Source organism: Phyllostomus hastatus, unplaced genomic scaffold (genome assembly GCF_019186645.2).
Source record: "Phyllostomus hastatus isolate PE091 unplaced genomic scaffold, TTU_PhHast_1.1 phas_scaffold_501, whole genome shotgun sequence".
In the NCBI taxonomy this organism is placed as follows: Eukaryota; Metazoa; Chordata; class Mammalia; order Chiroptera; family Phyllostomidae; genus Phyllostomus; species Phyllostomus hastatus.
Genome location: NW_025334033.1, coordinates 22453818 through 22597996, shown reverse-complemented (window position 1 = coordinate 22597996; position 144179 = coordinate 22453818). Strand labels below are relative to the sequence as shown.

Below are 144179 nucleotides of genomic sequence, written 5' to 3'. Positions count from 1 at the left end.
ACCTCTGCGCTGAAATAAGGCTACAGAGGAAGGATGTGGCACCAGGGTGACTTTTTTCCCTTGAGAACTGGAGTCAACTGGTGAGAGTGGTATTATAAAAAACTTAGCTGGCAACAGAGAGAAACTCACGACCAAGGAGACAGAGAGGAGACAGTTGAAGTAATCCAGGTGTGAGTGATGTGAGGATTGATCCAAGATGGTGGCAGTGGGATGGAAAGGAGAGTCAAGACCAGCCAAGCCTGAGGTCCTCCTCACAGCCTTGACTGAATGCTGCCGCGTGTGGTCCCCTGCACACCTCTCTCCCTAGGATTGCCTGGGGTTCTTTATGCCTACCTCCTCTTCTCTAGGCCGAGCACCTTCCGCTCTCTCAGTGCCTTCTATTCATCTCTGCACCCTGAGCTCAAGCATGCTGCCTGACACACAGACTTTCGACAACTGACTCCAGAATTTCTAGCCCAGAACTCCTGAAAGCCTGGCAGGAGCCCTGATTGAAATGGATGCCTGGATGAGGCACCTGCACGTCTTAAAGGGCGTGAGCAGATGGGGAGCCATGCTCCAGGCGCACTGGGGCTGAGGGGCTCTGGGATCCGTGAGTGGAGATGTCCTGTCAGCGGGTGGAAATGCAGTCTGGGGCACAGGAAAGGGTCACGGCTGCAAAGGTCGACTTGCACGTCATCTGCGAAGAGGTGTTAATGAAACCATGAGAATAGATGAGCTCACAGTGAGCGGCATGGCAAAGAGAAGGGGCAGGGACTGAAAGAAGCTCATTGTTGGGGAGCGAGAGGAAGGACAGGCGACCATGAAGGGGCAGCCCAAGTGGTAAGAGGAGAAGAGCAAGGTCAGTTTAGGGGGCCCCTTTCTTTGGGAGCTGAAAGGCACACTTATCAGCTGGCAGGAACTCCCAGAGCCATCAGGGCCCCAGCCTTCCCTCCTTGAATGCTGCCGTGCATGGTCTCATATCTTTCTGAGAAAAAAAAATTGTCCTTTAGGGAATAGCAAAAATGTCCAAGAAGAATGAAGTCACGTAGCCTGGGTGGAATTTCAGGAGACTGAGCTAGGTGCCCCTTGTCTGAGGATGCCTATAATCTCTCTGTGGGACCTCCTTTCCTTTACCTTAAGGCTTTGGTTCCAGTTAAAACAGGCTGCAGCTCCCAGGAAGAGCATGGGGACTGGGAGTGAATGAGTGCTCAGCAAGCAAGTTTTGCTGCAGTGTCTGAGGATGAGTGACAGGTCACTGGGCTCTTAAAGGCACAACAGGAAGAGGTAAGACAAGCAACAAAGTAGATACATGTTGCCCATTTCATCATTTTGCCAAAGGGGCAACATGCCACAATTTTCCAGCCATTTCTTATTATTTATTGACTAACTAGTCAACGTGGCAACAATAATCACAAGAAAAGAAGTGGTAACAATGCAAAGTGGCCAGATCAGAAGCCTACATTGTGGTTAAGCTTTCATACCATGTCTACTTAATGGGGAATGGAGACTCAGCCGAAGGCAAAATTGCACACATACACCCAGTACCTTCAATGTGCAATGCTCAGTGCTGGGAGTCACAGGAGGACAATGAGCTGGCGAGTGCTTGCAGAGCTGACCCTTCAGGCAGGTGATACTTTTGGGGTGTTGCGGGAGAACCGGGGAGTCAAGGTCCTGCACTTTGTGGTAGGGGCAGTGCATTTCACTCAGACTCTGGAGGCTACAGAGGTCTTGGCAGAGATGGGACAAGGGCGTCCAGTTGTGGTGCAGACATGGAAAGCTGTCTGCAGTGACTAAGAGAGGTGGCTACGGGGGGCTCACTGGTCTCTGGCTGTGGAAGACCTTGAATGTCAACTAGACCCAAGCCCTTGGGTGGCATAGAAGTTGAACATCAGAAACAGCAAGCTTTGAGCTGAGAAAGAAGTGCCTGCACCACCTCCAGCAGACGCTTCAGGGAACAGGAAAGAGAATGCAAAACAGTTCAGACCCCAGCTCTGCAGCTGACAAACTCCGGGGTCTGGGCACATTGCTTAGTCTTGTTAAGCCTCGGTTTTCTCACCTATAAAATCAGGGTAGTTATAATACTGATGTCAAAGATTCCTAAGGGCACTAAATAAGATAGGAGATATCCAATCTTTAGCACAATGCTTCTCACATACAAAAGTTCCATCAGCATTCTCTGAATTACCGAAACGACTACCGATCAGTGGGAATGTTAGGAAGAGGAAGTCTCCCTCGCCACTGATCCCAGTGGGCCTGCCTGAAGACTTCAGACTGAGACCCCTTATTAAGAATCTGCTGGACAAAGGCCTTCTTTCGCTGCTCTCTGTTTGCCAGCTGCAGGGCCCATCCAGCCACAGGCACAGGAAGACTCATGTAAGTGGGCTGCTCTGCTCAAGGACCATGACCTGAGTGTAGTGCCGACCTCCAACAGTGAGAGGTCACAAAAGACCACAGAGAAATGGCCGAAGTTTCTGGTGGGTGGGGTGGACTGGAGGTGGCCAGGGAGTGAGCATCACGGGAAAGGCAGTGCACACTGCCTGGCCCAGGAAGAAAACTGCTGGACACTTGCAGGGCACTGACTTTGGCTGCTCTCTGCCACTCAGCTGGAAGCTCCCTGAGAGCAGGAACCAGCTCTGTCTTGCTTGCTGCTGTGTCCCAGGCGTTGGACCCAGCAAGGGCTCCACGAACCTTCGTTCTGCCGATGGACATCCGTGGTGCCCAAGCCATTTTCTTTTCTGCTTCTGTAAGAGGCCTGGGAAACAAGTTTGGGATTCTGTTGATTAGAGTTATCTGTCATTCTATCTTTACTCCCTATGAATACAGGAATCTCACAACTGCAGCGTTAAGCACAAAGGAAAAATAGCTGCTGCTATGACAATTAATATGAAACTTTATAGATAAGATCATTTCCAAAATTTCATGTGATTTAAGGTAGAAAAGAAAATGGCTCAGGTACCACTGATGTCCATCAGTAGAATGCTTTTCCCCCTTCAGATGACAATATACTTCAGGTTTTGACTTTAACACCAATAATACTATGAAGTCCTCTCTGGGAATACATTTGGCCTGTGCTTCTGCTCATCAGATCCCCCCACTGCTCACACCCCACCTCCCTGCACTTCACATGTAATTCCCGGTGTTACAGGAAATGACATCAATACTGAGGTAAACATGCATATGCTTTCAATATGTCATCAATCCACATTACATTTGGGGAGAATTTAACAGCAGCAACAACAAAACTGGAACCTTGAATTCTGGAGAAATTTAAACTATGGAGACGCTGTGACTCGGAGCTCACTAAGCCACATACACAAACCATCCATAAACTGGCCTTCAGAGTAGAGCTCAGGGGTTTGCAAGTTAAGAAAGAGGGTCGAGGACGCCGCCTGCAATACGTCTGGCCCTAAAACAAAGGAAACATTATGAATACAGATGTGTGAATCTCTGTGCAAAGAGCCCAGGGTCCCCTCTGGTGACTGCAATTCCTGGAGATTTAGGCTTTTGCCACCCCGCCCCCACCCCAATGGACTTAATAGTAGAAAAAGAGGATTTAATGGAGTGAAAATTTCTCAGGTTATGCCTTCTTCCTGGTTCATTCAAAGAGAGTAGAAAGTTGAGGCCCTGGTATTATTTAATTTTTCGAAAAGCCTAAAGAAACCGTACCTACAGTTCTTTTTCTTTGTTTTTGACTGGAATCGCATCAACTCTGTGAGTGAATATGGGTCATCGCAGACCTACTGGGGAAGCTGGTGGTTAACATACCTTTAGGCTAATAACCAAGCTAGTTCATATCAGGTTTAAGAAAAGTTCATTTCTAAAAGAAATCTTTCAGATTGTGAGATCTCTGGGCAGGGGGAATGAGCAACAGAGCCTTCACCGATGAAGAGATTGAGAGGCACAGGGTGGGCCAGCATCAATGTGGGCAGGATCCAACCTCTATTGTGGGGGAAACAGGAGTATTTCACTTCTTTCAGATTAACATTTGTTTTAATGACTTTTTTCCAACTACATTTTATGTTCCTAAGACCTTGATCAAATGTGTACATATAACATCACTTGTTGTCTTGCGATCTGGATGCTTGGAGAGAACCAGAGAAGTAGATTTGGAAGTAAAAGATATTTAATTGAATTGCCTTTTGTTTTGACAGATGTTTTATACAGTACTTTGTCTGTTAAGAACAAGATGTTCCAATAAATATTGCATAAGTGGGAGAGAAAATTTACTACGAGGCCATAAATCAATTGGCAAGAGGTCATAAACTGCAAGATTGGTGCTCAAAGCATTTATTAGATTATCAGAATCTATGATTGATCTGTAGCTTTATCTAGCTTCCCCTATCCATCATTTTTATGGGACATGAAAAAGAGTTATAAAGGACAAATTGCATTTAAAAATTAAAATACAGGTTTCAGACAAAGCGGTATGCCAGGATTTGGAACTAGATTAAGACAAGGGATAAATCAAAAAGGATATCTAAAGGAGGAATATTTTTGTCTTTTGGTAGGAGAAAAGTGTCAGTTTAGTAGAAAATGAGGTACTTAGACAAGAGCAATCACAGAACCCTTTAAAATACGGAGGGGACTAGAGACCGTCTCGTCTGATCCCCCATCATCTTACAAATAAAGAAACCAAGGTCCACGAGGCTAAGTGACTTCTACAGTGACATAGCCAGTTAATGGCTTCAAAGACCCTATTTCTGCTAAAGATAATGCAAAAGGTTTTGTGATTCTTTTTTTCTTTTAGAAGATTATATTTTTATTAGCAGGGAGGTATATATATTTAGTTTCAGACACACACCATAAACCCCTTGAGAACAGAAACTGATTCTCATTTTCACTACGTATATCCTAAATATTTGTCTGCAGACTTCAGACTTCATAAACTTTTGGGCCCTTCTGTGTACCTAGAGCATATTCCAAACACACACTGTCATGTGGTAGCCATGCACTGATGGCCCCACTGGACCATAGGCTTGACCCTCAGCATCCACATGCTCTGGATGAGGCCAAGGGGACATAATTCAAACACAGTGGTGGGGAACACACCCGGCTACTCAGGTGACTCCAGGCCAGTTTTTTTTTGCTCTTTTCCCAGGAGGCAGGGCCAGCCTAGGATGAAGTAAGCAAGACACTGAGGTGTAAAATTTAAGGAGGCACTTCACTCTCGGTGTCAGGCAAGAACAGGGTGAGTACTTGCACAACACTGCAAGTGAGTACCTCCTGAAATCATAGGACCTAATGCCTAGCAAACCTGGAATACATTTGCCAAAACAAGGGCCAGCCTAAGAGAAAAGGGTGTCTCTCACTTTGGCAAACACAACTTCTCAACATCAGGTTCCTAAATGCCTCCAGGCCCTGCTCCCACATCCTGGAGACACAAAGGTTGAAGGGACTAGAGAGTGAACAAGACAAGGTTTCAGTCCTAGAGATGATCAGTCAAACCGAGGAGATAGCCATGCAGTGTCTCACAACACGCAGCATGAACTCAATAACTCCAACCTGTATTAGTCCCCAGTGAAGCTGTGGGGACACTGAGGGAAAAGTAGGGAAGATGCATTCAGAGGAGGTGGTATGTAAGCTGGCATTGAGAACTATGAATGAGCTGTTTATAAGAAGAGAAGGGGCATGGTGGGGGCTTTGGTCTGCCCACCCACTGGATTCTACTATAGGGGGTGGCAATGCCCAGGGGCTCCTGGGGCCCTGAGGGCAGGATGCTTCCAAATGGAATGTTCTACAAACCTCAAGTATGCTGCACACTGGTGCTCTGAATACAGAATTGCCAGAGAAAATGTAGGACACTCCATTAAATTTGGATTTCAGAGGATCAACAAAGAACTTGTTAGTGTAAGTATGTCACAATAATTACATGGGACATTAGGCTGAAATCTGTATTTGTTGTTTATCTGAAATTCAAATTTAACTGCATGTCCTGTATTTTTATTTGCCACGTCTAGCAACCCTATCTGAACAGAACTGGTGAGCCAGAGTGAAAGGGAGGGAGAGCAATTGAGGACGGAGCTTGAGGAGCTTCACAGACAGATTGGCTGTCACAGTGCAGGGTGCTCCTCTGCTCTAAAAGGAAAGTGGTAGATAGAATCCTGGAGCTGGAGGAGAATTCAGAGCAGTGGTTCTCAATCCAGGATGCACATTAGAGTCTCCCATGGGAGCTTTAAAAAACATAAGTGCTTGAGTTCATCGTCTGGTTTAAGTGGTTTCAGTGTGGCCTAGGTATTAGTATTTTTAAAAACTCCCTGTATTTGTTCTTAGGTCAAACAGGACTGAGAACCATTGTTTTAAAGACCACCAAGCCCAGACTTCTGAGGCAGAGAGTCAGGCAGAGCTGGGTTGAAGATCCAATTCTATCACTGCCTGGCTGTGTGTCCTAAACCATGCTTGTTTCACCATCTGTAAAATGGGAATAATTATTCCTACATTACAAGGTCATTGAAGAGATTGCTTAAGAATTCCATTTAAATACTGTAGATTGAGTACATGCATTTAAATCCATGCTGTCCTGAAGTCCTAGTAGAAGAATAAAAATGTTACCAACCCATGCACCAACCCACCTACTTGAGTAGAGAAAGCTGATATGTAACTGTGTGCTGGCAGGGACAAAGCAATAAAGGACAAGCTAACTCACACCACTGAACCCCACAATGATTCAGAAATGGAAACAGCAGGATTCTTTGTAACTCCACCTGAAAGGTGAGCTAAAAGCTGGGGTATTTATTGATGGTGTGCAAAGGGGGTGGAAGGGCCCCAAACCCCTCTCCCAACCCCTGCATCTGGTGGTGACCCCTCTAGTGACACCAGAGATTTGAGGACACTTCGGATGTGAAGATCGAGGTGGGGCAGCTCATTAACAATAGGGGGACTGTGAGCTGAGTGGGGTGAGTCCCAGCACTCTCCCCAGAATGCCCACCACTAGGGAATACCCCAAAGGCAGGAGACTTTCTGAAGAACCCGACCAGCACGAGAGAAAGATGGACAGATGCTGACATTTGGGGATCTCCCAAAGAACACCTGGGTGCCCCCATCACTCAAGACACACACACCCTCCCCATAACTTTTTAGTAACTCTCTGCACGGCAAGGCTAGAAAAGATCAGAAGAAAGCCTCTAACATGATAGAGAGACTAAAAGAAAATAGGAAAACTGCAATGAATATGAATAACAATATAAAAATAACCATCCAAGAGATCCAATCTAATAGAAATTTTAGTGTGAGAGGATAAAAAATGAAAAGGAGTAAATTATCAAATAAATAATACAAGAAAATTTCCCAGGAATCAAGAAACGTTTTTCTAGATTGAAAAAGTCCAGCCAGTAGCAACCCAATTCACACTTCCACACAAAATAAAAGGGCCAATGCCAAAGCACCTCATCATGAAACTTCAATACCCTAGGATTTTTAAAAAAGACCTTAAGTTTGGCAGAAGGAGAGAGAGTGAGAAAAAGAAAGAGAGGGAGAGAGATTACAAGCAAAGGATTTGGGGTCAGAATGCAATCAAATTTCTCAGCAGCTAAAATATAAAGTCTTTAGTACACCAATAATGAAATATCAGAAAGAGAAACTAGGGGGGAAATCCCATTTACTTTAGCAACAAGAAAAATAAAGTACCTAGGAGTAAACTTAACCAAGGAGGTAAAAGAACTATACTTGAAAAACTATAGGACACTGAAGGAAGAAATTAAGGAAGATACAAATAAATGGAAGTATATACTGTGTTCATGAATTAGAAGAATTAACATCATTGAAATGTCCATACTACCCAAAGCAATCTATAGATTCAATGCAATCCTTATTAAAATAGCAATGACATACTTCATAGATTTAGAACAAATATTTCAAAAATTTATATGGAACCAAAAACAACTCCAAATAGCCTCAGCAATCTTGAGAAAGAAGAACAAGATAGGAGGGATCACAATATCTGATATCAAGCACACTGTAATTAAAACAGTATGATACTGACATAAGAACAGATACATAGATCAATGAGACAGAATAGAGAGTCCAGAAATAAGCCCATTTCTCTATGGTCCATTAATATTTTACAAAGGACACAGGAGCATAAAATGGAGTAAAAATAACCTCTTCTTTTTTAGTGTATGTTATTGATTATGCCATTACAGTTATCCAAATATTTTCTCCCCTTTACCCCCTTCTGCCCTGTACCCACCCACAATCCAGCATTCCCCACCCTGTTTAGTGCATGTTCATGGGTTACACATATAAGTTCTTTGTTTTCTCCACTTCCTATACTATTCTTAACCTCCCCCTGTCTATTTTGTGCCTACCGATTACGCTTCTTATTCCCTGTACCTTTTTCCACATTCTATCCCTCTCTCTTCCCACTGATAACCCTCTTTGTGATCTCCATTTCTGTGATTCTGTTCCTGTTCTAGTTATTTGCTTAGTTTTTTTTGTTTTAGTTTTGTAGGTTCAGTTGTTGATAGTTGTGAGTTTGTTGTCATTTTACTGTTCATAGTTTTGATCTTCTTCTTCTTCTTAGATAAGTCCCTTTAACATTTCATATAATAAGGGCTTGGTGATGATGAACTCCTTTAACTTGACCTTATCTGGGAAGCACTTTTTCTGCCCTCCCATTCTAAATGATAGCTTTGCTGGATAGAGTGATCTTGGATGTGGGTCCTTGCCTTTCATGACTTGGAATCCTTCTTTCCAGCCCCTTCCTGCCTGCAAGGTTTCTTTTGAGAAATCAGCTGATAGTCTTATGGGAATTCCTTTGTAGGTAACTCCCTTCTTTCCTCTTGCTGCTTTTAAGATTCTCTCATCTTTGATCTTGGGTAACTTAACTATGGTGTGTCTTGGTGTGTTTCTTCTTGGATCCAACTTCTTTGAGACTCTCTGAGCTTCCTGGACTTGCAGATTGGGGAAGTTTTCCTTCATTATTTGTTCAAACAAATTTTCTATTTCTTGCTCTTCCTCTTCTCCTTCTGGCACCCCTATTATTCAGATGTTGGAATGTTTAAAGTTGTCCAGAGGTTCCTAAGCCTCTCCTCATTTTTTTGAATTGTTGTTTCTTTATTCTGTTCCAGTTGGATGTTAATTTCTTCCTTTTGCTCCAAATCCTTGACTTGAGTCTCAATTTCCTTCCCTTCACTGTTGGTTCCCTGTGTATTTTCCTTTGTTTCACTTTGTATACCCTTCACTTCTTCCTTTATTTTGCAGCCAAACTCAATCACTTCTCTGAGCATCCTGATCACCAGTGTTTTGAACTCAGCATCTGACAGGTTGTCTATCTCCTCATTGCTTAGTTCTTTTTCTGGAGCTTTGATCTTTTCTTTCATTTGGGCTACATTTCTTTGTCTCAGCAGAGATTGTTACATTGTAAGGGGCAGATCCTTATGTATTTGCTAGGGTGGGGCAACCCACTTTGCCTCATTGTGGCACTGTACATGTGGGAGGGATCAGAGAGGGAACAATGTCACTTTCTCATTTGCTCAGCTCTCTCCCAACTTTCTGTTACTTCCCTCATTTCCCATAAGTGGATTGTTCCCTTTCAGATGCTGATTCCTGGGTGGTTGGGCTTGTGTATGTTCTAGGAACCCATGGGTCTCTCCAGTGGATCCTCCTGTGAGCCTGGGAGTTTCTCCTGCCACTGCAATCCCCACAGGTTTTTACAGCCAGGGATTTTAAGGCTTTAGTTTCCTGCACTGGAACCCTGGGTTGCATGGTTTGTCTTGTTCCCCAGTTGTTCTGCCCAGCTCCTCTGAAAGCAAATGGAAATCCCATCCACCAGCTGCCACCTCACCCACCCAGTCAGCTGCCTTGCCAGGCGTCCTCTCTGCCACAGCTTCCCATCTCTATCTGCCTGCCAGTCTAAATGAAGGTTTCTTCTTTAATTCCTTGGTTGTTGAACTTCCATACAGTTTGATTTTCTGGCAGTTCTGGTTGTTTTTGTTTTTAAATTGGTTGTTATCCTTCTTTATGTTGGGTGAGGAAGCAAAACATTTCTATCTATGCCTCCATCTTGGAATGTCTAAAAACAGCCTCTTCAACAAATGGTGAAATAACTGGAATGGTACATACAAAAAAATGAAACTAGACCACCAAATTACACCATACACCAGAATAAACTCAAAATGGATAAAAAACTTAAACATAAACCCTGACACCATGAATATCCTATAGGAAAACATAGGCAGTATAATTTCAGATATCCCATGCAGCAATATTTTCACCCATATATCCTCTAAGGCAAGGGAAATAAAGGAAAGACTAAACCTGTGACCATATCAAATTAAAAATCTTCTGCACAGTTAAAGAAAACATCAGAAAAATGAAAAGGGAAACAACCATATGGGAAAACATTTTCCAATGATACTTCAGACAAGGGTTTGATCTCCAAAATGTACGAAGAACTCATACAACTCATCACCAGGAAGATGAACAATCCAATTAAAAATGGGCAAATGATCTGAACAGACATTTCTCCAAGGAGGACATACAGAGGGTCCATAGGCATATAAAAGGATATTCAACATCACTTGTCATGAGAGAGATGCAAATTAAAACCACAAGGAGATACCAGCTCACACTGGTCAGAATGGCCATCATTAACGAATCAGTAAACAACAAGTGCTGGTGAGAATGGGGAGAAAACCGAACCCTAGTGCACTGTTAGTGGGAATGAAGACTGATGCAGACACTGTGGAAAACAGTGTGGAATTTCCTCTAAAAACTGAAAATGGGACTGCTTTTTGATCCAATGAATATATTGCTGGGATTATACCCTAAGAACCTTGAAATACCAATTCAAAAAAACCTATGTTCATAACAGCATTATTTACAATAGCCAAGTGCTGGAAACAGCGTAAGTGCCCATCAGTAAATGAGTGGATCAGAAAACTATGGTACATTTACACAATGGAATACTACACAGCAGAAAGAAAGAAGGAACTTCTACATTTCATAACAGCATGGATGGAACTCGAGAGTATTGTGCTAAGTGAAATAAGCCAGTCAGAGAAAGACAAATACCATATGATCTGACCTATAAGAGAAACCCAATGAACAAAAAACACACAAGCACAATAGAACCAGAGGCATGGAGACAAGGAACAGACTGATAGCAGCCAGAGGGAAGGGGGGAGGGTGATGGGAGGAAAAGAAGGGGAAGGGTCTAACCAGCAAGTAGGTGAAAATGGCCCATAGACATGGACAGCGGGGTGGGGATTGACTATGGGGGAAAGGGTGGGGGCAGGTGGGGAGGGGGAGAGTGATGGGGGAAACTTGAGACAACTGCAATAGAACAAAAATTTTTAAATCAAAACAAAAAATAGAATAAAAAAGAGAGTCATTAATGCCTTCAAATCCTAAGATCAGATTATTCCTTACATAGAATTCTATACCCAGCCAAACTGTGAATCAAGAGTAAGGTTAAACATAAAACCATCATGCATGCAAAGAAGCCAGAATCTATCTCCTATGCCGCCTCTCTGCTGCAGATTGGATTGAAAGTGTGTGACATAAAAACTGGAGAGAAAACCAGGGAAGACGAAGATGCAGATCCAGAAAACAGATCATATGCAAGAGTGAAGTGAAGGGAATTTCAGGATGAGAGTGAAGGGAAATCTCAGGAAGACAGCATGTGGCCAATCAAGAGACCAGTCAGGACAGGGGCTCTAGCAAGAAAGACTCCAAGTAAAAGAGAACTGATGTTTATTTGATTTGTTTGACAACATGAAGAGGAGCCTTAGGTTTCTGTCAGAAAATGTGAGACTTTTTTTTCTAGGCATACATGTAAGTCAAGCAAACAAATAAAGTGATTATGAACCCCAAAGCAAACAGAAGTCATACAAAGAAGGGCACGTAATCTGACAATACTTGAAAAGGTTGTCAATAGAAAATATTGTTTATAGTCATTATAATTTAGACACTGAATATTTAATCAAACATTGGGACAATGAGAGGAGCAGAAGTGGGAGAGGGTAGATGGGGGATATGAGTTTAACCACACTCTTCAGTCAGTAGATAATGCCTATTTAAAAAATTAAACAATAGCACTATAACCATGCTATTTAGAAATCTGAAATTAAATAACTGAGAAACAACTAAAGTGAGTTGCTTTAGGGATAGGATGGGGTTGGGGAGGAAATAACTGTTTTTCATGATAAGCCTAGTTCTATCTGACTTTTTGTATGATATACATGCATGTCTGTAATGTAGCTCCTAATACAAAGCTTTGTATTGAATAAGAGCTCAATGAGTGTTGACTACAATTATCATGTCTTAGATCTAAAACAGGACAAATGGAGACATTGTGGCTTGCCTAAAGCTTTCTCCTTCCAAATTACCGAAGAAAAATTAGGACCTCTTAATCAAAGCATGTTAAAAGGGCATCCTCTGTGCCCAACCCATCGATGAGCTAGTGCCAGTCCATGAGTTTGCAGTCCAGTCAGGAAAAAGAACGAGTCTGTGCATATTTCACAAAGTACACTCTGGTAAGTGCCATGTAACAAGCTTCCACTGGGTATTAAGCCAGCTTCTCTAACCAAGATGGCCCTCCAGACTGAGTCATAAAGATATAGAACTATCCACCGCAGATGCTAACTTTTAATGCATGAGAGTTTAGGCTCTCTGGAGGTAATACATGCAATTCATCACATCTTTCTTTTTTATTTTCAACTAGTAGGGAAAATCCTGTATTTATATTATAAAATGTACAATAGCAATCAACAGGACCATCGGAGTAGCTTTGCTCACAGACTCCATAGCTATTTTTACTTCAATCAGGTTTTTCATCAAGTTTGGCTCTCTTGATGTATTACCAGCACACTGTTCTTCTGGTTCCTTCCTGACTAACTAATGGCCAAATGTCTCCAAACAATCAAAGAACTTTGGTAAGAAGACCTACAAAGTCCATCTTCCCCTTTTATTACCGCTGGTGTCCTTCACTGGGGCTGGTCACGCTGAACCAGTTCACGGAACAGCAGTGCTGGGGGCTGTAAAAGAGTCTTTGCTGAAAATAAAACAATAAAAAAATCAAGCTCAGCTGGATTCTGATTTAATAGTATCTGGCAAGCCAACTATATTATTTTTGAACACACAGACATAAATTTGATATGAATAATAAAACTGAAGTATAACATGGACAAAGGAAATATAAAATTCACCTAATCTTCAAAAGAAATTCTATACTTGAATAATTAACTATGCTCTATTTATAAAACGAGAATAATTGAAAACAGGATTTTCAGTTGATTCATATAGCCTCTGAAATATTTATTATTGCAAGTCGAAAAGATCTGTCTGGGGTTTGTCACTGAAAATGTCTAAACTCGGTGTCCAGATGTTTATTTAAGTTGCTCCCACAGAGTTCTAATGTCAATAACAGGGGTTATCAGAGAGCATCGCTGTGTATCTTCCTTGACTAATATTCTCATTTCTTCTGCATCTTTGATGTTTTCTTTCATTAAAATTCCTGGCCCATATCCACAAAAATCTGCTGGGCTTGCATTAAAAATTAGTCTGCAGACTTGACATATGATGATGCCCTACATCTCCACAAAGATAATATTTATCAGCAGCTATCACTTAGGCATTACAGTCAGCAGCATAGAGTCAATTTCAGAGAATGAAAAAAAAAAACCAGAATCCACATTTTAGAATGCCTAACTTGCAGATTTTAACTTCCTGCCTATTCTTTTTTCTAGTTAGATAAGGCAAAGTTACAAGCAATGGAAGCAACAGAATTTCTCACTATGAGCCCTGTGCACTCCTTCCTCTCCCTCAGTATCACATACCCTTCCTTTTTTACTTTTTGAAAACCTAAAGTAAGACAACTTTACAATAAAGAAAACCAGGCTCTCTGTTAAAAGTCACTTCCTAAAGTTTCTGCAGAATAAGACAAGGAGAGCATTTTCAAGACATATGATGCCCTTTTCCTTTGCGTGAAGGTGCCAAAAGACAAGATGAGGAGATATTTGATCTGACCAGATGAGGATTTTTTTGATAATCAGCGATGCAAAAGAAACATGTACTGAAAGTTCCTCCTTTCCAAAACTAGCTGAGTTTTGTCCAAATTATTAAAGCACCTAGACCCAGAGAAAGGTGGCATAAGTAAATGAAGTTTGTGTGGATGTTCACATTAAAGGTCTTGTGCATCTGACGGCTGCTTCGGGGCTCTGGGCTCTGATCTGATGGGCAGTGAAGCCTAGCACCCGGCTAGCACTACTTACCCTCTGCCGTTCGCTTTATTAACTTAAAAGAATTAAATCTGATTTGAATTCCAATACAATGTGAAGGAAAAAATGTCACTAATGTGCAAAACCACTAATGATACTAAACAGTGCCCTTTGGAAAGAAAGAAGTCACTCCTGGGGACTGTGGACAGATTAATTAGAAGGTGTTATCTACAGAAAAAATCTCCATCTCCACTGTTTGTTTGATTAAATCATAAGATTCATAAACTCATGTAATACAGCCCAAGAGGTAACTTCCTAGCACAAAGTAGGCGCTCAATAAATGTTTATTGGCTTTTCAATGAACATCTAGTCTAACATTTCTATATTAATAGGTAGTACATAAAATTGGATCTCCAGGCGAATACATCTGGGAAATGCTGAGTTAAATAAAGTTAAACAGGCTTTTTACTCTAGGGCCTATCAAAACCTTTAATATACTAAGGTGATTTTGAATTCCCATGGGGAAGTGAGTGAAGGGGGACAGAGATTATGTGCATTTCCCCAAATCACCTGACCTCCAAATTCCATTTTTCTCAGGATTCCTATTTCAAGAGTCACATTTTGGGAGATGCTGACCAGGTCCAATGCCATTTTAGAAAATGGACAGTTCAAATCCCCAGAAGTTATGTGACTTGGCCAAGCACTCAATTTGTTAATAGCAAAGCAGGAACTTTCTACCCTCTCACTCTCCTCTCCCACCTTCCTCATCCCTGGCACCAAATATATCTTGATATAAGAGCCCAAGACTCTGTCTCAGAGAACTTTTATTACTCTCTTGCTAATATATTTATTTTTCCTTCAAGTGGAGCCCAGAAGGAATGCCCTCTTAAACCCAATAGTTGAGATAACACAGCATTACCTGGTGATGTGCCATAATAATTTTAACAAGATATGATCTCTTCTGAGTGGAAGAGAGAGAAGGAAGCAGTTAACTTTGGGGAGTGATGAGAATTCAAACTTGCTTCCATAGCACCCTTCCATCACTCTTCCTCTGCTCATCACTATTAGTATTCTCCACTACACTGTTCATCGCAAGATGTCAAGGAATTAGCCCTACAGTCTCTCAGAGTCTGGTACATAATAGATGTTAGCGAACATCAGCTGAATAAATGAATGTGTGAATGAATGGCCAATGGAACAAACCAAGTAGTTGTTTATTATCTTAAAGAATTTTATAGCTCTTTGAAGGAAAGAATGACTAAACACCCCTCTGCTCACCAGCACCAGAAGACTCAAAGAAGAAACCATGTCTGTTTCCAAAGAATTTCCAGGTTGGGGCAGAGGGGCTGACAGAGGAGGCCAGGCAGAATGAGCACCAAGCTGCTTCATGGGATAGCATTCACCTTGGTGGTTTCACAAAAGAGTTACCAAAGCCAATTAGATGAAAGTTAGAAAGCTGGTTTTGCTTCTTGCATTGTCCATACTTTTAAAATATGGAATTTAGTTGGGGAAGGGGGCACGTAACAGGGATATGTATCTAATGCATCTAAAGTCAACAGTAACAGTAATCTGTGACAGATTACCTTGTTGGAAAGCTAACTTTGCCTGAAAATCTGGAAATGGGTACCAGCTGTACTCAAACATTTTTAAGTGTATAATTCAGGTCCAGACCCCTAATGGCGAAAGCCCACCGAATTGTTCTTAAAGTGCCCTCTGAGTGGAGAGGGGTACATATGTAAATTTCTGGATGGCCACTCTTTCTTTCTAGTCTCAGACTGTATCAATGCAAATTTTATCTCAGATTTTTTAATGGAGAAGAAAACTCCTTTTAACTTTAATAATGTGCACAGTGCTTCTGTAAGAAAATCCTGGGAAGACATGCACGGGTCAATGCCTTTCTGTTTGGGCACTGAATGTGCCAAGCCAAAATTCCTGAACAATAGATGTGGTTAAGAGCATTTAAGCAATCTGTGTATCATCTATGCTATTCTCAATTAAGTGACCCTTTTTAAGGGTAAGAGCATTTTCTTTTTAAGAATCAGTGTAACGTGAAGGGGGCAGTAACACGTAGACACACACCCTGAACTCAACCCAGGTATGTCTCTGGGATCCCAGAGAGGGGGCGGTTCCAAGGGAAGGAATGTGGCAAGACCTCCTGTTGAAAAAACCCATCTGGGACTTGAGAAATCTGGATTCAATTCTTGGCTCCATCTCTAGTTCACCACATAATTAAGAGGGCAAATCAGCTAATCTCGCTGTCCTTCACTTTGTCCTCTTTAAAACGATAGTGCCTGGCCTCTCCCCACGTCTCAGGAATGCCATGTCAGCAGATGCTGGGGTGTGGGGCCTGTGGAGCCAATTAGCTGTAGGCAGCAGGGACCTGTGCCCAGACCCAGTGGCCCCTCCTGCCCCAGACTGTCTTGCAAATTAATGTCTTTGGTCACACAGAGTCAGTGTGAGAGAGTGTGACTGAATTTCAGACAACCCAAAGTGCTTCCCTTCAGATAACAAGGCAAAATAATATTCCTTTGGGGAAGCAGAAATTTTGTTTCATGCACAAATATATGATCAGTGTCATGAAAGAAGATCTGATTACTTTCGGCGCATGCAGATAGGGCAGCCTGTTACAGACCAAGGGTCTTTTGCCTGAGAGTCAGGAAATCTGGGTTCCAATCCTGTCTCTTGCAGCTGTGTGACCTTGGATACACCCCCTATGACAACAGCTACTGTTTACTGGGTGCTTACAATATGCTGGGCAGCATACAAGCATGAACTCATACACAGGCCTGCCTGGCTTACATACAGTAAGTGTTCCATAACTGAGCTACTACTACTAACATCTAATTTTGTCTCCTAGCAACCTTATAGATGGGTCTTATTGTCATCCCCATTATATAGGTGGGAGAACTAAGGGACAGAGAAGTGACTGCTATGATGCGCTGTCCAGATCCCTTTAGAAATGAAGAACATGTTCCCCAGGCTGCTGGGAGGAGCTCTTTGCAGACTAGCCCCACTGATGAAAACTGGCTCACCCAAGGCCATGCTTCCTCCCAGGGCCAGTCCACCCCCAATGACTGATCGTACATGTGAAAAGTCCTGGCCTCCTGTATTCATTTCTAGCGTTGCCAATAGCAAACCACCACAAGTTAACAAAATGCTTAAAACAACAGAAATTTATTCTCTCACAGTTCTGGAGGCCAGAAACCTGAGATCAACAGGTCGGTTCCTGCTGGAGACTCGGAGAGAGAATTTAGTCCAGCCTGTCTCCCGGTTTGTGGTGGCCGCAGGCTATCCTTGGCATTGCTTCGCTTGTGGAAGTGTCACTCCAGTCTCCATCTCTGTCTTCACATGGCTTTCCCCCACGTGTCTGAGTGTGACATCTCCCTCTCCTTTCTCTTACAAGAACACTGGTCATTGGCTCACCCTAAATGCAGAATGATTTCATCTCAAGACCTTTGATTATAGTTGCAAATGAGATTCCATTCACAGGTCCTAAGGGTTAGGGTTTGGACATATCTTTCTGCAGCCCTTGATCAACCCATAGACCTCCGTAAGGAAACTGCTCTGAGAGGCTATCCGAACCCCTGAGCTCTCTGTGAGGTCTTCAGTGAGACCTCAGCGCCACTCAACTTCTTCCATGTCTGATCCTGCTTCCTTCTTTTCCTTCCACAGCTGTTTTTTCCAGGAGCTCTCCCTAATAGATGTCCTGCACCCTACTCTCCACCTCAGTGTCTGCAAAAACAGTATACATTTCAAAGTCTCCCTAAACCTCAATGTGTGGCTCACAAATTTTTTTAAATGCTTTTGAATTCAAATCTAATTCTGCACTACTCTATGAGTATCTCTGCCCAGATATTTCCAGATGTCCTAAATTTTTCTGCTTCATTGCCTTTGCTGATGCTATGTCGAGCCATCTTCCAGTCCTGCTAGTCCACGTTCCCCTCATGGTTCAAAGCCTGGTTCTAGTCCTAGTTCAAACGCCCTCCCTCCTTCATGGAGCCTTCCTGGCCTCCAAGCCTGAAAATTAGGTCCTTGGTTGCCCTTATTCTCTTAGCTGTGTCTACTCCAGATTAGAATTAGTTATTGATGTGGCAACTCTATAGGGTCCTTGAGGGTGGGATTTGAGTCCAGTGCGAGTCTGTGACATGTCAGGCCTGTGCCTGCCCACTCTCTCTCATACTTCCCACGGTTCTGTCCCTGCTCCTTTCTCTTCCTGCTGTGTGTTCTCCCGGGACATCTAACGTATGGGCTTCAACCACTTTCTCTAGAAGGAGGAACCTCTCCTTGGCTTCTGGTCCTGCCCTCTCTCCCAAGGGCCAGGCTTGCTTTTCCAATGGCCCTGTCCACATATGTGCAAGATGTCCTACAGGACCCCTGCAGGACCCCTGCAGGTCCAAGTCCAAACCTAATGCATATGTTGTCATCTCCCAAACCTGATCTCTTCCTTAACTCAGTCCCTCCAACCCTGGCTCCCATGCTTAGGAACCACAATGTGACACGACAACTCCCATTACTAAAGGGAGTTCTAGTTCTTACTCTTTGAATGCCGCTGCCTCTATGACATGTAAGTGCTGGAAACACCCTGAGTGCCCATCAGTGAATGAGTGGATCCAAAAACTGTGGTACATTTACACGAGGGAACATGAATAAAGAGAGGACTCATGGGTGCAGACAATGGACAGGGATTGACTGGGAGTGGGGGCATGGAGGGGAATGGGGTAGGGGTGCACAATGGGGAGAGGGGTGGGACAACTGTAACTGAACAACAATAAAATAAAATAAATAATTTTTTTTAAAAAGGGATCATTCCTGAGGCCTGAAGGGCAAAGCTATGCCCCATGGAAGGGCTCTAGTGGGCAACCTGAGTCTTCCGTTCCTTTGTATGAGGCAGTCACTCAGAGGGTAGGGGGTGGACAGGTGTTGAATGGAACCCTCCTCAGGGAGCCAGGCAGGAAGCAGGAAGCAGGAAGAATCACTGCTAACAGTTGTTGTAAACTTAGGATCACTCATCCTTATAGCAAGCCTGAGATGGTGATACTATTCTTGTCATTCCCATGTTTCAGATGAGGAGGCTTGGAGAGTTAAGTAACTTGCCCAACATTACCCTTGAGTAAGTAGTGGGTCTGAGCTGCCAGCCCAGGGACCTAAGTGCTGGCAGCCCTGTGGGGCGGGGCAGGTGGCCACAGAAGCTGGAATCAAAGACCTGGGAGGGAGCCAGCTAGAGAAGGGCTGTACCTTGGGCTGTTTTCATGCCTTTGGCCTGTTTCCTCCTGTTGTCTCTTATCATTAAGGAAACTATCCGTGAAAGGCACAAGCTGTCATAGCACTTCTGTCAGCACCAAGGGGGAGGGTCCACCCGTGGGCCCAGTGCAAGGTTTCGGTGACACAATTGAGGGTTCTTCCCCCGCCCCATTCTCGCCAGCCCCCAGTGAAACCAGACACGGGCTGTCTGGAATTCAAGCAAACAGGGCAAATAGGAAAGGCAGCATGGAAAATTGAAAAGGGCACCTGACTTAGAGAAAAACAGACACAGGTCTTAATAGTATATGACTGAAAAAGTCACTGCTTCACTGACCCTCAGTTTCCTTCTCCAGAAAATGCTGGAATAATAATACCTACCTCACGGAGCATGTAGGAGAAATAAGATGTGAAATTATGTCCTAAGTAACACATCACTCTGTAAGTGTGAGGCATTACGATCACACACAGAAGTGAACAGGCACTCGGGTGTGCATCAAGATAGCTCCCCAAGTAATCCCTTCTTCTCATCTTTTCCTCTCACTATGTCTGCCATTGCTCTAGGCCACTGAGGGTAGAGTGATAAATGAAACAAATAAAAATCCCGCCCTCCTCTTGTAGTGGTAGGAGAAGTCAGACAATAAACCAAGAGGAAACTACACAATTCTATGGAGAAAAATAAAGAGCTAAGGAGAGTTATGTTATACTCATTGACATCCCCGATAAGGTGACATCTGGATGGGTACTTGGAGGAAATGAGGAGCCAGCCCCACTGATGTGAGGGGAAAGAACACCCAAGGCAGAGAGAACGGCCATGTGCAGGCCCTGCGTGGGAGCACTCTAGACCTGTTACGGTGACTGCAGGGAGGCCCGCATGGCTGGAGTGGAGCCCTGCTGTCAGGCGCCCAGGGCGGGGTCATGCGGTATTTTATTCTGAATGGGATGGGAGCCACTGGAGGCCTTTAAGCAGAAAAATGACCTGATCTGATGAGTCTTTAAGAGAATCATGCTGGCTGCTGTGTGGAGACCCACTGCACTGTGGGCAAGGGCAGATGCAGGGAGACTAGGCAGGGGGGCCCCTGCACCAATCCAGGCAACAGAGCGTGCTCTTTTGACCAACAAATCCGACATTCCTCAGGATTTCTGTTTTAAGATACACATTTGGGAGACGCCGACCAGGTCCAATCCCCTCATTTTAGAAACTGGAACACTCAAATTCCAAGAAGTTACATGACTTGGCCAAGAATATTCAATTCATTAAAAGCAAAACAAGAACTTAGGTGCTACCACCACCACCACCACCACCACCACCAGTATATCCTGATTCATAGCCCAAGAGCTCAGGACTCTCCTCAGAGCACTTTTGCTGCAACTGAATGTGAAGCTGAAGTTCAGAGCTGGAGATATAAGCTTAGGATTCATGATGTATCAGCAGTATTTAAAACCACAAGGCTGGATGAAGGTGCCACAAGAATGAGCAAAAGTGGAGAAGAGGCTCAAGGGGAAATCCCTGAGCATTTTAATGTTTAGTGATTGGGAAGATGAGAAGGAACCTGCAACATGGACTAAAAGGAATTGGTTACTGAGTGTCTCCAGAGAGAGTGGCATTCCAGAAACCAACAAAACACGTGTTTCAAGAAATAGAGTGATCAGCCATGTCAATGCTCTGACAGGTGAAGAAAAAGTAGGACAGAGAATTAACTGCTGAATTTAGCAACATAAAGGCCATTTGGTGATCTTGACAAAAGATTTTGCGGGGAGAATGTTGGGAGAAAATACTTGAGATTGAAGTAAATTGGAGAGAAAATGCAAGGAGCTAAAGACAGTGAAATAAAGATAATCTTTCCAAGTTATGTTCACTGTTGCCCTTGGCTGTCTGGGTCCACCCGGGCCTCCCTGTCCCTGTCCTTTTCCTTCTCCGTTCCCCTCTCCTCCCCTCTCCCCCAAAACATGCCATGCCCTTATGCCCCACTTTCCTTCAGGAAAAAGTAATCTAATAAGCTGATACACACTAAGAGATTGATTCCATAAGAGCTTATTGATGTTTTGCTGCCTACAGAATCACATGTATTTTAACAAAGAACTCTGATGGATAAATGAATTTTTCCCCGGAGAAAATCATGGCAGCCACAGATTGGAGACAAAAGAAACTGAACCTGAACCAGGGACACCATGTTGTCCCCCTGTCCATCATTTTCCAATGCCTGCTTTTGACCTGCACAGTTTGCAAATCTGAAATGAACTTGTGAAATAAACTTTCATACTGAGGAAATCCTGGCAACACTGAGGTCATTGCCTCGAGCAGTGCTACTCAAAGACCCTGTCAAGTCGCACTGAATGCCCACCACGGTGAGGATGGAGAGACAGAGAAGCCCCAGAAGGGCTGGGGGGAGGTCTGGGTAAACGGGTGGAAGTTAAACCGCTGAAGATGCAAGGAAGAGGTGTTATGAAAGTGGGACATTCGACACCGACCCAGTCAGGCAGTGAAAAGGAAAAATATGATCATACTTATCAATAATAAGCAGCACATTATCCATTTTTATTTCACTTTATTTCTTTATATATTATCCAATTTTATTTCAGTAGTAACTGAACCTGGTTTCACTAGGTTCTATGGCTTTTTCTGTAATTATGCAAAAATACTCGATAGTACTGATTCTAAGTAGACTCCACATTAAGGGAAGAGCAAAGGCTCAGGCAGAAGCAGCTGCACAACCATAGGCAAGTCTCCATGCTCTGCGGTGCCTCAGTTTCCCCATTTATAGAATGCAAAACAAATGATCTCTAAGCTTCCTTTCTTCCTTCCCTAAGAACCAAAGATGCTAATTTGAGTTAAGGTTTGCCTTCAGTTGCCAGTTACTCTTTCCTAATGTGCTTCATTTTGACCCTACTAAATGTAGCCAAAGGGGAGAGATATTTTTTATTAAAAATCTAAATAATCATCAGAAGATATGCTTTTATTTTTATAATACAATCACGAGAGGAGCTATTTAATTTAATGCAAATATATGTGGTACTGATTAAGAGAACTGATGCATTTACTAGCAATACTTTCAGAGAAAATTTATAAGCACCAAGCTGAGTCTCCATCTTTTAAGGAGCATTTCTGCCCGCTCCAAGGAAGGACTTGATTTACAACTCTCATTCTTTTGGCTTAATAATGTGAAATTTTTCCATACGAAGCTTGGTCTGTCTTTAGCTTAATGTCCTAATTTCCCCTTGTCAAAATAGCTTTTTAGGGAGTCTCTATTGTTCTCAGTTAATTTTAACACTAAATTAAAATTTTCATATGGTGGTGATTTTAGAACATTTTATTTCGTATGCCAAAAGGTGCCTCCTAAACCACTTCCAGTCATAATTGTTACCATTGTTACAATAAGGTTTTCATCTAGAATCTCTTTTAGACCTCAAAGTGTTCTATAAAGACCACACTTTGAAATTTTGTTCTCTCAAAACATACCCCATACATTAGATAAGGGGTCACTGACCTCATCTTACAGACTTAACCGTCATGAGAGTACATGACTTCCCACTGGAGTCAAAGGAACTAGTGGCATTTAAATCCTAAATCTAATAATCTAATGCTATTCCAGTGGCTTACCCTCTTTTTCGACTTTTTTTCATTCCAAGTTTTCTAAAATCATCTGGGAAGTAATAGATCATATTTAATTGTTCAGGCTTTTATGCTGTGCTTTCAGAATCACTTCTGATTTGTGGTCTGGCTCTAGTTCAGTATTATCCAACACTAGGTTTATTTCATCGGCCCAGTATCAAAGCTTCCTCACTTTAGCCAGAAATTAAAATAATAGCTTTAAGTTTCTCCTCCCTGTCAAGGAACTAGTCAATAATGCAATTTGCCATATTTTTTAGATGATTCTGTATGCTCTCCATAAAAGCTGGTTATATAATCCTTGTATTTATTTAAGCACAGGCACTCTCAACATTTTCTGTACAGAGACAGGATCTTTTCTTGCCTAACAACCTCACTTTCTTTCAGCGTTCCAGTCTCATGATGCCTGCAAAGGCTTAAACTGCCGGCTTGTACCTGGTCCTCTGAATACAGCCTAGAACACCTTGTATCTCTTCTTCAAAAATTTTATAGAGCCAACTATTAAGAGAGAAAGGAAGAGTTTAGATACCAGCAGTGGCCAAATAGTCTAACAGTTCTAAGATGATTAAAAACAAAACATTCCAAATACAAAAATTATCAGAAGAAAAAAAGCTCTTTTGTAGTGTAAATCATAGAGACAGGACAAATTCCCTGTGAGTAATCTGAGCTCTTGCCTAGCATTAGCACTTTCTTTTTTGTGTGTGTGTGGTTTTTCTTTTTTTTATTTTATTTTAAGCATTAGCACTTTCTAAAGCCTGAATGCAACTTTGATTTGTGGTGTTCTTGAGCAGGGCCCTGCAGCCAGTGCCCAGAAATCAAGTGCTGGGTTCTTCATGACCTTGAGCAAATCACCTCAACATCCCAGGTGCAGGAAACAGAGGTAATTCCACAAACTCTTTACCTTCCACCTTGCCTCACAGCTCCTGGACACCCAGAGAATATGATGTGAATTAGAGACAGGTCCTATGAAAACGAAAAAGCATTATCCTATAGATGACTACTATGTAACGAGATTAATCCTTGTAACATATTCCATGGTTCAGGTTAAATCCCAAACTTTAGCATTCAACTTCCTTCTCTTAAACGAATCACTTGAAAATTGAGGGGACGATTTCATAAGTGCAGCTTCATTCCATTTTCCTGTTTTAAACCTATGTATATTTGATATTTAAAAAATTCTTTACTTGCTAACATTACTCAGTCAAAACTACACAATACACACACTAAAACAGTATTCTGAATTTTCTATTTAACTTGTATGCACTAAAAAGCATCATCTTAGATGAAAGAGTAAGTGTACAACACACTTTAGTTTGTAAGTGGCAAGATTCCAAATCTCCTAAGTTTCAAAACATAGAATCTTAGGGAAAAAAAGTTAGTTGATCAATGATAGAATACCAAACATTTCTTTGAAAAATCAGTGATTTGCACTATCAAGCATAATTTTTTTTGTAGAATATGGCAAGCTGATTCTAAAATTTATATGAAAATGCAAAAGGAATCAGAGAGAACCCGGGAGCGGCACTCGAGTGCTGGCTGTGGCGGAGGTGCGCTACTTGGGGCCAGGACGAGCGGCTGTGCTGCAGCGCCCTTCCTCACACAGTCACACACAGTTCCCAGCGGAAGCAAAGATGTAATGGGAAGGGCAAAATTATAAAACATTGTTTGACTAAAAAGATTTTAAAAAGAGAATATTTTCATAACTTCAGGAGAGACAGATGCCTTAAAACAAGACACAAAGATACTAAACCTAAAAGATTGATAGACTTACCATTAAATTTTAGAATTTCTGTCCATCAGAAACACCACAAAGAGAATGAGAATTCAGAAGAGGGTAAGAATTTGTACAAGAAATATAACCGAATAATAATCCATATCAAGAATATATCCTAAAAATCAATGAGAAAAGACAGTTGACACACAAAAGGAAAATGGAGGAAAGACTTGAATGGGCACTTTCAAAAGAAATCCAGTGGCCAGTGAACGTATGAAGATACTCAATGGCATTACTAACTAGGGATATGCAAAATAAAACCAAAATTACTACTATAAAAACATCCCACTGGCTAAAATTAAAATCTGGCCAGTATTAATGTTTGTGAACTGGAACTCTCATACACAGCAGATGCGGGGAAGTGGGAACAGTGAATGTTAAAGATGTGCACACCTTGTATTTCCACTCCCAGGTAAATACCCTACAGAAAATTTACGTGCACAAATACGCTAATTGCAGCATTGCTTGTAATAGCCCCAAACTGGAAATATCACAGAAGTGATTGTCACAGAATAAAATAGTGTTAACAGAATGGCACATAAAACAGCAGTGAAAATGAATAAACCACAGCTACACATGGCATGAATTTTATAAGCAACGTTGAGTGGAGGACACCAGAAACAATAGACTGACTACATTTTTTGTCAAAAGCAAGCAAAATGAACCGTGTTCTTGCATATGTAACTGGTGAAACAAATTTTCAGAGAAAGTAAGTGTGACCATAAAGGCAGGACAGTAGTTACTGCCGGGCGACAAATGGAGGGCCAGCAAGGACACATGGGGAGCTTCCGGAGCAGTGGCAGCGAGCGGCCTTTCTGCATCTGGTTTGTGATCACATAACTTTGTTTTAGCCATTAAATTGCACACCTGTTTTATGTGCTTTTCTGTCATTGTATTTCATAAAATTTAAAAGAATGAGGGAAGATTTGTACTACCAAATATCAATGCTAATTAAAGCCATTAATTGTTTAAAAGTGTGGGGAAAACTGAAGGCCCCAAAACAGGTCCAAGACACAAAACACACAAAACAATATCCTATGCCAACATCACAGATCAGTGGGAAAGTGGTGGTTTATAATACCAAACCAATTTTCAACTATTGGCAAAAATTAAAATTAAATCTCACCTCACACAATATCCCCAAATAAATCTGAGATCAGATCAAAAATTTCCTTTTGAATTTAAGGTAAGTATAAAAGTGAAATTTTAAAAAAGCACTAGAAGAAGATAAGGATAAATATGTATCCATCTTTGGGGTGGGAAAGGCATGCTCAAGCATACCTCAAAGGTACAATCCTAAAGAAAACTTCCACATCAAAACACCATGAACTAAATTAAAAGAAAATAACACACTAAAACAATAACAACAAAGGATGGACATAATAATTCATAACTTACAGATCAACACAAATCACAAGCTCTCCAAGGATATAGGACACATATGAATACCTAATGCCTAAAAGAATGTACCTACGTGGTCGATAAACATGAAAAAACATTCAACCTTCATTAAGTAATTAAAGAAACACAAATTTCAAAGGCTCCTTTTCTGCAACTATTCAATTTGCAAGTATTTTAAACAGCAATTTTCAATTGTGGGAGTCTGATATAGTGCTAGTGGGAATGTAGGACACAATCCTTGTGATGAGTGATACATATCAAGATGCTCAAAAACTTACCTTTCATCTAGCAATTTCACTTCTCAAAAAGTATCTTCTGGAAATAAGTCATTTTTGTACAGATGTGATTATCTCTTAAGATGTTGATTGTATCATTTACAGTTACATTATAATTAATAATCAAATTATTAAACGATAAGTTGATTTTAAGTTATGGTGCACCAATAAAATGGGATATTCTGCAGCTATCTAAAATGAAAAATGCTTAATATGGGAAAATGTTCACGACTTATATGAGTTAATGTATAGTATGACTGCACTATTGACAATATAAAGTATGTATGCACAGAGGAAAATACGTAAGAGGACATACACCCAAATGTTCACAGAAGCTCTCTCTGGGTAGAATTATAGGAATTGTATGTATATGGTGTGAACCCGTTCACATTTTCCAACTTCCCAGAAATAACATGTATTATTTCGTTCTGTAACAATAGAACATCCAATCATTTTGTTGTGAAATCATTTTCTAACAGTTTTAATAACTAAAAATAATGGAAGCATTAGCTCAGTATAGTTTTACGTTTGCTTTTCTGGAGGCAAGGGGGTGGAAAGCAGGCGCGACCCCCGGAAGTGCACAACACAGATGGAGCCCTTCCTCTCCCATGTGCATCTGCCCTGAACACATTCCCATCAGATTACACATATGAAAAGCCTCTTTGAAAGGAAGCACCAGTAAAACATCACCATTAACATTAAGTTTTTCTAATTAATATTTTATTCTTGCTTTTAACACTGTTTAAAGGCCACAACATATTAAAGAAATCTTTGATACTGTGTTAATTTCTCTGGAGACAATCATATAATCCTTTCAGGTTACACAAACATGTATTTATAGATTGAGGTCTCTGCAGCGTACGTATGAAGGCTTTTTTTTAGGGGGGGTACAATTTATTGACAATAATTCAATTATAGCTTAAAGAAAAATACTGTTTTTTTTTCAGCGAACTGAACCTATCATCTGTTAAGGGCATTACTCCAGTCATGACTCAAGTCAGGTCACGCAGAACAGCTACTCCCGCACCTTCATCAGTCGTCTCAGACTTTTCTGTACTTCATGTTACTCTCGGAAAATCCGGTCACTGAGAAAGACCATCCACCCTCCAGTATCAACTACCAGCATGTAGTTGTACACAATTTTCTACCAAGCAGGTTGGCAGCCCTAACCCCCACACTGTTCAAGGGTCAACTGTACTCTGTATTTGTAATCAGAAGATAACCTTCTTCCAAAGGGAAGACAGAAGGAAACGAAAATTTAAGCATTTTTCTGAATGTCTTCCTAGGTATTTCACATCTGATACCTCAATAACCCCATGCAAACATGCCTAAAATTCTTTATACTGCTCCCTTCATTACTCGAAAAAAGAGGGAGGCATATCTTCCTAATTCATCTAGGTGATGACTGGGACAACTAAATAGTTCCCTGAAAGGTAAGATATTGATAGAGGTAAGGAGGACGAAAAACAGATACCTGCTTTCATCTCGCTTACAGAAAAAAATGTGCTCTATCATATACTAAAGTATCAGACCACACAACATACTGCAAAACTTTCATACAAGGTGGTTAAACACAATATTCAAATATTAAACTTTTCAAGCACATGAAAATTATCTTCTGAAAGACAAACTGGGCTATTTTTATAGCTACCTTTGTGTAATTTTATAAAATTATTTCCCTCAACAATGTCTGACACTGATCTTGATACTTGTTAGAAAGTCTGATGTAAGATGATGACACCTCAGCAGGCAGAGAGTTAGGAGTCTCCCAATGTCCATCTTCAGACTTCATCATCAGAGGACGGATTGTCATCTTCATCCCTTACTTCTCGGTATTTCCTCGAAGTCTCCCCTTCTGGATTATAGCTCTGCATTGTAATATTCAGTCTTTCAGCTAATTTTTGTGCTGCGAGCTTGGCTTGCATCTCCTTTAAAATAAAACATAAAGCAAAAAGTTAGACACGTCTTCTCCCTACAGTTTCTCAATGTGAAGTCATTTAAACAGAATTAGGAACGAAGAGGAATGCCACTCCACTCGGTGCCCCACAGCAACGGGACGAGCCTGGCAGCCGTGTCTCGCAGAGAGACAACCAACCGGGCTGTGCTGTGAAAGCTGCCAGCCTGCTGCAGCTGTGGTGATGGACATCCATCAGTGAACAGGCATGGAAATGTCCCATCTCTACGTGACAAACTGAGTAACCAGCTTAGCACTATGACAGTTATAAACATGGATACATTTTTAAATATGTGGGTACACACATGTACAAACTCACAGAACAATCTGAGCTATCAAATTTCAAAAAATTACTCATACTGTGCTGACTCTCCAACTGGCAGTCACCTTTCCTAAATCAGATCACAGCCTCTAGGCTTATGAGTTACATTTCAATGCCATGGTGGAAATAAAAATATTAATACTAAAAAGCTGACTATCCTTCTCCAAAGTCCCTTGTAAACTACTATGTAGCCAAAAGTCCAAGTAAATTCCAGACACTGGCAATGTGCTTGTATACACACAAGGACATTACTACCAACTGATGGCAGAGGGCAATGCTCATTTCTAGTTCAGCTCCTCACGTTTCCCGTGCTTTCTCCCACACTTGAACTTCTTTAGGTCCATCCCCTTAGGCCATGAATACTATGAAAAGGTAAAACTAAAGCGGGAGCTACTACTACCACTCTGCCAAGGAAGTCAATTTCAAAATAAAGTGTATGTTATTCAACCTAAAAATGTCTTAGGATAGGCAATTAAGACCATATAGTCCATTTTAAGAACAATTCATCAATGCTATAGTTGTAAGTAGGCAGTAATTTTAATGCACTAGCAGGAAGAAAAATGCTTTAAAAAGAAGTGCCTTGAAAATGTTAATCTACACCAACTGAGCATGTCTGAAAAGCCAAAGCAGGACAGCCTGGTTTTGTAGTAACTGGTGTATAATACCTGATTAAGATCTAACTAAGCATCCCTGGCTGGTGTGGCTCAGTGGATAAGGTACCAGCCTGTAAACCAAAGGATCGCTAGTTTGATTCCCAGTCAGGGCACACGCCTGGGTTGCAGGCCAGGTCCCCAGTAGGGGCTCATGCAAGAGGCAACCACACACCGACGTTTCTCTCCCTCTCTTTCCCTCTCTCTAAAAATAAACAAATAAAATTTTTAAAGAAAAAAAGTTAAAATAAAAAAGACCTAACTAAGCAATATTAGGAGGTTAGGTTGCTCTTTTCCTGGAGACTCAAATTATTACTAAGTATATTGAACGCTTTCTTTTCTCATTATGGTTCTCATACTTGTTTCTCCCATTTCATTACTCTGTACACAAATCATCAATATGCACTTTTAAAGTTCTATGTAGAACACACAGATCTTTGAAGACAGTCCTATACAAACTTGATTAAGACACCACATATTTGAGATTCTTCTATCTTCACGAGGTCTGCAGGTTAGCCTTTTAAGCCTAGTGCCCAATTGTCTGTTGGCAACACAATACTGTCCCACCACCGCGTTTATGCTCTCCCATGTTGTCACAGGAGACAGAAGCCAGAAACCACATTTTCCTGATTCTCTCTGCAGGGTTCTCAGTTAGAGTCCACCACTGAGAAGTTCTCACATGGTTTTTATGAAGTAGAAGACACGAGAGGTGATACTATTGCTGGTCTAACAGCATGGGCTTTCAGAGATGTGAAGTTTTGCAGTAGTCTCCTCGCACTTCCTGGCATATTATCAGTCTGACATGGCAGGTAGCTGCGATCACCTCCAGCTGCTTCCTGCAGTTCTAGCAACTTCAAGACTCTGAGCAGTAGAGACACACATCTGAGAGCTAATGGCACTCACCGACCATTTCTCTAGCACCTAATCCTTCTGTTAAATGCCATCCTCCTTGAACTACCTGAAGTAAATTCTGACTTATGGAAGCAGCATCCAACATACAGGCAGGAAACAATGGCTACTCTTAAATACCTCATAACTCTTTTTCTGCTGTTGCTGAAGTGCCAAAGATTCTTCTATGGAGAGCAGCTGTGTAGGCATATGATGAAGTGGCAGAAGCCGAGCTGCTGTGATGTCATCGAGATGCTGCCTCTCCCTGCGCCACCTCTCCTCTGAGGAAACAGGAGACCCGCCTCTTTGCTGGTGACTAGATGAATCGTTCTGTCTCGAAGGTAACCTGAAGGAGGAAAACTTATGCCATCTTTGTAGACACACATTTACAATACTCGTGCACACAAAAGTGGCCTTCAACCTTAGCTCTTTGCCCTTTCCATCTCTCCTCAAACCTATACCTGAACTGAAGCTGCCCGTTTTTTTCCCTTCCCATTCAAAAAACATTTGCAAGGGCTTACTCTCCAGTAGAGGGAAATAAAATTGTCAACTGTTTCAGTGCAACCTAGTGTGGGGCAGAAGTAGGTTTATAGTTATAAGTATGCAAAAGTTTATTCTTGTGTTACAGTATGATTTCCCATACAAACAACTGTAAACCTACTATCACCCCTGCTCCCCATACAACACCGCAGGTACCATGATTCACATCCATGCAGTGTACACGGGACCATACAGAAAGAAACGGCCAGTTCTAATGGGAGACAGGGAGGTTGTCAGAAAAACATCCAAACAGTGAAATCTCAGGAGTCCTGGAAAAAGTGCTCCCTGTGCAAAGGAGGGGAGAAGGCACCCCGGCCATGAGATGCACATGGCTGCAGCACACAGGAGGTGCAAGAGGGGGAGTACAGATAAGCCTGGGAAGTAGGCTGGGTCCAGACCAAAGTGAAAAGTTCTATTCTACCTGCAGCAGGTTCCGAGTTGCACTGTACAAATTTTGCTCTGGCAGCACTGGTGAAGATGGACTGGTAAATAATTAAGACTCAAGGCTAAACAGACCATAGTTATAGCCCAGCAGAGGGATGACAGCCCTCCCTTAAGAGACAGAATGAAGATAAGCATGATCAGCAATGAAGGTCAAGGAAATATATTATGTAGGTCTTCGTGGCTAGAAGATACAGAGATGAGGAAACAGGAAGGCACCTTGGGGGAAAAATCAAGGTGACACTAATAACTTCGGGAATATTGGAGACAGGCAGTTTGGGAAGAAACGAGTTCCACTTTGTACACGATAAACCTGAGGTGCCACGGACACCCACAGTCACATTTCATAGGTAACTAGCAGTGTAAATCTCAAGTTCCAGAAAGACCTCAGCTACAGGTAGATGAAGGGCGACCTCAAGCATCCAAGTGATAATGGAGCCAGAACAGGTAGGAGGCCAAGGGAAGAGCAGTACAGGGGCCAAAGGACACCACCTTATCCCCCTTTCTGACCTCCAAGCTGCTGTTCAGGCTCCCCTCAGTCCCCATCCGCCTGCAACCTACTGACTGTCAAGGCCCAGCCTTTCCTCCTCTGCTGTAACTGCACAGGAGCTCTGCCTTTTCAACATCCTTAACCCTCACTGCTATCCCCTCCCCTCCACCCTCTTCCAGCTAAATGACTATAATAAAAAATTGGGATCGGGGTATTATGTTATACTTACTGACTAAATAATGCTTATGCATTTCTGTCTTCCTAGTAGAGAGGAAAGATACCTCTTTGCACATAAAATGAAATTTAACCAAAGATTAGTTTGATTCCTAAATACAAATTAATATAGCATAATCCTGGTTTTCTAGACAAAATAAAATGTTTTGAGGTTAAATTGGGGTAGGACTAAACTTTAAAGACTCTTTATAACAATAAAAATGGTTTTAGGTGTTTTTAACTGGAGTTCTTCAGATTTTCAGAGAAAGTCAGCAGTGGCTCCACTTTGTATCTGATAATGCTACATCCTTGTAAACCTAGGCCGTACCAGTTGCTGCTGCCTGACTTGAATGTTACATTTGCATACTAACATTCTTTTCTCCTCAAAGAGCTTTTCTTTCTCTGAAGATCTGAGAAACTATAAAAAGGAACTTAGAAGCAGAGTTAGTTTGCCCTTTCCAGCCTCAATCTGTTTTGCTTTTTTTAACCCCTTCTCAGCTGCCTTCCCTTTGAAGTTGGTTTAATGTTCATCCAAGAGTGTAAATCCTGGGTCCTCATCTAGGTCCTGAATTCCTTGATGAGCATCTTTACTTCTGCATCACCACAGCCCCTGCTGCTTACACCCTGGCGGCGCACTTATTTTTTTGCTGAGAAAGTCTACCAGCTCCTGTAATCACCTTTTCCTTAGCTGACAGTCTAACCAAAGGAGGAGCTATATACCAGAAAATGGTTCTGAAAAAGAGTCATAATAAATTCTGTAACTCTGTTTATTATGAAATATTGGCTAAGTATCCTGAAAGTTAATACTTCGTCTGCCGTTTAAAACTTTTTCATTGATTTGGCTAAAATACTGAAGGATTTTTCAACTGAAGTCCTCCACTCGAGCCAGGCTGGTCTCGCTGTTTCCACAGGAAGCCCGTTCCTAACTACAAGTAAATCTCACACAAAGTCCACTGAACTTAAAGCGTTCTCCCAATTTTTTGAGTTTAACAAATAGTATGTCCCTATGACAGGTCTGTTTCGAACGGCACTTACACATTGGGTTTAAATTTACGTGCTGGGGGCACTGGGTTTCTGGCTCGCATGTCTAGCACTTCCATATAGTGAGGCTTCTTCTCTGTCCCAGTACAAAGGCCTGTCAAGTTCTCAGTCCTCGTGTTTTCTTCTGAGTGGTGTTCACCTGGGTCTGCAATGGTGATCTTCTGTAACCTATCGATAAATAGGTCATCAGAGCTGCTGGAATTATCTTCTGCTTGACCTGACGCACGATGCTGAGGGAAACGCTCACTAGCTTTGGGTGAGGAAGGCGCACTGGCTCTGCTGCTGGGTCCTGGGCACTTGTTCACTGCGTCTCCAACCTCGGGAGCCTCTTCATCGCCTTTGTGAGTAGAATGTGCAAGTCCCCGTTGTTGTGAGGTTGTTTCAAATGACTTGATGTTATCTACAGAAGAACAGCCAGGAACCAGTGATGAAGAATCAAGTATCTGGTCAGAATTCTGGGCCTTATCTACATCCACATCAACTGCAATTGCTTTTTGCCTTGGCTTACAGTCTAAACTAACAGGATGAAACAGGTCACGTCTTCCTCTAACTTCTTCACGTTCTGCAATGGCAGCTTTCAGTTTGGCCACAGAGTCTACGATCTTTTTACCGTTGTCGGGCAATCTGCAAATGAATTTTCTGTCAAATGGAAAAGAACGCATGTACATTAGAGCCATGTTTTTAAACTTGAGATATCAAGAAAAAGCATTACTTTCAAAGGGAGAAAAATCAATCTTTAAGTTTAAAAAAAATCTTACTTTCAATTGCCCTGAAGCAGAAATGTGATTATCCAAATGCCTCCCTCAAAACAAGGGGATCCAGGGAGAATAGAGAATATGCCTCATTTGTCTCAGTTAATTAAGATTTCGGCAAAAGTATTTAAAGCGTATACTTACATGACATTCTACAAATCAACAGTTTTTTAAAAGTATGATCTCCAGACCTTCCTGCGGAAGGGAGGTGGATGGGTCTTCAAGGCCAAAGTATTTCCATAGTAACACTAAGGCATTATTTGCCACTTTCACTCTCATTTTCTCACATGAGGACAGTGGAGTTTTCCAGAAGCCACAAGATGTGTGACTCCCATTGCTCTGCTGGGTAACATAATGTATGAGCTTGTGTATTCTTGCATTTTTAAGATTTCTCACTTGTAATTCCTACTACACTGACAAACAGCAATAGAGATAACACATAAAACAAGAGCTCTTCGGAATACTCTGTAAGTCTTAAGAGCAGAAAGGGGTCCTGAGACCAAAAAGTTAATTTGCTGCTATAGGTTAAAAACTCATTCTCGCACAAAATACTTTAAGAAGCCCCCAAGTGATCGTTAGCCCCTTTTGCTGAGTGACAAAGTTCCTTTTCTGATTCCCCTTGTGTTAGCCACACAATAAATGTGGAGGGAAGGTTACATCTCAGGCCCTATAGTCCTTCTCTGACACTACGTTCATTCCTACAATTTCCACAATTAACAGCCCTTCCGGTTGAGATTCCTGTATTTTCCTAGCCTTCTTCTCATCTCTCTCTTCAGCCTCATGTCCACTTCTCCAGCTTTTAACTAGATATGTTAACTCTCCCGTCAACTCAGCATACCCTATCTAAAATCAACCTTGGGTTTATTCCCCTCCCCGCAAACCTCAGCCATGTTCATCAACTATCCGTCCAAAGTATTCCAAGCCTGATGTAGTTTCCCCAACCCCACAACTACTTTTCTAGTTCACTTTCTTACACCCTCCTTGCCGGGAAACTCTCTGAAAATATTCTCCTACTGTCTTCTGCTTCTTATTCCTTTCAAAGCACCCCGCTCCAAGCTAATTTAAGCTTCCTTTAAAAATCACGGTCATATTACATCACGTCCCTGCTCAAGTCCATGAAGACTGCAAACTGAGTTGAGTCAAACTTTCTTTGCCTAATAAACCACTCTATATCCCACTCTTTCCATTTCCGACGATTCCTGTAAGAACAGGATCTACAGATGAAACTGACAAGTTCGGGGCAGGATTTAGGGAGCCGGCGAGGAGCTGACGAAGAGCTGACTCGCGAAGCCGCGGCTCGGCACACGAGCCAGCCCCACGGGCGACAGCGCCAGGCCAGGACGCGGCCGGCCCTGCGACAGTAGGCCGTCAGCTCGCGCTCGGGGCTGGGGTGCGGCTGACTGGGGCAAGGTCACCTTCTAGGGAAGGGAATGGGCCTGGGGAAGGGAGGGGCGCGTCCCAGGGAGCCCGAACGAAAAGAGCCTGGCTCTAACTCGGCGGGACCCAAGCTTACACGTTGCGCAAAAGTCTCTCCTGGCGCTTCAACATCTCCCGCAGCTCCGCCAAACTCCGCTGCCCCAAGTCCTCGGGAGCTTGGGGCTCGAAGCCGCGGGGCGGCAAGGACATTCTGCGGGGGCTGAGGCTGGGGAGGCGGCGGGCACTCGGCTTCTTCGGCAGCCCCCGCGGCTGGCGCCGGATCCGCGGCCGGCGGGGACTCCGGAGCACGAGACGGAGTCGCCATTTTCCCGGAAGAACTGGTCGCTCGGGAGCCGAATCGAACTTTATTGAAACGCCGGAACCAAAACACAGACAAGGAAAAGGGGCTCCTGGAGGAGCAGGCAGGGGCGGAAGTTACGGAGGTTGGCATCGCTTCCCGGCTGGGCGCTTGCTCTTGGGGTTTGTCAATTCTCTGTGAATTAGCATTTCATCTGTCGAATCAAAAAGTTTTTGCCCTGTGCCACTGTGACCCCGACAATAGCCACAGACCCTGCCATTGTGGAGTTTGCAAGTGATGGAGGAGTCAGGCAGACAATAATAAAACAATATAATAAAAAGATTGGTGTGAACACCAGAGAAGTGAAATGTTAAGTCAAAACCTGAGTGATCAGTTAGCCATTGGTGAAGTTGGGAGGCACTGGTCTACGGTGTGGCGCCCCCTAACTCAAGTGGAGCCTTGAAATGTTAACAGTTGGAAGGGTCCTTAGGGACCAGCTTTTCTTAATGGGATTCCGTGGCATTTGGAGCCAGACTTTTATTCATTTTGCGGCATTGCCTCTAGCATTACAAGACATTAGGTGTCTGGCTTGAGAAACTGTCTTTAACGATTTCAGATTTTGCCTATAGGAAAACAGAAGCACAAAAAAACCCAAAGTAAATATTTACAGTGCACAAAACTAGTGACAGCACCAGCTTTCAAACTCAAATGCCCAGCTGCTCTTCCTACAACACTAATTTGAACATCTTCTTCACTTTATGCCTATTTCCAAATGTTTAAAATTATTGAAAGTTTTTTAAAGACTGTTGGAGAAGAGGAAGTCAGAGTAATGAGCATCACACCCAGCTCTTACCTTCTCTTCCTAGTTCAGCTCCCAGACCTGAAAGGAAGAATGGGAAGCATGCAAGAGTCACAGCAAATGTCATTTGGAAGGTTTGAATGCTCCCATAATTTCCAACACTGCCACCCCATTCTTTAACATGGAAAATGTAAGTTTTCTCTATGCTATGTAAAGTGCTACAATAAAAACAGCAATTCCCTCCTAATCAGACAGAAGCTCTAGATAAAATCTAAAGCTACTGCAGGGAGCATAGTTGAAACCATTTCTGTATCGGCTCAATCTAGTCCATTCTGATCAGATTAACTCATATATAAAAATTCTCAACATTAACCCTGCTTTCAAGGACTTCAATAACCTGCTCTAGCCCTAGCTGAATAAGAAATACTTGAGTAAAAACCTTGAGTTAGGTAGCTGTCCCCTGGCAAATTACTCCCAAAGTCCCTCATCTTCTTCCTGGGCTGCAGCTGAAGGCTTTTATTTCCCCCACAGCAGTGAACCCCTTCTTCTGATCTTAGACCACGGGTGTCTTCAAGGCAAGGATGCCTTTCTGTCAAGCCTCAGAATTTTGCCCCCAGCTGTTTTCCTCTTGTGGAAGGCTGGCCCTTTCCCCCTAGCCCATTTTAAATCTTAGCTCAAGTCTCGCCACCTCCCTAGACTATTCCAATCCAAACCACTGCTCTTTTTTAAGCATAACTATAGTGCTTAGTTGAGTTAGAACCTCATTACATAAAGCATATTATGCCTCTCCAATTGTGTTATGCATGGTGATTTCTTTATCCTTTCTAATAAAATTGTGAAGTCCAGGAATTCTATAAGGATGCTATGTTAGTACTTTCTCTCTCCCCTAACACATATTGACTAAATCTCCCTCTCATAATTTTTCTTCCTGCTTTTCCCTCATACTCCTCTTCTTCTTAATGAGATGTTCCATTTGTATATACAAATCTTGAGCTTTTTAATATATGTATTAACCATAATGACTGTAAAGATATTTTCTGTGGTATGAGATAGAATCTTTCACATAACCTAGCTCAAGAATTCAAGATGTCATAATAACTATCTGAATTTGTGACAACACCCATACACAATCTTTCTAGTTAGGCTTTGGATACATAATGATGAATGAGACAAGTTTCCTGCCACACTCAAACTTACATTCTATCAGACAGTATAAGTGCCACATAGAGATTTAGTCAGGTGATGTGATAAGGAGTGATTGAAAGGCTACCTTGATTGATTGGGTGATTGAGGCTGGTTTTTCTGAGGAGGTAATTTATAAGCTGAGACCTGAATGACAAAAAGCAATTAGCCATGGGAAAAGTCTGACATAAAAGCATCACAAGTAGACAGAAGAGCAACTGTAAAGCTCTACGAGGAAAAAGAGCTCAGTATGTCCAAACAAGAAACAAAAAGAGCTAGATCTTGCAGGCCCTTATAGACCAGGAAATGGAAATTAAATTTTATTCCAAGAGAAATAGGAAGAAGCCATCTGTCATTGGCAGCATCTAGGGTGACCCCCAGCAGTCTGGGCCTAGTGTAATCCCCTCTCATTGAATATGGGCTGGGCTTTCTGTCTTGCTTCTGACAAATAAAATATGACCAAAGTGATATAAATGGTAAAAGCAATGAAGTGTCACTCAAGGTTAAATTATAAAAGATTTGCCCAGACATTTCACCAAAGGAGATTCATAGATGAAAAATAAATACATGAAAGTGACTAATGTTATTAGTCATGAGGAAAATACAAATTAACAACACAATGAGATACTACTCTACAGCTATTAGAAAGTCAGAAATTAGACTGAGCCACCACTGTGGCTCACTTGGTCGGGCATTGTTCTGCAAAGCGAAAGGTCACTGGTTCAATTCCCAGTCAATGCACATTCCTAGGTTGGGGATTTAGTCCTCCAGCCTGTGCAGAAGGCAACCAACTGATATTTCTCTCTCTTTCTCCCTCCTTCCCCTCTCTCTAAAAATAAAAAAAATAAAATCTGGTTTTAAAAAACTGGAAATAACTCAATGTCCATCACTAGGTGAATGACAAACAAATTGTGATATGTGCATGTGACTGAATACTATTGTATATGCAATAGCTTCCATTAATCTCAATTATATTCAATGAAAGAAGCCAGGAGAAAAAGAGTACATACTGTGCAATTCCATTTATACAAAATTCTGTAGGGACAGAAAGCAGATCAGTCATTGTCTAATGATGTGGGGTGGCAGGGAGAGGCCAGAGCCAAAGATTACAAAGGGGCAGGAGAAAATGTTTGGGGGTGATGGATATTTTGATTGTTGATAAGACACAACTTATTACATTGTATACTTAAATATGTCCAGTGTACAGCATGTCAGTTATACCCCCAATGGAGCTGTTGAAAGCACCCCTCTAGCTTCCACTCTCTTCTTTTTTCAGAGGTTGGCTTCCCAAAAGACGTATCCATTCTCTGGCTGCACATTGTCACCACTCACCCCAGTGCCAGCAGCCCTCTCCTGGCTGCCAAACTCAAGGAGCAGTTTTCAGTTTTTCTTCTCCTTGCTGCATCTGACCCTGTTTGCCACTTTCTCCTTAAAACTCTGTCCTACCGTAAATTCCATGTTACCAATCTCTCCAGGGTTCTCAACTCTGCAGTTTTTCTTCTGCGACTGGAAGGAGAGTCAGGGTAAGGACCTGACCACCTGAATGTCCCAAAGATTTCTTAGGTCAACTTGTCTAAAACTGAACTTATATTTTCTTCCTCCAACCCACTCTTCCTTTCTAAAATTCACATTGTTTAATGGCAATACCATTCACCTAGTTGCCCTAACCAGAAACTAGGTATTCATACCTATTCTTTTTCCCTCAACACAACTAGTCATGAAATCCTGTGGCCTAAATACTTTTTCTCTGTACACTCGCCCTCTTGCCACCCTTTCAGCACCTTACCATACACCCGTTGCGGAATCCATTGTCTCTGTCTGAGCCCTTGAGTGAACTACAATAGTAGCTCCTAAAAGATCTCTCGACCTGTAGCCTAAGCCACCCTTTTTCTCTGCTGCCAGATAGGCATTTTCCTTAAATCTAATTGTGCTTCCTTCACCTTGGAACACTGGTGTGGGAAACACCAGTATCAATGCAGCAAAGACTGAAAGTGTTCAGTTCCACACTTGTTGGGCCGCTCAGCACACAGAGATGGTCTGGCCACCACATTGGTGTTTCTGGGGGTTCAGGGGGAGGGAAGCACTGCAGGGGCCAGGCACAGCATGCCCGACCTCTCTGCCTAGGGTTAGCCATAGTGGCAGCAGTGCATTGTCATTGTGGCAGTGGCATGTGAGGAAAGTGTAAATAAAATACTTAGCCAAACTTGAGCAGCAGAATAATGGTTAGTGGGAGGCTGGTCCCGAAGAGAATTTAAAGGAGTGGATGGTCAGGTATTGAAACCAGACAAGGCCATTAGAAACAGTGATCACCAACAAAGGAGACTGTGAAGGTTAATTTTAAGTGTCAACTTGCCTAGGTCACAGCACCCAGATATTGGGTGAAACATTATTCTAGATGGTTCTGTGAAGGTTATTTTTTGGCTGAGATTAACATTCAAATCAGTGGACTTTGAGTAAAGCAGATTGCCCTCAATAACATGAGCGGGCCTCATCCGACCAGTTAAACCTTTATTAGAAAACAGGCTGACTTCCCCTGAGTGAGAAGGAATTGTGCCAGCAGGCACCCGCCAACCTGAACTGCAACAGGGCTTCCTTGCTGGGTCTCCAGGCTTCTGACCTATTTTGCAGTGATAATCACATGAACCAATTCCTAAAAATAAGAGACTCATTTTACAGAATCCAATAGCATTGATCTGTTAGGAAAGTCAAGGCTTGATTGACACCTGGACTTCAGGGTGGGAGAGCCGACCAAGGAGAGGGAAGGCTAGCTTTCGGCCTTCTGCTGTGTGCTGCTATGTGCTGGGCATGTGGATAGGAGATGGGTACCAAGGGTCAAAAACAAATTCAAAGAAAATTCTATTATCTTTCGTGTTTTTTAAGCTTCCATTTAGTAATGGAACATGCTGAATTTTCCAACAAACCATAGCAGCCATAGCTAATAAAAAAATTGATAAAGAATGGTAAACCAAAGACTTTATTGAATAGTAAGAGCTGACATCTGCATGCCATTTACCAAACCTCCTCTTCCATTCATTCCCCAAACTGCGTTCTTGGAGAGACAGAGTGCTGGGGACCATGCCCGGGGCATAGAGGGAGAGACAAGTGCTAGGACCTCCTCTGGGCCAGACTTTCCCTCCTGCCTCTTCTGTCTGCCCCTCAGTGCAGAACCTCACACATGACTGACAGGAGCCCTGGCCAGTTATGCAAGAGAAAGTAAGGGAGGTAACAGAGAGTATTAGAAACACACAGTGAGAAAGGAAAAAGAAAGTAACGGGACTGGCAAAGAGGGAGACAAGTAGAAGGGGCAGCAAGAGGGATGACATTTCTCTGCACAGAAATCAGACACAGAAAGCTTCACAGGAAGCTTTGTGCTGAGGAATTCACAGATAAATTCATTTCCCTTCAAGCTCTAAAATTCTACCCTTCTACAAAATGTCACATGTGCCCTCTTTGTATTTCATGGTGATCCCACTGCAGCGAAAGGTTTTCCTCAGCTGCCCACAAGTTTAGGCTGTAAAGAGCATGTACTCCACACTAAAAGTAAATTCTTGCATTAGTTATCCAAACTGTTTGAAATGACAGACCAAATTTTCAGCTCATATCTCCCTCTTTATCAGCAAATAGTAATTTAAAGCCATTTACCGGAGCTGTGGTTCCCAGTTGACAGACTGTGGCCTATTAAAATTAATCCTGACAGAAGATCCTTGCTGCTTTCTGCAAGCACATTCAGGCTACGGGTGTATGAATAGGATGAACAGACGGCCCATCCCAGAGGGCTGGAGGGAGGAAGCGCGTTAAAATGGGCGCCTGCATCTTTGTTTGCTCAGCTGCTTGGAAAAACTAAGACTGAGGGAAATGGGATTAATCAAGAGGGCAGTTGCCCATGGAAAAAAAAAAAATAGGAAGACTCTGGTGGGAAAATCCCAGCCAAATAAGGTTCAAGTTGAAGAGGGAGAATTTTTTTTTTTCCTCTTCAGGCTTTCCCGTGGTTGAGTGTTGTTTGGTGTCAGACCTCTCATTTAAGGCCACCACAGTGTTTTACGATCTTTTGATAGTGTGGGAAGAGATCATTTAGGGGAAAAATTATTAAATATCTGATTCTCAAAAGTTCCACGTGATTTTATTTTGAGTAAGATATGTGACTGTGCTTGAATAGCATCTTTCCATGATCTTTCATTTGAATAAACTCGCAAACCAGAAAAAAATGTCCTTGTAACATCACATGTGCTGACCTTTGGTATAGACTGTTTAGACATTGTAGCTGAGGCCCCTCCTCTCAGTGTAGGAGACAGAATATTAAGCAACATTTAAAATACCTTCCCCTCACCCTGACTGACTTCATTTTCCTTTGACATATTAGCTGAAATTCCACCAATAAGATTTTTGGTTAACAAAGATCTTCCTCTGAGACCACAGATCCTTCCAGAAGGGTTGTGGACTATCAGTCATTTGCACCTGAGTGTAAATGACTGTGCATTTGTTTCAAATGGCTTTCTCACAAAAGCCTAGCTGAGGCTACGACTTGCACTAAAAGAGTAGAATTTGATAGGTGGGAAAGGGAGAAAAATGGAATTAATTTTGAGCAACCGGAAAGGAAGGCTAGACCAGAGAGAGTATCACAGCAGTGAGCTCAGGATAGCAGGAAGACCCCAGAGGACCTCCTCTCTCCAGGATTTGGAGAGTGTGTAGGGCAGGCAGAAAAGGGAGGATGTTGAAACCAAACTTTACTTAGACTTGTTTCCATTTCCATGCTAGAAAGCAGAGCCTTCTGTATGTAAATGGGCCTCATCTAAGATTTTCATAAGACATCCAGTACATAAGTCTGGCTATTAGAATTATGTCATTAGTAAAACATGTCCTGATAAATATATTTATACTACTTCTGTGTTTGAGGAAAGATGGTTTCATGTACATTTATCAGAAAACAGAAAAGGAGAGTAAGGGAGGTAATTTGCAAAGTCACTGAAGGGTGAGATTTCATAATTTCCTTTAAGTTTCATCAGGGAGGGAGGTGGGAGCTGTACCTTTAGTGGAGGGAAAGGAGAACCAGGTCTCCCCAACAATGTCAGCACACCAGATGTCTCACCCTTTGGAGTATGATGTGCCTCTGAGGCCGTAAAATAGAGGAACTGGTCGTCAGCAGCAGGATGCAGTTACGGAAAGCTGACTGCTCGTCTCCTCTCACTACACCTGGCCGGAGTCAAGTGTCTGTTGCCTTTAACTTTCTGTCTTGTGTAAAGTGAAGAACACAGCTCTGAAAAGCTTCAGCTAGGGAAGGTAGATGGGGAGGAGCCAGGGATGCCCATGGTATATATAATATAGTCAGGGGAATTATTCAGGAAAAAAAAGTCCTCCTTGATTTTCTTCCTTCCAAATTGGAGAACAGTCAGACATAGTATAAAGGACAATAAAGATGATCCAGATCAGAAAATGAAGGGTGGTGCGGAAATTTGTTTCAATCCCCTACTATGATTTTGGGGGAACAGGGTTTGCATAGCACCAACTTTGTGGCCAGTTAACTTCTCTGGGCCTCAGTTTCCTCCTGTTTAAAATGAAGGTATTGAACCAGACAGACTTCAAGATGCCTTTCAGCACTTAAATTATATGATTCTAGGATGATTAATGTTATAATACATTCTTTGGCAACATCTGCATCTATTTAAGCTCATAAATGTTGAGAAGAAATATTTGGTATGCAGTAAACCAGGAAGCAGGTAGCTCCCTCTAAATAAACACTCATCCAACATTGATGAAGTTTCAGGTTTTATCAGCCTTGCTGGACTCCCACAGTTGCCCGTATCTTATGAGACTGGATAATGTTTTCCATCACCTAGAATTCTTGGGCTTAATTTAATTTTTATATCTGATGGATGACAGCTCTGAGTAATTTAAGATTGTTTATAAGGTTCTTAAAATACTGAAGTTGTCAAAATAGCAGAAGACAAGCAAACTGTAATTAATGATGTGGGAGGAACATCATTTCAAGCAGACTGCAGAAAACTTAGTTTGAAGAAATAAGGGGTTTTTTTATAATGCATATAAAAACAAAACATTAAACAATGTAAATAAAAGGTGGCAACTTGTGGGTCTTTAGCTACATCTAATCTATCAGATGTGGACTTGTTTGTCCACTAGGAGTTTTTCAGAATTGTGAATCTGAATGATTTTAAGACGACCATGTACTTACATCAGGGCAAGCACCCTCCTGCTCCCCTCCCACCAGCCACTCAGCCCATTGACCGACCCTAGACCCTTCTCACCTTTACAAACTTTCTGGGCGCCAGGGCATTTGATTTTGGGGGTGTGATGCATGTACAAGTGAAAAAATTTCCCAACTCTTTCTTTATCACAGAGGCTAGAAATTATACCACAGAAATTTCCTGGAAAATCACTAGCAGGAGACATATTCCTGTTCCAGGAAAGTGTTCCTTACTTCTAAATCTCAAAGTCTTTCTAAGGCTTCTGTGTTTTAAGAATCCCCACAAATGGTTCTCAGATAATTCACAAAATTAATACCCCCCCCACTTTACAAACTTCATTGAGAATACAGGGTTTTGTTTTATTTTTCCACAGGAGTCAAATGTAAAAAGTGAATTTTAATTCCCAAAGACAGCCTTTCTCAGGGGGAGGGGCCAGTTTCCTTATTCTACAGTCAGAATGGTAAGTGCTCTCGTGAAAGCGTCCGATCTTATTCTGAATGATTCCTAGAGAACTGTTTGCAAGCATAGCAAACAAAACATAGGCATTGTCTACAAAGCTTGATATAACATTTTTATCTATAAGAAAAACCATTTTAAAAGGTCACAGAAAATTATAAATTTTTATGATCACCATGGACACATTAGCATCTTTATAACTGTATTTTCTACTTTAAATTCATATTGGAAATTTCATAAGGAAAAAACATTAACATGAGATAATCCTTAATTTCCTTCCCTTCAGCCCCCCAAAAATGTTTAAATAAATTTGTGGGTACCATAAAGACACTTTATTTTAGGGTTGGGCCACAAAGTGACCAGTTAAGTTTTTTTCTAGCAGAATGTGTTTTGTTTAGGAGGTGGCAAATTAAGAGGAAAGGGGAGAATTAAAATATTTGCAAGATGTCATTAATCTCCAGCAAGAGCCTAGAGTTGTTGTTTTTTTCCCCCCTTCATTTCAGAACTAATCCAGCTTTCTGTTATTTGGCTCAGAAAAGTCTTAAATCTGTAACAAGAGAGTAACTTCCTGTTCTCAAGAGTTAGGCTGCCAAAGAAAACATTTACAAGAAAAGTCCCAGGGCCAAAAAATTGCCTACTAATTATTTCTCAACCCCCCTTCTACCCCTAATTCAGGAAGGTGAATGCTGTAAATGCTCTATGTTAAAACTCGAAAGTATGTATTGAAAAATTAAGAGAAAACCCCCAAGAACTGTTTGCCATTTATTTATATTTTATTGCATTCAAATTACATCAGTTTTATGGTCCTTGGGCACACATTAACATTTCTTATAAATTTTGTTCAGAATTCCACAAAGATTATACCGTACGTTTATCAAAATACATTATGGAAGTTTTTACCTGGTACCTTCCCAACCGAGGAAGAGAGAAGCCACTCCTGGCGTCCGGGAGCTGACCCAGCACTGCCAACGAGGCTGCAGTGTGGCTGCGAGCTGGCGTGACATTCATGGCAAGTTCTCGGTGTTCTCCTCAGGGACCTGTCTACTCAGTACCATCCCAGTCAAAATCCCAGCAGCCCTTCTGCAGAAACTGACAGACTGTCAAGTTCATATGGAAATGCCAAGGACCTAGAATAGTCAAAACAGCTTTGAAAAAGAAGAGCAAAGTTGGGCACTACCTGGCTTATGATGAAGCTACAGTAATCAAGTGTGGTATAGGTGTTAAGAAAGGTGACTGAATCAAACAATAAAACAGAGGATACAGAAATAGAATTATGCCTACCTGGCCAACTGACTTTCTACAATGGTACAAGGGCAATTCAGTGGAAAAGGGAGTAAATGGATAGACTTTTCAACAAATGGTGCTAAAACAATTGAATATCTAAAGGCAAAAAAACTTTTTTCATTTCTCTTTCTCACCATCTATTAGTAATCTGATTCTGCCTAATCAAATTAGCCCCAAATTTAGTAGCATCTACCTCTGGTCTCCTTGCCTCTGGTCTCTCTTTCCAGAAATGCATCTTCAGTCTCCGTTTTGAGCTTTTCCTTCCCTGACAAAGTCAAATGAGTTATTCTCAAATTTGCATATGCAGAAAAAAACTATTTAATCTCCTGCTTATCCACCCACCAGCTACATTCCCCACCCTACTTTCCCTTCTGCACAATCCAAGTCTCTAATATGAGTCCAATAAGAGGAAATCCTTGGGTTTGCAAATATTCGTGATACAACACCTCTTTCCTAGTAATTACTAGTAATAATAGCAGGTGTCAATTGGCATGTCTCTGGTGCAGGGCTGGAAGATTTTTCCATGCTCTTTCGTGTGGTCTGTACAGCAAGGCTATGTGGGGAGTGCAATTCCATTTCCTTCCTGGGGCACCAAGCCCCCAAGAGCTGAAGTGACCTGACCAAGGGGGTATTGCAATTCAATGGCAGACCTGGGACCGACTCCATGCTTCCCACTTGTGTCCTGGAATCAAAGAGGCTTTGAGTTTGAGTTTCATCTCTGCGAGTTTCAATTGCCTTATCTACAAAATGGAGGTAATAACGTTTTCCACACGGAACCATTGTGAAGATTCAGTACATGTATGCTGTGCTACCTCAGCAATCTTGGCCTCCTTTACATCCCCCAGCCAAGGCTCAAATACAAAAATGTATTTGTGGAATACATTTCATTTGTAGATGTCTTCATGCTCATCAAGGTTTGCAATGGTCCTTTCCAAGTTATGTGTATCCTTTATGGGAAATTGCCCCCAAGGCCCTTACATCAGTGCAGAGACAGAAAATGGATGTGAGGATCAATCATTAGATGTAAGAGTAGAAAAGGGGGGGTTGAAAATAAGTACCTTTAGGACACAGAGACGGCCAAAGCTCAGGAGGAGCCTGCCTCACTGAGACAGGTTTTGGAGATGACAGGGTCTTGAGGTGCACACCTTTGTTTCCCTGGCACCCAGCATGCAGCAGCTGGCATGTGCTGGTTCAACGGAACTGGGCAGTCTGGGTAGTCCGATGTAGCCTGAGCTCCCCACCCCTTGCCTGAAAACCACCCTACAGTTCCTAGAGCAGGCAGATAGCATTTGCTGGGGAGAAAGTGGGTGGACATACAGACATACAGACCAGCTAGGGTCATCCGTAGTTAGTGTGCTCTCTAATGGGGGACCATGTCCTATCACTCAACTCCAGGCACTCCCCTCATGTCCCCTCCCTGGCTAGCTCTGAAAGCTGCCCTCTGGGGCACGTCCCAGTCAAATTCAAATCCTGTCTCAGGCACACAGCCTGATTTGTTTCTGTCTCGTGGCTGGCTCTTGCTTCTGGCTCACTAAGCAGCAGGCCCTCTCTGATTCTAGGGTCCTGGGGGACACCTGCTCCTTCTGAGCCCAGACCTGTTTCCTGTCAGCTGCCCACTCTCTGGGCCCTGGGGAAGCCTACAGGCCTGCAGATCACACCTGCAGTCCCTGAGCTCAGGTATCTGAAGGCAATATCCTGAAGGAACTGTTTTCACTGCCTGTTTGGGGGATGGATGCGGCTGCCTGAAGCAAGCAACTTTATACACTCCTCCATTTCTCATTCCCAATGTTGGCAAAGGAGTCGAGAAACCACACTCTCATCTTGTTGGTGAGAGTTTCAATGGATTCAAATTTCTACAGGCCAAATTGGACTGTGTGCACCAAAAGACTTAAGTGTACATAAGTTTTGACTCAGCAATTCCTTTTCTAGGAATTTATCCTGAGAAAATAATCAGGCAAGTATAGAAAGTCATATTGTACAAGATAATTCATCAGAAGATTGTTCAAAGAGTAAAGAGAACCTTTAAATTTCCAACAATAAGGAATAGATCGAGTAAATCATAGCATATCAATAAAATGGAATCCAATTAATTGTAAGAAACAATGATGTGGTTATATATAAAGAATTATCATAGTAAGTGAAGAGTTGTTACAAAAGTATGTAATGTTAATAGGTGGCATTTATTGAGTGCTTGCTATATGCCAAGCACTACTCTAAGGACTTCACAGATATTAACTTGTTTAATCTTCACACCACCCCTGGTTAGGAAAGGACTGCCACTGTCCCCATTTCACACGGATTGAAGAGACTCTGACTTGCCCGAGGCATGCAATAAGCGACCAGTTCGAGAGACTCCAGATTCCGCATTTCTAAATACCACGATTATGCAACTCAGAGTAGAGTCATATTTGCTGTGAGAACAAAACAAATAAATGGAGGGAGTGTGTGTGTAAAAGCCTGCAAGGAGTAGAATAAACACATTAGCTGGGGAATTATTTACATGTCTATTCTTTGTCTCAATAGAATAAGTTTACCACATCACATTGGAGCCATTCAATACCTGACCCGTACGGGGGCTGAGACGCTAATTCTTTCAGACGGTGGGCGGGGGTTACCAGAGTTAATTTTGACGAAGGATCAAGAAGGATCATCTCTATTCCATTCAGTTTTGGTCTGTACTGCTTCGAAACTCACTTTGTCTTTCTGAATAGTTCAAATAATGTTAAGAATTCTCTGTATATGGAAAAAATCTTTAAAAATACAAAGGGCCCAGATAGAGACCCCCTTAATGCTGCAGAATGATCCATAGTACTCTTTGAATGTAAAATTACTCACTACATTTTTTTCCTTTTTTCTTTCTTTCTTGTTTTAAGAAGAAGAGAAAGGAGGGAATATGGTGGTATTTGCAGAGTAGTTTCTGTTCCTGTCTTGGTGCCATTAAAACTGACGTTCTTTATGCCACTGCATTTCATTAAGAAATGACTTCCCGCCCTTGGCTGGCATAGCTCAGTGGATTGAACACGGGCTGCGAACCAAAGTGTCGCAGGTTCGATTCCCAGTCAGGGTACATGCCTGGGTTGCAGGCCATGACCCCCAGCAACTGCACATTAATGTTTCTCTCTCTCTCTCTATCTCCTTCCCTTCCCTCTCTAAAAAATAAATAAATAAAATCTTAAAAAAAAAAGAAAGAAAGAAATGACTTCCCAACCAGCTTCTCCAGCGGCCTAGGGGCTCCCCACTCTCTGTCACTCACAGTCCAGCTTCCCATTCCTGTTCCCAAGCACTCACTTTTTCTAAGATGCTCCTTTTTAGGGTTTGCCCAGGGCAAGCTTTTTTACCACTGGAGCATCCCCATGAGGGAGGGGAGCCAGGGGGCACAGAGGTTCAATCACCCCTGCAGAAGGAAGCCGTAGCTCTTCGGCCCCGCAGCTGCAGGCAGTGCCCCTGTGTGCACACCTCAGGAGGCCCCACAGTGGCCTGGCCTACTGGGTAGGTGTGATGCCCCAGGTTTTTAGAAGATGAAGGTGACATTCAGAGAGCTTTGATGACTTGCCCAAGGCCCTCTAGGCATAACTTAAATATAAATTTGGTTTCAAAATACAATACACATTTTCCTTTCTATACTATCCTGACTCACAGGGATTTACCCAACTGAATTGCTTTGTTTTCTTTCTTTGGCACTTTTTTTTTTGAAGTGGGGAAGTAGGGCATAGGAAGACTAAGCAAGAGGTAGGGTGATTTTTTTAAGTAAAAACTATTTTTTTAATTTTATAACCATGTATGTACAATATCTTACTCTTTTCAGAAGATGCGTTAACTAGTCAAATTTCAGAGTTTAAAAATCCACACACACGCTCTCTATCTTATAGTTTACAAATGCTTCTATAGACTATCCAGGGGCGTCAACCTCACTTTCACCGGGGGCCACATCAGACTCACAGTTGCCATCAAAGGGCCAAATGTAATTTTAGGACTGTATAAATGTCCTAAACTCCTTAACAGTTAAGTGAGAGCTGGTGCTGCTGCAGGTAGAAACAAGGTGCCAGGCACACTGTGCAAGGTGCAAGGTGCCGGACGAAATGAGGTGGAGGGCCGGATTTGGCCCACGGGCCTTGCGTTTGCCACCTGTGGATACTGACTGAAATCTCACCATGCCCTGAATTTGACACTCACTCCAGAGTCCAATTCTGCATTCTAGCCCCTGTACACAGTCATGGGCGAAACACAGAGACAACATCAGTAGACAAAATATATGGCATTTATTAAACAGATGTGACACAGGTTATTATAATATCAAAGTAGAGAAGGCATGAACAAGCTATTCATTCATTTAACAAAAACACCAATCAATACTGAGAACATGAAATGATCAAATTTCCACAACATAAAAAATTTTCTTTCAGTTAAAGTGTGAAAGAGAAAAGAATCACAGGTCAAATAAATACAGTGATTTCCGTTGGCTCCATAAAGGCATAAGGCACGAGTTAAACTGCAGGATCGGCATGTCAGAATGAAGCATGTCTGCCCACACGAGGACCACCTCCAGTGGTCCCCCCAGCACTGCACACACTCGCCGCGCCAAGGGGAAACGGCACCTGCGCTGGGAGTCCTTCCCTCCAGGGTCAGGTTTCCCCGGGTGCCCGTGCCCTTGTGGACAGGCTTCTCTGCACCAGAGAAATGCTGCCTCTAATACTTTCACGGGTAAACACAACCTTCATGCAGTAACAAATGGTCCTGGCATGAATAACATGAAGTTTCAAATGAATGCCCTTTTTCCTCCCAACTGAAGTCTAGTAAAGCAAAATAAATTGTAAGAGAATTCTTCTGGCCGGGATTTCAGATGTATACTTGGAAAACTAATGATGGCCCAGTACAGCAAGGTAAGCTGGTTTGGGGTTTGAAATATGACCTTGTAAACCTCTATCCTCCCCTCCCCCTCCACTTTCCTTCATGTTTTAAGAAATGGATCAGAACCTCAGGAATTTCCATTCTGGCTTAAACTGTGTGTATGAAGAAGCAACAGTCACCCTTTCTGGACTTCAAGCTGCAGGGTTCCAGGCCCTTTGTCCCCCTGTAGAAAGTGCGCTGCCCGTCTCTGAGTGCCTAAGTCAGACTTTTCTTCATGGTCAACTCCAGCACACGTGCATACGGGGCATAGCTCCTGGAAGGCATCGCAATTTCGCGGGTCTGATTTGCTTCGCTGAGAAATGAAAAAAAGGCTGGTCAGGAAGATGAAATGAAACTCTCCATGTTCTTGGGTGAGAAAACTCTAGAAAATGGCTTTCCAACACTGGAAAATAGATTGTAATAATGCAGTTGAATATTTCATTTAAATGTTACATAAGGGACCATTATTTGTAGCAACTTTTAAAGGTTTAGCACGTGCAAGGCATCAATGATTCAGGAGAATATAAAACATGCGTTGAAGGAACTCATAATGTGGTAGGAAAGATACGTGGATAAATAATTTTAATACAACGTAGGGCGCCGCTGTAACAGAGACACGAAGAGCCGTGCTGCATACTCCCCATCTGCCCATTCGGATCTACTCTCCTCCTTCCCTACCTCATTCTGAGCCCTGGAAGCTGACCTGGAGGTCACCACCAATGGATGCCCTCACCCTGTAGCTTCCAGTTGGCTTTGATCAACTGAGACGTGGTAGCCAGAGATAAGAAAATGGAAGGACAAAGGGGGGGGGGGGACATTTGTCCCCTTCCAGCCAGGAGGCAGCTTGCACTTACTACACTCCTCTGGCAAAGGCCACAGGTACACCCCTGCCCTCTGTCTCTTTTGCCAGCCCTCATCCCTGCCTCTTCAGGTCCAGGCTGGTAACAGCTTCTACTGTGGCTAGCTCCAGACTCTGCCACTGTCCCTTGTGTATTTTCTGTAAAGCTGCTCAAATCTTTACAGACAGTCCCTTCATTTAAGTCTCTTCAATAGTCCCTTCCAGCCAGGATCCTGAGAAATTTGACAATTAACGTATTATGGGCAAACTGAGGGCAGAGCAAGTTAACATCACTAGGAGGGCATCTGGAAATTCCCACAGGAAGATGCATCTTGAAGGATTCTTAGGCATTCCTCATGTGGGCAAGGAGATGGCAATTCCAGGCAGAAGGGACAGGATGTGCAAAGGCAAAGAAGGGTGAACATAAAGGCTGCAGGTGTGGAAGGGAGACAGATACGCTTGGTTCAACTGGAGCAAAGACTTCATGATGGGAAGTTATTGGAGATAAGGTGCAGTGGAGGAGGGCTTCCAGGTGGAGGTGTGCTCTGCTAAGGAGTTCAGAAGGTGACAGGGAACCACTAAAGGCTCCTAAGAGGTTTGGGGGCATGATGTGTTCATATCTGTATTCTAGCAAAATTCTTTGGTACTGCTGAGGGTCTGGAGGCAGAAGGTTAGTTAGGAGATTTTTGCTATTTAGGAGGTGATCATGAGAATGAACTCTAACAGTAGCACTGCAGGTGAAGTAGCAAGGAAAAGTTAGGGAGATATCTGGGAAGCAGAATTAATAGGATTTACTAACTAAGATGGAGACATATCCCATATTTTTTCCTCCTGGACAAATATACAACTACATTTGCCAGCCTCCCTTGTAATTCGGTGGGCCGTGTGACTAAGTGAGGGGAAATCATTTACAGCTGACCCTTAAAGAACATGGGTTTGAACTGAGCAGGTCATATGAGAATTACATGGGTTTTTAAATCCACGTGTAAGTGGGGGCCTGCATAGTTCAGACTCATGTTCTTTTAGAGACAATGGTATCCTCAGTCTGTATTTGGAAATTCACGTTTGCTGAGGGCCTATTTTACCCTCAGATTTTGCACTGTGTGGGGGCTGGTGCCCCTAATTCCTGCATTATCAATGGTTAGCCTGTAAAAAACCTTCTACATAAATCTATGTTCTTTCCTTTCATGCAGAGAATACAAGGAAGGACCCAAGAGGTGTCCAAAACCCAGGCAGAGTCACTAGATGGGAGAATCCTGGGTTCCCAAATGATTGTGCGGAGCAAGGCTCATACCAGCTTGCCTTAAACTACGGTGGGAAACCAATCTTCACTGTGTTCAGCCCCCAAGATCTCTGGACTGTTTGTTACAGCAGCTATATTTCTTAACCCGACTGATGCAATGACCAGCTGTGTCTATGAGATATAAGATTCAACCCCCCTTCCCTAACTTCCCACGTCCAATTACTCACCAAGTGGTGTCACGCCCTCTTCCAACCATGTTTTTTGACAAAGTCTGAACATGGAAAGAGGGCATTCAAGGAATCCATCTTCCTGGAAGAGAGCGTGGCATACAAAGGGGGGCGGTAATTTTTCTGGGGATTGCTTTTAATAATTTCCTTGCTAATATTAATCATGGTCTTACTTTGTACCCTGATTCCCATAAGAACAGGACATGAGAAGAAAGAGGCTTGAAAAGAGTCAATGATTGATTTTGAGGAAAATTCTGAAGGGACAACTAGTTCTCCCTAGACTATTGAATGATGCCCAGATTGTTTTAAATAAGGTGTTTATAAACCTGAGTAAGAAATTATCCCCGATTGTTCCCATAAAAGAATTCATAAATCAGTTACAATAGGTTGAATTATTGGCGACTTTCCCATGCCTGTTCCTTACCCATAGATACAAAGAGTCTTTCTAGAAAACAAGAAAAAAACTATATAGACCCTTACCCACAGCCCAGGGATACCCCTGGGTAGCATATTAGATTATTGGCAAATTATGGTATCCCCCAAAAGGAGCTAATGGTCTCCAGAGGGTTCCAGATCTCCCATTGTCTTATACAGGAGCATATAATGAGGGTGGCATTAGAATGGTCAATAAGGATGAAGTTCAAGTGCCTTATAATAGTCTAAATTTCATGGAAAGGCTAGCTCGAAGCAGACCTCCCTGGTGTTTATTAACTAAGAAATAAAAAGAGCTGAATTTCCTGTTTATCTCTCCTTACCTGTTTGTTTTGGAGATTAAAAGGTGGTGGGATTGTTAGATATTTGTATCTCAGGTTTATTGATTCGCTTAATTCCAATGAAGTTGTATAAAATAATTTCTTGACCAAAGAATAAAATCCCCTCTAATGAAATAGCCCCTGAGTGTCTAAAAGTTGTTGGAGTAACAGCCCCACCTTTACCTTGAATAGGAATATATATCAAATAGAATTAGACAGGCAAAGAAATAAGAAAAAGCTGGTTAACTATTATAAATTAAGCACATAGAAACAGTTACCAGGGAGTCAGAGTCCATGGTACATAGAGAAATATTTTAGACAGAAAAGGTAAATAGGTAAGTTAGACATCACAAAGGCCTTATAATAAATTTCCTATAACCTCTATTCAATTTAGCATATCCTTTTGCCCCATGACAAATTCTGAGAATTTTAATGAACAATAAGACATTCAAACTCTGTACGTACAGCTATTTCTAATTGTCTGATTTATGGCTCTCCTGGTTAAAATAATCTTTAATATAATTGAATCTATGGGAATTTTTGTATTTTTCCCGGTTACCTTTGTATTAATTTTTTTCTGCTTTACCTAATCGCAAATGTCAATCACTACTAAAAATGAAAGTATAAAAACCTGTTTGTACTTGCAATAAATGGAACAGAGCATCACTGTCCTCTGAGGCGTGTTGTCGTCTGTCTCCCACCGCCGACGCCTTACCCACCTTTCAGGAAACCCTGGACCTAGCTGCGGCTGGACCGCGGCAAAGTGGCATGAAATCTACGTCCTAAAATACTGTTTTGTCATCCATCTTCTCTATTCCCTCAGCCACTGCTTTAGTTCAGGCTCTCATAATTTATCTTTGAATACTGGAGTAGTATCCTATACAGTCTCCCTGACTCCAGTGTTGGCAAAGTCTTCCACCTCCCTGAACCCACTGTCAAGGACATCTTCCTAAAAAGACAACCAGAGCATATCACTGTTCTTACAACTCTTCAAAGTCTCCCCGCTACTCCCTGGGTGAAGCCCAACTCCTCTGTCTGGTCTACAGGTCCTCTACCATCTCCTGGTTTATCTCCTGGCTGGCCTTGCACACCAACACACAGTTCACACCACTGCACACCTCCCTGCCATTCTCTGGCTGATCCCTCCGCCTTGAATGCTTCCCTAATCAAATCAGTCTGATGAATTCCCGTCTATATTTCAAGACTCAAACCAAGCATCTATATGATAATTTCCCCAACTCCCCACACCAGTGATAGAAACGATCCTTCCTTTCTTTACACGTTCACCGTTTCCTTGGGCGGCACTGTCCAATTTCCCAAAGGTTCACTTTTGCTAAACTTTCCAATCACTAACACCTCCCATTACTTGGCAGTGATTTTCAACTAAAGAGCAGTAGGGAGATAGCTTCTTAATGGGGTCTATCGGAAGCTTGGGGCGGGTGGGGGACGTTAAACTTCACATGTCTCTCTCCAATTGATTCAATATGTCCCTTCCGTGCTCTCCACACTGTCACGCAGGGTTCTGACACACACCTGGAAGCAACTCATCACACCCACTGGTCTATGCGTTTGTCTCCCCTGCCGGGTATACTTTCTTAAGGGCGAAAACCACATCTCGATCATCTTCATGTTGCCAGAGGCTCACGCAGTCAGGCCAGGCACAGAGCCCGCACTCCACACACAGCAGGCAAGGGGATCCAGAGGGCAAAGGATGTCAGGAAGTAGTCAGAGTGTCACCTGCCGCACAGAGGAAGCCACAGGATCTGGCAACTCAGGGATCCTCAGGGACCTCAGCAGGCAGTTTACTGGAGTGCCAGGGGCAGAAGCCAGATGGCAGTTTCTGCCAACTACTGTGAAAATTCCACATAACAGAAATGGTCTCCAGTGACAATATCTTAAAAGCCTATAAAGTGCAGAAATATTTATAAAGGTAGACCTTCTGGGTTTCAAAAACAGGCTTTTATACCCTAACCAAAAAGAGGTGAGGTATTTTATTTAGTTGATCACTAGGAAACAACAAGATTTCAAGAACACAAATAATTTTTCAACTACAGAATTGAAATTTGCCCATTTTCTTTAACACATTAAGGCTATTGTTCACCTTTTATAAATCCATAAAGAGGCAGTCCCCCTGGGGGAAATGATAGCAGAATCAGCAACTAAAGATTTGACAAAAGCTACTTTGTGTTCTGGTCGCTGTAACAGGAATTTGAAAATGTCGGAATTTTAAAGTGCTTACTGTGTGCTTGGCACTTATGACCACAGGGAATATTTTTCATTAAGTTGTACCTATTAAGACATAATTTATGAGTTTGCTAGAAACCAGGTTTTACTTGGGGCTGGAGAAAGACGCCTCTTTTTTTTTTGTTTGTTTGTTTGTTTTTCCACTTTTCTTTTTGAACTAACATTAGCTGACCTGAAATTGCTCTCAATCTCTTTAATTAACATACATCAAATCTTTCAAATCAAGCTCTTTGGTCTTTTATTCTAAAAATAAGAGTTTAAAAGCCCATGAAATCCCAGTGAGTACCTTCCTACCCTCTCTCCTTGCTCTACTAAGAGCCTTACTCTCCAAGAATTTGTGTAACACAGAGTTTGATGAAAGCGGAGAAGGCAGAGATGGCGCTGATTAGATTAGACAGACGACACTGGTCTCCAGCAGGTTGGTGGCAGTGGGAATAGATAGGTGTGAAGCAAGTCACAAAGGAAAAAGACAGCACTGTACCTGTGAGTGAGTCTAGGAGCAAACAATTCATGTTTCAAGGTGACTGCAGTATACTGGGCTTAGGTAAGTGGGAAGGTAGTGGAAGAAAAGAAAAATATGAAAACGTGGTCACTGCACTGCAGACATTATGCCTGTGTCTCACTCATCTCAGCAAGCTTCTGAGGGAATTACTATCAAAATCTTGCTATTCTAGGTGACAAAAGCAACATGCAAAGAGGTGAGGAATTTGCCCAACCAAAGCTGTCAATGTAGCAAGAGGAGGCAGAAGTAGGACCCAAACCCAGATTACCTCCCAGCCACTGTTCACCACTACCGAGAGAAACTGACTTGGATGAAAAGAATGACTGGCTCAGCAATGGATCTGATGTGTATGAAGCTCAAGCAGATGCCAGCTGGGAGTGCTCAGCAGGCAACTGGAAATGAGGACTTGTATGCAAGAGAGAGGTTCAACTACTTGACGGCTGAGACACAGGGAGACAAGAGGAAAAGCAGGAGACTAGATGCCATCTTTGCAGAATGACATCACTAAGACAGACCATGAGGAGTTCCCACAGTAAGATCTTAGAAGAAGAAGAAGGACCATCAAAAAAGAAAAGATGAAGGACGGGCCAGGGAAGTAGGAGAGAACCAGGAGAGCAAAAGTCCTCCAAGGGTAAGAAGCAGACATTCTTCTGCGTGAGAAGAATGATCAAATGCTACAGAGTGTGGACAAAAAGGGGCCACGTACCAAACCTGAGAAGCTCAAGGGAGGCTTGCAGGGTGGCCTTACAAACTCAGAGACATACAGTAACCACACAGGATGGCCTGAAATTAATATTTTCTATAAAAGCCTTTCATGGTGAGTAGTCATGTCCTAGGGTGGAATTTTTCCCTAACAGAGGTCAATCTTTACCTTAACTGAGCCTGTCTGTTATCTTTTTGCATCTATGATAACATACCTTTGGAATGTCAAAGTAATTTCCTTTCTTGGATCCCTCAAAGCACAACCACAAATCCCCAAATTGCTATTGTTACCATGTTCATTGCTGGCTGTTAACTATCCTACAATTGTAAAGCAAGTATATGTCTATTCATTACTTTTCATCCAATCCCAGAGATTTCTTGCTTTGCTTTCTCCTGCCTACCTAATCTATTACCATTGGACTTCATGTAACTCCCTTAATCCTCATCCTTTGATTACAATGTATAAAATAAGGTGCAAAACTGCCATTTTCTAGAGCAGTTTCTCAATCCGTTGAGATTTTGCTTCCCAGAAATTGCCATCAGTTTGGCTCAAATTAATTTGTAAATGTTCTTAAAGGTTTGGACATTTCTTACGTTGACAAGAGGGATGGGTCCAATCAACAAATATTAAGCATCTACTATGTGCGAGGTACCACTCTAAGTAAGTCCTAGAGAGACTCTAATTAGTGAAATGGATGAAAATCCCTGCCCTCATGAAGCTTACACTCTAGTTGGGGGAGAAAGATAAGAAACACAAAGATGTAAAATATAAGCAAGAAATGTTTTTTCCGAGTCCTTTATTAAATAAATTATACTATAATACAGATTAGCTGCCTAAATCCCCACAGGGATGTCCAACATTTTGGCGTCTCTGGGCCACACTGGAAGAAGAGTTGTCTTGGGCCACACATTAAATACACAAACACTAACAAAAACTGATGAGCAAAAAAAAAAAAGGTTTTAAGTAAATTTACAATTTTGTGTCAGGCCGCATTCACTGCTATCCTGAGCTGCCTGTGGCCTGTGGGCCGTGGGTTGGATACCCCTGGTTCATTCATTCAGCCAACAAATGTTTATTGAGCATCAGATAAATGCTAGACAAGGGGAGGGCAGCCTAGGGTCCCTGTCCACAAGTGCGCCCAGTGTTGGCGGGGACAGTGAAAACATGGGGTGGAGTGGGGATAATAAATGGGCTTGATGGCTCTATTAGTAAAGAAAAGGCTGATTTCAACTTTTTTTCAGCAATGCATAAAAACAGAGCAGCTCTAATAGTGAAATGCTGCAGCCGTAGCACAGAGCACACCCCCGCAGGTATGAAGAGAAATGAGTCGCAGGTGCTGGGCTGCTCTACAGTGAGACGTGCCTGGCACCTGGAACACGCTGGGACCGCTCTGACGTCTCAGCTGCAGAGACCTCTCGGCCTGTCTAGGGGGTTTCAGTCCCCTGATAGTTTAATTGGACAGCTCAGTGCCTATTAAAGCACTACACATTTGATTAAGCTATTAACACATTTAATAAAATCGCTGATAACCACAAATGAAATTAAGTTAATAAAATTGACTTAGCACACACAAATTCATTTATATTTGATATAGTGTCTTATATATAAAGTCAGAGTTTTTACTTAGTTAATAATAACAATGGCTATTATTTATTAAGCACTTAACGTTGGTCTAGTTACCATGCTGAATACTTTACACACCTGTTTTCATGTAAGCCTCATAGCAACTCTATGAGGTCTGACACAGCCATCTTCATTCTTATTTTAAGGTTGAAATAACTGACACTTAAGGGAGAATGAGTAACTTGCCCAAGGCTGTACTCAGCTCACAGCCGGCTGGGCAGGTTCCCCAACTGGACCACACTGCCGAGTTCTTGGTGAGAGAACAGGGAGTAAGAATTTAAGGGAGTAAGCTTGCATCACGGAGGCTTAATTCAATACTTTCATTGATCTAAAACACTGTGGAGGACCCTGTTTTTAAAATTTTCTGCAAAACACTATAGAATCTTTCATTGGTTAGATGCAAGTTTGAAGTTCGAATAAGAACCAGGAATTTTGTTGGAACATACAGAACACAATTTAGTAACTCTTTAGTTATTATTGTAAAACCAGCAATGTACCACACCAGGACCCAGAGGCCGGGTTCTAATCCTGGCTGTGCGGCTCCCTGTCATTCACGTTATCTCCCTGGGCCTCAATTTTGGTGTCTATAAAACAGGGGGATTGAACTAAACTAAGGGGTCCCAATTTGTTTTGACCATATGACTCTTATTCAAACAAAACCTTACTTGAAATCCAACATATAAAAAACACTAAAAGCTGAGCTCTTCTCAGATATACTTTTTGATGGGGGTGGGCAGCGGAGGTGTGGGGGAGTCCCCACAGGCCAGTCCTTGCTACTCTCCCGCCCCAGAGCCCCTAGCCCAGGACGCGGCAGTTCCAAGTAACACAGGCAGAGAACTTCTGCCCCGAATCATCTCTAAAGACACCAAGGCCCTCGCTACCTGGACTGGCATGGCGCCTGTCACATAGTAGGCACTTAATAAATATTTGTGAGGAAACAAATGAAATATTATTCTGCCTTTTCGGAAATGCAGATATGTAGTTTTCATTTCCTTTGCTGATTGACCTGGGTAGTTAAAGTGCTAAGATGGATCCTGGGGGAAACCAAATGTTACATTTATGGAAAAGCTGCTTTTAGATACTGAAGTGGCTTCCAAGTTCACCGTGGCCATAAGTTAAGGGTCTGTCAGCACTTCCATTATGAAACCGCTTTGTGGTTTCATAACTTCACCATAAAATTTTGCTTCAGGCTATCCTTCGGCACACAAATTGAAAACCTCGTCTTAAGCCAAAATGTGGGAATTAGAAAACAAACAAGTGATTGGTTTCAGGCATAGTTTTGTACCTGTCCCAGCCAAACAAGATTTATTATGTGGGCAATTAGAGTGGACTAAGCCACTTGGTTCTTAAAAAAAAAATAAAAAAGGAGGGAAATGACCAAACTATTTATATTTCAAAAGGATTCCCTGAATATGATCAATCATTCCTTCTACCTATATTTTTATTATTTTTATCATGTACTTTGTACTCCCTGTGAATGAGCCCTGCAATCTATTTACATTTATTTCTCTCTCTCTCTTTCTCTCTCTCTCTCTCTCACACATCCTTCCTTCCTTCCTTCCTTCCTTCCTTCCTTCATATTCTGTTAATCATATCAGAATGATGAAATTGCCTTGTTTTTAGTAGAAGGCAAACAATGTAAATGGGAACAATGTGACATTCGATTCTGGTTACCTAAATTACAAGCCACATGTCATCCGCATCCTTCTTAGAAACTTTTTTTATATCTTCTTTGGGCCAAGCACAGTTCTGAGCACCCAGAGATGATGGGTTGTTACTGGTTCCCATGCTCTAATCTTACTAGGGAAAGACGCAGGCATGAGCGTGTGTGGAGCTTAACATTGACTGTGTCGGTCTTCCAGCTCAGAAATACAACTGAATGAAACAGATTGTAGTTACTGTATGTCTGCTCACAACTGAAGTACATCATTTATTCATGAATCTGATTTGGTGCTTGACAATAGTCTGTTATGGTGCTGGGAAATAGAAGAATTTTGTTCAAGATTTAGACCCTCTCTCCTCTGTAGGACTAAAGCACCTCACAGGTCCCTCTCACACTGTTGTGGATTACTGCCAAATTATCTATCTCCCCTTCCAGACTGCACTCTGGGACGGGAACTAAATCTCATTCTTCTCCAGGTCATAACTGTTGGGCACAGGGTAGGCCCTCAGGAGATGTTTGCAGAAGGGAGGGAGGGAGGGAGGACTAATCTCTCTCTGAACTGGCTTCCCAGACCTCTCCTTCGCCATCCCCTCTGCCCTGTACAATGCCCCCACTCCCACAGAAACCAGTCAGATGCTTCAACAGCCACCACTTATCTTTGCAGAAATATTTTCTGATAGAAAGAATGCAATTCTGGTCATAACAGTCCAGGAAAGTATTTTCTTAAGTCAAAGAAGAATTTGAGCCAGAAAAACAGGAAATTCCTAAATACCTGGGTAGAAGATCACAGCCCACTCCGATCTCTCTGGTTTCCACTTCAGTCTTGGGCTGGGTTTCTGTTAAATAATCCAACTTACTTTGTAGTTCATTATTCTAGAAATGAGGGGAAAAAGTATTTTTAGTAAAGCAAATATGTTCCCTGACAAATATACATGATACAATTTACCTATATTATCAGATTTCTCCATCACAATGTATTTATCGAACGCCTCTTATAGAGTAGGAATTGAAGAAATATACTGACTGTATCCTTACAGAGAGCTTTGTGTGCATGTACATACACATGTGTCCAATTTTATATAAATGGAAACAAACTAAATATCCTGATCTATACATAAATCTGTTTTTTCACTTAACAATTTGTTGTGAATACCTTTCCACATTTATTAGTCTTCTTTTTATGTCAACAAACTATTTTAATGCATTCATAGCATTCCATTGTATAGATGTACATTATTTATTTAACTAGTCTCTTATTGATGGGAATTTAGATATGTAATGCTTTCTTGCAATTATAAATAAGGTAAAGCTCAATGTTTAATACTCCCTTATTAAACTATAAAATGAGTAAGTCAATTAATTTAATTTAGTGGGAAATACCTCTATAACTTAATAATTAGTATTTCATAGGTGTGGAAAATTCAGAACCTCAAACATATAAAATAGAACAAGCTCTTTGGGATTAAAATTAGCATTCTAATTAGTTTCTTTTTTCAGGCCAGGGCCAAACATTACGTAGGTTGATGATTACATGCTCAGGAATTGGCAATCTGCCCCACGGGGGAAATGAAGGACAAAGGAGCAAAAAGGTGCGGACACTGGAGTGAAAACACATGCAGTGATGGTGCCTCAAACATAAAGGACAAAAAAATATATAAACATTCAGAAAGAGGGTAACAGTGGTTACACTGATATTTTTGGATGTTTATTGACAAGTTCTATATATTTTTCTATAATACTAGACTAAATTTTCATGAGGCAGTGACCATGTCTACCTTACTGGTTATATCTTCAGAGCATAGCATGTAAGAGATGCAAGATAAATATTTATTGAATAAAAAACATATAAATGTTTTTACAGTGGACATATTGTTTGTACAACTAGAAAAACTTCACAGTATTTGTCTTTTTTTCTTTTTAAGGTGCAGCTGCAGCTGAAGCACTATTATAAGGCACTAGATAGCACATAAAAGTTTAAAAGTTCTATGGAAACAGAAGTTCATTTGTTTGAACAAAAGATTGTGGGTTACAGCTCAGTAGCTCCTGCACTGAATGGATGATACCAGGAGTGAAGTAGCAGCTCTGGTATAAACTCGTGTTCTGCAGGATATAAAGAACCATGAATTCTTTCCACAAATGAGAAATGTGTAAAGGAAGAGAATTCATTTCAGATTCCTTAGCAAGTCATGTCAGATCTATCACCTGACTCCCAGTACAGGAAAACAGTGCTGGCTCGCCGCCAGGGGTACATAACATATTCTCTCTCTCTCTCTCTCTCTCTCTCTCTCTCACACACACACACACACACACACACACACACACACACAGCGCTACCCTGACAATGTCTGGACTCTCCCATTCATAAGGAAAAAGAAAAGCAGGAGAGGCCTGCCCTTTAACAAGTTCTAGCAATCCCATCATCATATCCCTTTCTCAGTGCATACTTTAATCATTTGGATTTTACAGAATGCTAGGGCTGGACCTGTAATTAGGGAGCATAAAAGACAAGTTAGCAAACGTGCCCCAACTGGTACACACAGAAGAGTGGACAGGTAGCCCCGGATCCTTTGTTCTACTTCATAGGAACTCTGCGTGCACATCACATACTGACTAAAGCACTGAAACCAAAAACTTATAAAAAATTAATGCGATCAATAAAAATAATCAGTAAAAAAACTGAGTATCTACTATGTAACAGATACATAGTATATAACAGTAGGTGAGGGGAGGTGGCAGTTAAAGGAAATAAGGCATGATTGACAACTCTTGAGGAGCTCCATCTGTAGAACCACAGAACACTGAGCAGAAAATAACTGAACAAAGATAAGCCTGTGCCAAAGGGACCCCAAGGATATTAAGGGGAAATTCAGAGAAGATGGGGAGAAGGGCTGAACTGTAAGTGCAAATTTCCTGGAGTTAGGCAAGGGAAACAAAGTTAAAAAAAACAAAGGGGATGAGTATTCCAGAATTGTGGAAACATATCACCTTGGGAAATGGCACCTTATTGCAGTATATAGGTGGGCAGGAATTAGTTACGAAGGACTATGAATGCTGTTACAAACACCTTACACTCAATCCTATGAGACTAAGGTCGACACTGGCTTTATGTCAATCACTTGGGGTCCCAAGTAAAAACTGTACAGAAAGGAAATGAAACTACAGGCAGGAAGATCAGTCAAGTCATTAAAATTTTCCATTTAACAGAGAGAGGTGCACTTCTAGTACAGAGAAGTAACCAGTTCACAAGCAAGTCCTTTTGCAAAGAATAACTATAAACTCTGGACAAAGACAAAAAAACAGTCATTGAGATCTCTGGAGACTTAATAAGGACAGGCAAGTTTTAGAGGGGGGGTAAAACATGAGGCAAATGACAAGCATAGAATGGCTGCTTCATGATTCCTTTGCATGTTTATCTGTTTGCAGCTTCGCCTAAGAGCAACACAGTCATGGTGCTGGCAGCACAGATAAAATAACAATTCACTAGGAAGATCATCTTTCCGGTAGAATAAACCAGGGAAGAGAGTTCAGGACAAGCAGGGCTACCAAAAGTAAGGGGAAAGAAGAGAAGAGAAAGGAGAGAAAGGAGCTAAAAAGGAGAGGAAGAAGTCAGAAACCCTGAATTCTGCATATAGACTCAGCTCGTCTCTGGCGGACCCCTGCACCATGCATGTGTAGGGCACACAAAAAGGTCTGCAGCCAAAGCTTAAAGAACTGAACGGAGATCTGAGTCATCACCCACTACAGGTACAGAAAGAGGTATAACCGGATTCATGACCTCCTGAAACAAAAACCTCAACACTCCTCAGAACAATAAAACAGAATCCAAAGTCTCCACAAGAAAACGTTTACAATGTCCAGGTTATAATCCAACATTACTTGGCATGAAGAGTTAGAAAAATGTGACCCATTCCCAAGGGAAAAGAGAATCAATAGATGCCAATCCTGAGATGACTCAGAGGTGGGAATTTGCAGACAAGGACTTTTAAAACAGCCATTATAACTATGCTCAATGAGGTAAAGGAAAAATATGCTTATAACTGATAAAGTAGTTTTAGAAAATCAACAGAAAGAAATAGAACATCTAAAAAAGAACCAAATAGAAATTTTAGAACAGAAAAAGGCAATGCCTGAAATTAAAAAAAAAATCAAAGATTGGTTTGAGAAAAGAGTGGCGATGACAAAGGAAGATGTCAGTAAGCTTGATGACACACTAATAGAAATAATTTAATCAAAATAAAATAAAAGGAAAAGGTTGAAAACAATTAATGGAACTTCATGAAAATGTGGGACAATTTCTAAAAGCCTAACATAGTGCACTGGAATCACAGAAGGAAAAGAGAGAGAATCTAAAGAAAAAATGTTAAAAAAGAAATAATAGCTAAAAACTTCCCAAACTTGAAAGATAAACTTACAAATTCAAGAAGTTCAATAAACCCTAGAGAGGATAAATTCAAAGAGATATACACCTTGCCACTTCACAGTCATAGGAAAACCCACAACAAAAGAAAAACCTTGAGAGCAACTATGTATAGGTAAGCAATCATTGGAATTACCAAAGATTTCCTACCAAAATCCATGGAAGCCAGAAGACAGTGAGTGCTAAGAGAAAGACACTGTCAGCCTAGAACTCTCTATGTTGCAGTAACGACGGTGAAACAGAGACCTTACTGTCAGGTACGAGAAACTAAGTGAATCTGTCAGCATCTGACCCTCCCTACATAAAATGCTGAATAAAAGTTCTTCAGGTGGAAGAGCGATGCTCTCAGAGAGAAACTCAGATATTCAGGAATGGATGAAGAACATCAGAAATAAATGGTCTATGAGTAAATATGAAAGGCTCTATTTTCTCTTTTTTTTCCAAAGAAAACCACATTTGATATTTGGCATATGTCCTCTGGGCTTTTATTATTCCCCATTCTCTCATATGTAATTAGATTATACTATAAATACTTTTGTACTTTGTTCTTTTCATTTATATGTATTTCCTATTATAAACATTTTAATGGCTGCATTATAGTTTCTCTTAATTTCTTTAAAATACATGTGATTTTTAAAGCAAAAATTGTAACAATGTATTGTGGGTTTACAACATACATGTAGATACAACAGATATGATAACCGCCACAGCAGGGCGGGGTAAATGGACCTGTATCATCGCAAGGCTTCTACATTTCACATGAAGTGGTACAGTATTACCTCTTAGTGGGCTGTTATTGGTTGATGGTGTACATTGCAATACTTGGAGGAATCACTATTAGAAAAAGTAAAACAGCAAAATTCCTAGTGATAAATTAAAGTGGAATTCTAAAAACCATTGAATTAGTCCAAAGGAAAGGGGAAACAAAACAAATAAGCGAAACAAACAAACAAAGAGAATAAAAAGAAAATAAATGATAAAATGGTAGATCTAAATCCAACAATATCAATAATGATTAATGATCAATGGACTATATATACTCCAATTGAAAGACAGAGACTATCAGAATGTATCAAAAAGAGGAAGACCCAACTTCATATTGTCTATAAGAGATGCACTTTAAATACAGAGGCATAGATCAACTGAAAATAAGTGGGTGGAAACATATACCATGCAAATACAAAACAGAAGAAGGTAGGAATGGCTATATTAATATCAGATAAAATAGACTTCAAGACAAAGAGTATGAACAAAGGTAGTGACCAACATTTCATAATAATGAACAGGTTAATTTATTGCCAAGGCATAACAATCAAAAATATATATGTACCTCATAATAGAACTTCAAAATACATGACGTCAAAAATAACAGAATTAAAAAAGAAACAGAGAATCTAAAACCATAGTAATGGATTTCAGCACCACTCTCAGCAATTGATAGGACACTTACACAAAAACCAGGAAAACATAAATAATCTAAACAATATTATTAACCACTTAAATCTAATTAATATTTATAGAACACACACAAAAACAACAGGATATATATTCTTTTCATGATACTAAACCAAGAGAAACCATATGGTGAGCCATAAAACAAGTCTCAATAAATTTAAAAGAATTAAAACCATACAAAGTATGTTCTCTGACCATAACAATTAAATTAGAAATCAAAAACTATAAGATATCTTTAAAAAAAAAACCTTCAACTATTTGGAAGTAAAACAACACATTTCTAAATAATCTATTAGTCAAAGAAGACTCTCAAAGGAAATGAGAACATATTTTGCACTGGATGATAATGAAAATGCATCCTATCAAAGCTTGTGGGATGTAGCTGAAGCAGAGATTAGAGGGACATTTATAGCTTTAAAGGCTTGTATTAAAAAAGAAGAAATGTCTAAAATCAATGACCCAAAGTCATTGACCTAAAGTCAGTCTCTTCAAGAAGCTAGAAAAAGAAGAGCGAAGTAATGCCAAAATAATTAGAAAGGGGGGGGGGAGCAATAATGAATATCAAAGCAAAACTCAAAAAAGAAAACAATAAAGTCAATAAAAGCAGATGCCATTTTAATTTTTTAAAAATCAACAAAATTGGTGATCCCCTAGCTAGACTGACCGAAGAAGGAGGGGAGGTGGCACAAACTATCAGCAACAGTAACTGAAGAGATGCTGAAAGGAAGCAGCTGGATGCCTATGTGGGGGGAAGATCATCAATCCTTACTTCATACAAAACACAAAAATGAACTCCAAATGGATCATAGATCTAAATTAAAAAGCAAAAATGATAACATTTTTAGAGGAAATCATAGGAAAAAATCTCTGTGACTGTTTAGTAGGCAAAGGCTTCTTAGGATACAAGAAGCATAAATCATAAAAGAAAAAAGTGATAAGTTGAACTTCATAAAAAATAAAAACCTAAATAAAAATAGTTTCAAAATATATCAAGAAGGTGAAAAAGCAAATAGAATGAAAGAACATGTTCACAATACAAGGAACTGGTATCCAGAATATACAAAGTATACATAATAATAAGAAAACTAAAAACACATTAAAATAATGGATAAAGGTTTAAACAGACACTTCTAAAAACAATATAAATGGCCAATAAACATTTTAAAAGTTGCTCAGCATCACTAGTGATCACAACATGCAAATAAAAATCACAAGGAGATACCACTTCACACCGCCTAAAATGCTTAAATTAAAAAAACTGTCAACACTAAGTCAGGGTGAGGATGTGGAGAAACTGGAACACTCTCTAACTGATGGTGGGGATATAAAATATTTCAACCCCTCCCCCAAACTGTTTGACAGTTTCTTTAAAAGTTAAAACAATACATCTACAATACAATGCAGCTATTCCTATATATCTAGGAATTCACATAAGAGGAATAAAATGTGTCCACCTAATGACTTGTATACTAATGTTCACAGCAGCTTTATTGAAGGTAGACCCACACTGCAGACAACTCAAATGTGTGTCAACAAGTGAATGGATAAATCAGTTGTGATACATTCTCACAATGGAATACCACTCTGCAACACATCTGAAGTCATTATGCATATCTGAAATCACTGCACTGAGTGAAAAAAGCTAGACACAAAAGAGCACATACTGTATGATTCCACTTTCATAAAATGCAAACAGGTCATACTGACAAAAGTGATAAAAGTGACCCCTCCCTGGAAAAAGAAAGGGTTTGCCTGGAAAGAAGGGTTGCCAAGGGAAACAGAGAGTTACGGGGAGTGTTGGAAGTATTCCGTGTCTTGACTGTGGTGGTGGTTTCACACGTACATGTGACTGTTGAAACTCATCAAATCGTACATTTCATTTTTTATTACAGTATAATTGACATATGTCATATTAGTTTCAGATATACACCATAATGATTTGATATTTGTATATATTGCTAAATGGTCACGACAGTAAGTCTAGTTAACACCCATCACTGTGCATGTTAAGTAGATGCAGTTCATTTACACAAATTAATGTACAATAAGGTTGACAAGGAAGAAATAAAAGATGATGAGAGCCTGAACATGGGTAGTACAAGGAGAGTTAGAAAGGGAAAGCTTTAAGAAACACTTAAAAAATACAACGGACAGGGCTCCAAACAGGAGAACAGAGGCTATCTGCTCCAGTCTTGCAGAACGTGAGTGAATGGGACCGACAGAGCAGCCCTGACTGCCACCTGGCCTGTGCTCTGTAAAACGCTGCTTCTAGGATTGAGAACCAAGTTCTGGGGTTTTCAAATACCACCACCTTGTGTTTAGATGTGAAATGCATAGTACTGTTGGCTCGGAAGGCTGTGTGCCTTCCCCGAAGGAAGGACCTGGTATGGCAACTTTTGGCCATTTCTGGAAATTATGTCACATATGTATGGCAGTCACCACCTCCCCCCACTCCCTCAGGCCCAGGGAAGGGGCAGTGGTGCCATAGCACATGCACAAAACAAGAATGTGTGTCCAATAAAGTGTGTGCATGGAGCCCCGGGGCCTGGGGCTGCTGCCCCAGCGTTACATGGGAAAATTAATAAGAGTCTCAGGAACACACAACAGACATGGAGAAGTTTATGGACCACACAACACACATTAAATGGAGGATGGACCAAGCCAAGACATTTGAATCCTTCCCTCTGCCTTTTAAATTAAGTTGTATGTGTAGAATTTTCAGTAGAAAAAAATAAAATGGGATTTATTCAGAATTTCAGGAAGCTTATCAACCTTATGACCATATATGCTTATCATCTCATTTTAAGAGGTAAGCAAATAAAAATCTGGAAAAAAGGAAAAAGGAAGGGCACATTTTGCATGAGGAAGATTCTGAATCAGCTGATGAAAATGCAGTCTGATGGGGCTAGCCTAGACAAACGTCTGGGGAGTTGAGGGTGGGAATCACAAAATCAAATGAGTTTAAGCATCAGTAAGTACAAATGATGAATTCAGGGACCAACACTGTCCATGTTTCTCTACTTACAAGAAGAAGGGGAATAAGACAGAAGAGGAAGAAAAGGAGAAAATACATATCAATGACATGAAGGAGTCTGGCACCTGGACAACTGAAGATATGATGAGCACATACACTTTTCCAATCACTTAGTACTAACCAATGTAGTCTTTGTAACAACTCTGTGGCGAGGATACCATTTCAAAGGGAGGACTTCCATTTATAGACGAGCAAACTAAGGGGCACAGAGCACTTAGCAATTTGCTCGGGATCATGTAACTAGTTAAGTGGCAGAGCTGAGATTTGAACTCAGGCAATCTGGCTTCAGAGTCTGTACTTAGGCCCTTAAAAGAAAGTAGCTAGTTTATAAATAAGATGGAATATAGGAGGTTACCAGATTTGTCCACCGAGACTTTTCAGAGAGATCAGAAAACCTACCGCTGGCATCAATACAGTTTAAGGCAGAGGATGGAAAGTCATGGGATGAAAATTACTGGCAGTAGGACAGGTCAACAAAATAGAAATCCCCAGGGTCCAGCAGAAGCCGGTATTGTAAAGCAATATAATTAGATAAATTTTGAGAACACTAGTGTGACCTCATGATCTTGAAAAGACACACATTTTCCCCAATTCTGTCACTATTAAAATTGGCACAGCACTTCGGCCTACTACCAGTTCTCATGCCCAAATAGCCTTCGGTGTAGCCCTCCAGTGACATGAACCAGAGTTCCTTGGAGACAAGCCAACACCCTGTCCTGGGACAGAACAGAAATGAGGACAGGTCTGAAACACATTCTCATTGACAAGCATCAAGAATGACTCCAAGGTCCTCAGGAACCCTACGACCTGGGCAAAGCAGTTAAGGTAGGAGAATACTCCCTAGCTGAGATGTGACCATTTGAGCAACAAAGCAAGGAGGAGGAGGAGAAAACAATTATTATGCAAATGAGGAAGGTCTGAGAATTGCCTTGTGTTCATAATGTAACTCAAAAGGAAAGTTAATAGAAACTGTACAAAATACAGTTTTAATAGAAAAGGGTGAGCATGCTATACTTTGGATAAATTTTTACAACTAGGAAGCATTGATATATAAAGCAATAGTTTCTTTCAAAGAGTATCCATTATGTGTGTTTATAAAACTTCTGTGTTAAGTAGAAAAGAATAGCAAGAGGAATTAATTGTAAGTCAGATCATCCAGGACTTCAGGGCCCATGGAGAGACGAGTTGGCCTTGGCAGTCATACAACCGGGTGGAAAGAGGGGCAGCAATTCACTGGCATCCGTGGTCACACACCACGAGCAAGGAACCAACGGTCAGCAGGGTGTCTGTAACACCATGTTCCAGTCACACAGCCTAACAAGGAAAACCACGTACTCAAACTCCATCTCTCAGGTCCTAGGACAGTGATTTTCCACTGGTGTGCCTCAAGGATTTTTAAAACCTGCAATACCTGACTCTAGCCAGGAGCACTGACCTCTTTTCCCTTAGTGTGTCAAATTTAAAAAATGACAATTGTCCATACAACAATAGCCATCTGGTATAAATGAATCAAAAGTATACCCATTTTTTGGTCAGATTAGCAAACATGGTATTTTTTTTGGTGTGCGGCAGAATTTTAGTAATTAGTTTATGTGTGCCATGAGATAGAAAGGTTGAAAATCGCTGTCCTAGGAGATGAAATTTCTACATGGTCCAACTAAGTACAGTGAAATACTTGTATGAATAAGGATTGTATACACTTCTAATAATGCCAACAATCAGGTCAATGCATCACAATGACAAGGGGTCTTGAGTGTGAATCACCCTGAAGCCACCTAGTCCTGTGACCCAAGAATCAGCAGAGCACCTACCCGCATCCTCTGACCTTAGCTATTCAGAAAAGGAATTCTATCTCCTTTGGATGGGAAAGGTCACTGCTTCTGTCTGAAAGTGCCAGAATGATGGTAAGTCTAAGGAAACACTGAAATAAGTAAAACAACAGCCTTTGGGACATACGAGAAACAAGAACAGAAACAATGAGATAAATTAGAACCATGACATTTAAATTTAGAATAGGTTGAAGTGTAATGTATAATTCAATTTTGTTATTAGTAACTTATTTGTACATGTTTTGTCTGCTGGTTAAGGTGGATGTCTGTGAAGTGGTCAAAAGAAATTAGCCGTACCAATTTTGCAGTGGAATTTAAACAGGTTAAGAAAATTTAATCAAATGTATAACCCATCTTTAAATGCTCAAGAAAAACTGGTTTCCAAAGTCTTGCTTACTAGACACACACAGTAGACTCTGCCGGCCTTCCCCACTCCTCTAGACACTCCCCACTTCCTGACACCCCACCTGTGCCTCTCTACCTGCAGCCTCCTCTGACCACTGGAGTCCCACCCGCTCTGCACAGGGCAGAGCTGCCACAGCCCCCGGGAGCAGGCCTCAACCAATGACTGATGGGAGTCAGTGGATGAATGCCCTAGCTTTCTGAACCCTTGGATGGGATGACTCAGAGCCATTCACACAGGCCTCCTAGAGACCCCCACAGTGGTAACCTCCTCAGTAAGGCACCCGGGATTGGCCTGTGGCCCCTCCCTGTCTCATTGCCCCACTCCCCTTCCTGGGATCAGCTCCTAAATAAACTCCATGGACTCATATCCACGTCTCAGGGTCTGGGCAACCCAAACTAGAAGGGGAGATGAGTTTAAGAAATCAAGCATTAAACAAAACACAAATATGTCTATGGCTTTTATCCATGCACAATATCCCCTAGGATGATTTGTAACTTACCCGTACAAGAGCTGGCTTGAATAGCCTGGCTGGTGGGAAGGGGAGGGATGGTGCACACTCTCTTGGGTGACCTTCTGTCTCTCCTGTCAGCATCTCCCTACTCTGCGCTGTACCACTTTCTCTGCAGATCCATGAGCTCCCACTGGGACATTCACTCTCTGGCTCTCACTGGGCAAGGGATGACTCCCCTCATGGGGAGCTATAATTTCAGAGGGTGATACTCAGAACAGAAATGCTCATTCATAAGGTGGGAGCTGGACCCAGTGACTATGAAGGAGAAGATAGGGATGGCATGGGACAAGTGTCTATTTACTCAGCTGTCAGGAGATTCTTGGACTTTGAATCTACTGCCAGGGCCCCATGGGCCACAAAGGATGTCTGGTTATGACGTTTTCAGGCAGTCTCTCAAAAACAGTAAATGAAGGCCCAGTTCACCACCCTGACAAACGTGGTGGTTAAGAGCTCAGGCCTTGAACAGACTTACCCATCTCTTCTGCCACATTGGGCAGGTTCCATCATGTGCCTGGGCCTCAATTTGCCCATCTATAAAATGGGGGGGAATGTAATCTAGCTCACTGGGCATCCCTCTGAATGAAGAGAAGACAATGCTAACACATGCAGCATTACTGAGTGTTAAGTACCTGCCAGGTACTTTCTATGCATTCTCACTGCACGGTCACATGCATGTAGGTGCAATTAAAATCCTCATTTTAAAAGAAATGTCCCCAGTGCCACCCAGCTAATAAGTAGAAATCTGATTCCACTGTTAACTTTAATGTTAAACAAAGGATATAGAAAGTAATTAACAGTGCCCAACGAATACTAGGTGCTTAATAAATGTCACTCTTTTCCTGGCCCCTCACTTTGTGCTGGGTTGTCCCTGGGGAAGGACTGCAGTGACGAGACAGACAAGGAGAGATTCATGGAGGCTCAGAAGGAAGAGGCTCGGTGCCAAGCTCTTAATAAGTGCCCTTCAGAGCAAATAGATTCTGGCTTCTCCTTCTGTTAATATCTAAGCCCTTAAGGTTCTTCCAGCTCTGTAATTTCCTTCTCTGGAACCTATACAAAATCTCCAACATGACTTTCAAAAAGCCAGAAAGTCAGGAATACTGAACAGTTTTAAAGTTCCAGGTGAAATGAAGTCGCTGCTGAAACACGCTGACTCCGTTTCCTGGAAGAACACAGACGTGGAGTCTGCCTCTCAGCCGGCTCTGGCGCTGACCGAGCTGGGCGACCGTGAGCAAAACCGCCTGCCTTCTCCGTGCCTCCTTTTTAAAAACTGGTTAATACAAAGATAATAACCCTTGTCTTGCCTTTTCTTAAAGCTGCTGAGAGAATCATGTGAAGAATGTGTGTGGAAATACTTCACAAATTATAAAGCACTTACACAAATGTGGGCAATTATCAGTATTAATCAAAAGCTTATCACACTTGCTAAGAAAATTCTTGAACAAGAAAAACAAGAGCCAAAATTAGAGGTGAGCAGCAGGCTGGGATGAGAAGAGCCAGGTGGAAAAGAAAAACTCGCTGTCAGGACCTCATTTTCAGTGCTGGCACTTAACCTTCAATCCATTTTACAAGGCTGGGAAATAGCCTTATTTTTAAGTAAGTGTCAATGGGAGGCTCAGCAATGTAAAATTTAATGGCAGGGAAGACACCAACTTAAAGAAACACAGCTTCTTACCTCTCCCTCTAAGAAAGATATCTTTTCTAAAAGTTGCAGTATCAGGAGCTGTTTCTGTTGCACCTTTTTCTTTAATGATTCGATCTAGAAAGAAACAAATTGAAATTGTTAGTCACAAATACAGAACTGTACCAGTTAATCAGCCAGAAGAGTTGCCTTTGGTTTTCATTGCGACAAAACCTAAACTTGGTTCTTCGTGTTTCCTGGAACAGCATTGACATGATGCTCATGGAAAGGGGATTCTGTGCCCAGGTAAGCCTGGGACACAAGGCATGAATTTGGAGTCACATGTCTTTAGCTTTGCCCAACCTAACCTATTTGCACTGATTTTGCAGTGTAACCCCTGTCCCCATCCCACAGGTGTCCCAGAGGACATTCACAGGGAAATGCAGATACAACTCTATGCAGCATAACTATTTCATTTAAATTTACGGGGCACCCTAGCCCTGGCTGGCATAGCTCAGTGGATTGAGCGAGGGCTGGGAACAAAAGTGTCCCAGGTTCGAATCCCAGCCAGGGTACATGCCTGGGTTGCAGGCCATAACCCCCAGCAACCACACATTGATGTTTCTCTCTCTCTCTCTCTCTCTCTCTCTCTCTCTCTCTCTCTCCCTCTCTCTCTCTATCTATCTCCCTTCCTTCCCTCTCTAAAAATAAATAAATAAAATCTTTAAAAAAAAAAAAGAACAGTGAGAAGAATGGCAGCTGTCATTTTAAAAAAATAAATAAATTTTAAAAATAAATAAATAAATTTACAGGGCACCCTGCATATCAAACGTTCGGCTCTGTTACTCCTGTTCGTATATTAATGTCTCTTCACCCAGGTGTCACGAATTTGGGTCTGGGGAAAGGGTAACTGTCACTGAGGGTGCTCGTGAAGTTCAGAGGAGTGGGGACTCAGGCGGCCTGGGGTAAGCAGGGAAGGATCCCTGAAGAGACAGGCTTGAGCTGGGCTTTCACCTCCGTTTTTCTGATACGTGAATTGTATCTTGGACTACTGTTCATCTTTCACACACGTGTCATGTCTCCGCAGACAAACTGCAGGTGCCCTGAGAGCAGGAACCAGGGCTTTCCGGGCCGGGCCGTGTCTCGGGTACTAGGGAAACAGTGTGTGCTTTCAAGACATAACTTATGACTTCAAAGAATGCACCAATTTTCCGACAATCTTGTGTATTAAATCTGAGTGTTCAAAAAATCTTTTTAAAAATCCCTGTCAATGCAAAATGACACAATTCCTGTAGAAGGAAATCTAGCAATAGTTAGAAAGAGCACAAAAATATAATTGCATTTACCCTTTGACTCAGCAATTCCACTTCTAAGAACAGATCCTAAAGACACATTAGCCAAAATATGAAATGACTTGAACATGAACAGGTCACTTTTTTTTTTTAGAAAACAAAACTCTATCAAAAAGTGGCTGGTTAAATAACCATGGTACATCTTAACAATGAATATCTACCTAACCTTCAAGAAAAAACAAAGATCTCTGACACACTCATACGGTGTGTTGTAAAGGACGTACGGTACGCTAGCTTCAGTGTAAAATAGGAGAGGACAGATGAACACTTACATGTTTGCAAAAGGAAATGCTGCAAAGATAAAAAAAATCTTAATTCTTAAGAAATAGTTAGCAGTAGGGAGGGGGAGAAAACTAGGTGGAGGAAACAGAAGAGAAGAAAGACTTCTGATAAGACTGTACACACGGGTTTAATTTTGAAAGCGCATTTTGTAGATTCAAAAAAATAAAACTAAACCAAAATGGAAAAAATAAGTGAATCCTAAAACTCGAAAACAAACTGAAATAAAGGAACTTAACTGTATATCAAATTGGTGAAAAGGATTCACTCAAATGTTATTTGAACAAGGTAATCGACTATACTTTTTAGTGGAATGTATTTGCAAAATAGAACTGCAAAAAAAACCCCTTTCCTTCCCTAGAAATATTGTTAATAATAATATCAGTATTGTTATTTTGAAACTATTTGATATCTTGTAGTGTTATGTTTGGAACCAAGATTTTGAGTTTAAGAGAAAGAAATATATGTATAAAATCAAAGAAATAAAGTTTTATTAAATTTGAAAGAAAATATCAGTATGAACTCACAATCTTTTATTTTCTTTTGTTAAATATGCATTTCCTAACTCTGTCCACTGAGAAAACTTAGAAACAATAACAATAAACACATAATACATTCAGACTGTGGTCTCCATACACCATTCCTCACCAAAAACAAGCAAACAAGCGAAAACACGTAGGACACCTTGAAGGAATGACCCATTTCGAGGGGCAAAAAATACACTAAACAAACCCTGAAAACAAGGTTATGCCTGAAAGCAAGAACATAGAGGATTTTGCTTGGGCCAAGGATGGGACAACTTGAGCATCAGAAAAGAATAATGAATGAAATTGAATGGAATATATATATATTTGAAACTTTTGAGTATTTTATGATTCTTCAAAAGTAGCAACAATGTGCTGGGACACCACTGGAATTGAAAGGCACAAACCCCTTATTTACAAACTTGGCAATTCTGAAGAAAGAATGAAGCATATATCCTACCTTTCTGGTACAAACTGCATCTTGAAATTACTAAAAAAGTCCTAGTTTATGAGGGGAAAAGTTTTACTTTTCAGAATTCCAGTTAATACATGGGGGAAGAATGATAAATTGTTCAATCCCCACAAAGTGCCTGACTCAGAAACCATCAGGAGTGGAGGAAGCAGTGGGGGAGCAAAGGTGAGGGGCAACAACAACAGGATAGTCTGGGCTCACCACACCCGATCCCACCATCAGCCCGAGCATCCTCAGGGCGGGAGGAGCTCGAACTTGTGCTCCAGAACAATACAAGATGAATCATATGGCACCACCATGAAGAGTCTTGCCACCCCTCACACACACACACACACACACACAATTGAAACAGATTCTAGTAAAGCTTCTAGAGCTAATAAGGCAAGAAAAAGTCAAATCCAGAATGTGGGGACTTTTATAGGGCAGCTGACCCAGCTCCTGCAGTGCCACACTGGGTGGGGGCACAACTGGCTGGGGAGGGCGTGGCAAACGGAGGGCAGCATGCTGTAATGAAAAGACTTTGGAAACACAACAACCAAATGCGATGGACCTTCTCTGTATGCTGATTGGAACAAATCATCAGGAAAAGACATTTTAAAGACATTTCAAAAAAATTTTATTACAGACTGGTTAAGTGATACCCAGGAATTATCATTAATTTTGTTAAGTGTGACAATGGCATTATGATTATACAAGAAAAAGTCTACATGTTTTAGAGATATATAGTGAAGTATATAGGAAACATATGCAAAATGTCTGGGATGTGCTTTAAAATAATTACATGAAGCAGGGGAAAAAACAAGAAAAGGAAGAGGCAAATAGGCAAATACAGCCAAACTTTGCTTTCTGTTGAATCTGGGTAATGAGTCTAGAGAATTCGATTATTCTCTCTGTCCTAAGTGCATTTGACATTTTCATTATAAAACATTTTAAATTCTACCTAGTGCCAAAAATAATTCTCCAACACAAACGCAAACATACAAAATAGAATATAAGATATAAACTTAATTTTAAAATGTCCAATGTTCACAATAATTAAAGAACTTAACAATTAACAACAGTAATGAGGTATCCTTTAATACTTTTTAAATTAGCCTAAAATTATTGACGGAAGAAATCAGTGCTGGGAGAGCAGGGAGGGACAGCCACTCTCCTGTGTTGCAGGTGGCATTGTAAATTAGAATGACCCTTTGGGCAATTCAGCAATAAATATTAAGAGCCATAAAGCTGTTCATACCCTTTGACCCACTAATCCCACTCCTGGGAATTTTTCCTAAGGATATAATTCAGATGTAAGAAAAAAGCTATATATACAAAGATGTTCTTGCTCCTATTATTTATAATAGAGAAAATGGAAATAACCTTAATGTCCAGCACTAAAGGAATGGGTAATAAATTATGGAATATCAATTTGATGGAATATATTACACAAACACTAAAAACAAATATATTGCAAAATGGAAAAGTATTTATAAAAAGCCTCAAGGGATTAAAAAAAACAAAAGTTTACAATGATGAAGGTAAAACCTGAAAAAGAAGTTAGATAAACTAAATCAGTCTGAGACTGGGGTAGGATTATGGGCAAAACCAAAAGAGTTATTTAAACTTCCTTCAACTTTTGTAGGAGAAAATTTGAAAATCGTCTTTATAATAGTGTTGTTCCTTTTTCATTCTTTCTTATGGTGTTAAGATTTTTAAAAGTTGATTTTTAAAATCTTTAAATGATAGGCAACATGGGTACTGAAATTAACTAAAATGTTCTAAGAAGGTCAGATGTAACACTTCATCAAATAACATAAAAAGTAATTTCACACACGTTTCACTGTCTCTGAAGTAATCAGAGTGGTTTGTGAGTCAACAGGAGGAAGGGTATCCTAAGGAACAGCTCAGAGGAGCACTTTCAATTTAAAAAAAGAAAGAAATACAAGGCAGAGATACCATCTGCAGAGCGCTGAGAGGGGAATTCTGGGAATTTTAAGAGGACAGAAGGTTGATTCCAGAGTAAAGAAGCACCGCATTCTCGGGAGAAAGAACAAGCTGAGGGAAGGACGTGGGAGTGCTGAAGCTTCTGACAACAAGGCTCACGTTTTTCAACCACTGATACCTCAAGGAGCGATGGTGCTATTGTGCTGAATAAATGCTGTGTGTGTGGATTTCCATTCAGCCTTGAGCATTTCCTACAGAAGCATCTGGCACAGTATATTCTGTGACCAGGTTGGCAGGCAGTGTGTGGCTGGCCCCTCCTGCCCTGCCAAGGGTGCCAACTCTGAATCCCAGCTTCGCCTCTCCTGGAGTTCACCCCTGGAGCACACGCCATGCCTCTCCCAAGTGAGAAGATAAGTTTCTAAAACAAGCTGACTCACATGCTTCTGGGTTTGATAAGGTCCTAGGTACCAAGTCTGGTTCTCTACCCACCAATGGCTAGATCACACATTTGTGGAGAGATGGTGTTATTTTTGACTCCCTACTTCAAAGAGTCTTGAAATATTGTCTCCTATAGTACCTAGCATATAATACACACTCAAAAAAAATTAGCTACTACTATGGTATTACTGGAATTTCTCCCTTCCTGTGAGCTTCGTGAGAGTAAAGATCTTGGTCATATATATATTCTCAGATGATGAATGAATGAATCAACAAATCCATCCATCTCTGAACAATTCATCCCTTAGACTTCAGGGGCAAAACTGTCTGGAACAGACTCTTGGAGACCTTGAGAAACCAAGGTGGCCATGCCTCCAGAAACACCCCCCCCACCAAAATCAGGGGCCACCCAAAATCCAGGACACCATGTAACTTCTAAGTGAAATCCATTGGGTACCTTTGCTGTCATTTTTTGATGTGTTTAAGTTTGTAAATTTGACCTTCAAGAGGTGTATGTGCCCTTCACGAAGCTGCATTTAGGTCGACCTGTCACCAGGTGGTGGTAAATGACCCAAGTCCCTAGGCTTAAGTCAGAGCATTAGGAAATTAGAAATCAGAAGCCTAACCTATTTCATCTATACAAGAACATAATCTTTTTGCAACAGTTAAACTGAAATATCAAATTGTAGACCCCCTTATAGAACAAAGGGAAAAAAGCCACCTTGGTAAAAATCTGAAAGCTTTTAATTGATGTTAATAGAATTTTTCTAGTTTTCATCTTCATTGACATGTTTTTGGTAACTCAAACTGAATATATGTTTTGCAACCTACCTGCTCATACAGGATATTAGGTCTCCAAGTCTACAGGCCAGTTTGATATTTATGGAAGGGAAGGGGGTTTTCAAATTTCTTCAAACTGATAATGCTTTTCTTCACATGAGCCACAATTGAGAGACCTGCATAGGTGGTCTGAGCTAGTAATCCCCCTTACCCAGAGCCACACTGGAGTCACCTGGAGGTCAGGGGTTGGGGGAACATTTACAAAATACCAACTTCTGGGCTCTCCCCCAGAGATGCTGAGTATATCACTCCCCTGCTTAAAAACCCACCAAGCTCTAAATATTCAAACTCCCTGGCGTGGACAAAGGCCCTTCTGCTGTGGTCCCACTTTATCTCCCCAGTTTCATTTCTTGCCTGTCCTGACTCACCATGAACCCTACAGAAAAACCACTCTGTCCTCTCAGCACTCAACACAACGGTCCTGCCTCCGGGCCCTCGCACTGGCTGGTGTCTGCCCAGATGTGCCTTCCCACCCTCCATTCCCTTCCCCACCAGGAAGCCTCCCGCTGTCAGGAAGGACTCACCAGTCACCCCGAACCTGTCTTCCCAAGTCCCACAGGCTGGGACACATCACTGCCATTACCACCCTTTGTTTACATCTTGCCCTCGCACTAGCCAGCAAACCCACCTGGAACAAGTGCGTAGTGTATCAATTACCTCATAGAAAAGAACAGTTCTCTGAGGAGGTGAAATCACCCTCATCAATCCACACATTCTTATAAGCTGCTATGGAAACAGATTGCTAATCGCTACAGTGAAAGGATTCTTCCCAATTTGATTCAGAAAGAGCTTGCATGTCAACCAGACCAAAATGAAACTGTACCAAAACTGGGTCAAGTCCTGTTATATTTGGATTCACAGCAGCCCTGGAGGCTGCAAGGCTTCTCGGCTTCCTGGAGGTTTTTACCTTTAGTGACAGATGCAGAGGACAGGGGTCACTTTGTGTTAGATGACAGGCTATGATACAGCCCGGTCATGAGAACTATGTGAATAGTACCCAATTGTGAAGACTCAGGAAACAACTCAATGTCGAGGTTGGGGATGTGGACAAAAATTAAGGAATATAAGAAATGGCATCAGCACATAAGTACTAAATACTAGACAGCGCTTGATATGATTTTTAAAGAAATTGTGTTGGGGTGTTTTCTTTTACCAGCTAGCTAACGATGGCATGCATGTTACCTGAAAAGTGACGAATAAAACAGGAAGCACTGCGACAGAGCGTGATGCCAGCAGGTATGCTAAAACTGACATGCGCATTGAATCAAATTGTTTGAAATTAGATTTTTAAAATTCAAACTAAAGCTGTGATATTATTTTCTTGGAAATTTATTTTGTTTTCGTTCTAATTTTAAGAATAACCAATTCAAGCCCACAGGCACTTTTACCCAGAATCTGGGTCTGAGGGCTGGGCATGTGCACTCACACCTGTCACGACACTCGGCACATGAATAAAGTTTCCCACCCTCTACCTCCAACACGCCTGCTTGTCTACGCCTTCCCGGGGGGCCCTCACTTAAAAAGACCTCCTGCTTTAAACTGCCCTGATCAAGAAAGAAACCATTTTCCCACTGAAAAGTGTATCAAAGACAAACAAATGCAAACCATAGCTTCAGATCAAAACAAGATAATCAGGGTTCTGAGTTCTAGGTCAATTAAAGCAGTATGACACTTTATTGTAAATCGCTGTAGACTTTTCACAGGAAATGTATGCTGTGAGATTATTTGAAAAGATCACAAGGAAACAGCTTGATGATCCCCATTGTTATTTTCAAGACACCTGGAGATGCAGCAACCCAGTGGACAGACCGGGGCAGACTCGAACCTGCGAGAGCTCGCCCTTGGCGGCTTGGGCCGCCATCTCCCTTTGCCTCCCCTTGTCCTGGCAGGGCCCTGTTTTCAGCTCAAACCTCCCGTGGCCTGGCAAGCACGGTCTCGTTTCCCTCAACAAAATAGGAAGCACGTTAGATTCTCAAGTGCCCCACCATGAAAAATGACAATAACCCATATTTCACACTCTTCCTCTGAAAAGGTGTTTTTAAAAAAATTTTTGCCAGTTGCCCTTAGTTCTATGTTAGAAGTCCTATAACACTGTCATTTCACAATTACGTATTTTAAAGTGCATTCTCTGTGATAAAAACCACCACAGTAGGAATTTAAAAAATAATAATGTTACCCTCTGTTCCTAAGAAACAATAAAGCACAGAGAAGTACGGCAAGATCCGAATCTGGCCTGCACTAATGCAGCATGAAAGAACAGTTTTAAAAGGACAAGGAAAAGGGTACATTATCTCATTTGGGGGAGGAGGAGAGTGAAGGAAATGAATTAAGGCCACAACAAAATGAAACTGAAAAATTGCTAAATGAAGCTGTGAGTGGGGAAAATGAAAAATCAATGACGGAACAGAGGGGAAAAAGGTACATTTTTCATCTTCATGAGCTTGATTGGGTTTGTAGAAATTCATTTTCAATTAATGTGTCTTATGGCATTCAGCCAGGCTAGATATGAACAGGGCACATATTTTAATCAATTTTTTCTATTAAGTTTGAAGTAATATACAATAATAGAACTATACCATTCAAAAGGATCCGTTGAAACTGGCTTCTGAGGTAAAATAATCTAATTTGGTTTGATTCCTACCTTACATTAAAGATAACCCAACTTCTCTTGAAGGAGAGGAAGAGCAGCCCGAGTCTCCCGGGCGCCTACGCATGACCGGGCTACAGGACAGCAGGCGTGGATGAATACACGGGCTCTGCAGCCTCTGTGCATTCGCGGGCAAGGAAGAAAGGTTTGCACTGGGCACCACAAAACTGGGTACTCCGTCTTCTGGGTTAGCTCGTTACCCTCCGAAACAGCCCTAAGAAGGGTCATCCCCACAGAGGAGAAAAACTGAGGTTCCTAGAACTTCACCAGCCCTTCACCCCTCAACGATCACCTGTGGTCACCTGTACACTGGATCCAGCGTTAGGGACCGGGAGCACAGCGGTGAGCTGGGGAGACTTGGTCTCCACCTTCACAGAAAAAAAGTACCAGTGAGGGTGGCAGGCAGTAAATGGGGGGAAATGCACAAGTAAGTGCACTACAGGGAACAGGCAAGGTGGTGTTTGGTACCCCCCAATATAGCATGCACCTGCCGAATGTGATGGGGTGAGGGAAAGGCTCAGGCCACAGGGCTCATGACCAACTTGCCCGGGTCTTCCCAGATGTTAGCACTGAGGTCTCATGTGCCAGGAACTTCTCATTCACAGGCAAACCAGGACAGTTGTCACCCTAGAACTTGATGCTGGCAGGGCTGAAGATTTAAACCTGCACCGTCCGATGCCATTCACACCACACCCATCAGACGGCTGCCTCCGTCCTCCCTGGGTGACAACCCCTGGCTGCCATGCTGCCCAGAAAGTAGGCCGGGCTGGGAACAAAGTTGGCAGGTGACAGTTCCTTTGGCAAAGGATTTTCTGGGGCCCTAAGTCTTTAAAGCTGTTCTTTGCCCTTCTGTGACTTCAGAGGAGGAAGATGGGATGGAAAAAGGGTGCTCTCAGCTTCTTCTGTGCTTCCCTGGATGCAGGCAGGGTCAGGGACAAAAGATCACACACTACACAGGACTATCCAGGGAGGGAATGATTTCGGGTCAATGTAATGAGATGTACCCAGGTCCACAAAGCTGGTGCTAAAAAAAAGTTCCTTAAGTTCAAGTGCCCTGAATATGGATGGACCCTCACCTTCACTGGCCAGGACCCTCCTGGGAGCTGCCTAACTGTCATTCCTGTCCCTTTCCCCCCCTAATTGCTCAGCACCCCCTGAAGAGACATTAGGGAATTGAGAGCAAAGAAGTAAAGGACATTTTCTCAGCTTAGTGCTGATAACCCACCACAATTGGTCTCAGCCTACACTCCCAGCCTCTTCATCACAATTCCCTCCCACAGTCCAGTCAAACTAGATTAGTGCTCCTTTAACTCATCCAGCACTTAGGTTTTTGTTGTATGCTTATTCCATATTTTGTCTGGTATGTCCTTTTCCACCCACGCAATCCCTGCCTAGAAAAATCCAATCCATCCTGCAAGACTCGGTCAAATATCACCTCCTCCCTAAAGACTCCCACCCACACAGAATCGGTGAACATGCATTATGTCAGTCACTCCTCACAACAACCTCTGAAGCAGGTGCTATTATCATTATTTCCACTTTGCTGATAAGGAAACTGAGTGTTGGGAAGAGTGAGAAACTCACTAAAGATACAGAGCCCAGCCAGGAACAGAGGCAGGACGCCAGCTCAGATTTCATTCATTACTCAAAGTCTGTGAGCCTTACTGCTGTCTCCGGTCTCCATGCCTGGGAACAGCTCATGGCCCTGTGCAAGACTCACCACATTCTGCCTTGGGTTCAAACAGGTTTTAGTGTCAATCAGAAAGCCCTATGCTGGCAGAAATTCATGTCCATTTTGGCATTTGGCTCCTAAAAGGTACTTCTTAAATGTTCACTAACTGACCCATCAGAGAAGAGCCCCCTAAACTGGACCTGGCTCATCACCCCCATTCCCACTCCTAAACCCAAGGACGGAGTTTCCTGCAGACTTCAGCACTGCGCCAGGAGAACAGAAGTATTTAAAGACAGTGGCACAGGGGAAACAGCTCCAGTCTGATAATGACGGCACGAAAAAAAAATCAGGGGCAAGGAAAGACCATTCAATCGATGCTGTGAGAAAAACATCCTTCCATGATCTCCCACCCCGCCCCCAAAAGTGCAGCCCTATTCATATCATGTATACAAAAAGTAAATTCCACAGGGATTATTATTTGTTCAACAAACATTTATTCAGCGCCACCTATATGCCAGTGACTATTCCAGGTGTTAGAGACACAGCTGGGAACAAACAAACAAAAGCCACTGCCCGCAGGGAGCTCACATTCTGGTGGAAGGTAATAGAAAACTCATAAATAAGCAGAACAGGTAAGTGTAGGATATAGGACACGCTAACGGGACAGAGAGCTGTGGAGAAAGAGTAAGAAGGAGGATGGAGGTATGAGCAGAGGACAGGAGGGGAGGGCTATAATTAAAGACCTACAGATAAAAACAAAGCTCTAAAACTATTACCAAAAAACCCCACATGACAAATAAACAAGACACACAATACAGCATAAAAACATTCATAACTTTATGTCAAAATTAAAAAACTATAATATACAAGACATCATAAACAAACAAAAAACATTGACTCAAAGAAGATAATGGCATTGAAATATTTTTTGATAAATGATATTGATAGTATACAGAGTTCCTACAAATCAACAGGAAAAAAATGACAAACAACCAAAGAGAAAAATAAACAAAGATATGAACAGCCAATTCCTAAGGTTGGAGGCCTGAAGAGTCATAACCTAAGCTTAGGAAGACAGGCTAATGAGCAGTAATCAGGCTGACGCAAATTCAAATCAAAATGAAGAGATACCATTTCGCAATGGCAAAAATTACAGTCCACCAGTGCCAGGAGGTGGGGAGGATGTGGAGACTCGGCCTTCTCACGCGTGACGAGTGGCAGTGCCTGTGTACTTTGGAGAGCAACTGGGCAGCATCAAGCAGAGTGAAACTGTGCCTACACCCAGGCCCTGGCATCCTCCTCTAAGTATAGTCCCCAGTCAGAGAAGCACTGAGACATGTTTAGTATTGTTTGTAAAAATAAAAATTTAGAAAAAAAACTAAATGTCTATCAATAGGATACATTACAATATATTCATATAATGGATAATTAGACAGTTATAAGGAATAATTTATTCTATATGTAACACCATAAAGAAGTTGCTATATAATATATATATCTTTGCTTATTTACATATTAGGAATAAAAATTTACATACATGTTTAAACATAAACTAAGCTGTATACTCGTAATAGACAAATATGTAGGTAGTAAAAGCATCAACACATGGTCTGCATAGAGACCAAACTGCCTCTGAAGAGGGAGGAAGGGGGAGGGAGGAAAAATATCAGAACTGGGGAGGAGAAAAAAGAGAGCCTCCTCTTTGTCTGTAATGTTTTCTTTTATTTGAAAAGATCTGAAATATGCCAAAACGTTAACATCTGTCAATTCTACATGTGAGTGCCAGGGTTTTTGTTTTTATCAGTCTCTATAATTTTCTGTATTTAAAATTGTTGCAAATTAAAAAAAAAAGAAGCAGTAAAGAATAAATGCTGGTTTTGCAGTCAATGGACCCAGCACCAACATCATTTGTTAAGTTCACACTGTATCCCAATCCTGGCAGGAAAGGGTGAACTGAGGGACACAGGCAAAGGCAAGGAGGGAGGAGCAGGGGGAGGGAGGCCCTGTCAGGTGGGGACCCTGGTCAAGGAGGTCGCCAGCTAGCCTAGACCAAGCGCCAGTTCTCAGGGAGGCACGTGAGGTGCCAAGGGTGTAAAATTTTGGAGGCACTCTCAGGGGCCTGCGGAAAGGCTGGGCACCTCACCCACACTCTGTACCACAGAATAAAGCCCATCAGGCCTCCAGGTACTCAACTCACTGCCTGTCACCCAAAAGGGGGATGAGTCTCCAAGGGCAGGAGGAGAGCACAAGGTCCTGGGAGAGTGGCTGACATGGTGGCCCACTTCCTCTACAAGTTATCACATTTCCATTGCATACTATTTCATTTTTTTTGAAGCTGGGTAACAAATCTATTCCACTAGAACAAATGCCAGGAACTTTTCCACCAGAGACTTAGAAAAATATGAGGGAAGTGAACATACGTATCCCTATAAATGGTGTAGGTCACGACACTAGAGACATGTAGATTAGCAATTCTCAGATCTGACTCACATCTCCCTGGCAGAAGTCTGATACCCAGCAGAGCATCTGGGGACCTTCACTTGAACAGAATACCAACACAGGTTAACTGCATTAACAGTTCCTTACTAATACAGAAAATTATTCATCTGCTTCCTTTCTCATTCTCTGCCTATTTACTTAAGCTGAACAGAAGCGACTCAACGAAAGATCAAAGACAACTATTGACAAGAAAGCATCTGCCTGTCCACTTGCCAGGAAGAAGTGGTGAGAGCAGAGAAGGACCCAACATCTAATTGAGTCTTATCCCCTTAATGAACTCACTTGATTAGACCAGTCTACTAGCCTACATGGGCAAATACCACCCAAGGACTATTACCACCCCTGCTGCTACTGCTACTACTAACTAGATTTCAGCAACACTAAATTTTGAGGAGATATCAGCCCCAGTGGCTGTCTCAAGAAGACCCGCAGAAAAATAAAGCAGGTATGAAGTATGTGTATTTCACTTCAATATATTTTGATGAATATATTTCTCTCTTCATCAGATATAATTCTCCTTTTCATGAAGTTAGTTGAACTGTCTGGTCAAGCAAAAGGCTTGTGGTGATAGAAGCCAACCGAACTTCTTAAACAATCGAGAAGAGGGCTAAGTTGGCTAGTGCTGTTGATCTCCATTCAGTGAGACATCCACGGGGCCACCTCTCAGACACAAACATAATCAAACTACATGGATACTCAGCCGCTTCTGCAATTTCTGGGGTGCGATCTGGTGGGGAGCACCTCCTTCCCGGAGCACTGGAGGTCTTCCAGCCCAGTTCCCATCTCCTTAGCGGGTGCACTTGGCAGCGTTTCCACGCGTGAGGCTCCACCGTCCACGATCTTAGGACCAGCCTCCACCTGGCACTTTCTGAATTATATTTTAGTGCTGTTTTTCATCGCAGCTCCTTCTTTGATGTCTAGGAACCCAAGTTTCTAAAAATACTCTGTGGATCTTGGAGTTCTTGTGACTCTGGAAGTGTGAGGCTGTACAAGTTGAGGATACACAAAAATGGTCCTTTCACAATTAAGAGCCCTACATGGTCAAGTTTTCCTTCTAATAGCATGTCCTTCCTGTTTGTTCATCAGCTCATCAGACACATGCCACCTCTTCCCAGCAGAGAGAGTACAAGTGTTCTTCTAATCACGACAATAAAAGGAATCGCTTCCAACCCAGGGCAGGCTACCATTTTGTCATCTTCCAAAGAGCCGGAGACTAAATCTGGAGAAGAGCTCATGTGACATGATCTGGAAACAGTTCAATGAGTGGATTAGGGTTGTGGGCTCAGGGCTACGGCTCCTTCCCCCACCCCCATGTGGCTAATTATCAGTGTTGGACGTTACTCTGAATCCTCTAGACACAGGGCATTTGGCAAAAACGTGCTTTTGTGCTGTACATTTCAGCACGCTGCATAATAATTTCAAAATAAACTGTGTGCTAACAAATGGAAGATTTAAATGGGGGAAGACCCATTAAAAATGGAAGATTCTTAGAAGGAAAAGAGTTAATTTTTTAAGTTGCTTTGTGTATGAATGTTCTACTCAGAGGACAGATGGCCACACTAGAACACAGTGCAAAGCACAGGAGGAGGAGGGAAGCTCACCCCGAGATCCCAGGTGGCCAATAAGACTCCCGAAGGAGAGAAAAGCAGCCCAGTGGGTTTGCTTTTATTCCATTTAACATTACTTTGGGGTTACACAGCAGGAACACACTCATCTGTAACAATAATAATAAAAGTAACTAATGTTTATTGGGTATTTCCTTTGTTTCTAGGAATATGCTGTAAGTACTTCCTAAAGTTGATCCTTGAACAACGCAGGTTTGAACTGTACAGGTCTACTTATATGCAGATATGTTTTCAATAAATACTTAAAATGTTATTTCTGTTCTTTATGATTTTTTACTAACGTTTTATTTTCTCTAGCTTAGTTTATTATAAGAATACAGCATATAATACTTATAACACGTGAACACTTATAACATAATATGTGTTAATCAATTGTCTGTTATTGGTAAGGCTCCTAGGCAACAGTAGGCTCTTAGTAGTTAAGTTTTGAGGGAGTCAGAAGTTATACATGAATTTTTGATGCATGGGGTAACCTGCACTTTGTTCAAGAATCAACTATACATCATCTCAACCCTTAATAAAACATCCTTTCAGGTACAGACTGTTATTAATCCTGCTTTACAAACAAGAAACTAGTAACTTTTTGAAGGTTCCACAACTAGTAAATGCAGGTATGTCTGCTTCTAAAAAATCAACACTCATCTCCATTCTAGGCACACCTGCGTTGTATATACACTGAAGGCTCTCTAGATGTACTTTTCTGGGGCCTCTACTATACGGGTGCAAACAGATTCTGGGCCTGGGAGATGAGTCATGTGGACTTGAAAAAATAAATGAGAAGTCCTGCTTTGCTACTGGCTCAAGAGCCAGACACTAGTAACTCAAACCTCAACGCTCAGAAGAGTTAGGTACTTATCATCCATCCTCCCCCATCCAGTTTGTTTCCACAAAAACAGTTGCATTCTAACAAGAGAGTCACCCTTAAAAAATCTAAGGGATGATAATTAAATACTTTCAAAACCATTTCTTAGGAATTGCAAAAATGTTCTGCCCTGTCTTGCACTTGAGAAGTGGTCATTGTTAATACTATTATTTAAATAAGGTATTAATTATGTCTTTTTCTTTCTAAGGAAGGTTCATGAGGCCAAGACTAAGGCTTCTGTGTAGACAGAAGTGAGTAACTTAATCCAGGGCACAACCAGACATGTGCACACACAAGCACTCGGGGAAGAGAATCCAGGGCAACCACGTTTGGTCTCTCTGTTAGTGGTGGGTTCTCAGCTTCCACTGGAATTGGATTCTGTCCCTTTAAGTCTCTACTACCTATTTAACAAGTGTCTCTAAATCTTCCTGCCTTAGTAAGAACTTCTCTCTAGATGGACATGGATAGCCTCTGGGAAATTTTACCATCTGGACACCACCAGGCCAGCATGGCTATTAAGAGTGAGCTGTCTGGATGGGGCTGATAGGACCTTCAGAGGGTCACACGCTTGGACCAGCCTCCCACTTCAGTGCTCCTGGTCCCTGCTGACTGGTCTCCCTGGATTTCTCCCCCTGAACCTTTCCTACCCCAAGTTTACTACCAGCTTTCCCCCTCAGGCACAGAGGTTTCTTAAGGACCTAGACCTGAAAACCCAGCATGGAAACACATACCACTGTTCTAAGAATACAGAACGTCAGTTCTCAATCCTGGCTGCAGAGTGGAATCTTGTGGGGCCTAAAAAACCAACCACCATCCCCCCATGCCCAGCCCCTCCCTCCTACTCTTATCTGCTGGGTTCTGGAATTTTTTTTAAATTTCCAGTGATTCTAATAAGCCATCTGCATGGAGAAGTGCTAACAAGAAAATCAGTTCATTGCACCTTTGCACTCATTAAACGTCTATATTATAGAAAGGGTTGGGGAGTGCATTTGCTTTCTGCAAAAGAAAATTCTAAAAAAATAATGCCTCCTCTGAAACTGAAAGGCAACCTCTCCAGACACTTTCTGTTAGAAGAAACATGTCACTGGTCACAATCACAATGTGCAACTAGAAGGAAGTGATAAAATAAAAGGATGCTAAAGTTGAAGTGAAAGGGTAAAGGAACTCTTATTAGATTGCTATTTATTCAGCTGAATAGTATCATTGCCGGTTGGCAAAACAGTGAATCCACCCATTTTTAAGGGTGAATAAGAATTTGTTTTCTCCTCCAGATAATTTCCCCCTTGGCGAAAAAGCTGCTTTGGCTGGCTGGGGACTGGACCTTGGTGAGTGCAGGCAAAGAGGCATGAAATGTCCCTGCTGACTGAAGACACAACACTTACAGATGTGTCAGGGTGTTCACTGCTCTGGACTCAGTTCCTCCGTGAGCCCCTGGTTCCTTTACTGGCAAACTCAAGAATGCAGCCTGCTTCAGGCAAAGGACCTAATCCAGGGCGGCTTTTTGAGAAGAGCATGAAACCCAAGCACAAGAATAACGGACTCCAGCCAGGAAGATCCAGAGCCCCTCTGCACTGCTCCCCACCGTGCACCGGCCCTGCATGGGCGAAGTGCAGGTGGACGGCTGGGGAATGGTGAATGAGTGAAATTCCCCACAGGTGCTCTTTTTTTCAGTCCCTCTAGGTTTTCTGGCAAACCCTTGAAAGTCTAAAGGACCTTATGTGAGGCTTGTGGTTTTTTTTGTTGTTGTTTGTTTGTTTGTTTGTCAGAGCTAGAACCAGTTAGAAGAACAAGCGATGGAGGGAGACAACCAGTCCCTGACATCCATTCTTAAAGGAGACTTCATTCAGAATAAAGATCTAGCCTAGGGAGAGTATTTGGTCCCATACCTCACACAAAATTCATTGAGTTGTCTTTTCCAGTGAACTTGACCCCATTACATACACATTAATCCTTCATTTCAAAAAGGTTTTCTTACACACCCAAGTCCTTACTGAAATATTCTGTACCACAGAATGAAAATCAAGTCATTATTGAGCTATGGATTATAAAACCTAGGCTGGTCACATTTTATTCAAATTATTATTATTGTTATTAAGAAATTACACTCTGCTGAGGTGAAAGGAAATATATTACTTAACATTTAAGGATTCCAAGAACCTCAGTAATAATACCCGGATGAACTGAAAAAAGCAGCACATCACTTTAGTAAACTGAGTTTCTTCATAGACATTGGGACTAAAATGATGGGGACTGGATTCCCATTGTTGGCGAATGGGAAGCTATCACACTAACAAGCTTTCGGGCTTCCTGAGGGGGAAGGAAAACTGTCCCTAACATTTGCTGCCTCTGTTTCTAGGTCAAATTTGTCTTAATATCTGGGCAGCTAGAGTTCATGAATAAAAATATATTTCTCTTCTAAAGTCACAGTTCAAGGTTAACTAATTCACAAGTAACTAGTTCAGTAGTCTGGTTTTTCAAGATTTGGTCCAAAAGTCCTAAAGTGATTTAGTTATAGTTTTGCTGATTTGGGTCATTGTGAAAAGTAATAATAGTGCTGAGATCATAACACAGGTGCAGCCTAGTAAGCAAGACAGAATTCTTTATTTATGAGAAGCTTCTACCTCAATTTCTTATCTCAAAAAGGATACACCCAGAGTGAAAAGCTAAATACCTTCTCACGGCAGCCAGTGTTAGAAATGTTTTCATTATGTTGAACCAAGAGCTGATATTTTCTTTTTTGCAAGTGCCACCCAGTGGTTCCAGACTGGCCTTGCATTGCAACACAAAACCAAAACATACTCCCTCTTCTCAATGACTGTTACCTAAGAGTTACCTCAGCTCTCACGGCTCTCCTTGGCCATCTCTTCCCCAAGGCCTTCAACCATTCCCTGAATTGCTTAAGTCCTCAACTCCTTTCCAACCTGATCCTACTCTTCTGACTGTGCTTACTTGTCAATATCCCTTTTTCCATGTTTCTAACTGGTAAAAAAAAAAGTATTCACATAAATGGCTACAGCAATTAAGGTGTTAAACCACCCTTTTGTTGTATAAGTTGACACAGTGTACTGGACAAACACATTAATTTTTACTATCTGATTTAGATTTCAAATTCAGAATAAAAAGTCTCTTTCTCTAAGTCTCTATCCACTGTTGAAATCCAGCAGGCCCCTGATGGTGCCACCCTAAATTTCAGCCTGTGATTTCCTTCCAATGCCTGGGTTTTCCAGGCGCATCATCGGCACTTAGAGAAGCTCACCGGGGAGACAGACATTCAGTCACAGGTAGAAAAGCGAGGCATGGGCAGTGATCTTTACATGCTTCCTTATTTTCAGATGTAGATTTCCCCCACTCCCTTCAAATCGGTAGGTCCATTATGTTCCAGAAGTAAATTAGAAAACAGAGAATCCTAAACTGCTTTGAAAATGTCTTTTAAAAAAGTATCTCTGATTTCCATGCCAGTTGTAAACATTACAGATAACAACGGAATCAGAAGCCAACCAGTCTGAGGTTTTGGTCCCTGGTTCTCGAACATCAGCTAGGAAAACAATACAGACCACCACCCTGTGGTGAGGTGGGGGAAGTGCAGTGTGCGGCATTCAAGGAGCCACAGGCAGGAAAGACTAGCCCTACCCTAGACTTCACGCGTGTGAAATTCAGAAATAGGAAAGCTATGTTCTGGTAGCCATGGCTCCCTGACATGCTGATTGTGACAACACGATGCTTTCCCAAGGGAAACACACTCCTGGCACCGAGCCGGTGTCGAAATTGGGCAGGATCTACCTGTCACCGTTGCTGGCAGCACTCCCGCACAGGCGTGCAAAGGGACTGCGAAGGTGCTGCCTGGGTTCCTCACCCGAACCTCTGCTGCCCTTTCCCTTTTTCTCCTGCTCCCCGAGGCTTGCACAGAACCCAGCATAATACTCACAGGACTCCACACCGTGTGACTGGATTCCTCTTAGGGAAGCAGATTTTATCTCATGTATATATGCTTATCCTACACACAAGAAAGAAAGTGACCCTCCCCATCCTCACAATTCCCTGACTTTAATCCCACTCTAGTATCTCCAACATTTTATAATAATAAAATTATTTTACACTAAGAGATATACCTTTAAACTTCTATATGTGTCCTGTGTGCAAGTTATTTATTAGTAGATATACTTTTAATTTTAGTAACTCATTAATAAGAGTGGTAACTTTTCAGAGTACTGCTTTATATAAGGTAATTGGGGGGTTGTTTTTCATTTTTTTCCACTAGCAACCAAATGTTTAATTAAATTGAAAATGTTTTCCTTTGGGAGTTGGAGAATTAGATCCTAGAGAATTCTTACAGCCTTGTTAGTACTGACTGCTCTTTCATCTGACTGATTTCTTTATTGAGCAAGCAAAAAAGACGATAATATGTTATCAGCTTTATAGCAGCGTGAACCTTCTTCTATCGGGCAATCATCATGAGAGAGAGATTACATTAACACAGGTTAAAATAATTTTTTCCTCTTAGAGAAATGTAAATACTCAACTTACCTGTTTTTTTTTTTAATTTAGAAAATAGAACAGTAAACTATGCCCAGCCTACATAGCAGGTTACACACTTGGTTTCATACTACATAAACAGTTAAGGAGAGGAAGGGTGGTAGAAAAGTGAAAAGATGAATAATAGGAGGAGGAGGAGAGAATGAGAGAAGGCAGAAGAAAGGCAGAGCGGCAGACAGGAAAAGGGAATGAAAGAGAAACACCCGGAAATGAAAGGGTGAGCAGTAGCTAGGGGAGAGGCGGGCAGTGGGGAGCACAGAGGCCAGAGCTGAACTGAACTTTCCCTGTTGAACTTCCCTTCCGTCCTGGAGCTGTAGGCACCTATGGAGGGCACAGGGCATCGCTCTCCTTTGAAAGTGGGTGAGCTGTGTAGTGCACCTCACAGCTTTCTTAACTCCAACTTTTGATCTGGAGAAGGCTCCCTTTTAGAGGGACAGTCACCATGGGGGACATCTGAGAAAATTCCCCTCTGGGCCCAGATGGTAGTGACCTGAGCAAGCTTACTGTGAGCCACAGAAAACTGAGCTGAGACTCAGATCTGGCTCTAGGGCTGAGGGAGCAACCCCAGGCCCAGGACCTTTGACAAGGCTTACCTCCTCAACCATCTGCTTGACCTTTTTCTGCTGGCAATGCACCATGTCATCTAGATGTCTGATCCGTTCCCGGAGGCTGGCAGACGCCTCCTCCAGCTGCTGATACCTAACACAGATAGAAGAGACAGCAACTGAGTCCTGTACCAAAGCAGCAGCACCAGCACAGGAAGTCACTGCTTGAAAGGATTGTTGCTGAGAGCAAGGAAGGGAACTGCAAGAGGCACTCTTTAACGTGTGTGTATCCTATGTGACTACTCCTCAGCCAGCCTGCCATAGAACAAATACAGGACTCTTTTTCAAGTTTCCACTTGTAAGTTTTACCCTGTGTAAGGCCAGTTACTATACTGCCCAGGCACTGAGAGAGTATTTGTTGGTACCGCGTGCAGGTATGGAAGGTTCTCTGTTTTGTAGTGACTACAATATTGGAACATCAAGTGAATTATCTTGATTAGGAGAGCAGAGGAGGAGGGGCATCTAGCAACACAACAAAATATCTAAAAGCAGAGCTCCCAGCAGAGTCCTGGGAAGTCTGGAATTATCACTGCTCTATATATGATTACTTTGGGAAAATGGGAAACATGTTGAAAGACCTCCCTGCATCAGAATGGAGCAAACCACATCCTAAAACATTTCACACTTTGGTTTTAAAAAAGCAAAAATTATTCTCTGACTTTGCTGGTTTCAAAGAAACCAAAAGAAGCAGCAGAGGGACTCTCCAGTTCTTTGGCCTCTGGACCGGAGCACAGGGTCAAGGGTGTGGTGGCGAGCTTACCACGTCCCACCTCTGCCAGGCCCCTCCTCAGCACCACCTAAAGACCAGGGAAGATGTCTATAACGTCACAAACACTGAAATTGCATAAGAGGAAGGAAAAGAGATATTTTTTTTTCAGCAAATGATATGTGGCCAGCAATACACCCAACAGTTCCCTCATAGTAGCGCTGTGCGATGTGAGATGAGCGCTGTTATAATCATCACAATCTCCTCCTCCTTTAACAAAGAAAAGAATTCCCATTTTCCAGATAGGCAAAGAATCCCAGGGAGGTTAAGTAACTTCATCCCAACCTTGTTCTCCTTCACCAGAGGGCTATGCATGGCCTCTCGGCCTTTCGATCTAGAAGAGACCAGACTGTGAACTGCTTCCACATTTTCCACACCAGGCTTTATATGCTCAGAGACAGGGGACAAGGTGATGTTTGACCAAGCAATGTTTGGAAACAAAGAAAGATATTTTAAAATTAGTTTCCGTGACAACAATATTAATCATAGTTGATGTGTCTCATCCACAAGGTGCATCCTGTGGAGTTCAAGGTTACGGAGAACCTTGATAGACTGAACTTTTGCACTTGTGACATTGCAAAATGGAACTGTGTCCCACTGCACTAACAACCAGCCACAGGCCATGGGACATGGCTGCTAAGCTCCTAAAGAAACCAGCCTCCATACTGGAAGTGCTCAAGCAACGTTTCTGCACGTGTAAGTCTGCAGGAAGAGATGACCAGAGGAGTGAAAAATGAAAGGGCCAAGTGAGTCCCCAAACACACGGCATGCCCACCATCAAATTCCATTACAAGATAAAGGGTGTTGCATCTTACCTTTCGTTGTCAGAATCAGTTATTTCCCCTGACATTTCAGTTTCATGCTCCAGGAGCTGTAGTTGCAGCTGATGGCGTTCCTAAAACACACAGACACTATTTTCATCAATGGATTAAACCAAGTTGGACAGAGACTGTGTATCTCTATCAATTCCAGCACTAGTGAGTTCAAGTCCATATAAAACATCCCATGGGTTTTACACACCCACTCACCAGAGTCCAAACAAAGCTCAAAAATGCCAAATTTATTGGTGCGTTTATAGGTATATTTATGAATTAGAGCCAAACATCTCAGATAAAGCCATTCAAATATTCTGTCAGCCTAGACTCAGATGTTTTGTGAAATTTACAGTTCCAAATAATGATAATCAATGCTTTAAATCAGTGGCCTGTGACACAGCAAAATTCTTGATGATTTTCTCTATCATCAACAAAGAGGCTCTGGAAGTTAGCCTGTACACTAAGCTGGGGGCTGCTTACACAGGCATGTTCCCACGTAACACTGTGCTGTGGTAGGAAGAACAATGGCTCCCAACTATGTCCACATCCTACTCCTGGACACCTCTGAACGCGTTGCCTTACATGGAAAAGGGAACTTCGCAGATGTGATGAAGTTAATGGGGAAATCGCCCTGGATTATCCAGCTGGGCCCTTATTGGAAGGAAGCTTAGAGTCAGAGAGAGACAGAGACTGGAAGATGCTACATGCTTTAAAGCTGGGGAGTGGGCCATGAGTCAAGGAATTTAGGCAGTCTCAAGAAATCAAAAAAAAGGCTGGGAAATGGTTCTCCTCTTGAGCTTCCAAAAGGAACCCAGCCCCACCAGCCCATTGATTTTAGAATTTCTGACCTCCAGAATAATAAGATAACAAATTTGCATTGTTTTAAGCCACTAACTGTGGTGATTTGTTATAGGAGCAATGGAAAACTAATACACACATCAAACTGTGCATTAAGATTTGTAAACTTTGTTGTTTATATGTAAATTAGAAGTTTACCCAAAAAGCAATATAGAATCTGGACAATTACTTCTTTGGAGAGAGTGGGAAATGGTAATAAAAGCGTAGTGCCCCTCATAACCAAAATTATGCTAGAAATACATTATCAATGTTTGTGTAATAAATTTCCTTAAAACGAAGTTGACCAAATCCTGCTCACTGAGAGGAGATTGTTTTACTTTAGGCCCTCCTCTAAGCACTTCTGTGCCTCATCTTTATTCTCAGAAACACTCCCCTAATAAACTCTTACTCACTGTATAGATGCCAAACCTCTTTTCTGCCAAATTATTAAAAGCAAACCTTTGGAAAGTCAAGTCCCACAATGTCTGAAGCTGTATGCTGTGATACACCAAGGAACAGACCCAAGAGGTGGGAGCGGTCCGCCTCGACAGGAAGAATGTGTCCCCATAGACATAGTCAGAGTCATGAAGGAAGACCAGCTTTGGATGAGGTGCTGTTATCCTCTCTCAGTAAGTACAGCAAAAGCACATTCTTGCCGCCCAGCCAGAGCAGAATGCACCCCTTACCTCCGCGTGGTAGGCTATTGCCTAGAAGTTTAGTGATGAACCTTTCACAGGTGAGCCTCCCCTTCAGTCCCCCCAAAAAGCTGTCATAAAGTAGGCAAGGCCTAATTTATAGCATACTTTAAAAAATCAAGCCCTGGCTGGTGTGGCTCAGTAGATGAGCACCAGCCTGTAAACCAAAGGGTCTCTGGTTCAATTCCCAATCAAGGCACATGCCTGGGTTGTGGGCCAGATCCCCAGAAGGGAGCACATGAGAGGCAACCACACATTGATGTTTCTCTCCCTCTCTTTCTCCCTCCTTTCCCATCTGTCTAGAAAAATAAATAAAATCTTTTTTAAAATTCAGTATTTTTCTAAATTGAGGTAAACAAAATCATAAGTATACACTGCCCAATAATTTCTTACATTTGTATGTACCTGATCACCTGCTGAAACCACCACCCAGATCTAGGTGTAGAATATTATCTAATCTGTGGAAGGGTCCCTGGGAGAACATACTCCTTAAAAGACTGTTACTGACCAAAGAAAAGTGCTCTGAATACAATGCTCAAAAAGAGAAACTGAAAATTATTGTACATAGTAGAGAGGCCATTCAAAGGCACACAATTTGTCTTTGAGTGAAATCCAAAACTCAGTGCAAGCAGGACACAAACACTGCCTCCCTTCATGCCTGTGGACACGCTGTTCACATAGTGTGTGACAGATTTGGCACAATTCCCACTTGCAAAGATTTATCCCTGAAGGGGGAAGAGCAGTCAGTCGGTACCCTAATCTCAGCTAAATAAGGGAAACATTTCTCTAGGCTAAATGGAAAAGAAGATTTAGGGAAAGAACAATAAATTTTCAATCACTACAGAAAAAGCCATCAGGATTCAGGAAACACTTTGCATTACATTGATTCTGGCAGGGAGGGCCGGCCTTACCACCCCGCCTCTCCCTGCCCCCAGCCTCTACCCATACACCCCTCTGGGGGCTCCACAGGGAAATCAGGGGAAGAGTGGGGAACTCTGAATTACAAGGGTACAGAGAAGATAAGCTATAAAACAGATCGAACTTAAAAAAAATGCTGACTCTGGGCAGACACTTAAGCAAGTCTATTAACAACATGAAAGTCAGAGCCCCTGATTTTTGAGCCCCTACTATGCATATGCCAGACACTGCACTTAACACTTAGTATGGGTTTTTCTTATTACTCCTCACAAAAGCCCTAAGAATAAGAATTGTGATTATCAGCCTTTTACAGAAGAGGAGACTGAGTCTGGAAAAGACAAGCCGCTGCCCACAACCAGAAAGAGAGGCAAGACTCAGACCCCAGGTCTGTCTGACTGTAAAACCTATATTCTTTTTTTAATAATTTTTTATTTTTCAATTACAGTTGACATACAATATTATATCACTTTCAGGTGATTAGACATATAATTTTCAAAGTGATCATCCCAACAAATCTCATACCCAGCTGTCACCACACACAGTTATCAGAATATTACTGACTGCATTCCCTGTGCTGTACTTCACATCCCTGCGACTGTTCTGCTGCTACCAACTGCCAACTTGTGCTTTTCAACTCCTTCACCTTTTTCGCCCATTCCCACAGCTCTGCTCCCACCCGGTAACCACCACACATTCTCTGTATCTATGAGTCTGTTTCAGGGTCTTCTTTAAGAAGAAGAAAAAAGGTAAAAATATGAACAATAAAATGGCAATAAATACATATCTATCAACAATTGAATCTAAAAAACAAAATAAATGAAAACCTATATCTTTTTGTGTGTGTGAAAACCTATATTCTTAATCACTGCAGGGACAGAGTCTCTGTAAGATAGTCTCCCAGCCCAAACCAGCCCCTCCCCCTACTTGCTCACTTGCTTCTTTATCCTGCAAGGCAATCTGTCACGCTTTGGGAGCATTTGTGTTAATATTCACCTTCTGCTCTTGGAGGAGAGTGGTAATATAGAGAACATCCTCCCAAGTTCTAGAACAGGCCCACGTTGCCTGACCTTCACTACCACCACCTCCAGCTATAACGGTGGGAAACTGGAACCCACCCCTCCCTTCTTTTGGTGTTGTTTCTGTCAGTGCTGACTCTGACTGATATGTAGCTTGTAGAGGAACAGCATGGTTGTATAATAATCTTAGGAACTAGTTTCAAAAGATACGGGTCCTGACCTTCACACATCTCAGCTCTGGGTGATTTGGTGACCTTCAACCATGGAGCCAGGATGACATGAAGTCATGATGATATAAATCCAGGATGACTAAACCAGGATGATGCACACGGGACCATCACCTGCCTTATCAGAACGGATTGTGCACGCCTGCACGTAAAGAACTCTGCAACCCCCTCCCTTGATCTCTCTGCTCTGTTCCCCTCTCCCTCCTTATAAAGCACCTTTGCCTCCAGCAAGAGGTGGAGATGGGCTTTGAGACGTGAGTCCCTCATCTTCTAGATGGCCGGCATCTGCAAATGAGCCACTTTCCTTGACATCAGCACCTGCCTCTCGAGTACTGACTTTCGTAGCGGCAGGCAGCTGGACCTGTGTTCCGTTACAGAACCAATACTGATGGTCTTAACCACGTCATTTATCTTCTCTTCAATAAAAGATAGGATTCTGTTTTCCCAAGGGCTACAGGTGAAATGGTAATTGACTCCTTAGGTGTTCAAGTCCTTCCCAAATAAAGACATTCCCTAACAGGGGAACCTGCAGCAAGCCCTGAAGCTCCACGGCACTGAATTTAATGCAGGTCTCACTCTGGTTAAACTTCACCTTGTCAGGGGAGGAGCTGAAGCTGCAGACATCAGGGGTAAGGAGACCTCTTCTCAGAAGAAAGCCCAGATGTGGAGCTTGCTCCCATTGTCATCCCCCTCCCTCCACCATCAGCCTGGAGAATCTCAGCACCTAGCGTGGGTACAGGGTGCTAATACGTCCCACCATCTTGGCAAGTTGCCAGTGTTCTGCAAACTCACATGCAGCTAGAGAGCCATTTTCCAGAAATCAGTCCCAACCTTGGCCCTCAGCTACCACCCCTCCCCCAGGAGTCAGCTGTCACCTGCAAAAGGTCACTCTCTCCTGTCTTTTTTCCCCTTCCTTCCTTCCTTTTCTCTTTCCACTCTCCACCCTTTTCTCCACTTCCTGCCTAACCTCTGGCATTCCCTTTCTCTAGGCCAGCTTCACTATCTCAGCCAAACTCCGGCCTTCCCCACACATCCCACTAGTCCCACCTTCGGCATGCCTACCCTACCCACAGAGAAGTGTGGTGTCCCTGACTCTCAGATGTGACATGTCAGGGAAAAGCTAACCCTTCAGACACATGCCCCAGAAACAACAGGCTTGGGGAGTGGACACAATGTCTAAATAGGGCTTGACCACTCAACAAATAAACTAAGTTTGTGCTGAGCGCCTGGCAAAGCAGGGCTGCTAAAATACTCACTTTTGGTAAATAATTTAATATTTAATGTTTTTTAAAGCATCAAAATAGTTACCACTGAAAAATTAGAACTTTCTTGGACTTCCTCATACTTTATTTTATAGTTTTGTCCTTTTTTGAACTCACACATTGCAGGGCTGAGAGGTGTCGGTGTCGAGGGGAGCTCAGACCTTCAGAGAGGCCTGCAGGGGAACTGCGGAAGTGCAGTGGCATCTGGGCACGTGGCAAGAGACAGAAACTGTGTCTGTTACCTTTTCCATGCGTTCGATCAGCCTGTCCAGCTCCCCGATCCTCTGGTCTTTCTCTTCTAGGCTGATCTCTGCCGCCTGCATCTTTTTATTGGCTTCTTCAATCGCTTTCAGAAAACTATTGGTTTCTTCCTGAAAAAGCAACACACTGTCCTCAGCAGAGCCGTGGAGTCTCTAGGCCACCCACCAGGGTTTTGCTAAACCACAGTGCCTCTTTAAATGCATGATCTTGGGGCCTAGATTTAGAACTCACAGATCATGAACTCAACTTCCATGATTCTGATTCTTCTCTATAAATAAAGACATATCACATGGCTTTTTAACACACCTATTTTCCCCCTTGAGTCCTTATGTCTAAAAAGAGCCTACAAATGTTATTTATCCCTTGACTAGATGCTCAGAATGTTCAGTGTATGTGCCAACAATGCAAAGGAGATTAAGACCAAATCTGGAGTTGAATGCAGAATGGCCACATTCTGCAGAAGGGAGAAACTCTCTTACTGCAAAGCACCAGCTCAGTCAATCAGTCAGCACATTTATTATGCCTGTAAGGTTATGGCAGACATGGAGTCCGTCCCTTTAAGGAACCTATACTGTCCTAGAGAAGCCAAGATGTGAGACATACAGCCCCACTCTAGTAACAGGTACGACAGAAGGCCACAGCAAAGAATGAGACGAGAGTGGGGCTTCCCAAAGGCAGGGATACCTCTAGCTGTGTGAAGGGAATGAATGAGCAAACAATAAATTCCTTGACCCCTTGCCCAGTAGTCAGTCCACTAACTCACCTCTAAGAAGAAGCCCTACTATGGGGTGGGCAAAAGTAGGTTTACAGTGGTGATACATGAAACATTTTATTCTTGCATTATTTTTTTATTAATCATTGTATTATTTTCCATATGAACAACTGTAAACTTACTTTTGCCTACCCCTGTACTTAAACCTCACTGATAATAATGGTCCAAGAGCTCTGTTCTCCTCTCTGCAGCTACAACAGACCTACCAGGAGCGCCTCTTTCTCGGCATTGTGCTTCCGCTGCTCCTCATACAGCTTCTCCTCGTACTGGCTGTACAGCTTCCTGGTCATCTCCCTCATCACCTCAGCGTTGGCTTCGTGGGAGGACTCCACCTGCAGAGAGACTCATTTCAGAGCGATGGCTTTGGCAGGTGCCAGGGCATCAAGTCTCGTCACTCTGTATGTGTCATCATGTGCGGACACACAGAGGAGTGGACGCATCGATCAGGGGGCCAGCCGTAGACAAGAGGTAGCAGAAACGAACGGCAAAGGACAGAAGATAGGAGGAGAAGGGGTGAACAGATGCAGAGAAAGGAAAACATGGCACTTTATGCTAATTTACTTGATATTATCAGAAAAAGGTGTTCTGCATAAGTGAATTTTTCAAAAGACAAGAACTTACATAAGTATTGAACCAGCCCCCCAAATTTAGCCATTTTTAAATTTCATTCTTTCCAAAATGTGGCCTTGCTCCACTAGCCTATTAACCTGTTTCTTAATGACTTTTTCTGTCTATTGTTCTTTTGATCCTGAAATTTGACTGTTTTTTACTCTATCAGTTTTAATTAATCTTCTCCTCTGGATAATAGGCCCATACCCTGTTGGCCCCAGAAAGATGTTTTTTTTTTTAATCCTTGAGTATTCTATTGCAGGCTGAGAAACTACCTTATTAGAATTGGGTCAGAGTAGAATAAACTCTAAAATTAAAAAATTATATGGTTATCAGTAGGAGGAAGGAGGAAGTAAGAGAGCAAAGGGGACACTACAGATAATATTCAATTTCTGAATATACTTTGTTTTGTAGTACTGACTGTGAAACCAAATAAATAATTTACCTGTTTTAAAAAACTAAACTTCAAAAGAATATCTAATCAAGAACACTCAATGGGAACAAAATAGCCTTTTCAACAAACGGTGCTGGCAGACTGGATAGACACACTCGAAAGAATAAAGCTGGATCCCGAGCACACCACGCATGAAACTTAACACACTGTTTGCGGGTAGTTTTATTGGGCGCTCTACTACCAGTCAATGTAAAACGTATAAATACGTTTCCCGCATACAATGTGTTAACTCAAAAATGGATAAAAGACTTACATGCAAAAGCTAAAACTATAAAACTCTTAGAGGAAAACATAAGGTAAATATTTGTGGCCTTCGATTCAGCAACAGTTTCTCAGACATGACATCAAAAGCACAAGTGACAAAAAAATAAACAAGGAAGCCTGTACGATCCTATTAACCAATGTTGTCCCAATTCTGGCCTCATAGTATTCAATATTAAAAACTTCTGGGCTTCGACAAACAAGCACTGTAATTATAGCTATTGAAATTAAATTTCTTAACAACAAAAAACTTCTGTGCTTCACAGGATACCATCAAGAAAGTGATGGAAGAAAAAACATTTGGGAGAAGAGAAGAAAATAACTGCAAATCTCCTATCTAATAACTTGTATCCTGAAAACATAAAGAATAATTACAACTCAATAATAAAGTATAAATAACCCAATTTAAAAATGGGCAAAGAATCTGACAGACACTCCAAAGAAGAGATACCAATGACCCACAAGCACTGGAAAGGATGCTCAATGTCACTCGTTATTGGAGAAATGCAGATCCACACCGAGAAACCACTTCACACTCACTAGGGTGGTTATCATCAGGAAGGTAATGAAACACACGGTGAGAATGTGGAGAAAGGGGAACCCTCTTACACTGCTGGTGGACATGTAAAATGCTGCAGGCATATCTCTAGGCTGCCTTTCATATTGTTTGATATTTTTCCCCCTACGTGCATACATTACTTTTGAGCACATTATGTCAAAAGCGTAGGGAAACCTTTGAAGAGAAGTTGTCCACACGGAGTTGAAGCTGTCCCATTGGTCGCACTAGTCAATCACTGAAACATTCCCACCGGGTTTGGGCAACACTAAACTGGGAGCTCCTCATGGCTCGGGAGGACCCAGTTTAGGAAAAGAGAAAAAGTCAGTGGGGTTGTGGGCAGGCAGGGCTTAGGGTGGAGGCAGCCCTGTCTTTGCCTGTGACCTTCATGTCTGTGACCCTTAATTTCAGCTTCTTGTTGCTGTAGAATGCTGAGTCTCTCTAACCCTGGATAAGTGTGATGTACTCCAACCTCGATGGGTTACATGATATTTACTCAAAGATGCCATCTAGGCCCTGGCCGGCCCCAGGTTTGCAGGTTGGATTCCCCGTTGGGGCACACACAAGAAGTAATCAATGAGTGCATAAATAAGTGGAACCACAAACTGGTGCTTCTCTTTTTTTCTCCCTTTTTCCCTCTCCCTGTTTCTTTCTCTCTCTCTCTCCTCACTCTCCCTCTCTCTAAAACCAATTTTTTAAAAAAGATGCCCCCTAATTCTCCTTTCTTGTCACTAGACATATTTTAGTACCCAGAAGCCACAAAATGGAAAATCCTGAACAGAGGTTACCGTCAGCTGAGGGAGACCCAGTGCGTCCTGCACCCCATTTCCACTGCAAACACAGACTTCTAGGAAGGGCTCCATCCCTTGAGTCCTGTTTCCTCTGCACCCAGGTCACATGAAACACTCTAAGTCTTACAACTGTATTTATTTGGGAGGTAAAGTAAAGCCTTAGTCCCCACAACAGGCAACTGTGGGCTGGATTTAGGGGCTTAGCTTCCCTGAGAGGAGCCAGACTGCCAAACTGCCTGGTGACGTACCCAGATGCCTGATGCCACCCCTGGGATAAACAGGAATGCCCAGGACGGACACACATAGTAGATATTCAGTACTGGGTGGGGCAGAAGTAGGTTTGCAGTTGTTTGTATGGAAAATTAATAAATAATTAAAAAATAATAATACAAGAATTAACTCTGTTTCATGTACTCACAATGGTAAACCTACTTTTGCCCACCCTGTATTTGTGGAGCGAAATACTGGATAAAGCTCCTGAGTTGGGAAAAGACTTAAAACAGTAATTTCAGACTTTTTCAGAAACACACCTCCTTTTCCCTTTTTTTCAAAGTAACTCTCACTCAGAAATATAACATGTGAAACAATAAGAAGAGCGTGGTGTTTGAAGTGACAGCAAAGAGGAGCTGAACGCTCTAGAGCTCTCCACCCCCTCCCCTTCCCAGGGGACTTGTGCCCGGCCATGTGGACGGTGATGGAACAACCCAGGGGCAGCAGCCATCACAGAGACTAGCACTGCAGTGGGGCAGCCCCTCCTCCCCATCTGAGGCAGCCCACAGGGAGGGAACCACACATCCCAGTCGGTTACCTTAGTTACATTCTTAATAGCTCCACCATTCACTCCCAAATCTATTCTAGTTTGAGCCATAAGCTATCTGGATACTCTACCCACAAGGCCCTCTCTTTCAGGGTAGCCTAAGGCTGAGTTGATTACAATTTGAAAACCACAGATTTAACTAAAGATGAATTCATTCAGGAAACAAACTGTTGAGTACCTTCTGTTTGATCTTCATGGGCTCCTGCCTTGGGGTAGAAAATCTGCCACTGTTTCAGTTGGGGGGGGGGGGGGCATCAGAAGCCCCGCAGGGGAAGCAGCAGTGCTCCAACCAGGTGAACAACCAGGTGGGCAAGAGGGACACTGCCTGGAGTCCTTGGTCACCCATCAGTGTTCTTTGTGTGTGCCCTTCAGCTCTTTATTGTCAAGCCACACAGACAGGACCAGGGCCTTAGAGAAATTCTGAACTGTGAAGATGCTGAAGTCCCAGGCCTGGGGGCGTCCCAGTGGTTCTCAGTGCTTACCAGCAATGCCAAGGTGCCTGTCTCAGCAGCCCTTGAGTCCTAGGGCCAAGACAGGAGTGCCCAGTGGGGCGTTTTATGGGGCACCCCCAATCTAGACTGACAGTTGTGAACACAGAAACCTCCAAGGTGCCTTCAAGCCAAGCCCTGCAGGGTTGGCCACAAAAGGGTGAGAAATTCAACAAAGAGAACAGAGAAAAGGAAACAGCAGAAGGGAAGATGGGAGCAGAGAGGAGAAGAAAAAGGAGAGAGGTTGGTAGGAAATGCCCCCCCCCCCCGCACCCCACCCCGGACTTGACCTTCATTTTCAGCAGCTGGTTCTCCATTTGTGCTGCCTCCAACTGCCTCTGCTTTTCCCGCAGCTTGTCCATGGACGCTTCATACGTCTGCTGCAAATTTCTGACTTGATCCTTAATGCTGCTATTTTCCAAAGTAACATCCACAAGCGTTTTCTAATGGGGTGTAAATGAAAACAATAGCAGATCTCGTGGCGCAAGAAAACATGACCAGAGTCACACACGCACTGGGGCATCTTTGTCATCAACCACCTGAGGAAGAGATCAGGCCACCAGAGACGTAAACCTGGGATCCTGCTGTTTGAAGGGCTGAGGGCCCCACGGTGGTCAAGAGGTCTGCCACTCTGTAGGTAGGTGGATGGGTGGGGAACCTCCCCCTGAGCACCTCCCAGCCACTGCTTAGGATGAATGGAAATGGAGTAACATGGAGGCTTCCAAGGAAAAGGGTTCAAAATACATCGTTTCACATGGAAAAAAACTGGGTTGAAAACTAGTAAGTATAGAACAAACTCATTTAAAACAATGTATAAGCACTTGTTCAAATGTGTTTATAGAGAGAAAATTTTAAAAGACTAGGAAGAAATTCACCAAAATCCAAATAATGGTTTTCCCTATGGGATAGGATTATAGATGACATTTATTTTCCTTTTTGGATTTTCTTTATTTTCCAAATTCACACAGTGAAATCAGAAGACAAAATACATGTTTTGTAGCATAGAGGTGTTTTTCCTTCTGTGCTTCCAGACTGCTTGCAAGGACAGAGACCACGTGGCTGAGGCTGCTGTAAAGCCTGCGACCGCTTCCCTTCCTCCCTCGGGCAGGGAAGGGTGGGGGTGAAGGAGCACCGGGAACAGAGCTCAGTGACTCAGACAAGTGCCTGACAAGTGTCAAAAGCCTGTTGATTATAGTCCCGGCCACCCACTGGAGCAAGAAATGTTCAAATGAGTAGTGTTGCTACTTATGCTTCCCATTCTACTTAGTTAACTCTCCTTACAAAGAAATAGCTTCCTTCCCAGAATTCCTACACTGGACACTGGGTTCTGGGCACCTTCTACTACCTCCCCGCCACCATCCGCAATATTAAATCAGGAGATTTGGAAACTCTGGTGTCAGACACTTTTTAACACCTTTGTCCCCTTTGTAGAGGATCGGTGTCTAAGGCTCCCTCCCCCAAATCCTTAGCCTCTACTTTGGATAAAAAGCCTCACTCCTAAACATACTTGAATCAGAGAAAGAACTTTCAAAGATAATAAATATGGAAGCCATTTAGAAGCATGGAATCACTGTACAATGAAGCCGCAAGAGGCTACAGAAACCATGTGGCCCATCCACCCCTTTCCAGACCCCACTGGCTTTCCTGATACTTTTCTTGCACTCATAAACCTACCTCTGGCCCAAGAGACCACAGTTCTAGTCCTGGCTCTGCCACCAGCTAGACACCTGTTAAAGTCATTTCCCTTGTCTGGCCTCAGTCTGTGTATCCTTAAAATAAGGGGGTTGGAGATCCCCCTTTCCAGCTCTGATGTGCTATGAAATCAAACCCGGGTCTGGTCTCGCTGTACATAATGATGAAAATGGGGTAGGACAGGCAATGGAAGACGTTGGGGCCTTGCAGAAATAAGCCAACTATCTTCAGACTCCATTGAGTTTCCTGGCTGTGAGATGGTACCATTGTTTTCTGCCTTTTTTTCTGCTTTTTTTTCTTCTTATTCCCCTACCTCCACTTCCTCCAATTCTTCTCCTTCTCCTTATTTTTAACAATGATTCTTAATCTTTTCCCTTAGAAGATTCCTCTGTCTGCCTGGGACTAAGGGGCTGGACCATAACTAGGAATCAGTCAAGGTGCCTGGGTAATGGTGAAGCCTGTCCTGACAGCTGACCTCTGAAGTAAATGCCTGGAGTGTCAGTAGCATCGCAAACCAGAAGTACCATGGGTTAAGAAAACCCGGAAACTTAGCACAGACACCACCCAGGGTGAGCTCAGGTGAGGTGCAGCATTTCCTAGTTGGCCAGGAGTGAGAAGAAGTCCAAGAGGAAGGAAAGGGAGCCTTGGCCAGACCCCTGACGGCAGGAGTCAGGGAAAATGAAGGCCACTGAATAAAGGTAGGGCTTGGCCTGCAGCCAGGGCACAACTGGCGGGCACCATGGAGCGCCAGGAAAAGGGTGGGACGCAGAGGCCCCACCAGAAATGGGCCTCCCAGACAAACCCAAACAAGGGGCCCACCCAGGCCCGCTGCGGGACAGCGGCCTAGCTTTGTTTGTGGCCCTGCTGCCCCAACAGTTGTTATTAGAGAAGACTAACTCCTGGGAGAAGTGGATAACCCGAACATGAACATTTGTTTGCTTATCTGATAAACTATTTATATAGAACCTGAGAGGATATGAAATAGCTTATGGAACTTTTAAGAGAAGGGTAAAAAAGATAAGAGCCAAATAAAGTTGGAGGCAGGGCAGAAACTATTGTTTGCATATTTGGAAACTAAAGCCAAGGGACACTGTTTCAGGTGAATATACGCTTTGTTTTGGTCATTTTCAAGTTAATTTGCATGTCAAGATGGGGAGGGCTCAGTTGGAAGAATAGCAGTGGGCAGCATCTGAGGGGTAAATTCCCAGCAAATCAAATTAATCAAGACAGCAAGCCCCTTGCAGGTGGTGAACAACGCACATTTGCACAAATGGAAGATCCTGGAGCTTTCTGCTTTCCTGTCTGGTACTACAAGAGAATCCTTAAAATGCACATGATTTCTTTTACTGTAAAATAATTTCTAAATTTGGAGAAAGTGCTTGACCTGCCATGAATAAACACAGATTGCCTTTGGTCAGTCTGTCTTTTCTGTGATTGGGTGGAACTTCCCAGAAAGCAGGGCTGCAGAGGGTGGGAGCTGATGTGCTGTTTTAGACACTGGCACTTCAGACTACTTGGGTAGCTAGTGGAGCAAGTGACATCTCCATCACAGAACTCAGGGCCCAAGCCCCCATTTTACGAAGGGCAAAAGAAATGCAACATGAAGGTTTAGAGCATCAGCTTGGAAGCGCTTCCCTCAACGCCTTCCTGGCATGGCCTTCACTGCAGCCACACTTAAAGGATCCCGAGTCATGAGCTGCAGATGTTCTGTTGTGACTTGCGTTTCACAAAGGCACGGGGTCCACTCTAGGCTCAGCTTGCTGGCACTATGACAGAGGGCACCCCATCTCACAGTGAGCAGAGGAATACCTGCAGGTCAATGGAGTCTGACGCCAAAGCCGAGTTCATGGCATTAAAGCTGTCCAGGGCCGATGACTGTGTTTGGATGTGACTCTCCAGATAGTCCTTCTGTGCCTGTGAAACCTGGACAGATGGAAGAGACAGTTACACAAAGCCAATCCATACGCACCTACAACAATCTTTGTTTAGGCTGGAACTGTCTCCTGATAGAAGAAACCACATCCACGTCAATCATATTTCATGTACGGCTTTAAATTTAAACAGTCAACATCTGCATGACCCACAGATCAGAAAGACAAGAATACTTTTCCCTTGGATAGTGTTTACACATCCACCTACTCGGCCTCGGCCCTCACAACACCACTGTGCAGCAGCCAGACGCTGCCCTTTACAGGTAAGAAAGAGAATCAGAGGATTTAAAGGATTTGTACACAGAGCTAAGAAGTGGCACAGCTGGAAGCAAACCCAGTTGTAATATCTCCTTGTGCCCTCCTGTTCTTTCTACACGCCACAGAAAGAATACACCTTGGGTTCAGCCAATTCTCAAGAGTCATTTTATGGCTGCTGCTGTTGTTGTGCCGTTTTTTGGGGGTGTGTGCATTTGACATGTTTGAGAGAGATCATCAGAGGCCAGTCTTGAGCTAGACCTTAAAGGAGGGCCACATGTACAGAAGTAGGAAGGCAGCAGAGCTGGGGGAAGAGTGCTGGGAAGGCTTAGGGGTAGACCCCTGTGGGGGCCACAGAAAACAGCCAGGCCCCAAACAGAAGGAGATGCACCCTGGGTATGGGAGACAGAGTTGGAACAGCAGTCCAGGACCTGGTGCAGGTGGCGTGTGTTTGTTCAAGGGCGTGTGCATAGAGCAGTAATTTAGCAATAAGTCTGACTGCAGTATGTGGTGAGGCCAGGAGGAGGAGGAGGCTGTAGGCAGGGAGACAAGATCCTGTGATAGTTCTAGCATGAAGAAACAAGGGTGTGCGAAGACTTGTTTACGAATCTCTTGCAAATTCAATCCTTTGACATTAATTAAAGTTGTTAGTGTCTGTCAGTGAATAGCAGAGTGAATTTCCGTAAGTAGGTGAGAATTTCACAAATCTCTTCCTACATGCCAGGGAGAATGAGCTTGGTGGAGATGTTTATAAACACTTGCTTCTATAATCGAGGCAATAGGTCTTATTTAAGCAGATACTCTCACGGCAAGCCTTGATGTAACTCTAATGCATGGCTGTTGGAACTGTACTTCTGACCTGCAATTATTAACCCTTATGAAGAGTATGTCATGTATCCATGGACTCTTTTTCTTCAAGATTATTAATCACAAATATTTTTTAAAGATTTTATTTATTTTATTTTTAGAGAGGGAAGGGAGGGAGAAAGAGAGAGAGAAACATCAATGTGCAGTTGCTGGGGGCCGTGGCCTACAACCCAGGCATGTGCCCTGACTGGGAATCGAACCTGCGACACTTTGGTTCGCAGCCCACACTCAATCCACTGAGCTACACCAGCCAGGGCATAATCACAAATATTTTTTAAATTTTTTTTCTCACAACCATTAGTTTGGTTAAACCAGAGGAAGGTTGTCTTTTTAAAAAATATTTGCATAGGTAGTACAATCACATAGTTTAAGCATTTTAAAAGGTATAAACTAAAATAAATCTCCCTGAACCACCTGCTCAGTTACTGCCTTCCTCACTCAGCTCCTCAGTTAAGAACCGCTGTTTAGCCCTCACCAGGTAGCTCAGTTAGTTAGAGCATCATCCTGATACACCAAGGTAATTTGTTCGATCACTGGTCAGGGCACATACAAGAATCAACCAATGAATGCATAAATAAGTGAAACAACAAATTGATGTTTCTCTCTCTCTTGTTCTCTTGCTCTCTCTTCTCCTTCCTGTTTCTCTATAAAATCATTTTTAAAGTAATCTGTTAATTACTTTTTTCATTATCCTTTTAACAACTTTTTGTGAACCCACAAAACAATATAGATACATTTATTTTCCCTCCTGTTTTATATAAGCGGTAGCACATTATATTTTCTTGCATCTTGCCTTTTCATCATCCATTCTATAATCTTCACACTTTCCATCCCTTCTTTTGAAGAGCTTACTCTTTTTATTCTTTTTTATTATTTTTCCACAACTCTTTTTTACAATTCTAGTGTAGAGAGAGATCATTTCTTTTACTTTCTCCTTCTTAATGGACGCTTAGGTTTCCAATGATTTTACTACTGCAGACAATGCTGTAATAACTAAGTTCATACATATGTCATTTCACATATGTGAGAGTTTATCTATAGAATAAATTCTTAGAAACAGAATTGCTGAGTCAGTGGGTATAGGCATCTATAATTTTGGTGAACAGTGACAAATTGCTGTGCGTAAGAGAAATCCAAAACTACCAGACGGCCACCACCCCACCCCACCCCCCCACTCCACACCCGCCGCCCAGCAAGCTGCCTGGTCCTCCACAGCACTGCTAATATGGTGCCTTGTCCCCTCTTGCAGTTTTCCTAATCTACGAGAGAAAAATTACATCTCAGGATGTTTTTCATCTGAATTTCTCGTGGAGAGTAAGGGAGACCATCTACTCATGCAGCTAAGAGCTCTTCATCTTTCCTTTACTGTCAATTACCAGTAACAAATATTTTGCCAATTTTTATGAATTATAGGCTTTTTTTTCTTTTTTCATAGGTGCTCTTTAAATACTCAGAAAATTGGCCTATTATTTACATGAGGGGCAAATAATTTTTCCCAGTGTGTCATTTGACTTGAACTGTAGTGTTTCTGACAGCACAAGTTTTTCATTTTAGTGTGGTCACAGTTATCAACCTTTTCTTTTTTGGTTTTGGTACTGCACGTCATAATTTTAAAAAAAGGTTTTCTCTACCACAAGAATACAAAAGAATTCACACATATTTTCTTCTGGCACTTGCAGCACTTGTAAGTTTCATTTTTTAGCATTTGTCCATTTGGAATTTGTTAATATATAACTGTGCCCCAACAGCAAACTCTGACTGGTCCATTTTTCTCCCTGTATATGAGATGCTACACTTGTTACACACTGGGGTACATTTCTGGATTTTTTAAACTGATGTCTACTTAAATTTTTAAAATCTATTTAAATTGATTCATATGCCAATACGACTCTATTTTGATCTCCAAGGCATTTTCACTTTCTTGTAATAGTTAAAGGGCTAATTTCTCTCATTGTTTTTCCCCCCAGAATTTCCCCTACTTTTCATATTTATTTTGTGTATACTTTGAAATCACCTAGTCCAGTTGTAGAAAAAGAGCATAAAATAAAAACCTGTTGGTATTTTGGGGTTGTGTAAAATCTGGATCCTAGCCTGACAGTATTGACATCTTATGATCCTAGCTGAGTCTTCCTCTGTAAGCACATGGTATGTCTTCCCACTCGCTGCGGTTTACTCCTAGATACTCGGGAGGTTTCTGTGGTTGTTGTTGCTGTGATTTCTTCTAATTCATAGGATTTTATAGAGTGAAGCCTCTTTGTATGTATCTATATATTAATTATATAGATTACTATATATAATTAATCTATATACAATATAGATTATTGTATATAGGGTATTGTAATTACCCTATATTTAGGGTAATTATAGGGTATTGCAATTACCCTATAATTAATATATAGATACATACACCCTGCTACTTTACAGAACTATTTTATTGTTTATAGTAGTTTTTTTTTCATTGGATCACTTGGGCTTTGGGGGTAATTATAAATAGTGATAGTTTTATATCTACCTGTCCAGTTTTTATACCTCTAAATTTTTTTCTCTTCTTTAATTCCATTGGCTATCACCTCAGACACAATGTTAAATGACAATGGTGACAGATGGCTTCCTTGTCTTGTTCCTGATTTTGGAGGGAATGCTTGGATATAAGGAAGAGTATTCTTGCTACAAAAAATCCTTTAAATAATAAACTTTATTCTGTAATAAAACTCCCTCAGTTCATTTAAAATATGATTTCATTCATAAATAGCATTGTAAACTCAAATATCTGCAGACACCAGCCATGGGGAGGGCGTTCTAAGCACCACCATCCCTCATATTCCCATGTCACTAAGCTATTGACTTACCGACAGTTCCTGGGTGATCTGTCGGATTTTCCGTCTCATTTCGTCGTAGTCTCCATACATTCGCTTCCTTACTTTTTCCAGAGTGGCTCTCACCTGCAGCCCACACAGATTACCACTAGTTAGATAACAAGCTATAACATTTTCATGCGAGATTGCCAAATCTTTTAAGAAACCCTAATATAAAAAGGGCTCCAAAAAACCAAAATCTTAAGAATAGACAGTTTGGGAAATTAAGGAATAAGATCACTCCTGACACCTAATTAGAAACCAAGGGAATTATATTTGTAATAATAATAAATATTAGTATTATGTAACTATAGCTATTAATAAATATTAATTATCCAAATAATAAACTCTGAAGAAAAAATGCTTTGTTGAAATTCACCCATCACCTTCAAACCACAATTCAGGCAAAGTTTACCCCTTTTCCTATCACAAATTTGTTACAAGTAGAAAAATTTTAACAAGTTGACTACAAACACAACATGGGTAAGAGGACCAAAAAACAAAAGCAACCTCTAATTTTCCCTATTTCTGCTCTGACTGCCAAGAAGCAATCCAATGTCTGGAATGTAATGCAGAGAAGTATGAGCCCTGGAGAGCCCATAATTTGGAAGTCAGTTCCTCAAAAATGACTGATAATAATACACGAGGCACTAAATATAACAGCAGTCAAGGTGATCTCCAAAACACACGTTCACAAAACACTGTTTGAGATTCTCTGCAGTGGCACTTACAAACAGTCCCCGTCTCCTCCCTTCTTCTGATGCCCCTAGGATGGACAAGGAGCTCAGGAATCTTCAGACAGAACAGGAAGGAAGTCTCACCCTGACCACCGTGGCTCAGTTGGTTGGGCATTGCCCCGCAAAGCAAAAGGTCGCCTGGTTAATTCCTGGTCAGGGCACATGTCTGGGTTGCAGGCTCGGTCCCTGGTCAGGGAGTGTGCCACCAAATCAATATTTCTCTTTCACACTGATGCTTCTCTCCCTCTCTTTCTCCCTCCCTTCCCCACTCTCTAAAAATAAATAAACGAGATCTTTAATTTAAAAAAAGAAAAGGAACAGGGAGTCTCTGAAATTTCTACTACAGGAAGGGCAAAGGCAGCCATTTGGTTAGAATGACCAGAGGCATTTAGGGGACAGCATGGGGGACTTAATCTTGAAGCTGCATTTGCAGAATTAGCACATTTTAAAATTAGACTGTATGTTTTTTAGGGATGACTGGATACTGCTAGAGATTTGGGGGGTGCAGTTAAGATGCCAAGCCTTCTCCAGATAAATCTAATAATAGCACACTTCAACAAAATAGAGACTCATAAACACAGAGAACAGATTGACGGCTGTCAGAGGGGCGGGGTTTGGGGCTGGGTGAAACTGGTGAAGGAATTAAACAGCATGAACTGGTAGTTCCTGAACAGTCACAGAGCTGTATATTATAGCACAGGGAATATAGCCAATAATATCACGATAGCTATGTATGGGGCCAGGTGGGTACCTGAAGCAGGAGGACCCCTCTGTAAAGTACATGATTTTCTAACCACTTTGCAGTATATCTGAAACTAATACAGGATAATACTAAATGTAATTGAAAAATAAAAAATAATAATTGTTTACTTTCTTGCCATTAACTACAAAAATTTTGGGAAAATGAGGCAAAAATCACTACTTTTCATTGTGGGCAGGCAGAATGCCTTTTATCGTGGCCCTGAGCTGGTTGGCATGCTGCTCTCCTGGAGGGGGGGGGGCAGGGTGGCTGTGATCTTGAACTGGTGGCAAATATTCAGGAAGCCAGCTGGGCCAGAATCACTCACAGCAGGAGATGACAAACAATCCCATAAATGCATAGGAATGAGCAGGCCAGGGACGGATTTGAAGCCAGCTGCAAAAGGGGGACCTGGAAACTAATTTTATGTTGCAGAGCACGATGGAGGTTGGCAATTCTGGTCAGAAGCACTCCCATGAGCTGGGCTCCTGTCATCCGGGTTCACAGTCAGCCTAAACCTGCTGTCTTGTCTTGAGCGATTTGCAGCTCTCCTCTCTGCTTGGAAGGTTTACCTCTGAAGCAGTGCCATGTCATCTGGGACATTTAAATGAAGGACTAAGTATTTCCATGAGAAAAATACAGAAAACTAAAAATGGCCAAGCTGCTCCTATATGGGAAAAATAAGAATGAGATACTCTGAAGGTTAAAAATTCCATTTAGGGAGTTGGATGACTGGAGATTTGTAGCAAGTGACTGTCCCACATGCCCTGTTCATTTGTATAAGTGTGTAGCTTTTCTGAACTTTATTTTCTCTGTTAAGCATTTATTATTATTTTTTAATCAAAACAAGATTTTTATTCCTTATGATTATACAAGTATCTAAAACCTTCATGAACCATTAAAGAAGGTACCCAAATTATTTATTATTTTTGATATTCAATAAATTTTTTTTAAAAAAACATGTAAAAGCTGACAACATGACTTTGTGTTTTACCCACAAACCCACCAAATAAAGTGGGGCACGCAAAGCTGGAGGTTCTGATCTTAGGGGTCCCTTCCTGTGTGTGAGTTAGCCCCATGACCTACGCAGGGGAAAACTGAAGACTAACGAGCACAGAGGTTTGGCTGGGCCTATCCGAGAGCAAGGTCCACAGGCACTCCACGGCCCTGCAATGCCCCTGCTGCTCGTGGGCACCTCTAGTCCACGGGTCGGGGTTTGGGGACCATCAGTGTCAGAGCAGCTCATTTCCTAAGTAATCACTCTGGCTTGGTCAGCAGAAGCATTCATAGGTCAATCTACTCAAGACTAAAAAATAAAACAAAGAAGAAATGGACATATATGAAGGATGGATGGACGGATACATAGATAGATAGATAGGAAGAAAGAAACAAAGAAAAAAAACATTTAGAAGGAAAATCTCCAAAATGCTAACAACTGCCCTGGTTGAATGGTGGGATTATGGGTGGGTGATTTTGTTTTCCTCTTATTACATTTTTGAATTTTCCAAATTTTCTAAAAAGAAACATGATTTAGAAAGATTAAAAATGTAATATGAAACACAAAGAAACAGCATTGACTGGCCTGGGTTTAACAATGTATATTGTGGTTGACTTCTCAGCCTCGGTTGCAACCCAACTGACTGGTCTTAACCAGCCACCATCATCCCATTCCCCTCTCCAGTGCTGGATTTGGGATGGGCATGTGCCTCAGCCCCGGCGAAGGAGACATGAGGAGAAGCCTAAGGGAGGGCCTTTGCAAAGTAACCAGAGATGAGTGGCTTCCTTTCTCCCTCTAGACACTGTCATGTTTTCAGACGATATTATGAGCCTGAGCCTAAGGAGGAAAGAACCAAGGGAAACTCAGAGAAACAGGAGTCTGGACATGCCGTGCCCCTAGACTTATCCCCACATGAGACAAATTTTTGTTTCTGAGTTGGCTTTTCTGTTGCCTGTATCCAAATGCATCCCAATTTATAGTTGTCCAAATTCATGCATTAGGAGTGTCCACTATAATAAGCAAAGCCACTTAAGAGCAAAACCACACTAAAGAAGAAAGTCATCGGTTTCCTGAGTAGCCCTATTTAGTGCCACCCAGAAGCTCACTCTGTGCCTCATTGCAGAATTACATTTGAACTCTAAACAAGACCATAAAGATATGTAGAAACATTTCCATCCAAAATGATAATGCTAAGAATTCTTCCAAAATGTCTTTTTGCATTCACATCAAAGCTTCCAGTTCCACCCTCTTATAAGCCAGAAACAAAGAAACAAGATCCTTAAATGACTCACATCTTTGATGTAGTTCATCTCTTCTCTCAGCTGATTGGTGGACCATCCATACACCACCATTTCCTTCTGCTGGTTTTGATCTGACCTTCGCACCACGCCATAGACAACACCCTGGGGAAGTTTCCTGGTTGGCTCCCCATTGCTTGGGCCAGGATGCTGGAAGAGAGCAGAGAAAGAAATAGTAATTCTTTAGGATGAGTGAAAACAACTGTAATAAAGGCCTGCTGTACACGGCTGTGCAGGCTGTGCCCAGCACTGCGGTGCCTGGCGGGCAGCGGGCAGAGGCCAGCAGAAACCCAGTCTCTGCTCACCAAGTGCACCTGGCATGGGCAGAGTCTGCCTTTTCCCTGGAGGACGAGCATCTTTCACTAGTTTCTACTAAGGCTTGTCCACCTACATAGAAGTGCATCTGCAGGGCCCCATCTTCCCAGAGTGGGGAGTATTTTTCTAATTCTCACAAAAGGACCAGATAGACTTGTGGTGTCCCCAACACCAAGAGCAAGTGTCTGAACTCTAACCTTCGTGGTAATGAGGTTTTTCTCCTTGTACCAGTTCCTCTGTATGTCTTCAACCTCCTCACTAAATATGTAGCCTGAAATGCACAAGGTTGAGACACTCAAGGGGAAATGTTGGCTGCCATTTGGCAGCCAAATCATCCTCTGAGGTTAGGACTGACCCTGGGGCCAGCTCTGAGAAAAGGACATGAGGCGAGTACCCAACCTGTGGTGACTACTCATGAAATACTGCTGAAAAACCAGACAGAGGGATGTAACTTCACTGTCAAAGAATCTTCCTGCTCCTTACTTCCTTCAGTTAAAGCTTTGATCAGTTTTGGAGGGCAAATACTCTTGGGAAGAGGTAACATGTCCAAGTCCTAAGACACCCTTCTAGAATGAAGGCTCAAGAAGTAGAAGAAAAAGAAATTAAGACTTGTTGAGCACACACTGTAAGCTAGAAAAATGTTCCTAGCACGTTTAATCCTCACGGCCAGCGTGTGACTTAGCGACTGCCCTCTCTATAACTGAGGAAAGTAAAGTTCAGAGAAGTAACCCGCTAACAACAGTCTCACATCTGGATTCGAGCCCAATTCTGCCTGCACCAAGTACACCTCCCCCCACTGCAGGCTTTGTTACATGTGGGGGGGGGGGGACAGAGTCAGGGCCTCCTCAGGCCTCCACAACCTCAAAAGAAAAGGGTAAGGAAAAAATCAAGACCAGGGACTGAGACTTCATTAACAAACTGGCTGACCCCCAATTTTCCCTGGGGGCTGACCCCAGCACTTTACCAATCACTGTACAGAAGCCTGAATCTGATAATGGCCACTCTGCTTTCCCACTGATGTTTCAGTCACCTTTGCATCAATTCTTCCCAGGCACTGGTAAAATATTTTGGCATACAAAACTGTAAACTGTATTTTAAAATCATTCATTTGTGGAAGAATAATAAATACCTTATGGTCTCATTCATTCAATGTTTAGAAAAGTTTAGAAAAATACATGACAAACCATGAATAGTGATGACCTCAAAGAGAGGGCAGCAGGGTGGGGCAGTGGGCTAGAGGTCGGGATGACTGTCAGGTTTTTCTTTATTCCCTTCCGTAGTACTTGCTTACAATGTGAGCTTTTTTAAACAGTAAGAAAACGGAACATTCATTGCTTCTCACCCTTCTGCACATACTTGGGGAGTTATGGGATATGAGGAGCTGTAACACTCTAAATTTGATTCTGGAAAGTGCTTCCACTTGAGTCTCTCACAGTTGGGTCCCACAGACACTAATGGAACTTTTGAAATCTGTACATCACATTGCGGTGAGTGGTCTGTGGATGAGTCTTGGTGGAGTGAGTGACAAGCCGGGGGTAAATATCCCTGCTTTACGAGGCACGTAATTACAAAGAGGAAAAGCTCTAATGAAACTCCCCCTGTACCAGGAAACAAAAGCATGTTCTTTCAGTCTCGGACTCCACCTGGTTCCTGCAAAACAAGCAAATGACGACATAAAGCTTCAGTGAAATGCGTTTCTGCAAAGCACAGGTTTTCACAGGTGCGTTGGCTGCCAGGAAAATGCGTGGGTGGCCGGACACAGAGGACTCTGCCTCCCTGCACGAGGGGAGATGAGCACCACCAGCCATGGGGGAAATCACAGACACCACCGGGGACCACAGGGTCTGTGAAACGCGGCTCTAAAGATGCAGATCTAAAAGTTATGCACACAGAAAGACAATGAAGATCCATTCAGTAAGAAATAGTAATTGTCATATTCTCATTTTTTGGTTTTAAAAATGTGTGTGCATAGTAAACATCTAGAAAGATGGAATCCAAACCTTTAATGCCCGTTTCCTCAGTGAAATTGGATTTCAATTTTTTCCTTTATATTCTTTAATTTGGGGGGCCAAAAAGACACTATTTTTAAATTAATAACATTTCAATTTTCAAAGAACTAAAAGTATTACAAAATCAGGGTCTAAAAATTATTATAAGATCGGAGTCTGAAAGAAAGACCCCCCGGGAAGGGCGCAGCACAGGACTGCGCTCGGCAGCAGGGCTGCTCCACACAGAAGGTATTTCTGAGGCAGCGTGAGGAGCTGCGGGGCTGTGACAGGGAAAAGGAAGGAGCATCTATGGAGAAAGAAGGGGAGAAATGTTTGTTGTCTAGCCATTTTATTATATAATGTTTTTTAATCCCCACAATAACCTCCTATGTAACTATTACTAGTTCTTCCAAGGTGGCAGCATTCGAGTGCTGTCTGTGTGTCCCCAAATGTAAGCTCTTTGACTACAGTGTCTTCAAAATAGTCAAGAGTCAGGAGAGGATCTGGAACTAACATGCCCACATGGCAGTCAGTCCTCTGGGTCCTGGGCCATTGGGAAGAGGCGAGCCCAGGATGGGGAGGCTCTCCTCCAGGCTCCCATGATCCTGCTCCCCCTCAGCCTCCACCCCACTCCAGCCTCACTGCCTCCTTTTAGTTCCTCCATCAGCCAACTTCCTTCTTGCTTCTGGGCATTTACACAGGCTATTCGCTTGGCTTCCCTGGTCCTTCAGCCTGCTTGGGTTCCCCGACATTCACTATCACCGTACTGAAGTGACCATTAGTAGCGTTATGTATGAAGGGCATGCTCCCCTATCAAGTGGAAACTCCAAGAAGTCTAGGGTCCTGTTTGTCTTCTTTTCCACCATAATCCCTGGTGTCTAACAGTGATTGAGATGCAGTGAGTTTCTCAATAAATATTCGCTGTATCAATATGGAGCTTTAGAAGTTGGAAGAGGTTCTGGGGAATTACCCGTAATATGTACATTGGGTCCAGCTGAAGGACACATCCTTGGTTCCTCTTAGATGGAAGAGCAACAGGGGCGCTGATGGTTTTTCCCCAATCATCAGTTTGATATCCAGCAAAGCTGCAAAGGAGCTGAGAGCACTATCATTTTTACCAGATGGCAGAATGCTTTTGGTCAAAAACTAGAGAACACAGAGAAAAATGAGAAGAGTGATTTTTGTCACTGTTTGTGGCTAAATTTTCCTGCACTCCTATCCTTTAAAATATCTCCCTATAAGATAAATATTAACTTTTTAGGCACGATAATAGCACTGTGATTACATTAGGAGATAGTTTTTACCTCTTGGAGAAATGTACTTAAATAAACATTTACGGCATCTGGGCACCGGGTGGAGGAAGTAGATGGCGTGTAGACAGAGCAGGACTGACCACGGGCTGAGGGTAGCTGGGGCTGGGTGAAGGGTCAACGACTCATTACATGCTTTAGTCTCCTTTTGTTTATGTTTGAAATTCTCCAAAATTAAGTTTTTTCAAACTTCTCTATAATGCTGCTTAGTATTAAAAACTCAAATTTTAAAAATGTACACTTGGCCCACTAACAGTCTCCAGGTCATGAGACAATCAATGCTGAGCAAAATCTCCTTGAAAATGAAAGCCGTCATAAATGCATGGAATGCAAGGAAAGTTATTGCTACGAAGGGAAAAGGAAACTACCAATAGAAAGGCCACCCCAGAAGCCCCACATGAAATGCAGCAGAATTAACAACAGGCATAATCAGCAAAACAGAGAGAGACTGTTCCCTGAGGTATAGCTTAAAATTCACTTATGGGCTCACAATATGGCTGTTTTCCCTAAAGATATATTTAGCGGCCAGTGCCTTAGAAAAAAGAAGCCATGGAAAGGTAACTCAGCCTAAATTCCTGCTATAAGGGCTTTAGGGAGGCCAGTGACAGGTGACCACATCTTCCAAACCCTAAATCAGAACATGTGATCTTACAATGAGATAAGCTCTGTCCAGGCAGAGATAGTATCTGCTGTATTTGCTGCTCTATCCCCAATACTCAGCATTAATAGATGCTCAATAAATATGTTTTGAAGGAAGGAAGACAGCAAAATATTTAGAATTGGGTCTATGCCAGAATACTTGGCATGTTTGGTCACCCCAGACACTGATCTGTGCAAAGGACAACAAGGGCCCTGGGGGAATAAAGAATAGCAGAACACAATTTAACATAAATCCAAATTGTTGGTGCCAACTGACCACTGCCAGCCCTGGCCCCAGAGGCCAAGCTGGGCAGCTGGTCGTACCTCCAGGCTGCCGATACCACAAAGATGGACCACAACATGACTTGAATGACTTGCAAACTAGAAGCTGAATTATGCTCAAAATGTCTTGCTTCAGACCTTGTCTTCCAGCCAGAGGGCAACAGCTGACCCGGGAGAACTGAGTGCTGGGCCGCTGAGCATGCTATCCACCCTTCAGGCAGGGCATCGCTTTCAAGAATGTGCCCTGACCTGTCCGACCTGTGTGCCCATCTCAGCAAATTACTAGGCCCTGGTCATTACTGATACTTGACATTGTTTGGCCCTGTGACAACAATGAACAAGACAGCTGAGCCACAGGCTACTAGAGAAATAGGGAAGGGATGGGCATCCCAGCCTCCTCAGAGAAATGGAAACCTTTGGCTTATTAAGATATACACTTCTGACGATCTCACATGCTGACAGAGACCCCTTCCAAAATAAAATCATACTTGGGGGGGAAAACGATCACTTTGAATAGTTAAATATTGAGAAGAAAAAGAAAAACTTCTAGTCATGCAGAAATCCCAAAGAGAATGTAGTTCTAATAATAGTATCCTGATAGGAGGTTACTTCTTAAAGATGAAACTTTACAGCTCTCAGCAGACAACAGATGCTTAAGCCTCACAACCACGGGGGGAGGGCAGTGGGCGGGGGGAGACAATATTGGGGTGAGGAGGGGAGGGGTGATCAGGAACTTCTTTTCTGGAACTCAGTGGTACAGTAGACACTTCGGGTAACCTTGACTGATTAAATATCCTAAATAGACTTTTCCTGATAGGAGAAACTGTGCAAATAGGTGTTCCCATGGCAACATGGCCGAGTCACAGATGCCAGTTGGAATTACAGATCCACTGGGTACTAGCTGTGTGACCCTGCACAGTGATTCACTTGACTGAGTTTCAGAGTCCTGAAGAGTAAAATGGGGATAATATTTCAGAAGGTCACCCTAAGGAATACACAGAGTAATACATATAAAACACTTAGCAGGCTGCTGGGCGCACTAGTAGATACTGATGGATTCTATTACTAGTGGCGGTGTCTCTGCATTTCTGAGGATGTGGGTTCCTACTAAAGTCTATGTGTTTGGATGCCTCTGTCTATCTGTTCACCTTTCTCTCTTTTTTTTTTTCCATTGTTTCCATCAGTCATCAAATTTACTAACCTCTCAACTTGCCTTGGTTCCTTCTCATGGGGAGAGAATCACAGCATCCCGGAAGGTTAGAAAAATGAAGAGTTGTGTAGCCTGGGGCAGCTGTAAACACTCCCCTCTTCAGTATCTGCTGGAGTTGCGGGTCGGTGTGGGCACCACTGGGGCAGCACACAGCCCTGACCCGTGAGAAATCACAGCTGCCACACTCTCCCTTTCATTGGCAGCACTTCCCTACATGTTCATTGGAGTGGAGTTCCCAGCTAACAAAGCCTGGGGACATGCTGGTTCTAGGCTAATGTTTCCATTTGCCAGAAGAAGAAAATGAGGCCCTTAGAGATGTCCCGACTGCCACAACACTCCCTCAGTTGGAAACGGGTCCAAACTAGAACCCAGGCCTCTTCCTGTGCTCCCAGGACCACTGCCCCTGGGAGGAACAGAGTCCTGCATGCTGTGGGCCTGGGCGGCCCCACCCCACCTGCACCAGGCAGCACACTCCCTCCCCTGGCAACGCCGGTGCTGTTGTACAAACAGCCACGCCACGACAGGAACTCGGCAGGCTTATTCATGCAGGGATTTTAAGGAAAGAAGACTATAAAACCCAAGGGCAAGGATTTCCTCCTTTTAAACATTTTACTGGGCTATAAAAATTCCCGACTTTTCATAGAAATACGTATATCTGCTCTCTCTCACTCAGAGTTCTCAAAGGTCTAGAGAGAAACAGATTCTTTAAAAACATGGGTCACTAAAGGACACCTACAATGGGGGGATGTTAAAAGCTACTGCAAAGGTTATCAGCTTCAAACTCCTTTGTCAATTTGCAAAAGGCTTCACCACCACACAGACTCAAAATCAGCAAAGTTCAGATCATATTCTCAAAAATTCAACTATGTGGTAAAACCCTAATTCAACATGATCAATCTGTCTTAGCTGGTGTTGCTTCTGTCTCTTATTTCTCTGTGTGTAGAAGTGTGCGTGTGTACCTAAGAATACACTGCACACAGATTTGGGTAGAAATATGGATACATACATCCACAACGTTCTTAGAAAATAATAGGGGGTTAATTCCAAAATTATCTACTACCAACATTCATTTTAATGTTCAACAATTTAATAAAGGTTACATTCCACATTTATCAATTTCTCAACATGAACTGTGTGCCTACAAAATAACCAACATTTTCTCTCCTATATTATTACTGTCTTTTTAGTAGACAAATAAAAGTTCATGGTTAATTCATCTGAGTTGTTAGTACACTTCAAGATGATTATATTCTACAAAGAAGTTTATTATGGGTTGAATTGTATCCTGCAAATAAATATATGCTGGTATTCTAATCCCTAGGACCTCAGAATTTGGCCTTATTTGGAGCTAGGGTCCAATTTAAATCCAGTCGTTAAAGTGGGCCCTAATCCAGCATGATCGGTGTCCTTATAAAAAGGACACACACACACACACACACACACACACACACACACACGGAAGCCACCACGTGAAGACTGGAGGGATGCTGCCATAAGCCAAGGATTGCCAAAGGCCACCAGAAGCTGGAAGTGGCGAGGAAGGATTCTTCCCTAGAGGCTTCGGAGAGAGCACGGCCCTGCTGGCTGACACCTCATCTGAGACTTCCAACCTCCAAAACTGTGAGCCAATAAACCTCTGTTACTTAAGCTACCCAGTCTGCAGTCCTTTGTTATCACAGCTAGCCTAGGAAACCAATATAAAACTGAATCATCATAATCAACAGTCATTCATTAAGCATGTAAGGCAGGTGCTAGAGAAACAGACACCACCTCATTTCTATATGTGTGTATACATGCAAAAGTATATGCTGTACACAATTTTCACAGGAATACGTACTGGTATATAGACATGTGGGGGTTCTTGGCAGAGGTGGTTGGGTGCCAGGAAAGAGGGGCATCCTGGGCACACATGGTTCAGGAGAGATACTCTCCAAAGCACAGGCAGTCAGGGAAGGTCTCAGGGGAGCAGGCCTCCACGAAGGAGATGCAGATAAACTGAGAGCAGCTGGGAAGAGACTCCAAGCCTGGGCTTGAGTCTTACCTAGCAAGGGTTCTGAGGATGAAGTAGACCCCATGGGTTTAGAAGAGAATATGGGAACTTGCCCAGTGAGGGCAGACCAACCAGGAAATAAAAAAAGGAGATAATATTGAGTTGTTTTCACAAGACGACTCCAGCAGAGTCCCCTGGAAACAGACGAAACTCAGATGGCTCTGAGGGAAATACATACAATGAATAAGCATAAGACAGGATGGCCATTCTCACTGGTAACCGGGAAATGGGAATGTAAGATGCCCTGGGCTGCCTGGTCTGATAGGGTCAGAACGTTTTCTAAGTGGGCGTACCTTTGTTCCATTCAAAGTTTTAAGGAAGTCTGGTGGTGTGGGCAGAGGAATACTCAGATTTATGGGAAAAGACACAATGACATCAAGAAAGATGCAGCAGACACAGCCTGAGAGGGCGGAGGAGATGCAGGATGGGAGGTTCCAAGAAGGGGACTGAACTACCCCAGAAGGGTCCAAGGGAGAAAAGCAAAGAACAAGAATCACTGGGTCGGGCATTCAAAGGGAAGCAATTTGGCATTTAGTCACTACCTCTCTGATCAATTGTATAGGCCAGACACTGAAGCAGGCCCTTTGCATATATTAGCTCATTTGCTCTTTGCAATCAGGCATTATTGTGCCTACTTGAAAGATGAAGAAACTGAGAGGCAAGAGAAAGTATTTGCAAGCTCATCTGAGAGGCCCACAGAAACCAGCCTCGGGGTAGCTGATATCATCTGGGCGAGAAAAAGGAGCAGACAGCCTCCCACACCCATCCGGTAACCCCACGAGTCCAGAAAAAGAGGCTGCTTCTGTTGTGACCGCCCCACACACCACCGTGAAGCTCGGCAACCCGTCCGAGTGCCACAGCCATGCACCGTGAGTAAATCCTCTCTCCAGTCATTTCGAAACAGTGGACAGAAAAATGGCCCAGTGGCAGTGGCATCTGTGTGTGGCTGGCTGCTTTCTGTCATCTCAGGTCCCCAAAGCACACTAAGCATCTTCCATGACTGTGGGAAAGAATATGGCCCAGCCCCACTCTGGGTTGACTACAGCTCTAACAGGGCCCTGGATATCCTCCAAGAAGGTCCGCTTCATCAGCAGCCACTTGGGCCACTTAATGTCTTCTGGCTTCCAAGTCTCGGCCAGCCTCAGTCCCCAGCCTTTGCGCAATGCAGACCCCCTCCAAAAAAACCAAAGTCATTTCATCAGGGAGGGTCATCCAGAGTTCCTGGCATCTTGTGATGGTGTGGACTACGATGTCCCAGGGAGGGGCAGCCACACTGAAGGCACATCAGAGGAGGTGTCATCCCCAGGGCCCACTCGCTGGTGCCTGCCTCTGGCTCCCAGTGACTTAAGACCAGGAACCCCACCAAGGCTGGTGACAAAATCACCCAGAACAGCTTCACATTTACCACCAGCGCCTTCAAGTGCTGCCACCACCCAAGGACTTCAGTCCTGGGGAAACAGCCAGCCCCACCCTCCTCCTCTCTACCCCAGTTCTTCTACAGTGAGTCACCAATGCATCACACATGGACACTCAGGCTGCACACTGGGTGGACACTCAGGTCCACCCAGTACAAGCATCATGGCACATAACCTATGCTGGTGGCTTCTACCCTGTGTTCCTGGAGCTCTCAGGCCAGAGGGGCCAGGAAGAGCACTGTCAAGGGAGACTGAGGGGACTCTGGCCTCCATCATCACCACTTTTGCCTCAATTATATGTAAGGGTTTGAGCTAGATAACATTTTGAGCAAAAGAAAAAAAGAGAGGGTCCTATTGCTTTAAAAAGTTTGAAAAGCACTGTTCAAGACTAATAGGCTAATTGGTACACAACTTGGTTACCAACTCCCACCTGACATAGAACGCATGCGCCTGTTTCTTTGGAAATACAGGATTCTTCTGTAGTGGTGACGTGCCCCCCAGGGCTTCACAGCATCTACTGCCCCACTGTGCGTGCCAGGACCCTTCACAGACCTCTCCCCAGGCACACAGCTGGGTCATCTCCACCTCAGCCTATCCCCCACATCTCCCACTAAGGAGGCAGCTACCAAGGCCCTTGTCCTGTCACTCCCTCCAGTTTGGGTCCCTTCTTTAAAATGCGCTCCTTCTGAGCCCCCATGTGCTAAGATGCCCATGTGCCCCTGGACATAGCCTGGGCCCATTTCTCTGACAAATATATCGGTTCTAAAGGGATAGACAAGAAGGGGGTCAGCGAGGACAGAAAGGGACAAACACATCCCCAGCTACACAGGGCCCCAGGCAATCCTGGTCACCAGCAAGTGTCCAGTAGCTGAAGCCTGGCCACTCCTGCTCTCTCTTGGTTACAAGTTTTTACCCCCAAATGTTTTCTTTGGAGGATATTCTAAGCTACAGAGAAGGTGAAAGAATAGTTCAACTACATAACTAAAGTACCATTATTATAAGTAAGAAAAGTAATATTTATTCAATGACATCTACTATGTAGTTTATATTGAAAATTGTGCAATTATCCAAATGTGTCTTTCATAGATTTTTTTGATCCAGGACCTAATCAAGATTCACCTATAATATTTGATATAAGTCTCTTATCTCCAATATTTTCATCTTTTAAAAAAACATTGAATTTATTAAAACATTCTGGCCAACTGTTTTGCAGGTATTCCCACATTTTAGATTTTTCTGTTTCCTTATTACTAGATTCAGTTAAACAAGTTCTGTGTGAATACTACTTATATAATACTGTGCCCTTCTTAATCAGATCCCCTCAGAAGTCACATAGCACATCAAGCCATCCCAGTACTGGCTGCTAAACTGGCTCACTTGATTGAACTATGAAACTGTCAGATTGTGCCACTGTACCTTTAAAATCAGTAAGCAATCTGGGAGGTATTACTCTGACACCAGGTGAATATCCTGTTTCATAGTACTCACTCACCAATTAGTTTTTGCATCCACTGATAACCCAACCTAAGGGTTACAAAATAGAGATTTTCTAAATTTATCAGCTGACGTCCTGTAAAGAAGAGCCCTCTCCCTGTCTCTCCCTCTCTCTCATTATTACTCTGCAGTCATGAGGGCTGTTTTCATTATTTCAGTGTGTCATAACCCACTGCTGTCATTACTCTACTAGATGCCCAAATTGTTCCATTTTTGCCAGTGAGAGCCCTTTCACACCAGCTTCAGGGTCTTGCTGATATGACCCATTCACCTGTGAGTGCTACCCTGCTTTCTAGCACATGTCCCAGGCTCACCCTGGACTCTCCCTGCTCCCAGCTGGAACCAGCTGTGTTACTGGATCCTTTTAGTGGGACGCATCCTCTCTTTTTCAGCAGATAAGCATCTTTACATTCTCTCACCTTGCTCCAGTCATAACCTCATTTTCCTTCCTCCCTACCTCCTTTCCCAGTCATTCATCATTTGCATGAGCACAGATAGCTCTTTGTCCTTGGTGGCAAGTGGGGAAAAGAAGGGTATAAGACAAGGGAAGGAGAGACCAAAACCTACAGTGAATTTGGGGACATTATCCACCATTTACCAGTCAAAGAAAAACTTCCTTTTTCATAAGTGACCACATGATTGGTTATTTCCATAGCATAACTTGTGTTTTGAGAAGGTACTGCCTTATATGTAAAATTTGTATTACATCATATTTTATTATTTTATTTTATACTTATGTAAAATACATGCAGAAGAAAAACTACTACCTACACCCTGGTATTCCTGCCCCCTTCTCTTGCTTTATTTGTCTCCATTGGCACTTACTACCTTCTAAACTCTATAATCGTGTTTCATCTTTAAATTTTTGTTGTCCTCCCAACAGGACTTATATTAAGTTCTATGAATGACAAGCATTTTTTTTTTGTTTACTGCTTTGCTCATTACTATAGTCACAGCATTCAGAACAGTGCCTGGAATAAAGCAGGTGCCCCATAACTGTCTGTGAATGAGAAAAGTCACTTCCCTCAGACCACAGGCCAAGAGGTGAGCAGGGTCTGCTGTGGACCCTTTAGGCCTCTGCTTCCACGCCACCCCCCAAGCAGTCTGTTATTCCTTCCCCGTGCCCCCAGAGCCCTTCTTACACTTCCGGATCCCAACACTTGAGGCATCATATCGTCATTGTTTACTGTCATGTCTGCCTCACTTGAAACATTGCAAGTTCCTCTAAGGCAAGGACAAGGTCAGACTTATCTTCACAGCTCAGTACTTAGCACAGCAGCTGGCACAAAAAAGTCTGCTACCTCCTACCTGCAGCCAAGTGCCCTTGCCCTTGCCACACACACCAGAGCCTGCTGGGCGTTTCCTCTGCAGGCGAAGTGTCCACAGTGTGAACTGGGCCCCAGCTCTTGCTGCTGAGAAAGGTTCAGGCCCCACCGGCAGCTCACAATGGGCCCTTTGACTCTACCAGACTGGGCTCTTTCAGGAAAAACATGTTCGCTGCCACAGCACCTGTCACTAAAGCCAACACAGAGCCAGTGTTCACCATGCAACAAGAGCAGGGGCACAGGCCGGCAGAGCCAGCCGGTCAGGGCGGTCTGACTTCTGGGAAGACAGGAGACGGGGCGGCAAGGTCGAGAGGGCCTTCCATCAGCAGAGTTACTGACATTCAGGCTCCGTGAACAGACTGGGGTTAACATAAAAGAGTCCAACGAGTGGAACTTGTTAGAGCTTTGCCTCAGAAATGCCTTACTTGCTCTTTTCTTTCAAGCTTCTTTTCCCTTTCCTCTGAAACTGGACTCTCGGGAGGTACAGTCAGCCGAAGTCTGCAGACATTTGCCTACAAGAGACAGAGAGGAGAGGCTGGTTATGAACTCGCGTTTGGGGCAGAAAGAGCTGGGTGATCTTGTGCTTCTCAGAGCCTGTTTCCTTGCTTAGCAATGTGGATAATCGCACAGGGCACTCTGCGGGTAAGCCAGCCTTGGTCTGGCCCTTCCCCCACATTCAACATACTGCTGCTCAAAACAAGGAAAGTACTGACTGATTTCATATTGTTACAAACATTTTTTGTAACAAATGGCTCGGGTTCCAGAACAGTGTACATGTAATGATCTTACTTCACATGCATAGTCCAAAATACAGCTGGAGGGAGAGAGGCCAAATACACACCTAGTGGTGACTAGGGTGCGAGGGTGCTTTCTACTTGACTACATACTGAATTTTACAATAAACATGTCCATCTTCAATCACAAAGTTTTTAAGTCTATACAACCATGTTCATAGCAGCATTATTCACTACAGCCAAAAGGTAGAAGCACTCCAACTGTCCATTGATGGGTGAGGGAGAAATAAAACATAGCATGTATTGGGCTGGCCCAAAAATTTGTTTGGTTTTTTTTCCATAAGATGGCTCTAGTAGCACTTTGTCCTTAACTTCACTTGAAACAATTTGGTTAGATTGTATTGTGACAGCAGTCTTATTAGTGTACATTAAAAAAAAAATCGAAATTGGTGAATTTGTGTGTAACCATTTTAATGCTGAAGATGGAAGAAAATATGCAGCATTTTGGCATATTATGCTTTATTATTTCAAGAAAGGTAAAAATGCAACTGAAACGCAAAAACAAAAGACTTGTACAGTGCATGAAGAAGATGCTGTGACTGATCGAATGTGTCAAAAGTGGTTTGTGACGTTTCATGCTGGAGATTTCTTACTGGACAATACTCCACGGTTGGCTAGAAGTTGATGGCAATTAAATTGAGACATTAATTGAGAATGATCAACATTATACCATATAAGATATAGCCAACATACTCAAAATATCCAAATCAATAAAGTTATTGGTGAAAATGAAAAATGTGTCCTTTATTTTATGGAAAAATCAAATGGATATCTGTCCAACCCAATACATAGAATGGAATATTATACCGTAAAAAGGAATAAAATTCTGGCACATGCTACAACATGGATGAACTTTGAGGACATTACGCTAAGTGAACTAAGTCAATACTACAAATTTACAAAGAGAGAGTAGAATGATGATTGCCAGGAGCTGAAGAGAGAGGACTGAGCAGTTATTACGTAATGGGTATGAAGTTTCAGTTTGAGAGGATGAAAAATTCTGGAGATAGATGGTGGTGATGTTTGCACAACTATGAGAATATACTTAATGCTGCATGATGTCTATTTCACCCTAATGTCACAGCCTGGTCTTGCTGTGACATTTTCCAGGGAAAAGTGATCCTGCCATTAAAAAAAAGGGGGGGCTCCATCAGCACCCAGAGTACCCAGCTTGCACTGCATGTGCTCGATTTATAGGAGTGCTGCTTGCCCCACCACAAGTGGATCTGTGTCTCCCTAAAATTCATACAGGACAGTCCTAACCCCCAGTTCTTCAGAATGTGCCCTTATCTGGAAACAGGGTCATTAGAGATGTATTAGGTTAAAATAAGGCCATTAGGATAGGCCCTAATCCAAAATGACTGACACCCTTATAAAAAGGGGAAATTTGGAGACAGACACACATACTGGGAGAATGCCACATAAACATGCCCCAGACAGAAGCCTGGAACAGACCCCTCCCTCGCAGCCCTGAGGAGGAACCAATCCTACTGACACCTTGATTTTGGACTTCTAGCTCCAGAAGTGTGAGGCAATATTGTCTGCTGTTTCAGTCACCTGGTGACTGAACCAGTCACCTGGTGCTTTTTACAGCAGGCCCAGCAAACTAATACACCCCCACCTGGCTTGCAGCTTCATGGGTCTGCACTGACCCACAGGGTGATCTCTGAGCAAAACTGCCCTGCAGCCAAAAAGCCCCGGGTAGGATGGGATTGTAAAAGACCCTTTAAGTCCAACCTGCCAGGCTATGGGGTAATGAGTGAAGAAAACAAGATGAAGTCAGCAGAGCTAAGCTGACTTAAAACGGAGTCTGTAGAGTCGAGCTGACAAAACTGGTTCAGACCAAATGGGCAAAAGCATGAAGAATGGATTTTATTTGATTTTATTTTAACTAGCCTGAGGACTTAAAACTTTTGACCTTTCCAGTTGTTCACCGATGCCTGGAGATAGATGTAGATGCAGACACAGACACAGATATACAACCTACAGACAGCCCTCTGGTTACCTGCCCGAAGAGCTTAAGAAAGAATGTTCATGTGTCCAGACCACCTGCCATCTGTTGTCCAGACTACCACACATCGGGAAGATCATCACCTCAGACCAATCCAGAGGCTAAGAATGGAGGGTTGACTCTTCTCAAGGATGTACTTTTTACCATAAAAACTCTTAACTTTTCTTTCTTCTTCAGAACACTCTGGGACATCGCCTAGTTGTTGTTTCCAGTTTGCAAACCCTAAGACCCTTGAATAAAACTTGGCCATTTTCAACTACAGCAAAGCCTCATGATTCATTTACACGTGGCCGGCACTATGAAGGAGCCCCACAACTAACAACGTAACTGGCAGATGGGTGCCCAGTCTGGGAGGAACATTTTCCACGCACAGGCATTCGGGGCATGTGTTAGCACTTCCACGTACACCACCACATCCCGCCAGAGCCTCCCATTCTGCTACACCTCACCTCTAACTTCCCGACAATGAGCTTATATGCTCCCTCAGAACTCTTACCTAATGGACCTAGCATTGCCCTCGGGGACTGCAGCAGAATTCCCTTTCTCTAGACAGCCCTCTGTAAGTGTCCTTTGTTACTATGAGAATACAGGAAGGAGAACAATTATTTTAACTGGAGTTGGCAGTATATGGGAAGGCTTCTGGAGATGATGTTTGAGCTGGGTATAGAAGTACAGAAGAACTTTTCAGGCCAGTGAGGTTTGGAGAATTCATTGTCAAAATAACAGATAACTACCAGGCAAGGTGTTTGTTCCAGGATGGCCAAAGGCACAGAAGCTGGCCTGATCCAGGAATGGTAAGTGGGGCCAGCACCCTAAGCTACAGTGAGAGAGAAAATGGACAAATAGGCAGAGGCTGACCTCTAACAATCTACAGATGCCTGCTGCAGAGGCAAGGCCTCTAGTGGAAGACTGAGAAGCCATCCTTGGAGGAAAGGACTAACACTCAAATCTGAATTCAAGCATTTGACAGAAATTATTAAATACCTCCTGTTATGTTCCACACACTACAACATGGAAAGAATGGAAAAAAAATAGAGGGAGAGATGGAGAAAGCTTTGCACCTAATTGCATTGGTAGCCCTTACAGGGCTTAACATAGTATCAACACAAAATAGGCACTTGCTCAGTAAATATCAGTACGAGTTTCTTTTTGTGTTGAACTAAAACACGGTAAGGAGAATATACCTGAAACTCCCTAGAGAGCCTTCCACGTTCTTCAAACTAACACCCATGGGAGGGAGAGCAAGGGAGAGGCAGATAGCATTCAAGCCTCCACCACAAGTATTCAAGCCTCCACCACAAAAAAATACACAAGCAAGCCCTTGTCTGCAACTCAGGCACCCGGGAGCTAAGCAGGCCCTCTGGGGCTTGCTTCTGACCCGCTTTTTGAGGGCAGAGGGTGGTCTCCAACCTGGAGCTCCACATACCACCGTGCTCTCAGCTTCAGGCACCTGGGCTCACGTGAGGAAAACCATCCATCTGAAATAAAAAGGATTGGAAAAGATGACCCCAAGAGGTGACGGGTTGCTAATCTGTTTACAAAGATGGATTTTCCTAAGGAATTTAGCCAAATTCACGCACATTTCTCTCAGGCCTGGTCAGTGCTTTGACTGTGGGGCCCGTGCCCAGCTCCACTGAACAAGAGAAGGTGTGGACCCTGTGGCTGTGGCCAGAAGGATGGATCTCACACTCCCTCTGCTCAGCACAAGCAAAAAATCCCTGGAAATCTGTGGGCAAGAATAGGGCATGCCTGTTCTGGAGTAGGCCTCTTATCTCTGATGTGGCCCTGAACTTGAAGGCCTGATTATCATCAGGGTGGGGTGAACTTTTTCTGTAAGGGCCAGAGAGTAAACATTTAGGTTTCCCAGGCTAGTATGAAAAACAGGCTTAGCTCAAAGTATATAAAACAGGCTGAGGGCTGGATATGGCCCAGGGACAGTAGCTTGCTGACCCCTGATCTACATATTTGGACACTTTTTCCAGCCTCTCTTTCCTGTGTCCAAGCTGACTCCAGACAAAACTCACAGCATTCAAGCCACATAGGAGGACAGTGACCTGTACACTTCTGAGCCAGCACACAATGTGCCCTGGATGCCAAGATCAAGGAGAAGCTGCAGGTAAGTGAATGTTCACAGATACCAGTATGACCTGAAGTGTTATGACCCCCCCCGCCGCCAATCTACCTTCCCAATAGCCTCGCCTTCCACCTGGCCAAAGGGACCTTCCAGAACACTGTCCCAGAAGTGTCTGCATTTCCATGCGAGCTGTAAGGGGAAAGCCAAGCTGGGAGGAGGAGTTCCGGCCCTTGGCTGCACATTGGAGTCACCTGGGGAGCTTCCTAAACAACACGGATATTTTCCTCTACTTTCTGAAGTTCTTTCTGAAGGTCTGGGGTGGGACCTGAGCACACATATTTTCAGCTTCTCAGGATGCTATGTGTAACCAGGGTTGAGAACCACTGACTTAACCAAAGGAATGAAACTCCAACTATGCAACAGGATGAGGTAACTGGAATATTTGGAGGCCTTCCCAGAACTGTCAGACTCCTCACCTGGGCCAGCACTCCCAACCATCTGTCACCTGCTTCCTGCCCAGGTGGGCCAAAGGTGATGGGCTGGCTTTAACCCCAAGCTTCTCTTCCTGTTTTCCCCTTTGTCAATTCAATGTTAAGTGCGGCTCCTTTAGGATCCTGGTGACACTCCTCTTTTTAAGCACCTATTACAGCAGGCCTGGGGGTTAATCATAGGTGGTGCAAGCAATGACAGAGTGCACAGGCCTCTAGGGGAACATGGAAGAGGAGGCTTCGGGGCAGACTTCCTGGAGAAGATGACCCTTCATCAAAGGAGCGGTACAAAGAAGGCAAAAAGACAAGGAACAGCATGGAAAGCTTAAGGAATAGCAAGTTGTTTGGAATATCTGGAAAGAGTGTGCATGGAGGGGGGGACAGGGAAGGCAAAGATAAATCAGAGGGGCCCAGATGCTAAGCTAAGGGGGTTGTACTTTGTCCTGGCAGTGCTGAGGGGCTCTTGAAGCAGGAGTCTGGTGACTGAATTTTGTGGTTCACTCCGGCCTTAAAAAACAAGTAGGAGTGGACAATGTGATTGACATTTAGGAAGTATCACTCATTTAAAAAGGGAAAAGCAGTAAATACCACTGTGCACTCTTCAGTGTCTTGGGGAATCCTAGAATTGTTTCCACCTGAGAGGGAGGGCCACAGGAAGCTCTAAGACCACACACATGGAATCACCGAAAGTATTTTAGATCAGAGCATTTCAACGTGGTCTCTAGTTGGTTAGCACTGGATCCACGGCTCCCTGAACCCGCTTAGACAATTTTTGAGGCTGACTGACTTGAAAGGGTTTCCCAAGTGACCAGAGCCTCCAGGTCTCAAGTTTCCTTACAAGTCCCGAGGACCCAAGGCCATTCATCCTACACCTGACACAGCAAGATGGGTGAACCAAAGCAGAGAGGCTGGGACTTTTTTTTCCTGAGATACAAATGTCAATTTGTAGTGACAGATGCTTTTTGGCTCAGCCCTGAGGATGCCAGGGATCCAAAACTGTACAACCTAGCCTGTCAGGAGGGCCCTAGTGAGGGGCCGGCCTGTTTTCTGGGGGCAGCAGGGCCCCTGCCCGGGGCCCTCCCTGGTGGATGCTGCACACAACCTCCCTCTCCAGATGCTGAGGTCCCACAACACCCTGTGTCCCTTCCAAGAAGCCTATAGGACAATACAGAAGTTACGCACACAATGTTTCTGCGAAAAGGAAAAGGAAATGAAGTAAATTCTTGTCTGACCCATTCACTGCCCAGCTAAACAGAATTCTTTATTTTGAGCCAATCAGACAGAAATGGGACCCAGGACTGCTGCATTAATTAGCTAGGCAGTGATGACTGGCAGACCCATTCAGTATTTAACAGAAGGAAGCCTTTGCCACATAGAAAGAAATGTGGGCAAGAGCAGGCTAGAAGACAGCCCTCTCCTTGTGGCCTTGTTGACTTTTGTTTTTTTACATGCCACTGAGGGCCCATGATAACAGTAACATTAACGAACAGTCCTTTATTATCAGTAGGAGATACTGCACTGAAGGAAACCCTCGGCAGGTCCCACACCACCCTAGCTGGACTGCTTAACCAAAAACATTTGGTTGCACCAAGCAACACAGGCCTTCCCCCAAAAGTGCACAAGCTGGCCACACCACTGACCTTTCTTTTCAAAGGCTCATTCAGTGGGATTAACTGCATTTTCAAAATTCCTTTCAAAATCATGAAGCAATGTCAACATTTTAAGAAAGGTTTTCCCCATTCTCCAAGGTCATCTTTCTCTCTATGGTATCTCCAGCCAATTTATCTTCCTGCTGTTGCCATAGATAAAACTATTTTTAGAGCACAACTGGTTTGGAGGCAGATTTTTTCTTTAATTTCATATCCCCTGCTGGTTGGCATCCATAAATGTCTCTCAGAGATTTGTTTTATCAGCTGACAGAAATGACTCTCCCACCTGTTGTTTGTTTCTTTCTTTCTTTTTGTCTTGGGAGGTGATTTCAGATAAGGAGGAAGTATAAATTGCAGGTGGCAGCCACTGAGTGAAGGAGAACTGGTGACAGTCCAGTCTGGCTGCACCACCCTTGGCTGCTGACTCAGAGAAGTCCCTGCTCAGTGTCAGCTGTCACCACCATTTCTGGTCAGCTCGGACACCCACACCAACACAGCCTGGTCCCCCTGCAGCCCCTAATTTGGTAAGCAATTTGGATGAAACAGAAATGCTATTTTAATGGCCAACATTATTGCTCAAGACCATCACTTGTCCAACATTACAAAAGAAATACAGAACAATAGAGTTTACAGAAAAACTTTCAACTTCAGGAACACGTTTCATGATTACTTGTTTGGTCTACAATTCTATTTGCAAGACATCTTGTTCCTGTATTTCAAAAAAAGAGGTAAGTGTTTTGAGCTAAAGCAGGTCCAATATGCCACTGTTACACAGTTTTTGTCAAGAGTTCCATCTAAAAGAACAATATAGCCTCTTTTCAGTACCCCAATGTCAAGGACCCTGCAAACTCCTACTCATCCTGTAAGACTAAAGACTAAACTCAGATGTCTCCTGCAGAGGGAGGGCTTCTTCAGATGCTTCGGAAGAACCTGTCTTGTAGCTTCCACCCAACTCCGTTAATGCTCTGCTCCACTGGAACAGCCATTACACTGTATGGCAGTAGTCTGACGAAGTCCGCCTCCCTCCAGGGCTAGGCATTGGGTAGAGTGAACCCAACACCCAGCCTTATATCACACAGAAGGAAATCTGTAAATATTGTTTAATCAGTCAATCAATCAATCAGAGGAGCACAGCCTCCCAGCACGCCCCCTCACGCACACAGACAGTACTTGCAACATTTGCAGATCATGAGTAGAGTGGAAAATCATAAAGGGAATCCTAGAACCTTCAGATATCTTCTCAAAACAAATACTCGTGTCCTTGGAACAGCCCTGCATGGTTTGATGCAGGGGCCTGACCCCTTCCCTCCAAAGAATTTAGGTTGTCTTACTCAAAAGGCCAAGCCTTCTCCATAGCGTGTCCACGTGCCAGACACCAAAACACGTATAACCAAAGAAATACTGGAAAGTAATATTTGAGAAAAGACTTCAGGAAAATTATATTGTTTACTAACCAGATTTGCATCCCCCCACAGTATCACTCTAGCTGCTCCAATCAGATCCCATCTCTGGAGGGAGACTCAGACAATGCACTTCGTGGTATCTGGTTCACACATGACTGTCCAGCTGCAGGGCTAGTTTTGCAGCGACTTTATTCTTTCTCAATCACAACTATGTTCCAACTGTGAAGGAGTTCCATAGAAAAAGGCAAATTTCCATCTTGGATATGGCTGGGACCATGGTTGGAAACTCTCTTGGACCTCATGGAGATCTTGCTTTATGAAGTTCATGATTGAACAACCAGAATTCTGTCAATCCTAAATATTTAGTGTATGTACTCATGCACACACACGTGTGTGTGCACACACCCCCAGTACCCATCACTTGGCCCATACCCAAAGGTAACAATATGCCTTTCTTCTAGAGTTAAACAAAGACAGAATATAAGGCAACTGTTAGTCACTTGACTGAGGTATATAAAACGCAAATATGCATATCTACAAACTGAAACACAATACGAGTATCAAGGGGTGCCTTACTTGGACTTAAACACCTATTTAGCTAAACTCTGGGGAAACACATTAGAGATGCCTCAACCACAGAAAAGAGGCATCAGATGTTAAGTACTGAATATCACCATGAATAGATAACTGAAAAGCTCAAACCAAGGCCCTGGCAGTGTGCTCTGAGGTGCTGATCTTGGGAGAGACACGGAATGGGAAAGATGCAAACTGCATGTGCCTAGCATGTCTTCCCCAGAATGCCTGGAGACGAGAGAAGGGAAGCAAAAAAAGATCACAGAGAAAAAGAGCACTTCCAAAGGGCAACCACCCTGAAGATGGTGCCCAAGGCTACCAGGGCTGCCTCTGCTACCACTGTGCTAATATTTAAATCAGAATGAAGACAGTTTGCATAAACCCAAGTCACATGCAACTGGGCTCCAGCTGCTAACCCTACTTTGTCAGGCGAAGCCTACCCTGGCTAAGCCCACTCCAGTAGCAAATAGTGTTATTCGATCACCAGTGGGAACAAGCGACCCTTTTTCTTAATCGCCGGAAGTAGGAAAATTTGGCTGTTAAAGCCGTTCTTTAACTTTGAATCCCAAGGTAGAGATACTGCAGAAATGTCTCCCTTCCTTGTTTTGTTTTGTTTAAAACTGGTGCCAATAAACTTGTCTTGACAGCAGAGTCAGGAAGGTGAGGAAATCTCTGGGAATTCCAGAAAGTCCCCTAAACCCTTCGAACCTGGGGAGCGACTGGGGCGTCGAGAAGAAGGGTCAGGGCCGAATCTGAGGCAGAGTCGAAAAGTTGAGCCCAAGGTGGGGCATCAGGGCCAGGGACCGGCTTCCGCGCATCCCCATCCTCAGACCCCCTACTGCGGGGCGACTGGGACGGGGAAGCGGGACTGCGGCGGCTCCCATCCCCAGGCACTCACCCTCCTGCTGGGTGCCCCGGGAGTCCTGTTACCGCCGCCCGAGAGCAGGGTGACCGTAGACGTCGAGCGCAGCATCCCACAGCCGCGGTTGGTGAGGATCTGAGCTGCACGGCTCGGAGCGGAATAAGCGAGCGGGCCCGCCTGCCGGGGGGGCGCCGTAGGGCAGTAGCCTCTGTGGTTGCGGCGAGGAGGGCGGGGCGTGGGCGGGTGGAGCGGGAGGAGATGGGAGGGGCCGCCCCCGAGGGCGGAGCTGGGGGCGGGGCCCTACAAAGCTCTCCCCGAAGGTCGGGCGGCATTTTTCCGGAAGGGACAGGCCGGCCAAATTTGCAAGGCGATGCGCGTCTGCCCAGGGCCCATCCAGTGGCGGAAAGTTGCCCTGGACCCCCTGGACGCCCAAGCTGTCTGCTATCTGTGGTGTCAAGACCCACCTGTCTGTTCATCTTCCCAGGGCTCTGGCGGCCCACTCCTACCCTGGCTGCCCCAGGAGGCTCTGCCACACCCCCTGGCGGTCGAGGGGACCCTCACCCCAGGTCATTCATTCAGTATTTACTGAGAGCCCACCACGTGTCCCTCGCAGCAACCTACAATCAACTGTCCCCTATCCTCATGGAGTTTGCAACCTAGTGGAGACACAGAGATGAGAGATGTTGGTAATTTGGTGGAAGGGGAGGTGCAATACCTATGGGAGCACTCAACCTGACCTTAGGAGTTGGCCTGTGAATGAAAAGTCCCCCAAGACCAGGTGATGACTAAGATAAGACCAGAAATACAAGTAGGAGCATGGCAGACATGAAGGATTCACCACAACCGCTCCTGTTTAATATTCAGTGATTACTGTGGGTGAGGCTGGCAAGTACTCAGCAGGTATTACTTCATTTAATCCTCACAGTCAGCCTTTGAGGTAGGCACTATTATCCTGTATCCCCATTTTGCAGGTGAGGACATTGACTCACCAAGAGATTGAGTAACACAGCAGGGGCCCCAGTGGCTGGTAAATGACAAAGCTAGGTCAAACTCCACAGTCTGACCCTTTTTAGTGGGACTTGCTTGTCCACAATGCTACCCCTCTAGCATTAAGTTTCAGGGAGGAAAAGTTTCAGGTCAAATTGGCACATGCAAAGATGGGTGGAAGGCAAGAGAAGGTATGCTGTATTTCTGAGAAACTGAAAATACCCCAATGCAAAGGGCTAATGGTAGAGAAGCAACAGAAAGGAGTCTAGAGAAATCATGAAGAATTTTGATGTGTTTTTCTGCAAGGAAAGACAATCTCACTCTACTCACCCTTCAAAGCCCAGATCAAACATTGCCTCCCCACCGAGCTCTCCAGTACCCTCTTGCCCTGCACAGCCACACTCGTGAACCTAGCAGCTCTTTGGGACTGTATATTCTGTTATAGAGTCGTGTGTGTGTGTGTGTGTGTGTGTGTGTGTCCCCTTCCCCAGTGGTGAGCTTCTGGATCATTCTGAACCCCCAGTGAGGCACCAATATGGAAGATGCTGAAGAATTGTTGCTGAACAGAAATTTGCTCCTTCTGCTGATGAGGAAGTGTGGACTTCATCATCACTGCCAAAATACCTGCATTCTAAGTGTTTTATATGCGTTTTCTCAACAAATTCCCACCATCACCCAACAAAGTGAATACTGTTATCATCCCCGCTTGCAAATGAAGAAACTGAGGCCCAGGGACATCAAGTTAATTGGTGGATAGGTGGGACTAGCACTCTGGTCTTCTAAGTCCAGGTCTACTATATCCTCCCATTCACCCATCCTTGTAAAAAGAGATCATTCATGAAATTGGTCTTTCCATTGTATTTCCACATGGCTCTTCCTCTTGGGAGAGTTTCGTAAGACTAAAATCTGGGTCTGCTTTCAATTAAAAGTGGTAAAAATGTGGCTGATGAAAGCCAACATGGGTTAGAAATATCTGCATGGCTACCTCAGGAAAAAATAAAAGAAGGAGGGGGCACTATGGCTATTGTTGTTCAGCTATGTTGTCATGAGCAGAAAGGAAATGGGCTACTATTAAGATGGAGTCAAAATAACATGGCATCATCCATGTTTATGTACATTACGGCAACCACCCAAATGACCACACAGGGCAGAGTCAGCGTTTGAGAGGAAGCATGGCCCATCAGTTCATTTTTCCTCCATTTACCCACATCTTTTTCATATTGTTAATAGAAACCTTCTCCCAGAGTGTTATGGTTCGTTATAAAAGCAGACTGCACATCTGCTTGTGAGCTCCTTGTGGAAACTGGATGTTTACATATGTTCCTGCCCAGTACTCAGAAGAGTAATTGGCATGTTGTAAGTGTACAGTAAATATTCAATGAATGAAGATATGATGTTACAGACCCTTATTTGAACTCACCCATGGTCAAACAATTCAAAAACCAAGATCCTTCTTAACCCAGCATCTAGGGTGGATGAGGGTCTCCAAGCAGTTTATCAGCGGAAGCAGCCAAAGTCCCAGGATGGTCCCAGCCAGGGAGGTTCCCCACACTGGCTGTCACTGAGGGCTGTGGGTGGTGGCATTGGGCAAATGCCAGGCTCTGGCTTATGCCATAGCCCCTCTTTGCCAGACCAACACATAAGGAACTGCATGGGAGAGGGGAGTGGGGGAGCCCCAGAAAGTGGAACAGAAGGAGAGGGGAGGAAAATAGAAAGACACGTAGGGACTAAGAAAATGGAAAGGTGAATCTAGAATGAAAAGAAAAAGTCAAAAATGAAGTCATAGTCACAGGTTTCTATGAACAGTTCTGGGAGACAATAAAAAGGATGAATTGACTCTTTTCGAAAGAAGAATCAAAGGCTGAGTGTTTCTGCCCAGGTCAGAAGTGCTCTCCAGTCTACAGAACTAAGACTTGGAAGGGGCAGACATGAGAGGGACAGGGACAGAGCTCTGGTATGGAAGGTCACTCTGTTCCCCTTCCACATTGCCCCAGTATACTCTAGGCCCTCCCTGAGCACTGGTGACAGAAGATTGCCACTCTTTGGGCTGGAGAGCACAGGGGCTATGACAGAACTGTCTTAGCTGCCATCCCTTTGTATCCACAGTAATAGCCACATATTCCTAAGGGCTATCTGAAATCTCTCAGCTAAAGCAGAGGTCTGTAGCAAATTCTAGATATCTGTATAAACTCCATTTATTTTCTAACTCAGCCACTGAATTGCACCTTCTTCTCCCATCCTACTCTTAGATTTCTCTCATGTCCTTCCACCCTCTGCCTTTGGAATCGTCCATGTTGTCCCCTGCTGAGCCCTCTCCAAATTCTCATTGGCACCTTCAGCTGAGGGGCTTATGATGGACCCATTTCTCCAGCAAAGTCCTAAGCAGCAAGGACTATTATTATTTCCTGGCAGAAATAACCAGGAATTGAATCCCTGAACAAGGACCTGGAGTAGATGAGCTCAAGCAATGCCAGGCTTCTTGTTATTTTGTGCCCTGTTTACCCTTGCATTTCTGAGTTTTCCCTTTTCTTTCTCTTCCATTCAGCTGGTCCTGGCATATCCTCCTGTTCTGAATGTCAAACAGACACCAAACTTTCACAGTAAAAAAAAAAAAAAAAAGAACACAGTTCCAACCCAAGGACAAGGGTATTGGATTACAAAGCCTCTTTGGATAAAGTAGAACAAGAAACACCCCATATTCAGAGGGTTTCTGAGAAGCAGAGAACAGGGCCTAGAGATAAGGAAAGCAGACTGAGAGGAACCCTGTACCCTGGCCAAGTCACCCAGATTCACAGCATTTATAAACCTGTCTAGACACCAGGGTTTGAACCTGCTGCTGGCCCACTGTAGGGAATATAAACTCATTGAAAATAACCCTGCATCACCAGTTAACCCGTAAACAAATGAAACACTGGCAGAGTAATAATAAGCCAATTTACTGAACAAATATACACCAGGTGCCTACTGTGTGCCAGACATTAGGGACATGGATATAAGACAGTCCCTGCTTTTTAAGAGTTCACAATCAATTTGGGAAGACAGACATGTACTTAGTAAAATAATAGCTAACACTATACAGCCCTCACTTTGTGCAAAAGGCTGAAAATGCAGCAACTCATTGAATCTTACCAGCAACCCAGTGAGAAAGATGCCATTATGTCTTCTATTTTACAAATGAGAAAATCTCATCACTGGGAAGTGAAGTGATTTGACTATGGTTCCAACACTTGTAAGTGGTGAAGCTAAGTCTGAGCCCCGGGCAAGATGGCTCCAGGGTCTGTGGACTTGACTTTTCACCTAGGAGGAATCCAAGCTGCTGCAGCAGCAGAGAACAGGAAAGGCTTCTGGGGGAAGGCAGCATGGGAGCTGGCCCTGGAAAATGAGAAGGAAATGTCAGGGCGTTAGTGGGTAAGGGGGTACAAGAAACAGTGAGGTCAAAGAGTCTGGGAAATGTGTGTTAGCAAGTTAGCTTGAACTTTAGGGCAGGAGGAATGGCCAGAGACAAAGTAGGTGGAATAAAATTGCAGAAGGCCTTGAATAAAGTTGAGAATTGATCTGAGAGATAGCTATTGAAGGCTTGCAACCCGGGCAGTGACAAGGTCAGGCAGCAGGGAGGAGATGCAGATGGAAGGCAGAGGCTGCAGGGCACGTGTGCTGACACCTGCACAATGTGGGTGTGGGGGCACTTACCCACCCCTTCGCACAATCAGAAATCTGTGTGTAAATTTCAACTCCCCTAAAACCTAACCACAAATAGCCTACTGTTGGCAGGAAGCCTTACCAATAACTAAACAGTCAGTTAACACATATTTTCTATGTTGTATGCAATATATACTGTATTCTTACAATAATATAGGCTCAAGTAAAAATGTTCTTAAAAATCATAATGAAAAGAAAATACATTTACAGTTGTTTTTGAAAAAAATCCATGTGTGAGTGGACCCACACAGTTCAAACCCGTGTTCCTCCAGGGTCACGTGTATTTTGGCTTCTACAGAAATGGTGTTAATACAAGATAAAGAGGCTCTGAACTAGAGCACTCTGAGGAGACAAATGCAAAAGGCAGAAAATCAACCAAAAACTCGAGGATTTTTGTGAATTGTAAGTCACCCTATTGGGCAGTTCACTAATTCATATATAGATCCTGAGGAAAAGGGAAGCAGTAAAGAAAATAGATAAAGGATCAGTGATTCCTTTCTCCGCCCTAGGCTTTGTCATGCATTGAGCACGGAGAGGCAAATCTGAATATCCTCCTAGACCAAGGCATCCTGACTTTTCCAAGCAGCTAAATGGGCTTGTAGGAGAAAACTTGCCGTTGCAAAGGCAGTAATACTATGTATTTAGTTTTGCAGGAAGACATCCTGGTGACTATCTTGAAGAGGAAGTAGACTCCACCCATTGTCAAAGAAAATAAATAACCACGGAAGGGAAGGAGTAAGTCAGATGAGAAATGTTAAAGGAATTAGGGGCCTTCCTGAGCAGTATGGTACAAAAACACACCTCCTTTTGGCACCCATGTGCTTCCTTGAGTAATTTAGGAGCTTCCTTCTGGAAGATACTGATTGGTGACTGGTCAGTAAATCCCATTTGGACCAATTAAAATATAAGTAATACATACGAGTGGGGGACGCCCCCCCAATGGAATTATCTTCTGACGGGTTAGCCCCTGTAGTACAGGCTTTTCCCGCTAGGTGAGTGTTCTAGGAACTCATCTGTAGAGTGTACCAGCTGACATTGTCATGAGAGGCTGTGTTCCAGCTTCAGTGAATTTTGGGGGGGAAGACTCTTTCATTGCATTTGCCCATTTCA

The 144179-nt window shown here is 42.8% G+C and overlaps 2 protein-coding genes across 3 annotated transcripts; both read right to left on the bottom strand.

Moving 5' to 3' along the window:
• Positions 1-27131: 27131 nt before the first annotated feature.
• Positions 27132-35483, bottom strand: POLR2M (RNA polymerase II subunit M). Its single transcript, XM_045822107.1, has 4 exons — positions 35238-35483; positions 32967-33611; positions 30389-30593; positions 27132-28361 (listed from the first exon to the last, which is right to left on the bottom strand). Exons 1-4 carry the CDS (start codon positions 35348-35350, stop codon positions 28215-28217), a joined length of 1110 nt encoding a protein of 369 aa, XP_045678063.1. The 5' UTR covers positions 35351-35483; the 3' UTR covers positions 27132-28214.
• A 14116-nt stretch (positions 35484-49599) lies between these two features.
• On the bottom strand, positions 49600-138596 carry LOC123807973 (myocardial zonula adherens protein). Of its 2 annotated transcripts, XM_045822105.1 has the most exons (13): positions 138420-138595; positions 128955-129041; positions 116496-116651; positions 112725-112817; positions 108632-108745; positions 105421-105573; positions 101361-101486; positions 100364-100492; positions 95167-95246; positions 93574-93679; positions 73366-73449; positions 60814-60914; positions 49600-50559 (listed from the first exon to the last, which is right to left on the bottom strand). In XM_045822105.1, the coding sequence occupies exons 1-13, from the start codon at positions 138492-138494 to the stop codon at positions 50463-50465; spliced, it is 1401 nt and encodes a 466-aa protein (XP_045678061.1). In that variant the 5' UTR covers positions 138495-138595; the 3' UTR covers positions 49600-50462. The 2 variants fall into 2 exon arrangements, with proteins under 2 accessions (XP_045678061.1, XP_045678062.1); XM_045822106.1 differs by lacking the exons at positions 49600-50559; positions 60814-60914; positions 73366-73449 and adding an exon at positions 83971-87205 and having other exon boundaries at positions 138420-138596.
• Between the last annotated feature and the right edge of the window lie 5583 nt (positions 138597-144179).

Excerpts from the sequence above, each read along its gene's own strand:
- POLR2M (XM_045822107.1), bottom strand. The coding sequence starts at position 35,350 with ATGTCCTTGCCGCCCCGCGGCTTCGAGCCCCAAGCTCCCGAGGACTTG. Across the intron at positions 33,612-35,237 it reads GAGAGACTTTTGCGCAACGT|AAAATTCATTTGCAGATTGC; the intron begins GTAAGCTTGGGT and ends TCCATTTGACAG. Across the intron at positions 30,594-32,966 it reads CGTAAATTTAAACCCAATGT|GTTACCTTCGAGACAGAACG; the intron begins GTAAGTGCCGTT and ends TTCCTCCTTCAG.
- LOC123807973 (XM_045822105.1), bottom strand. The coding sequence starts at position 138,494 with ATGCTGCGCTCGACGTCTACGGTCACCCTGCTCTCGGGCGGCGGTAAC. Across the intron at positions 100,493-101,360 it reads CCGAGAAAGAGGCGCTCCTG|GAAGAAACCAATAGTTTTCT; the intron begins GTAGGTCTGTTG and ends TTGCTTTTTCAG. Across the intron at positions 95,247-100,363 it reads TGATCGAACGCATGGAAAAG|GAACGCCATCAGCTGCAACT; the intron begins GTAACAGACACA and ends TGTGTGTTTTAG.